This window comes from Diceros bicornis, chromosome 8 (assembly GCF_020826845.1).
Source record: "Diceros bicornis minor isolate mBicDic1 chromosome 8, mDicBic1.mat.cur, whole genome shotgun sequence".
NCBI classification, from domain to species: Eukaryota; Metazoa; Chordata; class Mammalia; order Perissodactyla; family Rhinocerotidae; genus Diceros; species Diceros bicornis.
The window spans coordinates 38,978,937-39,090,943 of NC_080747.1; the positions used below are offsets into that span (position 1 = coordinate 38,978,937).

At 37.9% G+C, this 112,007-nt stretch overlaps 1 protein-coding gene across 2 annotated transcripts; it reads left to right on the forward strand.

Annotated features, from left to right (window-relative positions):
• The first annotated feature begins 672 nt into the window (after positions 1-672).
• On the forward strand, positions 673-110,722 carry ATP10D (ATPase phospholipid transporting 10D (putative)). Of its 2 annotated transcripts, none has more exons than XM_058547002.1 (23): positions 673-735; positions 31,352-31,678; positions 33,889-34,083; positions 43,600-43,804; positions 45,760-45,845; positions 55,137-55,243; positions 55,533-55,664; positions 56,062-56,189; positions 56,310-56,562; positions 68,519-68,757; positions 75,449-75,637; positions 78,056-78,665; positions 79,283-79,389; positions 81,668-81,794; positions 83,388-83,572; positions 88,170-88,476; positions 91,013-91,089; positions 92,097-92,222; positions 94,858-95,058; positions 99,607-99,687; positions 101,422-101,526; positions 105,407-105,594; positions 108,697-110,722. In XM_058547002.1, the coding sequence occupies exons 2-23, from the start codon at positions 31,389-31,391 to the stop codon at positions 109,025-109,027; spliced, it is 4,269 nt and encodes a 1,422-aa protein (XP_058402985.1). In that variant the 5' UTR covers positions 673-735; positions 31,352-31,388; the 3' UTR covers positions 109,028-110,722. The 2 variants fall into 2 exon arrangements, with proteins under 2 accessions (XP_058402985.1, XP_058402984.1); XM_058547001.1 differs by lacking the exon at positions 673-735 and adding an exon at positions 1,631-1,846.
• The last annotated feature ends 1,285 nt before the right edge of the window (positions 110,723-112,007 follow it).

Here is a 112,007-nt window from a genome sequence, read left to right on the forward strand (position 1 = left end):
TGCTACTGAATTTTTTTTAACCTAAATATAATGTAGATTTTCTTTTAAGGCAATAATTTAAATCTTAGCCAGTGATTCTCAACTCTTGCTACAGATTAGAATCACTTGGGGAGCTTCAGAAAAAAAAAGAAAGAAAGAAATTGCCAGAGCCCCACCTCCAGAGATTCCAGTTTAATTGGCTTGGGTGGGGCCTTGGCATCAACCTCCCCAGTTGACTGATGGGTAGCTAGTTAGAACCACTGATTTAAGCAATCCAAACAGGCCACAAATACCAGCTCCCTGCCTGAATTGTCCTGGTATGCATCCTCCCACGAAGGATGAGAGATTACAGCATCAGCGCTGATTGGGGAAACTCTGGGAGGCCCATCTTAAAATTTAAGTCTTCTCAAGAAGGTTAGATGTGAGGTGGGAAATTTGTTTCATCTTAAATTATGTTAGGGACAGTCACATGACTGCAAAAAGTGCTACTAGGGCCAGGAATTTCAGAGGCCATGTAAATGACAGTCTGTTCTGCTAGGCTGAGTTTATTCCCAGAGTCGACTAAACTCTGGGGATTTGCCCTTGCCAGCAGAAGAAGGTTTCCCAAATCAGCCTTCGCAGGAAGCCACACCCAGAACTTGTTTCTCGCCGTCTGGGAGAGGCACCTTTTCCGTGGGTGCGGGAACTTGTTTGGCCTCTCCAGCCTGGTCTGGGCGAGTTTGCAAGTCTCCGGAGCAGCTCCACGTGTCTGTCTTGGTGAGTTCTTCACTATTAGTGAAACATTTGTATGATCATTTAGTTTTCTTCACTCTCGCTACACATTTGGGAAACATTAGAGAAAATGGAAGATAGCTGTACAAAACAGGAGAGTTGTGGAAGTTTTTGGCCTCTTCTTTTACTTTTGTTTCAGTAGGATAAAACAATTGGCAGCCAGTGGTTAGTAGGTTTTGATCTGAATTATTGCCCCCGTTGGTTCTGCTTTCTCCAAATGCCCTTCCCCTTTCTCAAAGTACTTAGTTGGTCAGCAGTTTGGAGAGAGCAGATGGGTTGTTGGAATTTATTTAGGAGTAAAACATTTTTTAAAAGCTGCATTTTAATATAACAGGTGTATGGACAAAGCCACATTATACTGAGCGAGGGAGGGAATAGAGGATCAAGGAGTGAGAAAAAAGAAAAAATCAGATTTGTGGTCTTTTTCTTCAGTTTCTTTTCTAGTCATAAAATAATAACATTAAATGTTTAGATTTGATCCCTTTTCCCTGCAAAAAATAATTGTCGAATATTTCAAGTCTAGGTAAATGGGTGAACTGTTAAACAGAATTTTAGCAAAACGAGAATGAACCAAATTCATTCTCGCAACAGCAGGCAATCTGTACTGTAACGTGAAGGCAGAGGTGGGACTGTAAACGCTCCGGGACACCGGGGCGTCTGCGCCGGGCAGACAGGCATCTCTGTCCAACAGCTGGAGCTGGGAAGCCCCCAGCTGCCAGGCCCGCCCCCGCCCCCGACGTCACAGGAGGCGGGGCTGCCGGCGATTGGCTGTTCGCGGAAGCTTGGGCCGCTCGGGAGCCGGGAGGAGAGAGGAGGGGGAGGAGAAGGAGGAGGAGGCGAGGGAGCAGGAGGTGGAGGCGAGGGAGCAGGCGGAGGAGAGGAAGGAGGAGGAGGTAGCCGGCTCTGCCCCAGCTCTGGCTCGGGCTCTGGCAGCTGAGTTTGGGAGCTGCCTGAGAAGTGATTTCCCCCCTCGTAAAGGCAAATGGCTGGCGTAGAAGCGTAAGCCGCCTCCACTCGTCGGATCTGTGCTTGGTTCTTCTCTTGCACCTTGGGACTCGCGATCGTCATGCTGTGATGTGTGCCGAGGGAGGAATTGGTAAGGGTGAACGAGCGAACCCGTTTGACTGTCTCCCTGTCTTCTGTTTCACTACCCGCTCTTTTCCTCTGTCTCTATTTCTTCTGTCTCTTCCTCTCCCCCTCCCCCAATAATTGTGTTCAGATTTGATGAAGTACCTTAAAACTAGAGTTCAGGACTGTTGTTGAACTTAAAAAAAAAGGAGAAACACGCCATTTTCACTTGATTTGAAAAGAGAGATTATTTTATCTATTCTTACTGCTGAGTTTTGTGAAAAGGTAAATTATGCGCGCGCCCGCACGCGCGCACGCACACACACACACACACACACACACACACACACACACACACACCCCTTTCTCGTATTGTGAAATCAGCAGTTTAAAGGTCTGTCTCAAAAGTAATGAAGAGGATAGGGATTAATTCCTTAGGAAGAAAAACGGTGTGTGTATTGGAGCTTGCTCAGAAATAGTTTTTAAAGGAGCGGTACAAAAAAGCCCCCGTTCTTCCTGGCAAACATTACCTTGGCCGAACTTAATTGTTGCTTGCGGCATCCTTCATCTTTCATTATAACATGTAGTTATACTTTACTATGTACAGCAGAGAGACATCTGGTTGGTTAGTGAAACCCTCCAGCTTGGAGAGTCGAGCACCCTGTGCTTTTAGAAAGCCTGTGTTTAAACTACTCTTAATCATAAGTGCATGTTAACTCAAGTATTTAGAATGTTATCTAAATAAGACCAAAGTTTCTTCTTTACTCTAATCATCCTTAAAAGATGGACCCACAAGAATAGGGGCTCCTTATCCACCAATAAATGTTACTGTATCAGAAAGTAACTCCAGAGGAGATAATTATTTTTAATTTGGGCTAGGTCATATTTCTGTGAAGAGTACCATCATAAAAAATCTTTGTTGGTTTATTAGGGGCAAATATGTAGCACATGATCAAGGTAACAGAGTAAACTCATTCTGTGCCCTGGTATGAGCCCCCACTTCAATCTACTCTAAAAGGTAATGTCTGCTGCTTCTGGACTCTTCTATTCTCATTATAAATACATATTACATACCTACAATGAGATAGTTTTTTATCAAAATGAGATCATACTATATATGTTGAAAAAACATTAAAAATTTTAGGGAATTTAAAAAATAACATTGTAACTTCTAATTTAACGTTTGTTAAGTTTTATATGGAGTATCTAAGAAGTCTAACACAGGATGTCAGGAATGTTTGACCTTTGCATGGCAAGAACAGAATACTTTCTCAATTACTTAGTGATTAAATGGAAATTGAATAGGATATCATTTACTTGGTGTCAGTGTTGATTTAAATAAAGAGGTAAACAGAAGCAAGCTCAAAATTGTCAAAAAGATGAGTTTATTTGGGAATAGCAGAGGAATTGTAATTCGGGACCCACAAATTTTAGCAAGCTACAGATGAGTCTGTTGAGGGTTTGGGGTGGGCTGTATTTATTGGCAGAGAATGTAAAGAGGAATGAGTTTGGTTAAAGTGCATTAAAATAAAAAACAAATGGAGACCAGCTTTGAAAATTCCTCTAGCAGACAAACCAATCCAGTCATACAAATAAAGCTCGATTACGCTTATTTTTCCAGACCAAGCTGACCTGTGTCATTTCTTGTTCATGCCTCTGGTAACCATAAGCAAAACTTCCCAAGGCTGATATGAAGCAACCCCTAACTAACTTGCTATCATTTAAGAAAATTCTAATATTATCAGATTTCTGTAAATCAGGCATTTATGGGAAATTAGTCTCTCAGTCCTTAAGTTTTGTTTTGCTGAGGGCACATGCGTGAGATTTTCCATTTCATATCCTCTTTTTTCATGTTAGATTGAAATTCTTTCACATATGCAAATGAAGGAAATTCTCAGAATTTGATTATAATTTATAATAGAACAGAGATGACTCATCTCCTAGACAAATGTACTTCTTAGAATCAATTTTAAAAATTAAGTGGTAAAAAATGTCCGCATATTGAAGCCTTCATTCCATGTCTTATTGTCTGATCTAGTTGGAAGTAGTCTTTCTAATGAAGGAAAATCAAAGAAAATGCTACAAGCAGGATTACTTGGGGATTCTCAAAATCCAGTGCATTGGTGAAGATAAATTTAATAGCTTGTCAGTGCTTGACAGCAGGAGAATCTATCAACTCTTGGAACCCTTAGGTGTGTGCTGGATGCTATCACCATTCCTGATCAATAGTTACAGCACTGAGCTGCTCTCCTTGCTTAGAAGAGGTTTGTTGTGAATGTATTCTCTTGAAAACATTATTCCCTTCCTGTTGTCTTAGATGGATTTATTTCATTTCAGAAATCATCTTAGCTATAGAAAAAATACTTTTCACGAAACTAGTATCACTATTAAAGTAAGAAGTAATAGTGGTACTAGTTTTGTAAGAGAGTTGTGGCCTTAATGGAATCTTCTTTTATGCTGCTCAATGAAGGGTGTATTCTTACAACTATTTGAAGTAATAATATAGGAATATGTATTAAAACATGTAAATGTTCATAGCCTTTGACTCAGTAATCCTGGGTCTAGAAATGTATTCTAAAGAAATCATCTGAATTCCATGTGAAGATTTATAAATATGTTCATTACAGTGTTATCTGTAATACGGAAAAAATTAGAAACAAAATAAAGCCCCCAATAGCAAAATATTTAAGTAAATTAATGTACTATATATCAATGTTGATAACATTCAGTTTCTAAAATATTTTTGAAAAAATTTCCTAACTTAGAAAGATCCTTGTAATGTATTGAGTGAAAAAAGCAAGATTTAATACTATATTATCTTTAATGTGTAAAATATAATTTTGATATAAATACATATAAAATATCATTTACTCAATAAGTATTTCTTAAACTCTTAGGATATATCAGGCATCATTCTAAAGTAAGAAACCTTGAACAACACGGAACAAACCTGTTGCACTTCTTGTTCGGTATACAAGTTCCTGTTTCTATCAATGGATATATCCACTGACATATCATATCTGGAAAAAAATTGGATTTCTAGGTGGTAGTATAGCTTTTTATTTCTTTATATTTTTCCTGATATCCCCAAATCTTCTACAGCAACTATTATTGTTATAATCACAAAAATACTATTTTGGAAAATATCACCAAGGAATAGCATAACCAGAATGAAAAGACAACCTCCAAGCTCTATATTTTATATGCCAATATGCCCTTTTCAAAAGATATCATAAAATCAATGCGAGATGGATGAACACCCCTATAAAAAATGATCCCCAATGAAAAATGGACATAAATGGGCAATTCACAAAAGAAAAAAAAAATGGACTTTTCTAAAGTTGGGGGGAGAGGGATGTTAACCTCCCAATAATCGGAGGATACTCAGCATAGCAATAAGTTATCATATTTTCACACATCACCTAACAAACATGGAAAGCAAATCAAAATGTGTGAGACTGTTAGGAAGACTAATGATATGGAAAAATGTTTTTGATATGAGGAATGAAAAAAGTAAGTTACAAAATATCCTACTTTTGAAAAAAAATCCAGTCTATACACAGAAACTATTTATTGGTGGAGAATAAACCAAATGTTAATAGTACTTATGTTTGGGTGGTGGGATTATAGATGATTTCTAATTTTTTTCATGGAATTAATCTGTAGTTTCTAAAATTTCTACAGTGAATATATTTTAGTTATCAGAGAAAAAAGTCACTATCCCAGTAAAGCAATTTGTCCTAGAATAAAAAGCACATAGATGATATTATCTTTATCCCTTTCACAGCCTCCACAGTTTCGTTGTCTGTAATTCCGTGTTAGGTGTCATTGTTTCTGAATTATTTTTGTTGGTGAGAACATTTGGATTATAAGAGAAATCACAAGATAAAACTTATTCTAGTCACATTCACTCTTCTACCCCAGCTGTTTTCTGAAACAATAAGCAGTGTTGGACTGATTTGAGCTTTATTCCGTCTTCATTTCCTGTGGATCACATCTGCTAGGGTCTCACGTTGATAGGCCTTAATTAAATACTCCTTAATTTATTTTTCTAAAATCTACTTATTCCATTTAAGGCCTTTCTGAATGAAGAAGATGAGTACAACTATATTTCTGTTAGCAAAATGAACTTAGAAAATTTCAACTCTTTATATAAGATAGGTAATTTAAAAAAATCATGTCTTGATTATGAGAAGGAAGGTGAAAACCAGTTTTAAATTATCCAAAAATGTTGTGAAGTCTTTTTCTTCAATGTATAGTACTCATAATTACTTAGTACTCTTTTTAAACATTCTCGTTCCCTTTGTAGACTATAATAACATATTGAAGGTTATAGTTAAAAATTTTTCATTATAATATCCTTTCTTCTTCAATAACTTCTTTCCTAGAAAGATGTTCTCAGATATTTTTATCACAAAGATTCTTTCTACTCACTTCTGTTGTTTGGCCAACAAATTAACATTTCTACCTTGCCAGGTTAGAAAAATGCCTGAATCTGAAACATTATTATATTTTTAAGATTCCTAAACCAAGGACTGAGAGAAAGGTGTAGTTCTTTTGATGGTGCAAGGGAATTTTGAAAAGTAATTCTTACTCTGAGTCCTAAACTGGCTTTCCTCTCGCAAATGGTCACATTTCACTTGAGCCAGGCTAGTGCAAAAGAGGAGATGTGGTGGTCCTCAGTGCCCAATTTGTCACATATTTTTTGCCTGCCTGATTTGAGTCATGGTCAGGATGGCTGGGGTGATGATAGGAATGTGTGGGTGAAGAATGTAGTATTAAAGATGCAGTGTTGGCAGCAGGCGGAGGACAGGAGGGATGGAACCAAGTGGGGAATATGAGTGTGGCTCACGTCAACTTGTTGCACTGCAGCCCTTGCCAGCCATTGGTGTTGCTATTGTCACAGAGGTGCACTCAGAGGTGCCTTCAGAAATCCCTAATTTTCCTGCTCCTTGTTAGATTATTGGTAAACTGTTTTCTGAAGCACATGACTCAGTGTTTCCAGTCTAGTCTCCTTGCCTTTTCTCCCCCATTCCGATGTGTCTTGCATACTTCTTGCAAAGAAATCTTTTAAATGTCCATATCATATCACACCCTCTCAAATATCTTCAATGATTTCCCATTTCCTTCAAGCTAAGTATAAATTCTTGATCTTAGTAAGGACTTATGTGGTCCTAACATAGATTTCCATCTTAATTTTCCATTACTCCTTAATTTGTATTTGAAACTCCAGCCATGTTGAACTACTCAGTGTTACTGAAATGGACACAGGGTTTTCCAGCCTTCTCACCTTTATTCATAATATTTCCTTTTCTAAAGTATACAGATCTCTCCTGTCAGATTCTAGACATTTCCCAAGGCTCATTTAAAATGCTCTCTCCTCCGAGAAGCCTACCCTCTTCTCCCTTTCCGTCTTCCAACCTCACGTCATGCCTTCTCATAGGACTTGCTATTTCCCTACATTTATATACTGCATGATTACCCTAGTGATATATTTTTTGTTGAATTGAGTATTTTGACCTCTTCTGGGCACTTTTATTCATTCTCAAGGTACCCAGCACTGTACCTAAGACAAGGTAAAACAAATGAACCCTAGCAGGTAAGCTCCTAGAAAGCAGAGATTTTTCTCTTTTGTTCTCTGATTCATCTCTGTTGTCTATAACAATGCCTGGCATATGATAGGGGCTCAACAAACATTAGCTGAAAGAATGAAGTTATTGAGCACTTTCAGTGTGATAGGCACAGTGTGTTATTCAATAAACCTCCTTATAAAACTGGGTGAGGTAGATGATGTTAATTCCATTTTACAGATGTGGAAACTGAGGCTCACAGAGGCTAAGAGCTTGTGATAAGTGGCAGTCTGTGAATCCGACCGAGCATCATTATCACTTGAACTCATTAGAGCTTGTGTTAATGCAGATGTATTTGTTGCTGTTTTGAAACAGCTGATCATATTATCACTTATTCAAAATGGATGTGTTTTGGAGGGTGGGTAGCATTGAGTAATTAATGAAAGCTTTTTACAGCTTTCATCTGTTCCTTATTGGTATGTATTTACTGTACTTAGTAATACTTAACATATATATTTAAAGGGTCCCAAGGCCTGTAAATTAAGACAATTTAAGTAATTGACATTTGTAATCTGAGCTTTCATTAGATTAAATTTTATGCTGATGTAATTATTAGCTATTTAAAATAATACTTCTCTATGGAATATTTACAGTTGTCCCCTGGTATCTACAGGGGATTGGTTCCAGGATACTTTATTTATTTATTTACTTATTTATTTATTTATATTGAGGTAACATTGGTTTATTAACATTATATAAATTTCAAGTGTACATAATTATATTTCGACTCCTGTATAGACTACATCATATTCCCCACCAAAAGTCTAGTTTTCATCCGTCACCTTACAAATGTTCCCCTTTACCCGTTTTGTTCTCTCCCCACCCCCTTCCTGTCTGGTAACCACCAATCTGTTCTCTATATCTGTGTGTGTGTTTGTTTGTTTGTTGTTGTTGTTTTTAATCTTCTTTATATGGGTTAAATCATATGGTATTTGTCTTTCTCCATCTGACTTATTTCACTTAGCATAATACCCTCAAGGTCCATCCATGCTGTGGCAATTGGCAAAGTTTTATCTTTTTTATGGCTGAGTAGTATTCCATTGTGTATATATACATACCACACCTTCTTTTCACATTCATTTAAGTTGTTTCCAAGTCTTGGCTATTGTGAATAATGCTGCAATGAACATAGAGGTGCATATATCTTTTTGAATTAGTGTTTTTGTGTTCTTTGGATAAATATCCAGAAATGGAATAGCTGGATCATATGGTATCTCTATTTTTAATTTTTGAGGCATCTCCATACTGTCTTCCATAGTAGCTGCATCACTTTACATTCCTACTAGCAGTGTCTGAAGGCTCCCTTTTCTCCACACCCTGTCCAACACGTGTTATTTTTTGTCTTTTTAATAATGGCCATTCTGACTGGCATGAGGTGATATCTCATTGGAGTTTTGATTTGCATTTCCCTAATAATTAGTGATGTTGAACATCTTTCATCTGCCATTTGGACATCTGAATATCTTCTTTGGAAAAATGTCTCTTCAGATTCTCTGCCCATTTTTTTAATCAGGTTGTTTGTTTTTTTGCTGTCAAGTTGTATGAGTTCTTTATATATTTTGGATATTAACCCCTTATCGGATATATGATTTGCAAATATCTTCTCCCAGTCAATAGATTGTCTTCTCATTTTGTTGATGGTTTCCTTTGCTGTACAGAAGCGTTTTAGTTTGATGTAGTCCCATTTGTTTATTTTTGTTTCCTTTGCCTAAGGAGATATATCCAAAAAGATTTTTTTTTTTTGTGAGGAAGATCGGCCCTGAGCTAACATCTGCCAATCCTCGTCTTTTTTTTGCTAAGGAAGAGTGGCCCTGGCTAACATCCATGCCCATCTTCCTCTGCTTTATATGGGACACCGCCACAGCATGGCTTGACAAGCGGTGCGTCGGTGCATGCCAGGGATCCAAACCGGCGAACCCTGGGCAGCTGCAGCAGAGCGTGTGCACTTAACCACTTGCGCCACCGGCTGGCCCCCCAAAAAGATATTTTTAAGACCAGTGTCAAAGAGCATGCTGCCGATGCTCTAGGAGTTTTATGATTTCAGGTCTTACATTCAAGTCTTTAATCCATTTTGAGTTAATTTTTGTATATGGTATAAGATAATGGTTCACTTTTGTTCTTTTGCATGTGGTTGTCCAGTTTTCCCAAAACCATTTATTGAAGAGACTTTATCCATTGTATGTTCTTGTCTCCTTTGTCGAAAATTAGCTGTCCATAGATGTGTGGGTTTATTTCTGGGCTTTCGATTCTGTTCCATTGATCTATGTGTCTGTTTTTCTGCCAGTACCATGCTGTTTTGATTACTATAGCTTTGTAGTCTACTTTGAAATCAGGGAGTGTGATACCTCCAATTTGGTTCTTTTTTTCTCAGGATTGCTTTGGCTATTTGGGGTCTTTTGTTGTTCCATATAAGTTTTAGGATTCTTTGTTCTATTTCCATGAAAAAATGTTGTTGGAATTTTCATAGGGATTGCATTGAATCTGTGGATCGCTTTAGGTAATATAGACATTTTAACTATGTTAATTCCCCCCATCCACGAGCACAGAATATCTTTCCATTTCTTTATGTCTTCTTTAATTTCTTTCAACAGTGTCTCTTAGTTTTCAGTGTACAAGTCTTTCACCTCCTTGGTTAAATTTATTCCTAGATATTTTATTTTTGTTGTGATTCTAACTGGGATTGTATTCTTGATTTCTCTTTTTCCTACCTCGTTGTTAGTGTATGGAAACACAACTGATTTTTGTATGTTGATTTTGTACCCTGCAACTTTACTGTATTCATCAATTATTTCTAATAGTTTTTTGGTGGATTCTTTAGGGTTTTTTATATATAAAATCATGTCATCTGCTTGCAGTGACAGTTTACTTCTTCCTTTCCAATTTGGATCCGTTTTATTTCTTTTTCTTGCCTAATTGCTCTGGCTAGGACTTCCAGTACTATGTTGAAGAAGAGTGGTGACAGTGGGCATCCTTGTCTTAGTCCTGTTCTTAGAGGGATGGCTTTCAGTTTTTCACCGTTGAGTATGATGTTAGCTGTGGGTTTGTCATATATGGCCTTTATTATGTTGAGGTAGTTTCCTTCTGTACCCATTTTATTGAGAATTTTTATCATAAATGGATGCTGTATCTTGTCAAATGCTTTCTCTGCATCTACTGAGATGATCATGTGATATTTATTCTTGTTAATGTGGCATATCACATTGATGGATTTGCAGATGAATCATCCCTGCATCCCTGGAATATATCCCACTTGATCATGATGTATGATCCTTTTAATATATTGTTGTCTTTGAGTTGCTAGTATTTCATTGAGGATTTTTGCATTTATGTTCATCAGCATTATTGGCCTTTAATTTCTTTTTTATGTGGTGTCCTTGTCTGGTTTTGGTATTGGGGTAATCTTGTCCCTCATAAAATGAGTTAGGAAGCATCCTATCCTCTTCAATTTTTTTGGAAGAGTGTGAGAAGGATAGGTATTAAATCTTCTTTCAATGTTTGGTAAAAAATTTGGTAAAATTCACCAGTGAAGCCATCTAGTTCTGGACTTTTGTTTGTTGGTGGTTTTTGATTGCTGCTTCGATCTTCTTACTAGTGACTGGTCTATTCAGATTTTCTGTTTCTTCTTGATTCAGTTTTGGAAGGTTGTATGATTCTAAGAATTTATCCATTTCTTCTAGGTCATCCAATTTGTTGGTGCATAGCTTTTCATAGTGTTTTCTTATAATGCTTTGTATTTCTGTGGTATCCGTTGTAATTTCTCCCCTTTCATTTCTGATTTTATTTATTTGAACCTTCTCTTTTTTTATTAGTAAGTCTAGCTAAATGTTCTCAATTTTGTTTATCTTTTGAAAGATAGTTTCATTGATCTTTTCTATTGTCTTTTCAGTCTCTATTTCATTTATTTCCAATCTGATTTTTATTATTTTCTTCCTTCTACTGACTTTGGGCTTAATTTTTTCTCCTTTTTCTAGTTCTTTTAGGTATAATGTTAGATTGTTTATTTGAGATTTTTCTTGTTTGTTAAGGTAGGCCTGTATTGCTCTGAATTTCCCTCTTAGTACCACTTTTGCTGCATCCCATAAGAGTTGGTACATTGTGTTTTCATTTTCATTTGTCCCCAGGTATTTTTTTATTTCTCCTTTGATCTCTTCATTGATCCAGTGCTTGTTCAGTAGCACGTTGTTTAGTCTCCACATATTTGTGACTTTCCCAGCTTTTCTCTTGTAGTTGATTTCTAGTTTTATGGCATTGTTGTCGGAAAAGATGCTTAATATGATTTTGATCTTCTTAAATTTATTGAGGCTTGCCTTATTTCCCAACATATGGTCTGTCTTTGTGAATGTTCCATGTGCACTTGAGAAGAATGTTATTCTGCTGTTTTTGGATGAAATGTTCTTTATACATCTATTAAGTCCATCTGGTCCAGTGTTTCACTTAAGGCCACTATTTCCTTGTTGACTTTCTGTCTGGATGATCTATCCATTGATGTATGTGCAGTGTTGAGGTCCTCTTCTGTTATTGTGTTGCTGTCAGTTTGTCCCTTTAGGTCTGTTAATAGTTGGTTTATATACTTTGGTGCTCCTGTGTTAGGTGCATATATATTTATAAGTATTATGTCCTCTTGGTGGAATGTCCCTTTTATCATTATATACTGCCCCTCTTTGTCTCTCATTATCTTTTTTATCTTGAAGTCTGCTTTGTCTGATATAAGTACGGCTACACTCACTTTCTTTTGGTTGCCATTTGCTTGGAGTATCATCTTCCATTCCTTCACTCTGAGCCTATGTTTGTCTTCAGAGCTGAGATGGGTCTCCTGGAAGCAGCATATTTTTGGGTTTCAATCTTTAATCCATCTAGCCACTCTGTGTCTTTTCATTGGTGAATTCAATCTATTTACACTTAGGGTGGTTATTGATATATGAAGACTTAATACTGCCATTTTATCTTTTGCTTTCTCATTACCGTATACTTCCTTTGTTTCTTTTTCCTTGTGTTTCTTTCTGCCATTTCAGTTGTGTGGTTTTCTGTAATGTGTTTCTCGGTTTCCTCTTTTTTTATGTTTCATGGCTCTGCTCTGAATTTTTGTTTTGTAGTTACCATGAGGTTTGTATAAAAGGTCTCATAGATAAGATAGTCCTTTTTCTGCTGATAGCATCTTCTCTTCATTTGCCTACGCGAGTTCTGTCTTTTTCTTCTTCCCCTTCTATGTTTTTGTTGTCACAAATTATCCCTTTTGTATTGTGAGTTCGTTACCAAATTGAAGTGATTATAGTAATTTTTAATGCTTACTTTCCCTTTAACCTTTGTGTTATAATTAAGTGTTTACTAACCTATTCCAATATAGAGTTACAGTTTTCTGATTCTATTTATCACCTTGGTCAAAACTTTGTACACTTTTGCCTTTTTGTTTCAGATAGGAGGGCTTTTTGCAACATTTCTTGTAAGGAAGATCTAGTGGCAATGAACTCACTCGGCTTTTCTTTGTCTAGGAACGCCTTTATTTCTCCTTTATATCTGAAAGATATCTTTGCTGAATAGAGTATTCTTGGCTGATGGTTTTTATCTTTCAATATTTTGATTATATCATTCCACTGTCTCTTGGCCTGTAGAGTTTCTGCTGAGAAATCTGCTGATAGCCTAGTGGGGATTCCCTTGTAGGTCATTGGGTTTTTCCCCCTGGCTTCCTTTAATATTCTTTCTTTGTCATTGACTTTTGACAGTGTTGTTATCATGTGTCTTGGAGGTCTTTTTGCATTGAGATAATTGGATATTCTATTAGCTTCATGGATTTTTATATCTAGTTCTTTCCCAAGGTTTGAGCAGTTCTCAGCTATTATTTCTTTGAATAATCTCTCTGCTCCCTTCTCTCTCTCTTCTCCTTCTGGGATACACATTATCCTTATGTTGATCTTTCTAATAGAGTTGGATAATTCTCATAGAATTTCTATGTTTTTTTAAAAGTCTTAGTTCTTTCTTTTCTTCTACTTGCATCACTTCTAGGTTTCTATCTTCAAGCTCGCTAATTCTCTCTTACATATGATCCACTTTATTCCCAGTGCTTTCTAATGCATTCTTCATCTTATTAAGTTCTTCAGATCCAGACTTTCTTTTTTAGAGTTTCAATCTCTTTGGTAAAGTATTCCTTCTGTTCATTAATTTCATTCCTGAGCTCATTGAACTACCTTTCTGAATTTTCTTGTAGCTCATTGAGTTTCTTTACGACAGTTATCTTGAATTCTTTATCAGTTAAATCACAATCTCCCATGACTTTGTGTTAGGTTTCTGGAATATTTTTATTTTCTTTTTTTGATGTCATGTTACTGTGGCTCTTTGTGATGCCTGCTGAGATATTCCTCTGCCATTGCATTTGTCATAGCAAACACTTTTCTTATTTAGGTATAGCTTTGTTTTGATTTAAACTTTTCGATACCTTGGAAATTGGTTGCCTTTTCTTTTGTTTTTCAGTAGGTATTGCTGGAGCTAGTTTTTGGTTTCTCTTACCTAAGCTGCCTCTGACTAATATTTGAGGATCTGCACCTTCCACCCTTCACTGCCTCTGTTTGGGCTGTCGCCAGTACTCTTGTCTTTGTTGCTGCCTGTGCCACTGGAGGTCATTGATGCTTTGCTGTTGCCAGTGTCACCGCAGTTACTGGCTTTGCCACCAGGGTTACAGGGGTGGCTGACACCTCCACTGCATTTGGGATCACCTGGGTTGGAAGCTCTGCCATGGTGGGGGGGAGGGTGAGGGTGGAGAGGGAGCTAGGTTCTCAGGACACTGCCTCTACTGTTGCTGTTATCTTGTGGTTGCAGGCACCACTGCCATTGGGATGTTGGTGCCCTGTACATGTCTCTGTTGCTGCTACTAGGCTCTGAGCCACGGGTGGGGTCCCTGGATCACAGCGCTCTGCCTCTGCTGCTGCTTTACTCCCCGTGGCTGCAGGTGCCACCACATTTGGTTGGCCAGAGTTAGAGTTGCATGTGCTGCCCACCAGGTTCTCCAGGACTGGAGGTGGCTGGCTCAGCCACTATGGCTGGGGGTCCTGCTGCTGCTCACCAGGTTCTCCGGGGCTGGAGGTGGCTGGCTCAGCCACCATGGCTGGGGGTCCAGCGTCGTGGGCACTGCCTCTGCCCCATTTAGCCTCCTCTGTATGTTCCAATCTTCATATGTACTGATGTGTGTATCTCTGGTGTCTGGTGTGTTGGGCAATATAGCCTTGTTGGGTTATGAATATTTTACTCACTGTAGATTGAAGGAGAGAGACAAAGGGATCCTCTCACGCCACCATGATGATGACGTTCCTCCCTCCCATATATTTTAAATCACCTCTAGATTATTTATAATACCTGATACAACGTGAATGCTATGTAAAAAGTTGTTATACTGTATTGTTTAGGGAATAATGATAAGGAAAAAAACGTGTGTACATGGTCAGTACAGATGCAGCCATCGTAGGCCTTTTGATCCGCAGTTGGTTGACTCTGCGGACGTGGAACCCTTGGATGTGGCCAGCTGACTGTATAACATATTTTAAGTCACTCAAATGCTTCCAGAAGTGAATTTTTAAATAGTTTTTAGAAATGAATTAAGCCTCTCATCCATTATACTGTAGTGTCCTTTTCATAGTTCAACTAAAGTAATGCCAGTCTGTCTTCATCATATATCCAGTAATGCCATATACTTTAAAGGAAAAAAAATATGATTTAAAATTTTAGTCTTTGTGTTTATTTGATTCATATTTATAGCTCAGGTTAATAATCTGCAAGAGACCTTTAGAAAACCTTTGATGTAGTCTATTGATTTAACCTTTAGTTTTATAAGTATATAGCATCTTTCAGCAGCTAAATTCTTTCCAGTTTCGCTAAAAATAACTCTACTTCTCTTTTTATTATCTTTTTCTCTTATCATCTTTTAAGCTCATTATTTTCTTTTGCATTTTTAAAGTTTCTGTGGTTACTGATCTTGAAAATAATTGCCCTATTTCTTATGTATAAAAAAGTAGTTTCACTAATATATTTAAACAGCAATATATACACCATTGGGTTAGACATGATAGTTGCATAAAAATAATATTTAATGAAAATTCATGGAGAAAATATATTTAGAAATTAAAAATAAGTCTTTGCAGAACAGATTTGAGTTGCGTAGGTCAACGGTTTCAAAGGCTAGTTCCCAGACCAGGAGCATCAGAATCACTTGAACTTGTTAGAAATGCAAATTCTCAGGCCCCACTGCAGACCTATTGAATCAGAAACTGAGGTGAGTGTGTATGTGTGTGTGTGTGTGTGTGTGTATAGGGGGTGGAATCTGTCTTTTCTCAAGATCTCCAGGTGATTCTGAATGTGGTAGTTAACTCCGGCTTAGGGTAAGATCCACAGTGAGCAGGTCCTATTTATTGGGTTTTGGCAGGCAGGTGCCTAGTCTACTTTAAAAGGCCTCCAGGGGGCCAGCCTGGTGGCATAGTGGTTAAGTTTGTGAGCTCTGCTTTAGCAGCCTGGGGTTCACAGGTTCGAATCCCAGGCGCAGACCAACACACCACTCATCAAGCCATGCTGTGGCGGTGTCCCACACACAAAATAGAGGAAGATGGGCACAGATGTTAGCTCGGAGCCAATCTTCCTCACCAAAAAAAAAAGAGGAAGATTGGCAACAGATGTTAGCTCAGAGCCAATCTTCCTTACCAGAAAAAAAAAAAAAAGGCCTCCAGGAAAGACAATTCCATTAACTTTCCTGTATGCCATTTCAAATTCCTCTGTGTTATTGCTGAGCTGGCTCCAAAGCCATTAATTTAAGACCAAGAAATTTGCAAAACAGTCCAAAAAGACAATGTTTAATACTTAAAGATTTGTGTTCCCTGGTTTTATGTGATTTACTTCCTGGCAACAGATTCCCTTTCAAAACATAATTAAACTGAACATTTTTGTAAGTGTTTCATAAGGGAAAAAGGGGGGACATATTTTTGGAGGATGATTAAAGGAAGCAAATATGGATCTTTATGACTCTTAGTAGAGAGTTTGGGTCTAGGGAATCATGTTTTCTTATCAGAAGTCCTGAGTGTCTTTGTAGAGGGGGGGAATGATATAGATTCCTACTGTGATCATTAAAGTTGTAATTAATTAATTCTATATAAACTTAGAGTCCCAGCGTAGAAGTATTTTCTTAGTGCATCTGTATATGACATAGGCTATATTCTTTTAATATACTTTGGATTTAATCATCAGATTAAGTCTTTTATTTATTGCTGGAAATTTTGTTTTCCAGCTCTTTTTATCCTACCAGGCCCACATAATATTAAACATGCTCGTTTCAGAATATTGTAGATTGGTCATGTTATGAAGATGTTAGGAATCAGCAGAAAGAATCTTGAAATAGGTCTTGAGTAAGAATTGAGAACCTTCTGACTACAAGTGTTTTTTTCAACCACTGACTTTAATTTTCTAATATAATGTGCAATGAAAGTGATATTTGAAATATATACAGACTTGTTTTTGAGATTTTGAGATTACTTTAATATCTATGTGTGTATGCCCTTCATAAGTATAAAATTTTTTACTCCAACAATTATCTGAACTTTATTTTGCATTATAGCATATAAATTCTATTTCACACCTAATTTTTACAAAGAAGACAGTCTCCCAAAACTGTCTGGGCGTTTTAGTAAGCTCTCTCTTAAAATTTAACTAGCTGTATCTATGAGATATTTTTAACAATTGTCTTTTGTCCAAAAGAGACCTGAATGCTTTAGTTGGCTTTGTAATATTTTTAATTACATTCAGGACTTCTTGGCAGGGACACACATATTTGCCTTTATGATGAAGCTTATATACTAAATTATGTTTTTCTTGTTTTTTCTGATATAATATTGAGTGTTATTGTTAATATACACACATGTTGCTTGTGGACTTACTTGGATGTGAATATTCTCTTTCAGTGTTGAGGCAGCATGCTTGTCTTGCATTTTATAAGGTTGTTCTTAAAACAGAACAAAAACTTAAAAGATTGCATCTTTTCCCTGCATCTTAAATGTAGAAGCAATGCATTAACTTCTGTGTATGCTTTTCTCCACCATAAGCATGGGCTTTGTGATTAAATCAAGTTGAATAGGTTTTGTGAGATTAGAGTTTGGAATAGTTTTTGATTGAAATGAAGTTTTCTAATTATAAAGTAAGTATATATATTCATGGTAAAAAATGAACAGTTACAAAAGATACTTAAAAATAAAAATTATCTATTAATATACCACCTCAAAATAACCAGTGTTAATATTTTAAGAAATATTTTATTTCAAATTTATATATATATAAATAGTTTATATATGTATATTCTAGTTGAGATCATATTTGTATACAGGTCTAAATCAAGTTTAAAATCTTATAAACTTTCAGCATTTTCTTGCTCATAAATATTCATTTTACTAAGTTGAGCTATTGTTTTGAATAGCTGGATTATATTTTCATTTAGATATACCACAATTTAACAATTTCCCTTTTTCTGGACATTTGGGTTAGTGCCCTTTCCGATGCTGAATTGGTCGTCTTCTACTTAGGGCTAAAGAGGATGAACATTTTTAAGACATATTATCTTTTGATTCCAGAAAAGTAAAAGCAGGCTATCTCTCCTAGCAGTATATGAAAGCTTGCCTTCATTGAGCATTATGAATAAGGAAACTCTTTGCTACATTCAAGGCAAAAAATACCAACTGTGCTTTAATTGCATTTCTGAGGTTACTAGTGAAATTGAAAGTATTTTTTTCCAATTTATTTGCAGTTTGTCAGCCTCTGTATGTTTGTTTATGCTCTTTTCCCAAGTATATTTAAAACTGAAATGAATAATTTCTAATATTGCTTTTATAAAGTATCAGTATAAAAAGCAGGCCATTGTGAGTGATAATAGGACTTGTTAGGATGATATTGAAACAATAGGGCAGATCCTACAAATTAGCCATGAAAATTTTAAGATGGATATATATCTGAACAAATCTTAGTTATTTTGTAGTCTGAGCATACTCGCATATAAAATTTTAGCGGGTATAAAATCTTGTATTCAAATTGTCTTAAATAATTTATGACACATTCATAAATAATGCTACAGTTTAGGAATTAATAATTCCTATATATGTATGAGTATTAAAATGGTAGTCAAGAGAACAGCTGGATTATTTTATGTGAGCTGCCACTAACTTGATATGTAATATTGGGCAAGTCAGCGTCTCTGAACCTCAATTTTCTTGTGTATAAAATAAAGTATTTAGTTTGATATTTAAGATTTTTTCCAGCTTTAAAATTTCTGAATTTTAAGTTTAAGTTTCTAAGCCTTATCATCTTTACAATGCTTTTTCTACTTGGCAGAAATGTTGACATCATATGATTAATGAGTGCTCGCATACTAGTAAGAATAGCTGCCGTTTATTGATCTATTATATATCAAGTACCTTACGTATATTCTCATTAACTCCTCACAACAAACCTAAAGAGTAGGTCTTATTTTCCTGGTGGGGAAACTGAGGATTATGCAAAGTCGCATTGGGGCTGAGTGGTTAGAGCCAGGATTTGAACCCATGACTGACTGAAAATCTCCTCTCTCTACTCTGCTATTGACCTCTCTTGTGAACAAATGTGATGGCGTGCTCTAGAACAGCGTTTTCAGCGGTAGCATTATTGGCATTTTGGGCCAGATTATGGTTTGTTGTAGGGGGCTGTCCTTTGCATTATAACAGCATTCATGGCAGCTATCCATTAGCACTAATCCCCCCAGTTGTAACAATCAGAAATGTCTCCAGATATTCAAAATGTCCCCTGCGGGGCAAAATTGCCCCCAGATGAGGACCACTGATTTACTACAACCTAAGTCATCAACAGTCTGAGGACAGATATAATTGTTATCTCTGGCAAAGGTAGGTGGCTTTAGGCTATCTTGGATTTCAAAAGTCAAGATGGAACTGACCAAGTAGAATCCCAGTAAAGGACCCCACTCTGTCATTCAACTATACTTGTTGCACATATTTATTGCTTGGCCTTTATCCTCTTGAGATTTTTCTTGTTCAGAGAGTACTCATTCCCAGGATGCGTAGTATACCCTCATGAACCTGATTGAACATTAGTTAATTTATTTAAAAATATTCATTGAGTACTTGCCATGTGCCAGGCATTGTCTAGTTACTGGTTAAAACAATGAACAAGATGGTCTTGTAGGGGAGGCAGATACTAAACAAATGATTACAGCTCATTCCCCTTTCTTTATCTTCCTAATAATCTTTTAAAGCATCTCCATAGAATCACAGTCCAGTGTATTTACCATGTTTTACACACAGACACAGAGCTTATCACATAGAGCTAGAATTTGTCCTCCTTCATGTGAAGGAGTAAAGATAGCACACCAGGAAATTTGTGTTCTTCTGCCAGTTTAAAAGATACTTTGGCTCTAGTTTTCAAAATGAGCACTTATCTGGGGGCTAGCTTCATTTCAGAATTTACTTATGTATCTATTGGTTAGTGTTTTAATGTTCTTAGTGTGTTTTGCTATGAACCTTGGCCATAAACATGTCAAGTTTTGTCTCTTGGGGATTAATCTCTGAAGTATTTCAGGTAATGAGGGAGTCTCACGAAGTTAATGCCTGATCTCTCTACTGGACTGTATGCTTCTTTACATAGGACTTTTCATCATTTTGATTGCAGTGCCTGGAAAAGTACCTGGCTGGCACACAGTAGCCTATTTATTAAACAGATACAAGGAAATGAGATCCCTCAATAGTGAAAATAGGTTTCACAAAATAAGTTTTGTTGAGTCTCTATATTCTGCTCCCTGAAGACCATCGAGGTCGTTAATTCAACTTATTTATGTTTATTAACTATTCTAAGGTATTTGGTAGTAAGAGTTAAATCTTGGTAAAGGCAGATATTTGGGCAGCCAAGGGAGAAACAAACCCATAAAATCAGACATGAGCATCCAAAACAAGGAGGTCTTCAACTACTAGATGACAACCTATGGATATATTTCTGAACACCCCGAAGGCATCACTCTAAAGAGCACTTTGCAAGAATGGGTGCTCAGAGCATTGGTGCTGAAGTCTCAGACAAGAAAATTTACTTAAAATGCTGTGTAAAATATAGGAAAGCTGAGAATACATTTATAATGATTTCCATTCCAGATGAAATTGTTTTGATACTTTGAAAGTATCAAAGGTTTGTCTGAAAAAATAGGTCACTCAAAACTTCCTCCCTAAGAGTTTTAGAACAATGAAATTCAAAGATCTCAGCTATTTTTAAAAACAGATTTTACTTGTTTTATTTCCCTTTTTTATGGCTTCCCGTTGCAGAGTCTTGTTAGTACATGCTGTAGATCTTAATATGAGCTATAATAACTTTAGCATGCATAATAAAAGCTTTAATGACGTATCATGAAATAACTGAGCTTATATCACTTCTAGAGCTGATGTATATAAGATTGTTACAGGTATTCTGGTTTTTATTGCATACAAGAGAGGTGTTATTTTATTCATTCATTCTTATGTTCATTACACAAATATGTATTGAAAGTCTACTCTGTGCCTGATACTGTTTTAGGCCTAGGCTGTATCAGTGAACAAAAAGATAGAAATTCCTCCTCTGATGGAGCGGGGAGACAGCAAGATCCAAAATACAAAAATAATTGTATGTTGTTAGAAAGTGACTTAGGAGTTCTATGAAAAATAAGAAGGGAGGAGAATAGGGATTGCTGAGATGAAGCTGTGTAGGGGATGGAGTAATAGCCTGGAAAGGACGTTGGGAGGCAGATACTTGTGACACTGGTGGCTGTAACTATAATTAAGATGAGAGCCTTTAGAGAGTTTTAAATTGTGGAAATGTCAGGATCTAACTTAGGTTTTAATAGGACTAGGTAATAATATTTGACTAGGGTGATAGTGATGGAGGTGATAGCTAGTGGTAAGATTCTGGATATATTTTAAAAGTAAAACCAACAGAATTTGGTGACTGACTATATGTGGGTTTTGAGGGAAAGAGAAGACCTCAGGATGACTCAAAGGCTTTTGGGCTAAGGATCTAGAAGGTTGGAGCTGCTATCAACTGGTAGGGCTAATCTGTAGGAGAAGCAGGTTTAGGGGGGAGTATCCAGAGCTCAGTTTTACACATGTTACCAAGTGGAGATGGGCTGCCTAGGTGGCAGTCAGATGTATGAGTCTGGAATTTTGGGAAGAAGTCTGAGCTGGAGGGTAGTTACATGGAGGGAACCTGTAGAAGTTCTCTTTAGATGGTCTTGGTTTTCTCAGTAAAATAGAAACAAGGTCATCAGCAGGAAGAAAGTTGAGAGGGAGATATGGAAAGTTAGAGGAGAAGTTATGAAACAGTCGTCTATGAAAGTGGGAAAGTGAAGAGGCTAGAAATGCTGTGTGATTGCAGTAGGCATGTATGGCTAACTTGTGGTTCATGGTCAGTAATTTAATGTGACACTAATCAGGGATGTTATATGTTTCTCTCCAAACACTTTCAACCTGTAGGTGTTGGAACAGAGTATATAGGGATTTAGATATAACTGATATGAACATGACTAGGGTCAGTTTTGCCAAGAAGGAAGTGAGAGAGGAGCTAAGGAGTAGAGAGAATATGCAAGGAAGTGATAAGTGTTGATCATAATATTTCAACTGAGTAAACAGGGAAGTGAGGCCATGCAAGAAGGAAGGGCAGTGAAAGATGGGGCTTCAGTTGCTCATAGGTCTTTGTGGAGTCAGATGATAGTGAAGTTAGGTTAAAAGTGAATTGTTTATTTAAAAGTAAATTTTATTTTTATATATTGAATCATATTTCAAATATATGTAAAGAGCTTTCTATTGAATACATCTAATGAATGTTTTTAAATTAAATAAATACAAATATTTGAATTTATTTGTTAACTTTAGTTTTTCAAATGAGGTATGCCTTTAGTATTTTTTTCCCTAAATGACTTAAGTTCAAATTTTTTATACTAGTCGTCTTCTATTCTTTCTCACAACCCTCACATTCTTTGATCAGCTGCCCGAGGCTATGTGCCTTCTGGCAACTTGTTGCTCAAGTGTTCCTACCATGTATCAGAGCCTTCTCATAGCTGCAGAGGCTCTCATTCATCTGAGATATTTGGATTAGGCTTGGGTAACCACTTACCAAGCTGGGTTGCTTGGTGAGTTTCTCAATCACTTAGACTCAGTTTTTTCATCCTTAAGTAGGGATAACAATATGTCCTTTGTTGTAAGGATTAAAATTAATGTATATTTATCCCCAGCACAGAACTTGGCATGTCTTTACAAATGATATATATCGTTATGAGCTTAGGTTTGTTGAATTAGTGATATTTGAGATGAATAACCAAACCTCAAAAATATGTTATTCTGTCATTTCAATAACATATATTTTAGAAGTATCTAGGATTACCAATGACAAAATATAGTGTTAAAGATTTCTATCAACATTTTGATATATGCTTACGTTTTTTCAGCTTTAAGAATAGACTAAGACGTTTTGGGAACTCACCATGAGTATGGGTGAGATTTTTTTAGTTCCCAATACCAGAGAGACATGCATAGAATGGCAACATTTTCCCTACCTTTTTGCGGGCTTAAACCAGTTTTGAGCCTAAGCATCAGGAAAAAGGTAATTCTTTTGGATGTGTGATCCTTTCAAGAAAAAGCTGAGATATATTAAAGAAGAGAGGTAATAAAGCTTTCAGTGTCTGAGTGGAGATTATATATTTATAATTTATGTTTATACATACATACACACACGTGTATATGTATATATGTATGCTTTATTCTCGCAAGAGAATTGAAGAACCTCTTTATATTTAATGTATGTTTGGAAATGCTAAGAATAGTTAACTCTTCTTAGTATAAAACAATGCATCTAAATAGCACGGTCTTATTTTATACCTCTGTTTTCTTTCAAAACAAACATGTATTTGAAAATTCTAATTTGACTCTTCATCAGCAATGATATAAAACATGTCACTCATTGCTGTGGAGGGTTCCTTCCCTCAGTCTGAGTTGGAAGCTGTCTCTGTAAAGTAGAACAGTATCTTTTGTTTGTCTACCCAGCATTGACCATAGTGGCTGGTTTTCAGTCATGTTTGTTGAATGAATTGAGACTGAGTGAGTTTGGTTTAAGCACTCTTTTCTAAGGATGCATAAGGGCTGTGTGCTGGAGTAGAGTTGACCTTTTCCTGTTTGTGGTCCTGAAAATGACAAAACTATCACATAGATTTCTTTGTTGGTGGTAAAAGTGAAAGATACCATGACTTAGTTTTTTTATATACCTATGTAGCACTCCCTCCCATGAAAAGAATCACCGATTATCAAAAGTAATTACTTTAGATCAATGTTTTTGATGATGTATTACCCTCACCTGGCCTCTTGTATATATCTAAAATATAGAATATGTACTTCTACTGGGGATTTTAGTTCAAATAACAGAAAATATTAAATATCACACAGAACTCCAAGATGACTTTATTTGGCAAATCTGATTCCTCCCACCCAGTGGAGATCGCTGAGGATTATGTGACTCTTATTATTCAAGATCACAGTTTTCCCACTAGATAAAATGATCCTTGTCAGCACCGAAGCCCATATTAGATACATCTATAACTGTTCATATTTATCTTCTTTTCCCAAGATTATGTGAGGTGAAGAAAAACACTTTCTCCTTTTATAGATAGCAGGATAATAGTCACTAAGGAAGCCATACCAACATGTTGCCATGGCACCTGATGCAACAAAGAAACCAGCAAAGAGATGAGATGATCTTACTGCCATCGTTATTATGTGTCAGATAAGGAATCGGTCTCCTTGAGGTAATGAGTCTCTTACAGAAAGAGTTGGACAAGTAGGTCAGAGATGACCCAGGCTGGAACAAGCCCTCGTTTTATCAGGGCTCACTGTTCTTCTGGGAGGGCCATCTGTGACGCATAGGTCAAGGAGACTTTCATATCTTGAGTCTACTGTGAAACAGTTCCTATCTTATTCTCAGAAACCTATAGCTATAAAATATCTCTGTATTTTTTATTGACCCTGATAGATAACTTTCTTCCAAGGTTTGGAGCATGTAAGAACTTTGATATTTTGTTAGTGTTTTCTCATCTTGGTTGAGAAGAAGGTACAAGTCTGTCAAGGCCAGGACCCAGTGTTCTCCCTAGCTGAGCTTTTGGAAATGTTGGTTGAAACTGATTATAACTGTATTAAATCTACAGAAAGAATCTATCCTCAAGATCTTATCACCAGCCTCTGGGGATTTTTGTGTAAACTAGACTTTTAGTATTTTAGTTAATTCTGGCCTTAGAGGAGAGGTCCGCTTGTATTGGCTGTCAAGTCATTGGTACATAGCCTTGGTCTATACACTTAAAGGAGATGGGCCTCCCCAAAACAGGAGAGATATCTAATAAACTGTTCACTCAATTTCAACTTTACATTTTGAAATAAAGTTACTTAGTATAGAGTAGTGGTTCTCAAAGTGTGGTCCCAGGACCAGCAGCATCAGCATTTCCTGGAAACTTGTTAGACATACAGATTCTTGAGCCCTACCCCAGGTCTGATGAATCAGAAACTCAGGGGATGTGGTTCAGGACATTTTGATGCATGCTGGAGTTTGACAGCCACAAACATAGAGCATCTTGAGATGACTATACATAAGAATGTTTTTCTCTTTTAGATAAGTGAACTCGTGTATATTTCAAGTTGTTTCTTGGCTGGTGATGACCTCAGAAATTTTTAAATGCTAACTGGGCCCAAGGGAATTCATTACCCTGTATTTACCTTTGGTAATCTGCCCTGCTATGAACTTTTCATTAAGCATTCATTAAAGGAAACAGGGTTTTTGAGAACTGTCTGCTTTCAAGTACATTTGTGTACAAGAAGGAGCATAGTAAGATATGTTGTTTTAGGTAAATTCTGTTATTGAAGGATTTTAGTTTTTAATGTCTTCTAGAAAAAAATACTATAATTAGAAATAATCTTGTTTTAGATGATCATATTCGATTATTTTAAATTTTATATATAAATAGCATTGTAGAGTTGGAAGGAAAACAGAATGATTTTCTGAAAGAGTCTTTCAAGCCTGGAGAAGGAGATTCCTTCTTTCAATAAAGGTAGAATGATGCAATCACAAGTTGAAAGTGACTACTTCTGTTTTCTCGAATTTAGATCTTTTACTCCTGCTTCTAATGGAAGGAAAGCCAGGCTGAGCCATGAAAGAGAAAATGGGGTGTTTTTGTTTCCTTTTCCCATACTATCTCTTTTCTATAAAATTCAATGATTAACAGCCATTTGTTGATCATCTAACTTTGACCAAGCCTCAGACTCTGTGGAATCTGGGAGGGAATTAGACACATTCCCTGGCTTTGAAGAATGAAGCACCTGCAGCACACTACAGCGAGTGCAGTGACTGCACCGTGCTCAGGATTGTAATGGGAGCGGAGCAGGGAATGCCTTACTGTGTCTCCGTCTCAATCACGCCCACTCCAAGGTCAAGCTGAATCAATCTAGAGGATGAATTAGGGGCTGGTGGAGTGAGTGGGTAAATATGATTGACCAACCTTTCAGAAAGACAGGGTGGCATTTGCAAAGGTGCATGGTATAGGCTATACTTCGCAAACTCTCGGATAAATCACCTGGGGACTAATTAAATTCTGCATTTAGGGGCCCAATTCTAGATCCTCTGAATCAGAATCTCCAGGGGAGGGGCCTAGGGAACTGTGATTAACAGGGAAACACCAAACAAGTGGAATACGGTTTGTTCATGAATATAGTTGGAGTGAACTTTGGAGACAATGGTTGAGGATGAGATCAGGTGGTGTGAAGGTCATTTTATGTCATGTCTGTCTTTTGTGATTGGTTTTCTATTTTGTATCCTACTTGATGCTCGTTACTTCTCAGATATCAACAGATACAGTGAACTGAGCGTTTACTTAGAATTGGACAACTTTATTTAATTTGAAAGCAATATTTTGAAAGTTTGGACCTCAGCCCAATTTATAGGTTTTCCAGCCTTCACTTATTTATGACCTGAGAAACAGCCAAACAGGAGAGTGGGGAATTTAATGAACATTGTTCATCTACGGTGTGCCGCATGACTTGTAATGGTGCCTCATTTTATTCATTAGCAAGCTGAGGCCCAGAGGTTAATTACGTAGGTCACATAGCCAATAAATGATGCAACTGATATTCAAGCCTGGGTCTATAGAGCAGGAGGAATTTATTTGATATGTCAAAAAGTGGTGAGCAGAGTGCTCAATCACTCAATTAAAATACATGAACTGGAAAATGCAGGGTTAGGGCCAGGGGGACAGTGAAAAAGCTTCTGAAATTTGTTACCATGCGAAAATATGTGCCCAGTGTTGTTGTTTTTTTTTTCTTTTTAAGAGAAGCTAATTATCAATACTTTATGTGAACTTATCTCTATTTTAAAATATTGGTCCTATATTCAAAAAAATTAAGACAATGTGTTTGCCAACACCGTGGTACAAAATACATCATTGGGTAGAATTTTGCTTAAGGGCTAGGCTACTGGTTTGTGACCTCTAGATTAAATAATCTCTAAAATCTAAGCTTTAAAATATCATGATTCTTGCTGATTCTTAATGAGTTGTGACTTACTCTGATTTTCTTTCCTTTCATATTTTAAAGAAATTTTTCTGAATGTTTATGTGACATTATTAATAGAGCCTTCTCTAAGTATTAATGTACTTTTAATTTTGCTGGGATTGATGGAGAAAGATTAAAAGGCTACTACTTGCTTCTGACTGTGGTGTAAAAAGTGTTGCCCTCTCCTGAACCTTCTAGGTCACCTGCTGTCTTTCAGTGTCTTTCTACAATAAAAGGAGCAGAAGGTGGCTCTGTCCACCTCCAGGTATGCTTTTACCCGTTGTGGGACCACATGTAATCAGTGTCTTTCCCAAGTGTGTAGCAACATATTAGTGGACCTTGAAACCAATTCAGTGCATCTTGACCAGTATGAAAATGAGAAAGAGAGAGAATAGAGTAGAATAGAAAATGTTTGCATTGCAAGTAGTAAGGATAAGAATTGTTTTGTTGGACTTCTGTTTCAGCTATATATGTATGTGTGTGTCTATGTTCCAGGTTGCATCATAGAATGTATTTCTCACTGGCCTGGCGGGTAACAAATTTTGAAAGCACTGAGCTGGAGTGACTGAGTAGATCCTCGGTCATTCCTGCTCAATATAAGATGGTTTAAATTCTAAGCTGGAAATTTGAAAGGATTTTTTGCCACACGTTAATTACCTCCACACCTGGTCTTTTTCCTTCAATCTCTTGAAAACAGTAACAACTTCTCTGTCTGGTGTAGATCAGTCTTTTGATCCAATAATCACTTTTTGGGACAGAGTGGTGTCCTGAAGGGAGGGAGTGTCATTACAAGATGATAAGCCACCTGGCCTTGGAGAGTAGGACAGAGACTTGATGACTAAGGGAGGATGCTGAGAAGGGCATTGAATCTATCGCCCCCAAATCTATTGTCACTAAAATTCCTTGAGAATGAAAAGACGGAAGCGGGAAGGCAACATGTGAGTAAAAAGAGCCCCTAATGTAAGTTTTAGGACATTGAAAAGGCACAGAGGAAGGTGAACCTAGAAATATTTTGGCAATAAAATGTCTTCCAATCATAGATTTGTCTCTTCAGAACTGAGTGACTGGGAAAAGATAAGGTTCTTGAGTAGGTCCGTGGGATGAAGAGCTGATTGTTTTTGTGAACCAGTAAGTATTTTTGCTAGTGTGAGGTTATTAGTTAGATACACCACGAATTACCAGAAGTTAACACCTCCTACATGTCATATTTGCTTATTTCTAAGTTTGCATTATCAAGAAGTTGTATTCTGAAATTTAAAAATCTAAGTAGAATCTAGATTGTTGTATGAGATTGTGAACACCAGAGGGATACACACTCCTATGTGTTAATAAGAATTTAATTACAAATGAAAATTTCTCTTTTAAAGTTTTCAGAAATAAGATAAAATTGTACCGATCTCAACCTTCTAAAAAATATGAGGTTTGTTATAATGGTCACCTGATGTGCATGGGGTGAGATGCATGAAAAGCATTTAGTGCTTATGTTAAGTATTTTAAATTACCTACTGATTCATTGATAAAGCACTACCTTACATCTTTGTTCTCGGGGAGATTTCTAGATATGTTCTGAACTACTTTAATAACTCAAGCTGTCATTACTAGTTATAGGTTAAGAAGCTATTTTTCTATACTGACATGGCAACCTGGCTTTTCAAATTACTTCAGAGGTAGACTTTTAAAAAATTATATTGAAAAGATAGTGAGAATTCTTATGGCCAGTCGATGTTCATTGAGTTAGCTCTCAGAACAGACTCCAAAGGCAGAGACCTGATAGGGATAGAACTTTTTTTCTTGTTTTCATTACTAGTATAAAACTGATAAGACTGACTTTATGAATATTTTCTTTCACTGATAATAGAAGCTATATATTATAGGTCCAATATCCAGGCACAAATATATACACTTGGAGGCTATTGTATTCTTCCCATTAAAAGTGACTTTCTATTCTTATATACTTGTTTTTATTATTTTGCTTTAGATCATATAATTTTTAAGGATCTGATGGAGTTTTGGAAGACTACTATTTGTGATTCAACTTATTTTCTGTAAATGCCGTGATAAAGTGATGCTGCATAACCGTAGTCTCTTGGATTGCTTAAGGACCGATGTATATAGTAAACAAGTGGGTTAGCAAGAATGGATTATTAAAAATATTGATTCACTAGAATTACTAGAAAATGTTGGATCAGATCTTCCAATACTACTAGGTAATGATTTATGATTTCAGCTCCATGAAAGCTGGATACAATTTTAATGTCCTCAGGGAGAAACTATTAATTTCTAATTAGTGTAACACTTGCAAGACAAGAATCAACAGACATGTTATAAACTTAGAATGAAGCTTAGGAAAAAAGCAAGTTTAAATAATTTGCCCAAACTACCTCAGTGCCTTGATCATTATTTTGCACTTGGGATTGCATTTATGTATTTCCATGCCTATCACCTCACCTAGACCCTGAGCTCCTGGAGAAGGGGATCTAAGTCTTCATCATCTCTATATTCCTAGCCTCAGGTAGTTTCTAGCACATAACCTAGCTTTTCTCCAGATGAGGTCATCGGCCACCTGAATCAGATTCATCTGGGGAGTTCTGCTAACAATTCATATTATCAGCACACACCCACAGATTTACTAAATACGAATTTCCAGAGGTGAACTTCAATCTAAGATGATAAGTAAATGCAAATGGCATTGATAAAGCAAAGATAGAAACCAAGGCCCCTAGACCTTGCCCTCCACATATTTGCTAACATGCTCATTACCTACTGGGTGAACTTTTATTGGGCATCTACTAAGTGCCAGCTACTCTGGATACAAAGAAAAATTAACAGTTAAAAGCAGAAACTGTTGAGTTAGAAAGATTTGGTTTGAATCAGCCTTAACTACTTACTAACTGTAGGGATTTCAGCAAGTTACTTTACTTCTTTAAGTCTGTTTCCTCTTTTGTAAAATAGAAATAATACCTGCATCATAAGATTGATGTAAATATTAAATAAGATAATGCATGTAAAGTGCTTTGCAAAATGCTTGCAAAACAGTGTGCTCTTAATAAACGTTAGCTTCTTTTTTCTTTTCTTTTAATTAATGAGCTCACATTCTAGGCAGGGCTGAATTTCTTGGAAAATAAGGAAAACTTGGAAATAAGGTAAAGATTGTATAAGACTTAGATTTTGTTTTATAACAAACCACCCGAAAACTTGGTGATGTACCTTTTATCGACTCACAATTTGGCAGGTTGGCAATTTGGGCTGAGCTCAGTTGCGACAGCTCATCACTGTTCTAGATCGTATCATCTGGGCACACTCATGTGTTAGTCGTCAGTTGGCAGGCAGTGGCTTCACCCACATACAATCATGCCTTGCTTAATGACAAGGATACATTCTGAGAAATGCACAATGATTTCATCATTGTGCGAACATCATATAGTGTACTTATACAAATCTAGATGGTGTAGCCTGCTATACACTTAGGCTATATGGTACTAATCTTATGGGACCAGTGTCATATACGCAGTCTGTCATGACTGAAACATCGTTATGCAGCGCATGACTATATTGACAGGAACAGTGGTGGTAAATGGATCATGTGTACCCATCATCGGGTAAACTAACCTGGGCTCAGGCACATGGTAGTGGCCACAGGGTTCTCAAGAGCAGTGGGAGAGAGGGAGTCTCATGAGCCAGAGCTTTTCAAGCCTCTGCTTGTGTCATGTTTACTAGTGTTTCATTAGCCAGAGCAAGGCACATGGCCAAGCCGAGATTCGATGGGTAGAGAAAGACTACCACTTGATGGGTGAAGGGATGTGCATACAGAGATGGCAAGAATTTGTGGCCATTTTTGTAATCTGCACAGAATGAGTTTCGTTGACTGCTTACTCTATATCAGGCTTTATGTTGGGTGATTTACATGTTCATTTAATCCTCACAACAATTTCCTGACATATGTGGCATTCCCATTCCAAAGATGAGCAAATTGATGACCAGATAAATTAAGAGACTTGTACACATTAAGCCCAAATTATTTGCTTCAAGTTATGGAGTGTCCTTTTAGGTGCTGTCTCTTGTTCCTTAGAGGATCAGATGATCAGCCCATGAGACAGAAGGTGTATGTGTTATTTAATAAAGATTTGGTTAAAGTGGAGTTCCAAAGACTAGTTTTACTTTCCCATTTATACCTTGAACCATTGGGTCATCTATTTATTTGATATAGAAAAAAATTTACAATTTTGCTATCCTTACTATGCTTTAAGACTTTCCAGCAGTTTATGGAGAGTGTTTTAGTGGTTTTTTGTTTGTTTGTTTTGCCAGATCACCTACACAACCTGGATCTCTCCGCGTTTTGGACATGACTGAGCCTCTTCAATGGGCCAGATATCACTGGCAGCGACTGACCCGTGGTACCAACAGGGACGACGATGAGAGACCATACAACTATTCCTCTCTGCTTGCCTGTGGGGGCAGGTCCTCTCAGACCCCCAAAGTGGCGGGAAAGCACCGGGTGGTTGTTCCCCACCTCCGGCCCTTCAAGGACGAGTATGAAAAGTTCTCTGGAACCTACGTGAATAACCGAATACGAACAACAAAGTACACACTTCTGAATTTTGTGCCAAGAAATTTGTTTGAACAATTTCACAGGTGCTTTTTTATTTATTATTGTTTTTAAATCTTAGAATTTTCTTTGTCATTCTAGTTGATATATAAAATTTTTCAGTTTTATAACATTGTATGTTACCTAAGCCTAAGACTTTTGACATCATCTTTGGCGATTCTGGTACAGTCTTTGGTGGAATGATGACTCCTTACCCCTTACATTCACATAGCACTTTATACTTGGTAAGATGCTTTCTCTTGACCGGAGAAGATATTGTTATCCTTATATTATAGATTAGGAAACTATTTTTTGCACTGTGGTTTAGCCAATGGCATGCTAGTGATAAGCAGCAGACCAGGGGCTATGGCCTTGAGTGCTTCTCGCTCTTGCTTTCGGGTTCTTTCCATTAAACCACGCTGCATTTTAACTTTAGCTTTTTCTTACTTGATAATATGGGAGAAATAGAGCTCTGAAGCAAATGCAGATGTAAGGTGTTATTAGGTGAAACACCAACATAATTAGTTTAATATGTTTTTATTGAAGTTCTTTGAGTTTAGGCACCGAAGGAAATGCAAGTATAAATGTTCCTCCTTTCTTTATGGAGTTTGTTGTTTAGCAAAGGAAACAATATATGTTTACAAACAATAAAAAGACATAGTGAATGTGATGAGTTTTTTAATGTGCTACAAAGTAGGATGGAGGCCTCAAAAAAGAGAAATATACTATTAGCTGGAGCAAGAGAAGTAGAAGTGGCATTTGAACTTAGTTATGGAGGATGGGTGAGATTTACAAAGCAGAGGTGTCAGCAAAGCACATCTGCGATGGAGGCAGGAGTATGAGTCAAGGCAGAAAGGCAGTGGCACAGAATATTTGCTTGAGGCCTGGGAAGTAGTCTTCTCTAACACAATTAGAGACAAACCGAAGATAGAGAGAACGTTTAGGAAGATGTATGTATCCTGGTGAGCTGTAATGGAGATCTGAACAAGGTGGGAATGAAAAGAAGGATAACTGATTACAGATATTATGGATTAAATGTGGGGAATTAAGTGAAAAGAGTAAAAGATGATGTGAACATATTCAGTTGCTATGATCAGAAAGATAAAGAGAAAAAGTAAAGGCAGGAATAAAAAGAAACTTGGCTGGAAGATTATTTTGTTTTTGTAAAGGTTGAGATTGAGAAGCTAATGTGAGTATAGAGATTCTCGACATTCATGCCGCATATAGTTATTACGTGGCATTATTCATGCCACATATATTTATTCTAATTATTCATTCTATGTACATTCTGTATGCATTTATTGAACAGTGGCTATTTTTAAAGTACAGATGTGAATTTGTTGAGTTAATGGCTTTAAATGCTGTGAGTGTTTCTTTGATGGAGTTTGCAATCTACTGCACTTGAAGGAATTAGAATCTGAAACTTGAGTCGAGTTCAGGGCCAGCATTATAGATTTGGATACAGTCCACCTGGAAATAGTTGAAGCCACAGAAGTAGCAAAAAGGTTAATAAAAAGATTTCAGCATAAAAGGAGTTGAAGGTGAGGAAGGAGAAGTATGTGTAGATTATTTTGAGAAGTTTGATGGTTAACAGGAAAAATATGTGATAAAAATTCAAGGGGCTGTGCAGGATTGAGATTTTTTTTGTTTCTCTTAAGGAAAAGGGTCATTTGAATTTACCTTAGGGGCCAGTGGAGGAGTATTTGAATAAATAATATAGAGGATTGGAGGAAATCCCTGAAAAAGTGGTTCTGAATAAGATAAAAGAAGAAACAGACGGGTTGGTCTTAAGGGGAAAAAAACCCTCAAGCTTTTCTACTTCTTTTGAGCCTTGTTTGAATCTATGAGTGGACATACAAATTAACTTCTGAAGGCTAGAGAGTGGTTTTTAAAAATTGATTTTTTATGATGCATTAACACTGGATTTCCTCTAAATTTTTTGAACTTTTAGAAAGAAAAAAGTATTGTCTATTATGCTTTATATCATGTGTTACACAACTAAAGACTGTCACACTCTGGTATTTACTATTATGTATTCAATAAATAATACCTCTCATTTATTAAAGTGTGCCATGAGTCAGATGTCTACAGGGGTAATAAATCATTCATCCAGATTTGTTAGTGTTTGCTGGTTCTCTCTATTCTGTATTCTCTCTATTCTGTAGCTTACAGGAGAACACCCTATGGTATTTTGCCTCTTTTGCTTCAGGGTTTTGCATGATTTGTTAACACCTCCTTATGTGTGTTTGGGTTGCAGAGCCGCCAATTTATATTTCCTGTTTCTAGTTGTCCTGAACTGGGTGCCTTTGGTAGAGGCTTTCCAAAAGGAAATTACCATGCTGCCTCTGGTGGTGGTCCTTACAATTATCGCAATTAAAGATGGCTTGGAAGATTACCGAAAATACAAAATTGACAAACAGATCAACAATTTAGTAACTAAAGTTTACAGTGGGTAAGTATGACAGGAGCTTGCTCAGGAATACATACGTATCATTTAGAAGCATGCACCGTGTTACATTTTTAACTCCCTGGGTGTGACCAGGATCCTTTTGTGGTGGTGGTATTTTCAACTAATATTTATTAAATTCCTACAATGAATTTAGTTCAGGTGTCATAGGAAAACAAAAGTGTATAAGCCATTGTCAACCCAAGAGTTGATAAAGCAAAAACTTCTATAACTTATATATAAGTGGAATTGAAAGAATTACACTTCAAATCATAAGAAGGAAAGCAAGCAGATAGTTTTTAATCCTAGATGTTACAGTTTAGGATTAGGAAGAGACTGGGAGGGGCCGCCCGGCTGCGCAAGCGGTTAAGTGCGCAAGCTCCGCTTTGGCGGCCCGGGGTTCACAGGTTCGGAGCCCAGGCGAGCACCGACGCACCATTTGTCAGGCCATGCTGTGGCGGTGTCTCATATAAAGTGAAGGAAGATGGGCACGGATATTAGCTCAGGGCCAATCTTCCTTAGCGAAAAAAGAGGAGGATTGGCGTCAGATGTTAGCTCAGGGCTAATCTTCCTCACAAAAAAAAAAAGAAGAAGAAGAGACTGGGATTTGAAAAATATGAATGGATATGAAAAATAAGATGGGATATGAGAAAGAGAAGACGAGCTACCTATAGAGGAAAGGGATTCTGAAAAATGGAGAAGAGTATCCTTTTTTGTGCACAAAACTAAAGACCTATAAAACCCTTCCCATTGCAGCAACAACAGAGGACATTTGTAATAAGAGATGTTTTCAGAAGTATATTTGCTCTGTTGGAGACTTGTATTTCCAATATTTATGAAATAGAAAGACTATGTATCCAAGAATAAGGTCCAGTAATGTGATTTTTGAACTGTGCTATATATTATATGTCTACATTTACAAATTCTACCTACAATGCTAGTGTCCAGAGACAACTATTTATAACACTGTGGTATATTCCTTCAAGTCCTGTGCACATTGTATGTTTTACAAAGTTGAGATTGTACTACATATATTGTTTTTATTCTAATTCTTTTAGCCTAATATTACACCATAAACATTTCCCATGTCTTTATCTTTCACGAAAGTATTTTTAATAGCTGCATTGTCTGTCATATGACTCTAAGGTAATTTACTTAAATATTTCCCATATTTATATACTTTTGAGAATTTATGCTTCAGTGAGTATTCTTATACAAAAGTTATGAAGATCTATGACTATTTCACCATTATAATTAGAAATGGAATTACTAAATTAAAGAGGAGAAATATATTTAAGTTCTTATTTGTATGGCTTATATGAAAATGAATTACAAAGTTTATAGTATTAATTCTGTGGAGTTCCCTTTCATGAGAAATGTATCTACTTTTTAAAGAGTTATGATTAGAAGTGATTTGGAAATTCTGAATATAATATGTTAATTGCTTTACCAGCAAGTTTATGGTGTCACTTTTTTTCATTTCAGAGGTAGGAAAGTTATGGACTGTTCTGGGGCTAGTAAGTATATTAACTTGGCCTGAGGGGAGTAACCAAGTAAAGGGGCAGTAATGAGAAACAAAAATTAGAGAGAGAGTTTGAGGCCTACTGTGGAGGGACTTCATCACCAGGCTACTGCTTGGACATTGTATTCGTCAGGGTTCTCCAGAGAAATAAAACCAATAGGAATGAGATTTATTATAAGGAAATGGCTCACCTGATTATGGAGGCTAAGAAGTCCCACCATCTGCAAGCTGGAGTCCCAGGAAGGCCAGCAGTATAGTTTAAAGGCCCGAGAGCTGGAGAGCCAGTGGTGTGGATTCCAGTCCAAGTCTAAAGACCTGAGAACCAGGAGTGCTGAGGTCAGAAGATCCATGTCCCAGCGCAGTCAGGCAGGCAGAGAGTAAATTGAACCTTCTTCTGCCATTTTGTTCTATTCAGGCCCTCAACGGATTGGATGATGCCTACCCACACTGGAGAAGACCATCTGCCTTAGTTCAGCAATTCAAATACTAATTTATTCCAGAAATACTCTCACAGACACACCCAGAAATAGTGGTTAGCCACATATCTGGGCATCCCATAGCCCACTGAAGTTGACGTGTAAAATTAACCATCATAGATATTTTCCTTAGTGGTAGAGAATCCATCTTTTGAGCAGAGAAGTAAGGTGGTGAAAGCTGTGCTTTAGGTGAGCTGGTCTTCTCAAGTCCTGGGAAAAGCTTCTACTAATAGAGTAGATTTGCCTCTACTAATCAACCCAGGGCACTACTGGGAGTAGGTGCAAAGTACAGGAAGGGCTTGCTGGAAGGGATATTGTGAGGAAGAACCCAATTGACTTTGGTGAACTTCTGTGATTTTTGAGCTTTGGAGGATAAAAGTCTCACTGATAGAAATAGGGAGCATTAAATTCACCTCAGGTAGGATGAATCGGAAATGATGGCAAGACAGACATCCAAGTGGAAATGCCCAGTGGGCAAGTAGGAACATAGTGCAGAAGCTCTGTAAGGAAGGGAAGGCTACAGGGAGACATTTCAAAGTCATCAGTCCATAGAGGTGATTCTGAAGTTAGGAGTTGGACATAAATCCCCAAAGGAGAAAACGTGAAGGGCTACAAGACTGAGCTTTGAGCCCAAAGGTAGACACCTATTTTGGCCTTTGAGAAGATTTCACAGGTGCCGTTGGACAGATGCTGTCACTCTTGCTTCTGAGATCCAGAGCATTCGGTACATTTCTTGAGTTGACTCTAGTGCCCTTGTATAGTCTCTAAATTTATAATTCAGTAATTCTGAATTTGTCAGACTAGAGATTCTGTTCTATTCTAGTTACCAAGTCAAAATAAAAGATAGCTAAGTTCAAAAGTCTAGTTTTATAATAAACAGAAGTATGTTATGAACAAACTTAAGGCTCTTTTGACTGACCAAGAGTTCAACCAGATGATATAATTTCTGTTTTGTTTTGAGAGAAAAATAACTCAAAGGCTTGTCCTGATAATATAATTGTTTTCAATTTTATGTGAGCCATAGAGGAAATGGTTAGCAAAGGCTTCTCTGAAGAAGTGATATTTAAGCTGAAACTTGCAGGGTTTTGAATTTTGTTCATTATTAGAATTCCTCAGTGGCTTTCTCAACATTTGTTTTAAAGATTTACAAAGAAAATAATTTTTTTCCTCCTTTGTAAGATGGTAAGAACTATACTTAGGAAAAATTAGTTAATTTTTTTACTTATATCTAATCTAAAGGGAACCAGAAAAACTGATGTATCATAGAGAAAAATGAAAATAATAGTAAAAGCCCATGATTTTTATTTTAAAGGCATAGAGCAGTTTACTGAAACAGTGCTATTTATCCTTTGATGATATGTGTTTATTATATGCCAAGGATAGAGATGTGAAATGTTGATACAATCTCTGCTCTCAAAAAAAATAGCTGCAGGAAATAGTATTTTATAATGGTTATATGATGAACAAAGTCCAAATTTTGACCAGTTTTGAGATTACCCAGCTAATACCAAATTTAGCAAATGGAAAAAATGCTTCTTACATGTAATTTTATATAGAAATTCTTGTATATAAATAATTGCTGATTTTTACTGCTAGTTTAGAGTTGATAATGTGTGTTTGTTTGCTTTTCTATGTTGTTCTAAAAAGTTCTAATCCTGATTCTCTCACTTAGTAGCTGTGTAGCCTTGGGCAAATTATGTAAGCTACTTAAACCCTAGTTCCCTTCATTAGAATGTAATAGTAACAAAACAGTAAGCATGGTACCTAGCCCTTTCTAAGTGCTAAGTAAAGGTTGTTATTATGATTATTGCAGGTTAATAACTACTAGCTAGAGTTTATGATTGTCACATTATCAAGTCTTTTAATCAATATTTGAGAACTCCTTAAAACCCTGTATGATTTTGTAAATATTAAAATTGCCTAATGGGAGACCTGGTACATATAATTTTTTTCTCGGGTGTCCTTTTAAACATAGTGCAGATCTCTTTTAGATGATTTGCATATAAATTTAAAGATGAGATGCAATATTCTATTCAATTGTTTAAGGTCTATTCCAAGATAACACTTTATGATTGCATTTCATAATAGAATCGGATAATTCTTTGTGTTTTTATCTATATTCTATGTAATTTGCTTTTGTTTGGGGTTGTAGAAGAATAAATGCTTATATTCCCCACCCCCCGCCAATTGTTCTTGAAACAAATTATGAGAATATAAAGAAATAAAGGTAAGCTATAAGACCATGCCTTGTTGATTTAAATATAATTTAAATTCCTATGAAATATAAAGAAACCACTTTTAGAGAACAAATTATTTTTCAGCAAAATTAAGATGAAAGTATGGGGCCGTTAAATTCTGCAAGCTTTTGGAAGAAGCATATTAACATTTCTATGCAGATAATTTAGTTCTTATTTGTAATATGTGGTCTTTCACAAAGTGCTTAATTTTCTTTGGGAAAGTATCATCGGGGAAATAACAAACGCTAATATAGAAATTAAACATTTAAACCTTATTACACCCCAGTTAAGTTAGAATGAACTATTATAGAAAACTTGATTTTCTTAAGGTTGCATTTAAAATCGCAGCGGTTTGTAAGGTTTTAAGGTTTGTTTCAAGGATAATAGAAATGTCTTGAAAACAAAACTATTAATCCTTCAACAAATTTGAGTGCCTATTGTGTTGTAGGCATTGAGAAGTTTAGAGGTTTAAACAAAAAATAAATACAATATCTGCCCTCAAGGAACTTTTCTGATCTTTAAAAATAACCATGTTGTTGATGTTAGAAGTTTCAAAATACTAGCTAATGTTAATATTTTAGCATTATCTCATAAATCCGTGGAATTTCATGATTCTCGAAGAGGTTAAGTATCAGTGGCCTTCTAAGATTTATTAACCTTACATGTGACATTTTCCAAAATAGTGGGTTCTTGAAATTCACTTCTAATACACAATTATACCATGTATTATTTGGTGGTCATCAGTAAGTGACAATAGCTCGGAGTGATGTCCAGTACTTGAGAGGTGGACTCTAGAGCTACCTGCCTTGTTTCAAATCCCAGGACCGTTTTGGAGCTGTGTGACCTTGAGCAAGTTACTTAATTTGTCAAAGCTAGTTTTTTCTCATTAGTAAAAGGGGGGCCATAGTGCATTCATATTATCAACCACGTGACATTGATATGAAAATTAAATGAATCGATAAATATAAAGCGTTTGATAAATCTTAGCTGCTGTTGTGTCCAGTGATTATTCATTATTTGCTTATTATAAATTATTTTTAGTATTTTATTGGAAAAATACTAAAAAACATCAAAAAGAAAAATTCATTCATAATCTCACTCTCTCTCTCTCTTTTTTTTTTTTTTGTGAGGAAGATCATTCCTGAGCTAACATCCAAGCCAATCCTCCTCTTTTTGCTGAGGAAGACTGGCCCTGGGCTAACATCCGTGCCCATCTTCCTCCACTTTATATGGGACGCCGCCACAGCGTGGCCTGCCAAGCGGTGCCTCAGTGCACAGTCGGGATCCGAACCCAGGCTGCCAGCAGCAGAGCACTGCGCACTTAACCCCTACACCACAGGGCCGGCCCCCTCATTCTTTCTCTCTTCAAATTTGTTAAAATAAATAGACGTCCACGTTCTCCATGCTTTATTCTTATCCCTCCCTCCTTCTTTCCAACTCCCACCCCAGTGGACTCACTGTTAATAGCCGTGTGCATTCTTTCCAACTTTTCCCAATGCTCATGTAGCAGAACCGTTTGATATTGAACTCTTAGAAAGCAAAATGGGTCTAGAAGTTTGCCTGAAGGAGAGATTGTGAGAGCTGTATCCTGATCAGTGAGAGTAATACAGAAGCACAGACAACCAAGTAAATGTAAGAAATTCTAGTTCTACGTTTAGGCTGTGGGAGAAGAAGAAAGTCTTCCTACTAGTTTTAATTCTGTATCAGGGAAGGAAATATAGCCTCACTTTGAATCTACCACAATGATAAATTTTCAAAGCTAATTAAATGTGGCAGTGAGCATTGTCACTTAGCTTGTAGTTGCTTTCTCACACCATGCTCTCTCATGGCCCCTGTCTTTGTGCCTCCACTCTCAGCATCACTCTCTGACTGATGTACTGTCCCACCTTTCTTCACCTGACTCACTCTTGATCATCCTTCAGGACTCACCTGCTCCAGGACTAAATGTCGCAACTCTTTGCTCCCATAATAGCCTGTGCATGCTTCTCTCTTACCAAGTTACTGTTTGTGTCTCTTTTTCAAATTTCAACCATAACTTCTGAAGGGTGGTGACCATATCTTAGTCATTTTTGTGTTCTTAGCACCTAACATGGTAACTGGCATAAATTAACATCAGTATATGTTTACTGACCTAAACTAGCTAAATATTGGGGAAATGAGCTATTTTTTTAAAATTCTGGTATGTACTCCAAATGGGGAAGAATCAAGTAAATGCAATTGTAAAATTGGCTTCATTTGAATTTTGTTCCAATATACAGTAAATAAACTTTGTCCCTTAGAGGAATCCGACTTCTGTTTGTAAGAAAAATAAAATCCTTAACTCTAATATTCAAGTCTGTCTTCTCTCCTTACCTTCACAAATTCTCAGCAAATTTCCTTATAGCTTTCTTCATAGAAAAAGTAGAGGTCATTAGGCATGAATTATGTACCTCAAGTTCCTTCTTACATCATCCACATCTTCACCTACTTTCTTCCGACCTTACATGAAGAAGTAACTCCCTTGTTTGTGATAGTAATTCTCTCATCTGTATTCATAATCCCATTCCTTGTTGTTTCTCCGTAGCCTCCACCAACATCCCTCACTCTGTCCTCTGTCTTCTACCTTGCCTCCTTGATGGGCTTTTTCCCTGCATCCCGTGTATATGCCTGATTCTCTCATCCTCCTGTCCTTTGACTTACTTTCCCTTGCACTTTTCCCTTTCGCTTGCACTTCTCTTGACTTACTTTCGCCTTTTATTTCTGTTTTTTGTGTGTGAGGAAGATCAGCCCTGAGCTAACATCCGTGCTAATCCTCCTCTTTTTGCTGAGGAAGACCGGCCCTGAGCTAACATCTATTGCCATTCATCCTCCTTTTTTCCCTTTTTTTCTCCCCATAGCCCCAGTAGATAGTTGTATATCACAGTTGCACATCCTTCTAGTTGATGTATGTGGGACGCGGCCTCAGCATGGCCGGACAATTGTGCGTCAGTGGGCGCCTGGGATCCGAACCCGGGCCGCCAGTAGTGGAGCGCGTACACTTAACCACTAAGCCACCAGGATGGCCCCGACCCTTTATTTCTTTCAGAGATAAACTTCATGAAGTATTCTACTTCTTCAACTTCCAGTCATTCCCTGATTCACTGGCGATCTCACTTCTTCACTCTCCACATCAACAATTTTATGCTATCAGCTTGGTAGCAGACATCCTAATAACCAAATACCATAGGCATGACCCCCTTTGTGGCTTTTTTTTTTTTACTATGATTACTCCCTTTTTGAAATTTCCTCCTCCCTTGATTTCTCTGACATCATTTTCTCTTGGATTTTCTTCCACTTCCCTATCACCCACCACCTTGAAGTCTCTTTCCCTAAGGAGTTGCATATCCTTATCTGGTGTCAGCTGCCCTCTGTATACCTAGGACTTCCAAATTTACATCTCTACTCATGAGCTTCAGATCAGAACCCTTAAATTACTGCACATCTTCAACTGCGTATCCCACTTCAAATGAAAACTTTCCAAGCTGTATTTATTATTTCCTCTGATGCAATCAGTTGCTTCTAAAATCTGAGACGTGGTGAAAGGACCATCCATCATCCCCTTGTACAAGTTAGAAACCCTAGTGTCATCCTTGATAACTCCTTTACATGTAGTAAGTCGTAAAACTTGGTTGTCTCTAGTACCCAAATATGTCTTGATTTAATCTCCTTGATCCATCCCTGTCACTACTGCCTTCATTCTGACCGTCTTCATCCCTCCCCCGAATTATTTCAATAACTTTCCTTTAGTTTCTTGGCCATTCCCACTCCTAACTAGTCTGCCACCCAAAAGTCCATCCATTACTCTGTTACAGGAGTTAGCAAATAGAAATAGGATCACATCCTTCTTCTTGTGAACCTTTAGTGACTCCTCATTTCCTGTGGAATGAAATCCCTACTCCTAGGTACTGCAGTAGGACTGAACCTTCAAAATAAGGCCCCTGACTACCTTTTTGATCTTCTCTCTGTTACTTCCCTCCGTGGAAGAGTGAACCAGTGTGCACAAACGCGAGGGAAAGATTGGCAAAGACAAAATAAACCATTGATTTACCTTTTTCTACGAGCTAACAAACTCTTTAGGTAACCAAGGATTTTCTTTAGTTGGATTCAACCTGGAGCATTAGGTATTTTGGAAGAATACGTCCTGAAAATATACTTCTTAGGTAGATATGATTCTGTATAGCAGAAGTTATATACAAGTATTGGCCTAAGGTGGCATTTCTATTTAATCTGATACATTAATTTTTAATATATAGGTCACATAACTTAGAATATAACTGTCTATTAGGCTTTGTTGACAAAGAATTGAAATATTTAGCCTCATATATGTAATAGAAAATAAATCTTTGCTTTTAAAATGAATGTATTTTTATGACAAATACTAGTTCTTTATGGATATTTTGGAGGCAATAGGGAAATGAGACAGAAATTCCTAACATTTGTTGGCAGCGTGGTACGTGAAATGCTGCTTAACTAGCTGATACTATGTTCTATGATACAAGTGTCCTCATTCTACTCTAAGGAAAATGCTTTATGGAACATAATTCGTGCTGTTGACACAAAAAAGTATGAGAAGTTTGGCAAAAACTTTAACATAAAGCAAAGTATTTAAATCAACCTCAAATGACGTGCCTTTCCTTTAAAAAGAATTAAATACATAGAATGGGAAAACTATACTTTTGAAAGGAGATAAAATTCGCCATTCTCTTTTCTAGGAATCAGCTGCAGCAGACTTAGGACTGATTTAACCAGGATTTCTATTAAATGATAATTAGAGGTGTTAATATGGTGGTATAATGATTTTTTAAATGTTGTGCCTGGATATCTTATTTCATTTCTTTTGTGTTTAATTATCCATCCTATCTGCTAGATGAGCAGACGAGGTGTCTTGTGCACTTCCAGATCCTTGGTACCTGACTGCAGGCAGAACGCAGGAATGGCTTCATATATGAATCAGCTCATCAAATGTTAATTTTAATTTTATCCCAGAATTATACTCAAACAGCTTAATGGTTCAAAATCTCACAGGAAAAGAGCTGAAAAATATGTTTTAGCAGCTTAGTAACCAATTTTTAGGTGAAACAAGTTGTGGAATTTAGGTTTTACCAATTCTCTGGCTTCCCTTTTAGCATTTAATGGATTAAAACTCACCCTAATACTTTAAACATGCTTTAAATTATACACTAAAACTTTAAAAAAAAAAAAAACTATTGTAAAAAAAAACTGTTTTTGGTTTGATATTCTCTTTAAACTTTTTTTTTTTCAATTTTAGGAAAGAGAAAAAATATGTCCACCGATGCTGGAAAGATGTTGCTGTTGGGGACTTTATCCGCCTCTCCTGTAATGAGGTCACTCCTGCAGATATGGTCTTACTCTTTTCCACTGATCCAGATGGAATCTGTCACATCGAGACTTCCGGTCTTGACGGAGAGAGCAATTTAAAGCAGAGGCAGGTGGTTCGGGGATATGCAGAGCAGGTAAATAACGTGATCTCTGTTGGCTCCTTATGCACAATGTTTTTTTCACAAGATGACTGAGCTCATTTTCACATATACAGATAAAGAGATTTTTAAATTCATTTTTACCATTACAAAATAGAATTCCAGAAAGCTTAATCCATTTTCAGATATCGGTGGGGGTGTGCTATGTTTTATAGATAATAGGATATAATGATTTTGGAGGTCAGAATTTTCGGTCTGGCAATCATATATTTTTTGGAACTGAATTAAAGGAAACTAACAATTATTTTGCAGTTTGTAAAATTATTTTGCCAGAGAAATAATCGCCTCCTAATTTATCTTTCTTAAGCTTAGATTTTCTTTGTTATGTTTTGTTGAAGCTGGAGACATAAATTGGTCATTGTTCCTACAATCTATAATTACTTATATACCCAGGCCTTTTGAGGCTTGTAGCTTCTCATGCCTCTTCTAGACCCTTCCCTGTGCTTTGGTGAGGGAAACAAGAACTTTAAAGTTATTTTAACATGAGTTTGAATGAATTCCAGCTCTTCCATTTAATTACTGTGTGACTTGGGGCAAGTCACTTAAACACTTTATTCCTCAGTTTCTTTATCTAAAATGGAAATGATGATGTCTCCCTCATAGCATTGCTGTGAGACACAAATGAAGTAATATATGTAAAAACATCATGCATAATACCTAAATATCAATTTCCCTTCCCGTTCTCTGGAAGCACTTGAGATGAAGTATTTTAAAATTTAATGGTCTTTTTTTAACTGAACTACTATTAGGTCAGGTTTCCTTCATCTCATACTTGTAAACTAAAAAATGTTTTAGTCACATAATGATCCTTATCTTTAGTAAATTTCATCACCTGATGTCACATTGGGCCCATCTTTCTATCTGTGGATTTCATTTAGATCCTCTGATTGATAAGTCTCTCAGCTTGTCATTGTCACTTTGTAAGCATTCCTGTATCTAAGACATTGGCAAAATCTTCTACAACTTGGAATTCTATTACACACTTCTAGATACCTACTTTGAGGGTGATGCCAGTTGATTGATCAGCACACTTTGAGTTCAGTTAAGGGTGAGTGCTCTGGCATCCTATGAATTGGATTGTAATCCTGTTTTTAAACACCTTCTTGTTGTGAGACCTTTAGCAAATTACTGATCCTATTTGTGTGTCTCTTTCTTTATCTGTTAATTAGACCTAATTATAGTACCCACCTTATAGGGCTGTAAAGAAGAAATTAGTTAATGTATTTAAAATGCATAATATAGATTCTAGCACATCAAAGGAACTCAAAAATTAATAATTGTTCATATAACTCACATTTTCCATGTCTTTGTTATGATATACATTTTAATATATAGGAGATATATAGATCAATAGCATTTCTCTTACTAGCCAAAAAACTAATTAAAAAAAGGAAATGAGATAAAGGTTCATATGGCTTATGCTTAGTAAGTTCATGCCTTATAGAATCCATGTGTATGTTCTATAAAGGCACTTTGCTTTTATAGGCACCCAGCAAATACTCATTGGTTTCATAAAGCATTCTAAAATTATCTAATTTTGTAAGATACTGATATCCAGCTTATTTTTTGATTTTTTAATAAAATTTGCTGGGATTAAATGCATATGTGTTCAGAGCGTTCACATATACATTTAATCTCAGAAACTAACTATATGGTTAAGAACAGCAACAAAAGTATTTTCAGCTTCTTCTAGATAATAGTGTTTACTGTATGAGTAGATGCTCTCTTCTGCAGAGTTCTACACGAATTCCAGTATATGATTCAGACATTCTCATCATACTTTTCTTCATTTGGGCAATTTCTGATATAAATTTTGTGGCAAGAATGCCTTAGTTTTATCTTAAGAATTGGTGAAAGGATAAACACTTAAATATCAAGGGTTTAAACTTGAATTCTTGTTTTGTGATTTTTTTAAAAAAAACTATTTTTAGGACTCTGAAGTTGATCCTGAGAAATTCTCCAGTAGGATAGAATGTGAAAGTCCAAACAATGACCTCAGCAGATTCCGAGGCTTCCTGTGAGTTATACGTGACTTACCTTTGTGGGCATGAGTGGAATTATGAGTTGCAATTTTACTTAACTCAATAGAGTTTTTGTGTATGTATACTCAAGTTAAATCACTAAAGGCCATATGTTTAGCCACCTATAAATTTGGCTTATTTTAATAATTTGGTAAATATTTACCTATGTATTTTTTAAAAACGACAGCAACAAAGTAACTTTGTTTTTAAAGTAATCCTAGAATCTCTTTCAGTAGCATAAGAATGTTTTATATGAGCTCCATATTAAGCCCAAGATGTGTTGTTTAGAAGGAGGTGTATGAACAGAACTGGCAGCTTGACATGATAGGATACTGTCTTTCTTCAGAATTAGAGTAGCAGGTGGGCAATTCTGGTTAGCAAAAGCTAGCCAATGATTTTGAAACATGTCTAAGAAAAAGCATGGGAAGCCATGGCAGTGTTCATTCTGGAGGCTTCTTGTGGCATCCCTTTTGCAAGGGCAGCTAGAATTTGGAGTCTTAACCTAATTTCAGGCATGGATTCTGCCACTCAAGTGCTTTATGCCTTGAGCCAAGTTATTTACTCTTTTTTATCCTTAGTTTCCTGATTTTTAAGAGGAGACAATTAGATCTACTTCGTAGTGGTGATCCTGTGAGAAAATTCTAGAGAAAAGTTCCCACCTCATTTTTTGAGACCAGAATTATCCTGATACCATTACCCTGATAGCAAAGGCATATAAAGACATTTAAGGAAAGATCAATATCCCTCATGAACATAGATGTAAAAATGCTACACAAAATTATAACAAATCAAATCCAACAATATATAAAAAGGATAATACATTATGACCTAGTGGGACCTATCCCAAAAATGCAGGGTTGGTTTAACGTTCAAAAATCAAACAGTGTAATTCACCATATTAACAAACCATAATTAACAAATTAAAAAAGAAAAACCAGGTGATCATCACATAGATGTAGAAAAAACATATGACAAAATCTAACTTTGGTTCTTGCAAACTGGAAATAGAAGGAAACTTTGTCAACCTGATAAAGGAGATTTATGAAGAACTTATAGCTAGCATTATACTTAATGGTGAAAGACTAAATATTTTTTTCCTAAGATCAAGAACAAGACATGAATATTTGCTCTCACACTTTGATTGTACTGGAGGGTCTAGCTAGCACAGTCAGGCAAGAAAAGGAAATAAAAGCCATCAAATAAGAAAGAAAGAAGTAAGACTATCTTTTATTCATAGATGGTGTGATGTTCTTTGTAGAAATCTGATGAAATCTACAAAAAAGCTACTAGAATTAGTAAGTGAGCTTAGCAGTGTTGTAGGAAACAAGATTAATATACAAAAAATCAATTGTATTTCTACATACTAGCAATGAGCAATCAGATATTGAAATTTTTAAAAATAAAACTTACAATAGCATCTTACAATAGAAGAAATGAAATACTTAAGGACAAATCTGACAAAAGATGTGAAAGACCTGCACACTGAAAACCACTGAACACCGCTGAGAGAAATTAAAGACCTAAATAAATGGAGAGATATATGTTGTTCAGGAGTTCAAAGACTCAATATTGTTAATGATGTCATTTTTCCCTCCATATTGATCTATAGATTGTGTAATCCCAATCAAAATCCCAGCAAGATTTTTTTTTTTTTTTAGAAATTGACAAATTTAGTCTAAAAATGTATTTGGAGATATAAAGGGCCTATATTAACTAAAACAACTTTGAAAAAGAAGAACAGAGTTGGAGTGCTATCACCACCTGATTTCAAGACTTATAAAGGTACAATAATCAATTCAGTGTTGTTTTGGCATAAAAATAGACCAATAAATCAATGGAAAAGATTATAGAGTCCAGAAATTGACCCACACATTTATGGACAACTGGTTTTTGAAAAAGATAAAAAGGCAGTTTAGTGAGGAAAGCTTAGTCTTTTCAATAAATGATACTGTGACAATTGAATATCTATATTCCAAAAAATGAACCTCAATCCATCCTCTTACCATTTAAAAAAATTAAAAATGGATCCTGGGGCCAGCCCAGTGGCGTAGTGGTTAAGATCATGTGCTCCGCTTTGGTGGCCTGGGGTTCACGGGATCGGATCCTGGGTGCAGACCAACGCACCGCTTGTCAAGCCATGCTGTGGTGGTGTTCCGTATAAAGTAGAGGAAGATGGGCATGGATGTTAGCTCAGGGCCAATCTTCCTCAGCAAAAAGAAGAGGATTGGCAATATATACATGTTAGCTCAGGGCAAATCTTCCTCACCAAAAAAAAAAAAAAAAAATGGATCCTCTACTTAAATGTAAACCTAAAATTATAAAACTCCTAGAAGAAAACATAGGGGAAATCTTTGATAACTTGGGTTAGGCAAAGATTTCTTAGATACAATACCAAAAGTACAATCCATAAAAGGCCAAAAAAATAAATAAAGAAACTTCATTAAAGTTAAAACCTTTTTGTCTTCAAATGACTCTGTTAAGTGAATGAAAAGATAAATCACAGACTGGAAGAAAATATTTGCAATGCATGTTTCTGATACAGGACTTGTGTTCAGAATATATAAAGACATCTCAAAATTCAGTAATAAGAAAACAAACAATACAACTTTTAAAATGGTCAAAAAAATTTGAACAGACAATTCACCAAAGAAGATACATGGATGACAAATAACTGTGTGAAAAGATGCCAGATAAAACCAAAGAGCTACAACTATACCAAATGTTGAGGATGTAGAGGAACTGGAACACTCATATGCTGCTTACGGGAATATAAAATGGTATAACCACTTTGGAAAACAGTTTGGAAGCTTCTCTTAAAAACTAAATGTACCCCTGCCATATGATCCAGCTATTGCACTCCTAAGTGTTTACCCAAGAGAAATGAAAGCTTATATCCATGCAAAGACTTGTACACAAATGTTCATAGCAGCTTTATTTGTAATAACCAAACACTTGAAACAACCCAAATGCCCATAAACAGGTGAATGGATAAACAAATTGTATATCCATACAACGCAATACTGCTCAGCAGCAAAAAGGAATTCACTAGTGATACGTGCAACAACATGGATGCATCTCAAAATAATCATGTTGAGTGAAAGAAGCCAGGCAAAAGAGAATATATACCATATGATTTGATTTATATAATCTCTTGAAAATGAAAGCTAATTTATAGTGGTGGAAAGCAGATTAGTGGGTACCTGGGATGGGGAGAGTGGGTAGGATGGATTACAAAAAGGCATGGGGAAACATTTGGGGGTGATGGATATGTTCACTGTCCTGATTGTGATGACAGTTTCATAGGGGAAACATGTCAAAACATCACATTTTACACTTTAAATATATGCAGTTGATTCTTGTTAGTTATTCCTCAATAAAGTTGTTTAAAATTTTAGAAAAAGTAAGAGTTATCATGGAAGGAAGTATAGAAGATAGTGGCAGCATCTTTAAGTAGCGCCTGATACCAACAGGTGGTAGGGCAGGGATAGGAGCTATGCAATGGGAAGAGGGAAAAGGCTTGGTTCAGGTAAAGAGATAATGCTGGAATTAAATCTTCAAGAATAAGAAGATGCCAGGCAGACAACTAAGTGCAATAAATGGCTGACATTCCAGGTTGAGAGAACAACACAGGCAATGGCCTAGAGCCTGAGATCCCGGTGTATCGTGGAGTGTGGTTAAGTATGTCTGGAGTGTAGGTGAGCAATATAGTAGACCATAAGGAGGCCACATCATGAAGGATCTTGTGTGTTTTGCTTAAGATGAAATATTTATCCTCATGTTGTTGGGGTTACTATTAGAGAAATCTTTCCATGGTTAAATTTTAGATGATCTTCGTGAAGAGTCATTAGGCAGATGCCACTCTCCCATCAGAAACATGCTCATAAACCATCTCTTATGATGAGTCCTTTTCCAGGATTATTTCCTCCAGCTGCTGACTGTTCATAAAATTTTCTCTTATAAATGTCAGATTCAGGGGTTGCTATTTTTTGACCTGAGGTCAGATCTGTCTTAGGGTCCAGCCTATACAGCCTGCCTCTCCCCACAACTGGGAATGCTGGCTCCCCCGGCAAGCCCAGACTTGCCTCTAGCGGGGTGAAGCTTGTTTGTAGGCAGGAGAGAGCAGGAGGGAGCTCTACGCTAGCACTGTGTGGTCTGAAGCATAGGACTCTGCACAGAATCTGACACAGAGCGTTCATTTAGTAGATTTTTAAAAAATTTATAAAAGCATTATTGCCATACTAATTCTGACCCCGTGTCCCAATTCTGACAGCTTGTCTGGTATCAGAGACTCCATCTCCTGCTACCTCAAACCCTTTAACTCTGGTGTGAAATTAACCAAATTCCTGAGACTGGAGTCCTGATCTACCTTTGTCAGCCTCTCTCTTTGTACACTTTGGACATGATTCTTTCTTAACAGACATTTTTGAGCATCATTTGCTGTCTGGGTACTGAGTCTTGCTCCAGAGCCCTTACCTAGTCCTAAGGCCCTGCTGGCTTCCAGGGTCTCCGAACTAGCACTTGCCTCTGGATTCCTGGACACCATGTTTATCTGCCCTGTGGTTCCTCCATTGGTGATGGGCTCCTCTGATGTCTACTTCCACATGTGCTGCTTACTTTCTGATTAGCATGGTCTGACCGCTGAAGTGGCCTTCCTCTTGGAATCCACAACTAAAAGGTGCTCTCTGCCTCGTCTCCCCTCCCTCAGATTCCATCTTACTCGGTGATTGGATTTCCCTGGGTCTGCCCTGTTAATGCCTGTATTGAGAGCTGGCTTCAGCAGTTTGCAGGAAAGCATTTGATCAGAGAACCCATGTAGATAGTGATTTTCGGTGGAACTATTTTTATCCACTAAACTATCTCCTTATCCTTTTCTTGCTTTGTGGCCTGTTTTCTAAAATCAATAAAAATTGAGATGCTCAAACTTACTCTCTGTATGATGCCTTCCCTGATCTTACTCTTAGGTGGAACAGACTTCCTCCCTATTTGTGGCCACATTGTATGCTGAATATCAGATTGCTATCATAATATCTATAGTATTTTTATTACACTTAACGTGTTTCTATATCAGTCACCCCCTCTTAGACCACAGGAGCCAAGACTGTATGTTTGTTTTTCTATTCCCGGCATCTGGGTGGGAGTGCTGGACACGTGGTAGATGTTACATAGGTCTTGAATGGATGAGCGCTCTATGTGGACAGTCAGTGCTTCATATGGAATCCAGAGGTCCTACTCCATAAGTGCCAAACATCATAGACCCGTCAAGTGCAGGGCATGTTTAGCATTTGGGGCAGGCGCAATCAAGAGAGAAGCAGGGATTTGATCTAATGATGGTAACCTAGAGTGATGTAATGGTGAGAAACAAGGATCCCAGGGGAAGAAATCTTAATACTTACTAAAGAACTTTGGAAAGGGTGTTTTTATAGGTTAAATCCATTCCTATAACAGTTCTAGGGATAACAAATGCTATTTTGGTGAAGATTGTGTGGTGTTTGCCTGGGAATGCTACATGGAAATGTAAAGTCAGGACTTAATTCCTTCATCTGTAAAACCAGAAAGTAGAATCAGATTAAACCCAAGGACACCACTGGTTCTGACTATGATTCTGTGGTTTTCTCTTTGTACATAAACCCACGTATATGAAAGAATGTAAACATACACCTCTTAGGAAAAAGTGCTTTACCAATTGTTGGAGTGAAATGACAAATCTGTCTATTTTCCTCCTCCTTTGTGGTTTGAAATTTTCTTTGAGGAGTTTTTAATTTTTTTCCTTGGAATTCCAGGTAGCAAGGATAGCAGATATAATAATAATTTTCCTATATGTAAGAAAGAAGAAACAACTTAGAGACTGAAGTATATTGCTTAGAAAACAATCTAATTTTTTTATTGATGTTTTAATAGTTTATAACATTGTGAAATTTTGGGTTGTACATTTTTGTTTGTCCGTCACCATATATATGTCTCCCTTCACCGCTTGTGCCCACTCCCTACCCCCATTGCCCCTGGTAACCACAATACAGTTTTCTCTGTCCATGTGTTGGTTTATATTCCACATATGAGTGAGATCATATAGTGTTTGTCTTTCTCTTTCTGGCTTAGTTCACTTAACATAATACCCTCCATTGTTGCAAATGGGACGGTTTTGTCTTTTTTTATGGCTGAGTAGTATTCCATTGTATATATATACCACATCTTTTTTTTTGTATTCCAATAAAACTTTATTTATAAACACTTAAATTTGAATTTTATAGAATTTTTAAATGTCATGAAATATTGTTCTTGAGATTTTTTTCCCCAACCATTTATTTATTTATTTATTTTAATTTTTTGTTTATTGCAGTAACATTGGTTTATAACATTGTAAAAATTTCAGGTGTACATCATTGTACTTCTATTTCTGCATAGATTACATCATGTTCACCACCAAAATACTAATTACAACCCATCACCACACATATGTACCGAATTATCCCTTTCACCCTCCTCCCTCCCCCCTTCCCCTCTGGTAACCACCAATCCAATCTCTGTCCCTATGTGTTTGTTTATTGTTCTTATTATCTACTACTTAATGAAGGAAATCATACAGTATTTGACCTTCTCCCTCTGACTTATTTCACTTTGCATTATACCCTCAATGTCCATCCACGTTGTCACAAATGGCTGGATTTCATCGTTTCTTATGGCTGAGTAGTATTCCATTGTGTATATATACCACATCTTCTTGATCCACTCGTCAGTTGAGGGACACTTAGGTTGCTTCCACTTCTTGGCTATAGTGAATAATGCTACAATGAACATAGGGGTGCATAAGCCTCTTTGGATTGTTGATTTCAGGTTCGTTGGATAGATTCCCAGTAGTGGGATAGCTGGATCATAGGGTATTTCTATTTTTAATTCTTGAGGAATCTCCATACTGTTTTCCATAGAGGCTGCACCAGTTTGCATTCCCACCAGCTGTGTATGAGGGTTCCTGTTTCTCCACATCCTCTCCAACATATGTTGTTTTTTGTCTTGGTGATTATAGCCATTCTAACGGGCGTGAGGTGATAATCTTAGTGTTGTTTTGATTTGCATTTCCCTGATGATTAGTGATGTTGAACATCTTTTCATGTGCCTGTTGACCATCTGTATATCTTCTTTGGAGAAGTGTCTGTTCATTTCCCCTGCTCGTTTTTTGATCGGGTTGTTTGTTTTCTTGTTGTTCAGTTGTGTGAGTTCTTTATATATTATGGAGATTAACCCCTTGTCAGATATATGTTTTGCAAATATTTTCTCCCAGATGGTGGGTTGTCTATTCATTTTGATCCTGGTTTCGTTTGTCTTGTAGAAGCTCTTTAATCTGATAAAGTCCCACTGGCTTATTTTTTCTTTAGTTTCCCTAGTCTGGGTAGGCATGTCATCTGAAAAGATTCCTTTATGACCAATGTTAAATAGTGTGTTGCCTATATTTTCTTCTATGAGTTTTATAGTTTCAGTTCTCACCTTCAGGTCTTTGATCCATTTTGAGGTTAATTTTTGTGAATGGCTATAGCAGATGGTCCACTTTCATGCTTTTGCGTGTGGCTGTTCAGTTTTCCCAACACCATTTATTGAAGAGACTTTCCTTTCTCCATTAGATGTTCTTAGCTCCTTTGTTGAAAATTAACTGTCCGTATATGTGTGGTTTTATTTCTGGGCTTTCAATTCTGTTCCATTGAACTGTGTGTCTGTTTTTGTACCAGTACCGTGCTGTTTTGATTACTTTGCTTTGTGGTATGTTGTGAAGTCAGGGATTAGAAAACAATCTAATTTTAATGCTGAAATTAAGGAGGCATTTTAAAAATATGTGAAATACATTACTTTTTGCTTATTTAAAAAAATTTCCCAATGATTTTGCTCTGTATTTTTGCCACAATAGTAATTTAATCAAGTAATTACTTTGGTCATTTTTAAACTGTTTATTATAGAAGATTTCAAACATGCAAGAGTAGAAAGAAAAGTATAATGAACACTCATGGGCCTTCACCCAGTTTTAACTGTTTTGTAACTTTGCCAACTTTATTTCAGTTATCCTCCCAGTTCTTTCCCCACCCCTATATCACATCATTTCACTGTAACTACCTCACTATGAATATATAGCAGAAAAGGACTTTTTAAAAAGCCATAGCCATAACATAATTATCACATCTAGTTAAATTAGGAACAATTTCTTGGTATCATCTAAGGTATACCTAGTCTTTGTTCAGATTTCTCCAATTATCTTAAAAAAGATTTTTTATAGTCAATGTACTCTAGCCAGGATCAAAACAAGGTCTACATATTGCATTTGGTTGATATATCTCTAAATATCCCCTCCCAAGAAATTGGGTCATTTAGCTTGTAGAATTTACCACATTCTAGATTGACCTGATTGCATCCTTCCTATGTTGAGTCCTCCTCCTCTCCATTTGCCTCCATGCCATTCATTTGTTGAATAAACCAGGCCCCTTTGCCTGCAGAGTTTACTACGTTTTAGATTTGGCTGACTGCATCCTGGTGGTGGTGGTTAATGTGTTTTTCTGGCCCTCTTATTTCCTGTAAACTGTCAGGGGGCACTTTCAGAATCTGATGAAAGAAATGGTTTCTTTCCCTAGAGAATGACAAACATGTATATATATATATATATATGTACATACATACACACACAGGCAGGAAATATTGCATACAATTTCAGACTTCACAGATCCCCTGAAGCCACAGACCCCAGGTTGCTTTGCCATTTAGAGGCTTGATTAGGTTTCCATGGAGATGTGCACTTTCAGTCCCCTAACATCTGGAGGCCTGTGATGTCCCCTTGTCCCCTTGGTAGTTCTGTTAAGATTGGTGTTGTCAGCCTTATCCTTTCATTATAAAGTTCCCCAACAGCCTTTCGCCTACTGATTTTAGCAGCCACTGATTATCATTGCCTAGAATGACCCTTGATTTCATCCAGGTTGAAAATGGTAATTTTCTAATTCTATCAAGAACTTTTCCCTCATCAGCTATTAAGTTACCCCGAAATACAGTTTGTATTAGAGAAGCAGGTTCCTTATTTGGAATATTTTTGAGTTTTTGTAGTACTAGAAGCTGACAATGAATAATAGAAAACAATGGTAGTTAGAAACTTGTTGCATCTTTTTCCTAGCAAAGCAGATAACTCTGAAATAAAAAAAGCAAATGGGCCAAAGATTTAAAATCTTTCCTGTGAACTGCCTAACTTCCACCATGATTTTTATTTTTATATCCCCCCTTTTGCTCTCTAAAAATGAATCCATATGCTGTCTTTCTTACAGAGAACATTCCAACAAAGAACGTGTAGGTCTCAGTAAAGAAAATTTATTACTTAGAGGATGCACCATCAGAAACACAGAGGCCGTTGTGGGCATTGTGGTTTATGCAGGTTGGTTACACTTCTGATTTTTCACCATTGTCTCCTCTGTGCTTTTCTACAGGTTAACATTTTTCATTTACTCAAAATCCAAAGTCTACAAAAGCGGAAAGGAAACTTTGTCTCAAAAAAATCATTGGTCTCTGTTTTTCTAAATGGATCACAAAAGCAAATTAAATTAACAAAATATATTATGTAACTACTTTTTATTACATTGTAATTTAAAAGAGGTTTTAAAATATGATATTTGCTACCTGGCTTTAATTTGCACGTTTTCTGACATATTGTGTTACCTGTGTAGGCCATGAAACCAAAGCAATGCTGAATAACAGTGGTCCAAGGTATAAGCGCAGCAAATTAGAAAGAAGAGCAAATACAGATGTCCTCTGGTGTGTCCTACTGTTGGTTATAATGTGTTTAACTGGTGCATTGGGTAGGTAAAATTTGATTCTTCTCTAGCATCTTTTCAGCAAGATATTCATTTAAAAGTATTTTATTTTATGAACGTTCGAATTCTGTAAGGGACGTTTTCTTTGCCAGTAATTTTTTTCCTCGCATCTGTCTCTTTCTCATTCTCTGACCTGAAAAGTATTCATATTGATTATATCCAGTTACATGTGGCCGTAGTACTAAAAAGACCTGGGAAGAGACTTAAAGAGAGCGAGACAGAGAGAGAAGAATATATAGCCTTTTGCATTTGAATTTGTTTCCAAAAGCAGTTGGTGTTCAACCAAAATAAATACTCTCATCCCTCTTTCCTTAGGAATAGGGTTTTATATTTGCATAATATATATGTATCATCCTTTTGACGTCTGTGTGTTCTTTGAAAGGTCATGGAATCTGGTTGAGTAGATACAAAAACATACTCTTTTTTAATATCCCTGAGCCTGATGGACATGTCCTATCACCAGTGTTGGCAGGATTCTATATGTTTTGGACCATGATCATTTTGTTACAGGTAATTTCTATTGAGCTCATCAAAGAATTTTAAGATCTTTGTTACTTATCCACCTATATTCAGTTTCTCATCTTTTCTTTCCCCCCTTTAACATTTTTTAAATTGTTTGGCTCTTCTTAGGTCTTGATTCCCATTTCTCTTTATGTTTCCATCGAAATTGTGAAGCTTGGACAAATATATTTTATTCAAAGTGATGTGGATTTCTACAATGAGAAAATGGATTCTACTGTTCAGTGCCGAGCCCTGAACATCACCGAGGATCTTGGACAGATTCAGTACCTCTTTTCTGATAAGACAGGAACCCTCACTGAGAATAAGATGGTTTTTCGAAGATGTAGTATAGCTGGCTTCGATTACTGCCATGAAGAAAATGGTGAGTGTTGAGTCTCTACAAAAACTAACCCTAAGATTTGTCTTTTTTGCACCCACTTAAAGATTTGATAATTCTGTCATAGAAGTGCTGTATTTAAGCATTTAAGTACTTAATTCATCCAAATGGGCATTAAGCTTCATTGTTGTCCCTTCAGAAGTTAGTAGGTCAAAGTGAAGGAGTCTACTACCATGGTTTCCTTAAAAGGAAAGTCAATTACCAGTAATCATAGAAGGCTGGGCATTGGGTATGGTGACAATGATATTGCATTATAGATACTTTTGAGAATCTAATGAAACTATGGACCATCTCCCTAAATAATATTTTGAAAATAATTCCAAAGGGACTATAGCCTCCCTCTAACCCCATCATTCAGCCCATAGGTATCCACTGATTCTTGGTAAGAACACTTGGTTTAAGAATAGGTAAGATGAACTGAACTTCTATGGCTAAGGAAGTAAATATATAAATTGCAAGTTTTCTTTAAAGAGTTGAACTTTATTAATTCTGTTATTTATGCAAGTAATGTAATCCTGTGAAAATAATTCTGAGAAATGTCCAGAGCGAATTAAATGCTCTACTCTCTAGAGGTTAACCACCACTAATATTGGTGTACATATAACCATCCATTTCTTTATGCATATTTCTTTGTGCATATTCTTCTGTTTTCCTCATATATATTTACACATTTTCCCTTTTATAATATGTTATGTTATTGTTTTGAAATTTGCTTCTTTTATTCAACAATATCTCGTGGACTTTTTCCCAAGACAGTTGATAACTTAACATTAGGTGCATAGTATTGCATTGTATGTGGTCAAGCTTAGTTTACTGTTATCACAGTACTTGCAATTAATGTCACTTATTCATTCAACAAATATTTTGTGAGCTCCTAATATGTGGCATGAGTCCCTGATCTCATGTAGTTTAGAGTTTAAGGTGAGGAGATAGCAAGATTAAAAATTATGATATATAAAATAAAAGAAAATTGATCATGCAATATGCATTTTTATACATATATATTTGTGCAATTATTTTTATAAGATACATTTCTAGAAGTGGTATTACTGGATCCAGAGGTATGCACATGCAAAATTTTATAGATTCTACAAAATTTACCTCTAAAATGTTGTGCTAATTTACATTCCCACAACCTGGAAAAATAATATATGTTTTTCATGCTCAGCCATAATGGGATAACATTATTCTTTTTAATCTTTGTTTTTTGAAGACACAGCAGCACTTCATTGTCTTAATTTGTCTCTGATTAGTAATGAGATGTGTAACTTTTTATATATTTATTGGCCATTTGAATTTCCTTGGTAAAGTGATCATTTCCTTTTCCTATTTTACCAGTGAGATTTTTTTATTCTTAGTAATCTGTAGGGGGGTTTTATTTATTAAGGCAGAGCTACTGTCTAGATCGTATGCCCCAGTCTAGGTTGTCTGTGGCCAGCGTCCATTTTCATTTGTACACTTGGGTTGAACCAGTGCTTAAATAATTTGAATATCAACTCTGATATTATCCTTTTCTTCTATCTGTGGCAAATATCTTCCTGGTTTATCATGTATCACTGTATTAGTTTTCTTTTGCTGCATAACAAATTACCACAAATTTAGTGGCTTGAAGCAACATAAATAGGCCATCTCATGGCTTCAGTGGGTGAGGAGTCTGGGTGCAGGAGAGCTGTGTCCTGCTGAAATCAACAGGCTGAAATCTAGTGGCAGCTGGGACTGTGATCTTATCTGAGGCTCAGGAGCCTCTTATTAGCTTGCTGGTTTTTGGCAGAATTCTGAGTCTGAGTTTATAGGGCTGAGCTCCTGCTTTCTTGCTGGCTCTCAGCCTGGGGCCACTCTGAACTCCTAGAGGTGGCCCACCACACCATGGCAGTTTGCTTCTTCAAGGACAGCAGCAGAATCTCTAGCTTTGATTCTTGCTGTCTTCAGGGAAGTCCTGACCCCTCTTTTAAAGGGCTTCCCTGATGAAACCAGATCTGCCTAGGATAGTCTTCTTTTAATTTAACTCAAATACAACTGATTAGGGACACGATCATATCTGCAAAATCCCTCCGCCTTTGCCACATAACATAATTTAATGACAGAAGTGGAATCCCTTCATACTCACAAGGTGTGTGCACCGGGTGGGAAGGATCTTGGGGGCCATCTTAGAATTCTGCCTACCAGTCTCTTAACTTTGCTTAGGGTGCCTCTTCTTGTCAAAAGTTTTATCTTCTTATTAAATAAATCTTGTCAATTATTATGAATATTAATGAGTATGAATATTAGGATTTCTACAATAACGTTAAACTTAGACATCCCATCCTGCCCCAAATTTTAAAGAATATATTATACTATATTTTCTCCTAAGTACATAGGTTTTTAAGCCAGCATTTGTTACCTGTGAGTGTGAGGGATAAAATGTTGAGTATCAGGGCCAGCCCGGTGGCACAAGCAGTTAAGTGCGTGCGCTCCGCTGCGGTGGCCCGGGGTTCGCCGGTTCGGATCCCGTGCGCGCATCCACGCACCGCTTGGCAAGCCATGCTGTGGCGGCGTCCCATATAAAGTGGAGGAAGATGGGCATAGATGTTAGCTCAGGGCCAAGCTTCCTCAGAAAAAAGAGGAGGATTGGCATCAGATGTTAGCTCAGGGCTGATCTTCCTCACAAAAAAAAAAAAAAATGTCGAGTATCGCATACCACTGTACAAGTGTAAAAGATAGCTAAGTCATATTGGATGTAATGATACTCTACATTGTTTCATCTTCTTTATTGTATTTTTATTACAAAAGCAATATTGTAGAAAATTTCAAGTCAGCCAAAAGAGGAAACTGTAAAAGCCATCAATAGCCCCCATCAGGGAAGACCACTTTTAGCATTTTTGTGCATTTCTTTTGAGTCGTTTTTCCTGTACACATTAATATAAGTGTTTTTTAAACAAAAATGGCATCACAGTGTGCTTTTACTTTTATAACCGTTTTTCTTAAGGCTTCATCTTGGCCATCTTTCCATTCTCTTCTTGTTCTTCTAGTGGTTACATCGTATTGCACTGTAATAATTGCCAAAATTTATGTAACTAATCCACCCTTGGTTTAGGTTGTCAACAGTCATTTGCTGTGGTAAACAGTGCTGCAGTGAACATCACTGTGGCTAAACCTCCACACCCATTTGTGAGATTAATGTTTTCCAAAAGTATTTGACTATAGATCTCTGTTTTCAAGAGTGTCTTATAGCGGTAATGTTTCACAAAATATACAGTGGAAAGCACTGCATTATTTTTGTATTTGTAGCATTTAAAATTTTTGTATTTGTAGCATTTAAGAGAGTTAATACCAGCCCTCTCCCACCCCCATCCCTGAGCATACACGCTCCTGCCCAGTGAGTACTTCTCTTCTCTGGCCCCTCATGTAGAGAAGATACCAAGTGACTGAAAATCAAGTGCTACCCTGACTGAACTGTAACAGATAAGATACCTGTCTGTGAACCATGGAGTGTTGCACTACTTCTAGAAGGTGCTGACTTTGCCTGTGAACACTCCTCTACCATGGATGCATCTAGAGCTCCTGGTCTCTTTTCTGGAATGGTTTAAAAACAGGCACATGTACACACACACAGGCACACCACATGCACACACACTCTGAATGCTGAAGAGGGTAACAGTAGGGGCTAGTTCTCCCCAGAACTAAGCTCTGAGACATATTATTTTCCCTGAAATAAAAACTAGTAATCTTTCAGGGTTTTCTAGCAAAAGCATTGCCTAGGAGATGTTTTTATAAAGAATATTGCTGCTAGGAAATAACCTCTTACACATATGAAAATTGAACTAAACACATCTGATGGCACTATTTTGTTTTAAAACCTTTCAACTTAGAAATTTGGTCCATGGACAAGGAGCCTCAGCAGCACCTGGGCTTATAGTTTCAGAAATACAGAATCTCAGGCCTCTCTTTAAAGCTTCAATTAAAATCTTTATTTAATAATAAAGATATTATTCCAGGTATGCAGGGATGCTTCAATATTCGCAAATCAATCAACGTAATACACCACATTAATAAAATTAAGAATAAAAATCACATGATCATCTCAATAGATGCAGAGAAAGCATTTGACAAGATACAGCATCCATTTATGATAAAAACTCTGAATAAAATGGATATAGAAGGAAAGTACCTCAACATAATAAAGGCCATATATGACAAACGCACAGCTAATATCATCCTCAATGGTGAAAAACTGAAATCTATCCCTCTAAGAACAGGAACCAGACAAGGATGCCCACTGTCACCACTCCTATTTAACATAGTACTGGAAGTCATAGCCAGAGCAATCAGGCAAGAAAAAGAAATAAAAGGGATCCAAATTGGAAAGGAAGAAGTGAAACTCTCACTATTTGCAGATGACATGATTTTATATATAGAAAACCCTAAAGAATCCACCAGAAAACTTTTAGAAGTGATAAACGAATATGGTAAAGTTGCAGGATACAAAATCAACATACAAAAATCAGTTGCATTTCTATACACTAACAACGAAGTAGCAGAAAGAGAAATTAAGAATACAATCCCATTTACAATTGCAACAAAAAGAATAAAATACCTAGCAATAAACTTAACCAAAGAAGTGAAAGATCTGTACACGGAAAACTATAAAACATTGCTGAAAGAAATTGAAGAAGACACAAAGAAATGGAAAGATATTCCATGCTCTTGGATTGGAAGAATTAACATAGTTAAGATGTCCATACTTCCTAAAGCCATCTATAGATTCAATGCAATCCCTATCAAAGTTCGAACAACATTTTTCACAGAAATAGAACAAATCCTAAAATTTATATGGAACAACAAAAGACCCTGAATAGGTAAAGGAATCCTGAGAAAAAAGAACTGGAAGCTGGAAGTATCACACTCCCTGATTTCAAAATATACTACAAAGCTATAGTAACCAAAACAGCATGGTACTGGCACAAAAACAGACACACAGATCAATGGAATAGAATCGAAAGCCCAGAAATAAACCCACACATCTATGGACAGCTAATCTTTGACAAAGGAGCCAAGAACATACAATGGAGAAAAGAAAGTCTCTTCAACAAATGGTGTTGGGAAAACTGGACAGCCACATGCAAAATAATGAAAGTAGACTCTTATCTTACACCCTACACAAAAATTAACTCCAAATGGATTAAAGACTTGAATGTAAGACCTGAAACTATGAAACTTCTAGAAGAAAACATAGGCAGTACGCTCTTTGACATCAGTCTTAGCAACATATTTTCAAGCATCATGTCTGACCGGGCAAGAGAAACAATAGAAAAAATAAACAAATGGGACTACATCAAACTAAAAAGCTTCTGCACAGCAAAGGAAACCATCAACAAAATGAAAAGACAACCTAACAATTGGGAGAAGATATTTGCAAACCATACATCTGATAAGGGGTTAATCTCCAAAATATATAAAGAACTCATGCATCTCAACAACAAAAAAACTACCAACCCAATTAAAAAATGGGCAAAAGACCTGAACAGACATTTCTCCAAAGAAGATATACAGATGGCCAACAGGCACCTGAAAAGATGTTCAAAATCATTAATTATCAGGGAAATGCAAATCAAAACTACAATGAGATATCACCTCACACCCATCAGAATGGCTATAAGTAACAAGACAGGAAACAACATGTGTTGGAGAGGATGTGGAGAGAAGGGAACTCTCATACACTGCTGGTGGGAGTGCAAACTGGTGCAGCCACTATGGAAACAGTATGGAGATTCCTCAAAATATCAAGGATAAAACTACCATATGATCCAGCTATTCCACTGCTGGGTATTTATGCAAAGAACTTGAAAACACCAATGCGTAAAGATACATGCACCCCTGTGTTCACTGCAGCGTTATTTACAATAGCCAAGACTTGGAAGCAACCTAAGTGCCCATGAAGGGACGAATGGATAAAGAAGATGTGGTATATATACACAATGGAATACTACTCAGCCATAAGAAACGATGAAATCCAGCCATTTGTGACAACATGGATGGACATTGAGGGTATTATGCAAAGTGAAATAAGTCAGAGGGAGAAGGTCAAATACCGTATGATTTCCTTCACTAAGTAGTAGATAATAACAACAATAAAAAAACACACAGAGATAAAAATAATAATAATAATAAAGATATTATTATTATAAGATATTATATTATTAAATATCCCTAAGTGATCTATATGCATATTAAAAAATTTTAAAAACACTCTTTTAAAATATTACTAAAAGAGAATGCCTCTTCTTTTCTTTTTTTTTTTTTTAGTGAGGAAGATTGTCTCTGAGCTAACATCTGTGCCAATCTTCCTCTATTTTGTATGTGGCACACCACCACAGCATGGCTTGATAAGTGGTGCATAGATCCGTGCCCAGGATCTGAACCTGTGAACCCCAGGCTGCTGAAGCAGAGCCCGTGAACTCAACTGCTACACCACTGGGCCGGCCCCGAGAATGCCTTTTTTAATAATAAGCTTTTTAGCTTAGAAAGTTTTACAGAAAATAGTTTTACAAAAAATAGATTTACAGAAATGTTACAAAGATATTATTGAGGGTTCCGTAGTGTCTCCCTACCCAGTTTCCACTGTTGTTAACATCTTACATTAGTTTTATGATACATTTGTCATAAGTAATGAACCAATATTGATACATCATTATTAACCGAAATCCATACTTTATTCGGGTTTCCTTAGTTTTAACCTACTGTCCTTTTTCTGTCCCGGGATCCCACCTAGGAGACCACATAACATTTGTCATCATTTAGGCTCCTCTAGACTTGACAGTTTCTCAGACTTTCCTTCTTTAGATGACCTTAAGAGTTCTGAAGGGATTTTGTAGAATGTCCCTCAATTTGGTTTTGTCTGGAGAGTGCCTTTATGATGCACAGTTTGTGAATCTGATGTACATGGTGGCACCATTTAGTAGTTTCCAAGAACAAGGATTTTGGAATCAGGCCTCCTGAGACTGATTCCCATCTTCACAGCCTATAAGCTGTGTGATCCTGGGCAAGTTACCTAATTTCTCTGGGCCTCAATAAAAAGGACCAATAATAGTATCTAATTCATTGAGTGTTAAGAGGGTAAGAGAAGATAATTCATGAAAAGACACTCAGAACATGGCACAGAATAAGTTCTTTATAAGTATTAGATGCTATTATTGTTGTAATTATTGTTGTGAAAGGAGCATGGACCAATGTGGGAGACAGTCATGGAAACATAAAAATACCTTGTTAAGTGTCATGAGATTAAAGTTGGTGTTCTTGTTCCATATTGTTTGGATTTTCAGGCAGTCAGTTTTGGAGGTAGATTTTGCACTAATCAAGGTTTGGGGCCTTGAAGGATATTGGACAAGAAATTCTTGGAATACTGGAAATGTGTGGGGAATTAGTTTGGAACAAAAGGTTTATGTATCAAGGATATGTGGATGATACAGTTGGAAGAAGCTCAGCTGAGTGTGCTGTTTACAAGCAGGTGAAAGTGGAATGTTGGAAATAGGGGATCACTCCATAGCAAAATGTTGGATGGAGAGTGCATGGATGATATGGTTGGAAGAAGTTCATCTGAGTGTGCTGTGCTGTTCACTCTTGTTTTAGGCCCTTTGGAGAGTACTTTGAAAACTGTGATAAACTTTTTGTTCCATAGTCTCATGCTCACTTCTTACAGATATCAAATAAATGTAAGTAATAGGCCATGAACAGGTTACTGGATATTTGAAGAGGGGGATAGAAAGAGAAGACAGCATCGGGATTCAATAAGAAAGAGAAATAAAGTAGTTAACCTAGTACCTAACCCAGTAGCTGCCTTGAAACAAAGGAAAGGTTACAGACTTTGTATGTTTTCTCTTACGCATGGGAGGGCAAGAATTCCTGCCCCACTTTGAATTCCTGCCCCACTTTGAGGCATTCGTGGAACTAATTAGAACCTACATTCAGAGACATAGGAGAAGTCTTCATGATTGTTTGGATAGATTTTGTTTATCAGTATGGTAATAAGCTTTTGCTTCTCATACCCAATTTTTGAAAACTTCTCACTGAGTGTAGAAGTATTGCTTCAGTAGCTTTGTTTTCTGAATCACATTGTAACTTGACTAGTCTGTTTACTTCTCATAGCTTTCCACACAATGATTAAAGGTGACTCCCCATGTCGCCTTGATTCCACTCTTGCAGTTCTACTTACTGAGCAAGTTTGTCCTACAGTCATAGCTGAGCTTTCTGGCATTATACTAATTACACAGTTGCGTGATGACTGATTTCCCTAATGAGGAGAAAGTCCTCAAGTATAGCCTTCATGTTTAAGTATGTTTTATAGTACTCTATTTATTTTAAAAATGGTATCACATCATCAATAAATGTTTTCAGCTGCTCAAGGATTCACTAACCTCAACACTGTTGATATTTGGGGTTGGATTACTCTTTGTTGTGGGAGCTGTCACATGCTTTTTAAGATATTTTGCCCTCTGCCCACTGAACTCTGAACACCAGTAGCACTCCTCCCCCGGGTGTAACAACCAAAAGTGTATACAGGCATTGCCAAATGTTCACTGGGCGACGAATTCACCTCTTATTGAGAATCACTGAGCTAATCTATTCTATACACGTAACTGCTAACGAGATATAATGTCCTGTGGATATGTATATTGGCTTGGGAGTCAGAAAGACCGAAATTCAAATACCAACTCTACCTCCAACTAACTGTTTAACGGTGACGAAAGTACTCAATCTCTCTGGATCTTAGTCTCCTTGGTTGCAGAGTGGAGCAGTGATAGTTCCTACCTGATAGCATTATTTTTAAGATGAAAAAGGAATATGTAGATTTAGACATAGATGTTTCTGTAAAGGACCTAGCCAGGTGCTTGATGAAAAGAAAGTACTCCATAAATGTTAAGTCCTTGTCCCATAACTTTCCGTTGATGCTAGGGATATTTCATTCATATGACTATTCATACATTCACTTATTAATTTAATTAATATTTATTTAAACTACAAAACATGGACTCATTGAAATCAAGCAGGGGATATTGACCATGTAAAATGATAAGGAATAATACATGTTATATCTGGTGATATGTAGAAACAATATAGCATGAGAGCTCAGAGCACTGGCTGTGGAGTTTATAGAACTGGATATAAGACCAATGTGTATCATTTTTGTGAGATGGGGAAAATTACTTAGTTTTGATTTCTTTATTTCTAACATGGAGGTATTAATAGTGTCTACCTCAGAGGGTTGGTTTAGTGATTAAATGAGACAAATTCCTGGCCTGTAGTAACATTCGGTATGTGGAAGCGATAAAGGCCCAGAGAATGAGAACTAGTACAGTTTCAGAGGTCATCATTGAGGAACTGGCATTTGCACCAAGCTTTTTAAAATGTTCAAGACTTAGGGAAGTAGAAAGGAAAAGAATGGATATTCTGAGCAAAGGCACAGTTGAGAGTGGAGAACTTCAAAATGTTTGGGATGCAATAAGTGGATGTGTTTTTGAAGCTGAAAGGTCATACAGGGAAACATTCTGTATTATTTAGGCGGAGAATAAATGAAACTTGCAGAACTGCAGAACTGCAAGGATCTTGACGTCATTGAATCCAAATTGTTCATTCTGCCAATAAGAAAATAGAGGCCCAGAAAGAGCAAGTGATTTGCTGAAAGCCACTTAGTCTTTGGAAGTGTTGGTTCTAGAACTCAGGATCACCACATTGCCTCTTAGCCTCTCCTTGTCCTTAAAAAATACAGTCAGAAACTATTAAAATAAATAGGATATGTAAATAGTCTTTATTTTATAAGTTAACTTGCCAAAAACCATACTTTATTCAGTAGTTAGACTTTGCCTGAATACTGACAACTAGCAATCTAACAAGCACATAGTTATTGGTTGTCTACTCTATGCTCTAGACACTGGACCTAATGATAAACACGACAGACAAGGCTTCTGCTCTCACTTCTGTTGGAGAAAATAGTCACAGATAAATTAATTTTTAAATCAAGAAAAATATTAAATAATGAAAAGTGCTTTGCAGAGAATTAAAATGGGGTGATATGATATAGAATGATTGGAAGGCAGCTTTGGATTGGATAGTCGAGCTAGGTCTCTCTAAGGGAGACATTAGAGCCTAGATCTGAATAACATAAGCTGGAAGTTCAGGGGCAAAAACCTTGCAATTAGAGGGAGCAGCTGATATAGAAGCCCTCAGGCTGAAATGAGCTTTGTAATTTTCAAAGTAAAGAAAGAAGGCCAATGAAATTGGATTTTAGTGGAAGTGTGGAAGAAGGAGGGGCAAGAAATTTAGAGAGGTCAGCAGATGTCAGATCATTTTGAGTTATGTAAGCCAAGATAAGGAGTTCAGATTTTTATTCTAAGTGAATTGTGAAGCCACTGGAGAGTTTTGTGCAGGGAGTGATCTGATCTGCTTTATCTTTTAGGAAGATCACTCTAGCTACTGTTTGAGGAATGGATTGCAGAGGGGCAAGGAGACCAGTTATGAGGCTATTGCACTGGTCCAGTTGAGAGATGATGGTGGCTTGCACTAAGGTAATGGAGAAAAGTCGAGATATTTGCAATATATTTTGGATGAATAATGGACAGCTGTTGGTGATGCTTTGAATATGGGTGCTGGGGAAGAAGAGAAGAATCAAGGAGAATCCTAGATTTTGGACTAGATAGATAGTTAGGTGCCATTTACAAAGATGGGGAAGACCAAAGAAAGGGTAAGTTTGAGGGGGAAGAGAAGGAGAATTCTATTTTGACCATGTCAAATTTAAGATATCTATTATTTATTTATTCAACAAATATTTATTGAGTCTCTATCAACCGCTGCTTTGGGCTCTGGGAATATCAAATTAACAAAACAGACAAAATTCTCTGCCCTTTTGGAGTTTATATTCTACTGGATGATTCAAAAAATAAAAACAAATAAGATACATAGTATGTAAATGGTGCTAAGTGCTGGGATAGGATTTATAATAAATAATGTGGCTAGATCTGAAGTCTTCACTGACAAGCGGTCATGATAAGAGACTTGAGGGAGGTAAGGGAGTGAGCCATGCGGCTATCTGCTTGAAGAGCCTCCTAGACATCCAACTAGAAGTATCAAGTGGAGAGTTGGATATATGATTCTGGATTCTAATCAGAAGTTGGAAGTGAAGGTATAGGTTTAGAGTTCATGTGCACAGAGATTATATTTCAAAGATGGGACCAGATGACATCACCAAGGAAGAGTATATAGGTGGAGAATGGAAGGAGCTCCTGCAGCAACTCAGTATTGGAGAGCTGAGGAGAAGCGAAGACAGCAGGAGAAATTAAGAAGGAACAGCCATTGAAGTAGGAGGAAAAACAGGTACCCGTGGTGTCACAGAAACCACATAGCTGTTTGGTCAACTCTGAAGTTGAGTTCAAAGACAGAATGGTCACCTCTGTTACACATTGCTAAGAGTTCAAATAAGATACAGACAGATGCGGTCATTGGATCTGGTAACGTGGAGCTCACTGGCGACCTTGACAAGAGCAGTGTCAGTGGAGAGACAGGGACAGAAAGCCATGAGATTAGTTGAGGAGAGATTGGTATAAGTGAAAGAGGGGAGAACTGTAAGGGTGAAGTCCTTGAGAAGGCCAAACAAGTGGGATGCAGATCACAAGTGAAGGGTTTGGCATTTGAAACTTTGTCATAGTAGTAGGAGGGAAGACAGAGTTTGGATACAAATGCAGATAGGTTGGTAGATTTGATGGTGGGAAAGAAGGGAGTCCCTATCTGATTGCTTCTACTTTTCTCAATGAGGTAAGTTCATTAACTAAGTGTATTGGGGGAGGGGAGTTTGGAGGCCACCTTTGAAAAGGGAGGAGATGGTGTGAAATAGCAGTTTAAGTAAATGTCTGACATATTCACCTTGCAAGTGGTTCTTCCCAGGTAATGACCCAGTGTGATTTTTATCCCTCAGCCAAGAGGTTGGAGTCCTATCAGGAAGCTGTCTCTGAAGATGAAGATTTTGCAGACACTCTCAGCGGCTCCCTCAGCAATGTGGCGAAACTGAGGGCCCCCAGCTGCAGAACGGTTCATAATGGGCCTTTGGAAAGTAAATCCTCGAATCATCTTGCTGAGAGCTGTTTTGCTCTAGGAAGTGGAGAAGGAGCCAGTGAAGTGCCTCACTCCAGGCAGGCTGCTTTCAGTAGCCCCATTGTAAGTGTGAATGCATGACTTATCTTGCACATCCATAATGAATAATGAAAAAACATCCTGGTAATTATGACAGAGCCAAACACTGTTGTCTTTTCTACCTGAGAAGAGACTACATAATTGCAATTCATTGTCACACATTATTAGAAGTATAAACAAACAATATCACAACTTCCTAATTTGGGGGATAATTCAGTGTTGAGAGATAGTATATCATTTCTGAAAAAACATATTTCCAATCAGGGCAGATCATGTGTGAGCCTGAAGAAGGCTGCCTTGGTTTAAGGATCATGGCTCACTCTCAGAACCAGCAAAGCTTACCAGTTATCTCATAGACAGGTAAGTAAGTATGTCTAAATCATAGGGAAATTGAAGGGCCTTTTGGTACCCTCCAAGGCCTTTTTATCTTTCTGTAGTCTTTCCCCAAATCTCACCAAACCTATGTCTTCTTCCCCATTCCTAGTCCTCAGAATGGCATTTTCTAATATTTCCATTTCACAGCTCAACAGGATGTATACTTGAGTCTGAGGGGGAAGTTTTGGGAACTGTCTAGTCACATCTATTGACAAACCCTTTTTACTGCAGAAAAATATAGAAGACCATGTGGAAGATAGGAAAGAGGAAAGATACATGTATGAAAGAATTAGAAATCAAAAGTTTTGCCGTTCTTAAAATTACTTCTGTAAAATTTCAACTGCCTTTTTTTTTTTTGTGAGGAAGATCAGCCCTGAGCTAACATCCATGCCAATCCTCCTCTTTTTGCTGAGGAAGTCTGGCCCTGAGCTAACATCCGTGCCCATCTTCCTCCAATTTATGTGGGACGCTGCCACAGTATGGCCTGACAAGCGGTGCATCGGTGAGTGCCCGGGATCCGAACCTGGGCCGCCAGCAGCAGAGCGTGTGCACTTAACCGCTACGCCACGGGGCCAGCACCTCAACTGCCTTTTTTGCCTTCCACAGTTCATTAACTCTTGTGTTTTACCAAGATGAGGATTCCCCAGCCATGAGTCTGGTAACTGGTTGGTTATCTCTATAATAGATGACATAATAAGAATGGATCAGCTTTGGGGAACCTTTGTGTTTCTACATTGAATTTATTGTGATTTTCATAGTAGAGACATGATCTGTGTAGACCCCAGTGGTCTCATTCGTCCTGGAAAGGACTTGAGGGGAATCTCCTGGCTCTTTTCAAAGTTACCAACAAAAATTGCAGCGAGGGTAAACATTTCAGTGCAACTCATTTAGTTCATTTCTGGGGCACTAAGGATATAAAACCTGTCATATTGTATCTTTGCTTTATGTCAGGCTGTTCCAAATGTCTAGACTTCATTTTTCTCCAACTTCTGAAAAAAAATAGGGAAAGAATGAACACAACCTATGCTCTATACTCACTTTAAGACGATATCAGAAATAGATATATATTTTCTTCTCTCTTATCTTTTTACCTATCCCTCTACTGATCATTTACATTTTCCACCCACTGAAGTTAACCACATGTTGACTCATGTTTACTTGGAAGTAGGAGGGTATTGGCAACCAGCTGGGACTGTGCCATACCCTCCCTCTCGATTTCCTGATCCAGCCTCACTCTCTTCTTGGAACAAATGATTATTTCTTGGTTTAAAGTCTTTGTGCTTTTGTCTATACCATTTCCCCTGTCTAAAGTTTATTCTTCCCTCACAACCTACCCCTATCTGCCAAATCTGATGAAATATTTATTTCTTTAAAAACTACCTTAAATATCCTCTCTTCTGAAGATTTCTCAGACTCTCTCTTCTCTCAGCGTCTGAGCTCTGTGTTGTACACATTCCCTCCCTCCCTTTGTCCTTATTACATTGGCTTATTTCTGCCTCTGACATACGCCATTCTCCAGAGAGCAAAGACTTACTCATCTTGAATCCTCAACGTCTAGCACAGTGTCTCGCGTGTCCTTTCTCAATAAAGGTTTTTCGAAGGCTGTTAAATGCAGCTGCTTAACAGGCTTAGTCTTCCACTCAGTCCATCTTGTTTTCATTTGCCCTATGTTCCAATGCCACATGTCATTTTGATTATATAGATGCTCCGGGGTTGTTGTTTTGTGTTTGCAATACCACACCTTTATGTAGAGGATAAAGAGGTCTTCCTTAAAATATGAGATCATCTCTCACTCTTGCTCTAGACAAGTTGATTTTATCCTTTTTGGAGACAAAGATTAATTTAAGAGACCTATAGATCATTTTGTAACCAGAGAGTCCGATCACCCAGGTTCTCAGTCAGCGTAAGAGAGGAATTCAGACACCGACACAACGGCAACAGCAAGCAGGCAAAGGTTTATTAGAGGAAAGGTCAGATACACTCCAAGTGAGGAGCAGGCAGTGCCAGAGAATGTGTCTGCCCCCTGTCTTGGGTTAGTTTCATTTTTATTTGGGCTGTTTAGAAGGGAATTGGCATTATCTGGATATCTGCCAATAATGGTCTTTCCTCCACCCACACGTTGGGAGGGGGAGTTCTTGACTTTCTAGGGGAATATCCAGAACTGGCATGACAGTCATCCCCTGTGGAAGGGGGGCTAATGCATAAATGAATTTGTATGTAAATTAAGGAAAGGTCAATGTCCTCTAGAGGTGTGTAGCAGAAGGCTTTGTACATGTTGTTCGTATACTCGTTATTTTTATTGTCATGGATGATGGCCTCAGACTCCCATGGTGGCGCCAGGTGGGTCTCACTTCCCCTTTATCTGCATCTTGTAGGATGCCAGCAAGAAGCTTCACTGATGCAGCAAGGTCTCCAACTATGATCCTCCGCTCATGTCTACCTAGCTGCCTATCTCACTTTGACCTGAAAAATTAGCATCTAAAAATTTTGTGTATGATTCCAAAAGCCCATCTGTGAAGGCCAGATTGAGAACATCAGCTTGAGAACGCACTGAGAGCTGTGATGTCTACAAGTGGAATATTGTGAGATAGCATCTTTCGTGGGTGGGCAACTTGAGAGCCAGAGAGTGCGGATTCTAGACAGGGTGCTGGCAAAGATATGCCAGCCTTTGGGAATTAGAATGTCATTGAGGCCTGTGAGTCTTGGGTTCTTACTATCTATTTTAGAAATAGAAACTTTTACTTTGTAACCCAACGTTTCTATGCTTCTTTAATCCTCTAGAGGTTTTCACTCGACAAGCATGCTCTTCATTCTACCTGGATCGCTATTCTCTTAGATCTTTGTTTGGCAGTCTCCTTCCTGTCATTGAGGTCTCAGCTCAGATGTCACCTCCTCAGTAGACCTTCCCTGCCACCCAATCCAAAGTACTTTCCAAGCTACTCCAACCACCCCCTCAATCTCTCTTTGTCTCAGTCTAGAAGCATATTACTTATTTGTTTATAGGTTAGTGTTTTGGATCTGCTGTCTCCTTCAACTAGAATGTGAGTTCCATGCAAACCAGGATCCTGCCTGTCCTGTGCACCCCTCTTTTCTTGAGAGGTGCCTGGTGCCATAGATCAACAATAAATGTTTATGAGATGAATGAGTTAATTAATGGATTAATGGAAGACAAAGACATAATATTAGACACTGGGATATGAAATGAAAAAGATGTGCCCCCATCCTTCAGTTTTGTTCTAGATAGAGGAGGCAGACATATAAATAAATGAATATAGTCCTGTATTAAAGATGCAGTAATAGTAGTTAATCCGAAGTATAGTGAGGGCACAAAGGAGTGATCAACTCTAAAGTGGAAAGGAGGGATCAAGAAAGGCTGCACAAAAGAGGTAAAGTTTGAGTTAGTATTAAACTAATGAGTAGGGACTACAGCATAGGAAGGAAGGGAAAGCATTTGGGGCAGACAGAGTGTGGGGCATGCAAAGGCTCAGAACCACAAGACGGTGGGAGAAGGTGGTGTGGAGGAGGAATCGTCAGTGCATGGTTATTGGCCTTTGTCTTTTCCCTTCAGATCTGTAGTGTTTAGGAATCTGAGGGAGCCAGAGGAAGGCATTTGTGTCCATACTTAAGCCAAAGTTGTAAAGGTGGAGTGTGCCACCCTACAACGAGAGTGGGGTGGCAGTGGGAAATGAAATAAAAACCTTGGGTACAGGTGGAACTAGGGGAGGAGTAGGCACTGGTCAACTTTGTAATACGGGTCTCAATGAGAAAGATTTGGATCTGAGGAAAAATGCCTATGGATACAGTCATACACGTAAGAATTGCATGTGATAATTCTATACTTTCTCCTCAATTAAGCTACTAAATGTCTTAGTCATTAGGGATTAATTTTATTTTACAGAGACCAACTAAAGGAGAAGAATGCTCTATGCCTGCAGCTTCATTTTGATATGGATCTTTTCTTAAATCTTCTGGGCTCTTCTTTTATATATTGTTTTATGATGCTTTTAGCGTCTTGTATGGCCATGAGTTTCTGGATTTTTCTCTTGTTTATTTTGACAGTACTTTTTATAAACACAGTTTTGCTGACCAGAGCTTCGACTTTGGCCAGCTCTAGTATCTCTTTTATTCTCATGGTGATGGTACGGGTTCTCGGTCATGCAGTTACCAAATTCCCTGAGTGACATATTGGATTGACTTATGTCAATAGCATTTATCACACAGGTGGCAGTTATAAACCTTTTATTAGTCTTAGATTGACTCCAGAATGCAGTAGAGTCCTTATGTTCTGAAACCAGTTATTAGTCAATGTGGAGATTATGGATACAATGAAATCACTATTAGCTTCTAAGGCCTCTAACTCAATCCCAAACATGTTCCATAGAACAAATGTCTCTAAAAAATAAAATTTGGGAATCTTGTGCATACTAACCTCTTCTTGGAGATTCTCAGTACTCATTAAACTCTCTGAGAAGTGCTGCAATAAAGAAACCTATTTAATTTAAACACCTCTTAAACTTATTTCAGTATGGAACTCTTTGTTTTTTTGCCTAGTACATATTAACATTCTGAGAAAGATGCCTCTGGAAATATTACTCCAAGCCATGGAATCACACAAGCACTAGATGACAGTGTAATCAATCATAGGCCTTGATGATTACCATGCCACAAGTTACCCAAGCATCCCTTGGTTGACTAAGCATTGAGTGAGAAAGAAGTCTCTCAGTCTTTACCCCTCTGTTCTACTGACTTTGGCAAGGAGATCCTTGAGGAAAGGTTTGTTCTCTGAGTAGCTGAGGGCCTAGCACAAGCACTGGCTCAGTGTTACCATATCTGAGACTCATGAGGAAATGTGCTACACTCATTAATGAACAGCCATCAGAGTAAGAGTGCCTATGAACTCCATCAGACTGCACTGGGATTCAAATATTGCTCAGTCAGGTATCACAGGACAGTGGATATTGATGTTTATTTAGATAGAAATATAAGAATGCTTTGTGACCGCAGATAATTTGAACCTTTAAAACCCATTGTGAGCCTGATAACCCGAACCTGCCTGAAGGTGAATGTATCGTTCAAGAAGGAAAAGGAACATTAAATTATTTGGGTTCCTGTTGTACTGGTCTCATCTCTCTCATTATCTCATTTACTTTATACAATCACCTTGTGAGGTAGGTATTATTTTTACCATTATTCGGAAGAGGAAAATGAAGTTCAGAGGGTTAAGTAAGCTGCCTGAGGCCACTATCTTGTATTCAATGGGTCTAGAACCTGAACCTGAACCCAAACCCAAACCCAAATGATTTTCAGCCTGTGCTCTTTTCTTATTAAGCCTATGCTAATTGTCACCAAACTCCTAACCATAAATTATAAGCCACGCTCTTCTGAGTCTAATATCACACATCTTCATATTTTACTCTTTTCCCTAAATCACCTCTCCTGGCTTTCCTGCAGCCAGTATGCTTAGCCAGCCAACTGCATCCAGGACTCCTCTAGAATACAATGGCACTTTTGTGAAAACTTGATTCGGAGCAGGTAGTCCCTCTTTTGACTCATCTGAAAAATTTGTAAAGCAATTGACTATATGTTACTGGATTATAAACAGATTTCTACTACAGCATTCTTTTGTTAAAACTAGTACTCTTAAATAAGTGTGAGAAGCACTGTGTTAACCAAAATGGAGTATTTTTCTTTTAATAACAGAACTTCTTAGAACCAGTTTGTACAAGGAATCTTTAAGAGGAGGGCACAGGGCATAGTTGCCAAATATATTTGATGATCAGAAATCTCTTGGAGGAAGCTTAGGAAATGCTGATTTAGTCTGTTAGCCAGCTCATAGTAATTTTTATTTTGGAGGGTTGGTTTATTACAATAATAGTGACTTCAGCCATAGAATATTTTGTTAAAATAATATAGTATGAATAACATCCTCACTTTAAAAAGAGTTGATACTCATCAGTTGCTGTTGGATGAATTTACACCCAAGGTAGAATCCTGGACATAATAAAATATAGCTCTGGCACTGTGTATTTCAAAATAAAACACTCATTCAACTAGATTTTGGTGAAACACGTTGTTCTTATTTCCTGTTTAGTTCACGTTAATAGCCAAGGTAGTCTCCATTAATATTGTGCATTCTGGATTTTCCATTTATTTATTTTTTGTCTTTTATTTCCCTATTCTCACTTCCCATAATACCATATACATTAAATCTTTTTTAGAAGAATAAAGTTTACTGTCTCATGCTTCATAAATTCTGGTTATAAAAGCTACTTCTCATGTAGATTTAAAACTCATTTTTGGATACTTATTGTAACAACACTTTGTCTTATTGGATCTTCAGGAAACAGATGTGGTACCAGACACGAGACTTTTGGACAAGTTTAGTCAGATTACACCTCAGCTATTTACCCCACTAGATGAGACCATCCCAAATCCACCCCTGGAGACTTTGTATATCATCGACTTCTTTATTGCATTGGCAATTTGCAACACAGTAGTGGTTTCTGCTCCTAACCAACCACGACAAAAGGTAAAATCTCTAATGCAAACAAGGGTCACCTTCCAGAAGAGAACTTTGGGTTTAAATGTACTTGTACTGGTCTTGTTATATGAATAATAATTAATCAGCTGATAATAGCAGCTTAACATCTATACAGAGCTTAATTTGTGCTCTGCACTTACAAGGTTCTAAGTGATTTATTGGTATTAACGTGTTTAATCCTCTCAACAACCCCATGAGTTAGGTACTATTACTCTACTATTCCCTATTTCACAGTTGAAAGTAAGTAACTGGTCCAGGGTCACAGGATGGATCTGTGGGGGAGGTGGGATTTGAACCCAGGAAGTATAGCTCAGTGCTACTACGCTATTTTGCCTCTAGAAGGATAGCTCATGAGAGCAGTTCTTACGGAATGTGGCTCTGTTCATTTTGCTTTAGTTTCCTTACCAAATTGAAGCTTTCTTTGAGACTACTGAGACCTCCAACATCATATATACTACATCAAGCAAAATATAAAGTATTGGATTCATTATCATGTTTAATGATAATGTACCTTTTTCACTTACCAGTTGGGTTAGTTTTAACTCAATCAATCTAAAATCCAATACGTCTATACTATACCGAGGTTCTGTAGTTCCCACAAAAGCTGGATTTTTCAAGTCTAATTTGTAACTTAGAATTCATGGAAAATTCATTTTCAATCAGAAAGAAAAGCTTGTTTTAGAGACTGGTGATTCACCACTTGCTGTGCTGGCTTCCTTGTGTATAACTAGCTCCCCTTTTGCACACATCCACTTAAAATTCAATTTGCAGCACAACCCAATTAAATTTTAATTTCCATCAGATCATTTTCTTTTGGCAACTTCAGAGGTGGTGAACTTTAACATAAAAATAATTTGCTTCCAATTAAGCTTTCATTTCCTCAGAAACTGTATTTTTATAAGATTTCGACTAAAAAGTTCCCCTTTGAAAGTGATTATGTAGTTAGAGAATAAATCACTGAATATTCTATTGTCTCCCGATATAACACTTCTTCATATACATCTGTTTCCAAAGTAGGCATCTTTTGGTGTTTTCTGTTTAAGAAATATTGTTGCCTTATCCTCAGAGAGTATAATTTATGGCCTGAAAGAAAATCTCTGTAGGCATATAAAAGCCTAAGCTTCGTGATATTTCAAAGTAATGATAGAAAGGCAATGAATAGGAGCTAATCAGAATTCACATGGAATACAGAACCCTCATCTGCGATTGAGTTTTATTTTTCATTTCTGAGTTGCTAGTAAGTTTGAAAATCGACCAGCATGATTCTCTCAAACTATCATAGAATTAATAATTTTTAGGAGAAAACTTTTTAATTCCTTGGGCATTTCTGAATGAGAAAATTTTAGGATCCAATTAGTCTTCATGATTAGTATTCAATTCTAAATTTAATCACTGATAAAAATTAAGAACTAGAAGAAATCAGGCTACAAACAAGAAAATGTTTTATAAAAATAGAAATTAAAGGGGCCAGCCCGGCGGCACAGCAGTTAAGTGCACGCACTCCCCTTCAGCGGCCTGGGGTTCGCAGGCTCGGATCCCCAGCACGCACAGATGCACCGCTTGGCAAGCCATGCTGTGGCGGCGTCCCATATAGAGTGGAGGAAGATGGGCACGGATGTTAGCCCAGGGCCAGTCTTCCTCAGCAAAAAGGGGGGGATTGGCATGGATGTTAGCTCAGGGCTAGTCTTCCTCACAAAAAAAAAAAAAATAGAAATTAAAATTCACATTATAATGCTGATAACTCTTTTTCCATAAGCTACTTTGTTTATTGGCCTTTTTAAAAAAAGAAAAAAAGTCATAGTAACAACCTTGTCTAGAAACTGGAAAATAAAAGGAAAAAGATTTTGTTAATCTTTTGATTTACTTTCTTCCACTGTTTTTAATATGTGCATTATTACTCATTTGTTCTTATGTTATTCATATTATTTTTATAATTTTTCCAATTTTGCTCCATAGTCTTTAGAAACTTTGTTTTAAATTCTGTATAATGTTTCAAGAAGATATTTCTATTTTGCTATTATTGAAGACTTAGTTTGCTTTTAATTTTTAAATTGTTATTGCTAGCATGTACACAAAAAAGATTAAGGATTGTCTATATTTTAAGTTATTTTATTAGGAAAAAGTTGCTGTATGTCCACTGCTAGTAATATTAGCATTTTATGTCTTTTGCTATCAGTTGCCAAATTCCTTCCTGAATGGTTATAGAAATTTATAATGGCATCAACATTAGCACATCTTTTTCATCATTATTAATGTTTTCTGTGGTGGTTGTAGGTATGAAGCAGACTGCTAGCTGTTTAAGGGAGTGGTAGCTCTTTTCGTATCTAATTTTTTCCCAGTTTGACTTCGAAGTTATAAACTGCTTTTGACTGTATTATTGAGACCTTCCCAAATTATCTTTCCTAGATCAGACTCTCTTCACTGAGTGGAATGCCCATTAAGTCTTTGGAAGAGATTAAAAACCTCTTCCAGAGATTGTCTGTCCGAAGATCGAGTTCACCATCTCTTGCCATTGGGAAAGAGCCATCTTCTGGGGTCCCAAACGCCTTTGTGAACAGACTCTCTCTCTTTAGTCGAATGAAGCTGGCTTCACCTGTGGAGGAAGAGGTCTCCCAGATGAGCGAGAGCCCCCAGGGCTCTGAGAATGCAGCTTGCCCTACAGAAATAGAGAAACAAGACAGTGATGCAGGCATCACAAATGGCAAGGTGGAATCCCTCCCTGGACAGCCCTTGGCCTCCAAGCTGTGTTATGAGGCCGAGAGCCCAGATGAAGCAGCCTTAGTGTATGCTGCCAGGGCTTACCAATGCACTTTACAGTCCCGGACCCCCGAGCAGGTCATGGTGGACTTTGCTGCTTTGGGACCATTAACATTTCAACTCCTACACATCCTGCCCTTTGACTCAGTAAGAAAAAGAATGTCTGTGGTGGTCCGACATCCTCTTTCCAACCAAGTTGTGGTGTATACAAAGGGTGCTGATTCTGTAATCATGGAATTGCTCTCCGTGGCTTCCCCAGGTGGGTTCATACAGAACTGAGAGGGTAGTGACATGAAGGGCTCGGAGATTAAAAAGCCACTCTCAATGTTTTATAAAGGCAAACAAGCAGATATGTGGGGATCGATCACACTTGATGAAGTGGGGAAAGCTGCCTAGGGTTTGCTAGGAGAGCGCATAAGTGGGTTCACATCTGGCCTCTAGCATTAGGTGTGTCTTGATAAAGTTACCTAGCTATTCAGTGCCAAGTCTTCAATAAATGGGCATAATAGTACCTCCTTTATAGGTTCCTGAGAGGTTTAATGTCATATTATATGCAGTATATGTAGAGCCACTGCCAAGTGCCTAGCAAATGGTAAGTGCTCAGTGAATGACTGCTAGCATTATTAACTTTATTGTTACTGTTGTTATTGATGGTGTAGGAATGATGTTTGTATTAGGTTCTTGGTACTTTCCTCTCCCCAGGGAGAAAGGAACGAGGGAAAGATTTATTCTGAGGATCCCTTTTATAAATGCACATTTGGGATTCAAAACTACAAGGCCTTTTGTTTCTTGTGGGTTAAGCTATCATTGTTTTTAAAAATATGTCTGTAATTGGGCAGACTGGTGGGAATATGTGTGTTTTGTTAATTATTTCAGATGGAGCAAGTCTGGAGAAACAACAGATGATAATAAGGGAGAAAACCCAGAAACACTTGGATGACTACGCCAAACGAGGCCTGCGCACATTGTGTGTAGCCAAGAAGGTGGGGCTACTCAGTACACCCTTCTTCTCTATCTTTCCCTTGTTTAGCCATCGCTTAAGAAAATTAGCAAGTATCAAGCCCTGGTCCAGGCATTGGGCAAAGTCCTTGGATCACTGGCTTTCTTTTCACGGCTTCTCTAGTCCGTGCACGTTAGTTGCTTGGAGTTTGTTCTCAGAGTATTTTGCCAGAAGAGTGCCTAAGAGTTATCTTCTCTGAGTCCTCATGTGTTTTAATATATCTGAGTGCCTTTGTATATAAAGTGCAGTTTGGCTGGGAACAAAAATTCCTAGATCCTACTTTCTTTCCCAAATACGTCGTAAACATCACTTCTCTATCTTCCAGCATTAAATGTGCTTTGGATAGAATGAGGCCAGGGACCCACCTTATTTTTTCCTTACATGCTCATAAGTTTTTATCTGTACATATAAGTAAATTTACTAAATGTTGTCTCAGTATTGATTATTCTCTGTTGAGAATAATACTGGGATATAGTGTATCCTTTCTAAGTAAAAATTTAAGTAATAAGAAAGAAGACAGAGCTCAAAGAAATGATTTGAAGGATGCTATGACCAGAAGCACCCCTGAAGGTCATGGAAGAAACAGAGATGGAGCCCTTTAACAGTGAATTGGTCAAATTTTTGGGCCATTTAGCCAATGGGGTGCGGCTTAGGTATTGACTAAGTCAAGCTGCACAGCTGCAGTGAGGCTACACAAGACCTCAGACCCCTACAGTGCCCTCCCTCATTGAAAAGCCAAGACTTCCTCAGCCCCATCCCTACAACCGTGGCCACAATTACATCCCCAGGTGCGTACCTGGACAGTGTGTTTCTTCCTTCAGTGCAAACTCAAGTAGCCCATTGTAGTTCAGAGTAGAGCAGACAGCAGGAGAAGAGGGAGAAGGTCTGTTTAGGGTGGAGAGAGAGAGTCCACCACCACTAGCAAGGGCTAGTGCAACAGAAGGATGTGCTTCTGGGGGAGGGAGGGGAGTTAGTTGTGTAACAGAGACTTTGATGAACACTGAAGGACAAGAAGCAAAGAGCAGCTAGCCCACACAGGGGAAATACTGGAGAAGAACCAAGGAAGCTACTCTTATCACCTCTCTCCCACTTCTCCATGTCTACCCCCACCCCCTCTGTCTTCTTTTCCCTCCCTGGCTCTGGTGCTGCAGTTAATTTTTGCTGTGTTAGAAGCCAGAGTGTCAATTTTCCCTCCTTCATTCTAGGCTCTAGCTGGTAGAGAAGACAGGAAGATACATGAGAGCAAAGTATCAGTGCATTAATGGCTGTCCAGTAATTCCCAAACCACAGGGCTCCTGGGAAACCTGAATTGGAGACTGTAGCTAGCACCTAAGACTAAAGTAGGGACCTGTCATTTCTTACCCAAATTCTAGTTCTTGGGAGCTACCTTAGAGAAAATGGAATCTGTTGTAGATTCCAAGGCATTTAGTCAACCAGTGCATGGAGAATCAAAAGCCTGCTTCACACAAAGTTGTAAGAAGAATGGAGAGTTCAAAATCAAAACAGACCCTCTGCCTTTTCAGTGTAGAAATGTAGGCCAATGCCCCTGATATAAATGTAGGCCAATGGATGACAGATTCTCCCAAATCAAATTACCTTGTGGGGAAGAATGAGTCGATGAAGAAAGAAATCGCCTCCCCTCCTCTACTCCACACTCCTTTATAAGAACTGAAATGTGAATTTCTTTCTATGGCAACCTGAAGGCAAAGGAAAATGTACCATTGGTTCCATCTCCAGGAATTCCACTTAATTTTTGTTTGGAGCAAGACTTTCTTGCTTCACTCACCTGGCCCCCTCTCTCTTTTTACCTTTACAAATAACTAACCCCATAAACCAACCATGAAAAGATGTCACAGGTGCTGCTGGCTACATAATACCTCAAACTGAACAGTTCTGACACCACTTTCTCAACTGCACCATTAGGATCACTCTGGATTTAACTACCAAGTGGAGACTTCTCTTAACTGCATACTCCCTGGTTTAATTAAGTAGATTAACCCACTTTCATCTTATATGGTGCTTAGAATTTCCCAGAGACACTGAGCTATGGGATCCATTCATCACCAGTGTTACACTAATCTGATCACAGAGTTCGGGAAGCTTGTGACCAGGTAGCATGAGGATATGGACCTGGCATGAGTGTGCCCAGACAGAGGAATACCTAAAACAAGTTGTTGACTTGGTATTTTGCCAGGGGTGAGTCCTGGCAGGATCCTGCAAGATCATATAGCCTGCTTCATAGCTCCTTTTTCCCCCCATAGGTCATGAGTGACACTGAATATGCAGAGTGGCTGAGGAATCATTTTTTAGCTGAAACCAGCATTGACAACAGGGAAGAATTACTACTTGAATCTGCCATGAGGTTGGAGAACAAACTAACTTTACTTGGTAGGTAGACTGTGTTGTATTGTCTGAATGGAGAATTTTGAAAAATGCTGGATGTCTCTAAGTTATTCACTAGTGCCTTTTTTCACTTTGATCTAATAGATAATATGTGGTCCTTCCCACCTTGTCCAGGCTCACCTCTACCCAGCTTCCAATCCTTTCTATTCTGTTTTCCACTGCAGTGAACTAGACTTCATTTATGGTGGGATCAGGGTGGTCATCCTTAAGAAGATCATTTAAAAACCCAACACTTAACGTAGAGTACAAAACCAAGTAAATATACTGGTTCAAGAGAAGAAAGCTATAGTTTCTTGCCAGGCATTAGATAAGGTACTTAATCTGTGCTGTCTTTTTGAATCCACACAACAAATCTCCTTCTTATTGAGAGGAAACTTGGGGCACCAAGCAGTTCAATGACTTGTTCTAAGTCATGTGCTAGTAACTAACAGAGCTAAGAAGAAACTCAGGTCTGCCTGGCTTCAGGGCCCATGTTCTTTATCCTTTGCCTGCAAGTGGACTAATGATATTTATTTCCCTCTCTTCTCTTACTTCCTGATTTCAGTTAAAGGTTGAACAACTCACACCACTTGTCTAAGATTGAGCTGCATCTTGAAGTCATCTGGAGCACTTTAAAAAATACGGATGCCTGCATCTGATTCCCAGGGATTCTGATTCAATTGGTCTGATCTGTGGCCTGGGCATTTGAAATTTTAAAAGCTCCCCCAGTAATTCTAAGAGGCAGCCAAAGTTGACAACCACTGCCCTAGAGTCTGGAGATCTAGATTCTAATATAGGCGCTAGCACACCAAGAGACCAGCCTGTGAGCTCCATTCCTCTGGTTCAAAGAAAAGCAATGATCTAATTTAGTATCTAGCCAATGGAGTAATGATGCCTACAATGTGAGTAGTATAGATCCACATTTCCTCATCTGCAATTCCAAAATAAAAAATGTGGGTTTAGCCAAAACTCACTTGGCAGCAAAATCAGGCCTGATTTGATAAAACTAATTTATAAGTCTTTATTATCTTAATTAGTGTGAACATTTGTAGGTTCTGCTGCGGAAATATTAATATGCTTGATTACTAGATTACAAAATATGATATATGCCCCATGTTACCTTTTTAAAATACAAAAAACTTTTAAATTTCAAAACTTCCGGCCCCAATTGTTTCAGAAAAGAGAATTATGGACTTATGAAAGAGTATTGCAAATAGATAGTACATCTTACTAGCCAAGGGCATTCTTTACAAGCCTGCCCTTACTCTTGGGAGCATCATAAAATTACAAAACCATAGAGCAAGGTTATATAAGTAACTGAATCAAACCTCCTCAATTTAAAGATAAGAAAGCTAGCTGAAAGGAGAACAAATAAGTTTGATAAATTCATGGATTCCTAAAGCTTCCCTCCCAAAATATTACTTTGTATATGATTTTGGCCTGGGTCTTCACACTTCCTCTGGATCCTTGAAAGCTGCTGGAGCGGTTGGTGTAGTTCAGGATTGGGTTTGCTAACAGATATGGTCCAGTTGTAGCCTAGGTGGGCTTCAGCTGGCTTTGGTTCCTTATAAGCCCTGTTGTACTTTGGTTATTTTTTAGGTGCTACTGGCATTGAAGACCGTCTGCAGGAGGGAGTCCCCGAGTCTATAGAAGCCCTTCACAAAGCTGGCATCAAGATCTGGATGCTGACAGGGGACAAGCAGGAGACAGCTGTCAACATAGCTTATGCATGCAAACTGCTGGAGCCAGATGACAAGCTCTTTATCCTCAGTACCCAAAGTAAAGTAGGTATAATGGATCAAACCTCTCTTTTTGTTTTTTCAAAGCCAGTGGGACATTTGTGATTTGATGTACGTAAGGAGAAAGAAAAGCTCCTTGATAATTATTTCTTCCATTCAGCAACCTAGCTTGTGCTAGGGAGGACACCATAGTTCTTCTAAAGGCCTGGAAAAAAGCATCGTGATTCAGGGGAATCATTGCTGAATACAGGCATTAAAGAAAGTGTCCTTTTTATTTTGTTTTTGCTTTTTTCCCCTATACATTGGATTATCAGCAATTTGACAAAATTCAGCCCATAATGACAAAATATATCAAGTTCCCGTTTTCAAGTTGAGGGGAAGTGATGATTTCTATTGGAATCAGGTGAATAAATTAATTCAGGCTCTTGGGATAATCATGCCCTCTAGTGGTAATTCTTAGATAGTGCTCCTGAGAATATAAAATGTTTGACCTATCTAAGGGAAGGGAAAAAAGATTTTTTTTTTTTAAGGAGAAAGAATTTAAGAGGTTTGGACCCAGCCTATTTTTTCCAGTTTTTCCCCCCACTACTCTTTAATGCAAACATTCTAATCAGTTAGACAGGCATTTTATTTTTTTCGAAAGATTCCCTGTATAGTGATACTCTCCAAGATTTGTGCCTAATGTTTAATTAGCTGGGAAAACCTTCCTCCCTTCTTCCTCTGTAGTCAAACCTAGTCGGTGACATCCATTCCTTCCCAGCAAACTGCCTCTCAGAAATCCTCTGGAGCTTTTCATCAGAATCACATCTTGGGCCTTGGTCACAGGCTACCGTGTTTGGTTAGCCATGTTTTTATGGTCAGGCTCAATCAATACCCAATAGATAGTACGTTTTGAGGAAGTTTTCTTTATTCAACACAGAATGGGTTCTCCTTAGCAGCTGGCAGTGGCCCAGGGACCTATAACCACAACCACCAGTCAGTTCCCAGAACCAGCTAGGGGCTGAGCATGAGAAAATGCTTAGTCATTTTAGTCACTAAAAATGATGTGCCCCAAGGCTTAGACTGCCAGTGACTAGATATGTGAATTACTCTCCTGAGTCCCTTTTTCCTTACATGTAATGTGAAAGTAATGCCTATTTCATAGGGTTTTTGTAGGCATTAAATGAGAGAATATAAATTGTTTACTGTGGTACCTGCCAGACGAAATGGGTTCAGTGAACATTAAAAAGGAAAAGTCATCAATTCTTGGTGTTTGATTTTGACTTTGAGATTTTTTTGAACAGTAAAATCATTAGAATTGTGAAATTCTTTTGGAAATATACAATTTATGTTAAAGGCATTTAAAACTACCAATTCAAGAAGTCTTGACTGCGTATCCACTGTGGGCTATTCTAAGTGTGAAAGATTTTTATTTGTTTATTTTTGGTTTTGCTATCAGTAGCTATTCCACCTGTGTGAATTTTCCAGATAACTAAACAGAACACAATGAACATAATTTAATTTAGTTTTATGACGACTCAAGCCCATGCATATGCAATGCTGGGCACATAATGGGGGCTCAGTCACTGGTAGTTCTTCTTTTTCCCACTCCCCACCCCTCAGGAGAAGCTAAGAGTTAAGAAAGGTATTGAAGATCATGGAACCCAATTTGTCATTTAGTGAAGGAACTGCTCCTGTAACATTCTAAGCAGGCCACCTGGCAGCAGATGGAATGTCTGGTCATTACTATGGTGCAGTACCTCAACTTTACCGATTTCCATCAACTTTTGTTCCTAATCTTATTCCAGTTTTCAAATTAGATTATAATAAATGTAGCACTTGCAAACCTTACATAGTTTCCATGCTCATAAAAGTTTTGATTATTTGTTTTAATATAATCATATCCTGAATTATTTACTGCACTGTGATGTAAAGGCCTTTCAGGATTCCTCATTTAATTTTTTGTTTTATTTTAATAATTTCATTTAAAATTTTCTCTTGCACTAGTAACTTTTTATTTTCATAATGTTTATAAGAATCTATAAAAGACTTTTTTTTTTTGATGAGGAAGATCTGCCTGAGCTAACATCCGCTGCCAATCTTCCTCTTTTTGTACATGAACTGCTGCACAGCATGGCCACTGACAGACCCGCGTCCAGGAACAAAACCCAGGCCGCTGAAGCAGAGCGCACCGAACTTAACCACTAGGTCACTGGGGCTGGCCCTAAAAGGCTTTTTCATACATGATCTCTCCCCATTTTATAGCCTGAAACTCCAAAAGGTTGTGATTTTTCTAAGTGCCCACAGCTGATTACTTGTCAAGCATGAAGTAAACTTGAAATTTTTGGACTCCTATTTTCAGTATACTTTCTACATTATATTACGTGTTACATAATATCTATCTGTCTATCTATATATGTATGCAGTTGATTCTTGTTATTCATAGAGTTAAGTTCTATAAAGTTGCTGCAAACATGAATTAGTGAATGTTGACCATTGCTCCGAGGGGATATAAAGGATTAGGTTCCCGTGAGGCTCTGGTCACAACGTTTTTGTCAGTCCATCAGTATACAACCTTGTTTCATGTGTATTTCTGTTTAAAGACACCTTATTTAATATATACTGTTGACTCATTGACATTGAGCTCACAGCCTACAGCACTATAACTTGTGTCTGAACGAAGCTTATCTAACACACACATTTTCTCTGTAAGGCACATCACAGCCTTCTTGTGCATAGGAACACTAAACAGCACATCAGTTACTCAGGACCATTTTAAACAGTGAAATTGTCAACAAGAAGCACAAAAATGCAAAAAATGTGGCACCACAGACAGTGAAAAGGACACTTGTTTGCAGTATGGGAGCTGACATAAGGAGACAGAGCATCACCTTGTTCAGCTTCAGTTGAGAAGGGGCGAGTTGCATGACTCAAATTTATCTTGTCACTCTGTACATGTCCGCAAATGACCATGAAAGCATCGCAAGCATTGATTGTAGGATTACAGATAAATTTTAGCAAGTAGGTGAATTCATAGATATGGAATCCGTGAATAATGAAGATCGATTGTGTGTGTGTGTGTGTGTGTGTGTGTGCATATATATATTTCTATAACGAAAAAATAGTTAATTCATAAAAATAAACAATACATATTCAAATAAGAGGATAAAAACATCTATAATCAATCTGTAATCACAAAACCACAGATAATTTACATTCATATTTTGGAGGGCATCCGCTCAGACTGTATTCTTAGCTCTATGACATATAAATGCTACAAAGGCTGGATTTGTAGTAAATACTATAGCTATACTTTTTCACTTAACAATATCTTAAACATTGTCTCATCTTAATAGACATCTTGATTTTCAGTGACTGCAGGGTATGTTACCTTCTAACTGTACCATTTTAATTTAACCAAACTCCGGTAAGTTTTTAAAAATAATTTTTTACTGTTGTATATTGAACCTATAATTTGATTCATCTCTGTACACTTTTCCTTGGGGGCTTTTGAGATGTGTGGGATCATGTTTGTTCCTAAGATAAAGGTTGCCAAGTAGCTCCATTTTAAAGTTGAATCTCTTATTTATAGTTTATAGGTTATTAAGGCTTTGTTGTGTCATGCCTACATATCCATATCTACTTCTTCCCTACCCATCTTATTTTGTCGTGAGTTGAGAAATCCTTGATAAAACAGCATTTGAAATGAGTAAATGGGCTCTGAGTGAGGGGCTCTTCTATGAATAAACTTAAGTGCACTGCTCCTGGATTTCGTTTGGCTCTGTGCTTAGTGGTCATTTGACACAATAATTTCTGGATAAGTTTATTGTTAGTCTTCTTGGGTAAAATTCATTCAGTGAGTACTTATTGAGTGCCGATGTGACCCTCTTTTAGGCATTATGAAAGATTCAAAAGTAAATTAAAAGTGATATCTGCCTTTAAAGAACTTCCTAACTAGTGTGAGGTGAAGAAAGTAGAGAGATATACGCCAAACAAATGTGATAAGCACCACTAAGAACATCCTGACCAGAATGTATGTATACTCCACGAAGGCAGGCATTTTTGTGTTCATTGACATATCCCCAGCGCCTAGAATGTTTTCTAACATATAGTAGTTTCTCAATAAATACTTGGTGAATGAGTGAATGTGTTGAATCAAAAAGAAGATAAAAACAATAATTACTGTTTTAAATTCTGCTATGTGTCGTGCTTTACACTAGGAGCTTTGCATGTATTATTTCACTTATTCCTCACAATGATATTATGATGTAGATAATATTTGCATTTTTCAGATGAGAAAATCAAGGCTCAGAGAGGTTATATAATTTGCCTAAAGTTAAGCATCAGCTAGTAAAAGGCAGAATAAGACCAAAGGACTCTTGAGAGTCACTGTTTGAGAAGATAAATTGCACACATAAAGAAATTCTACTGCTGTTTCTTAGCTGTAGAATTGGGGGCAAGATGTCCCCCATCCTTTTAACCCATCCCCACATACACACAGAAGTCTCTGTATAAGAGCTGTGAGGTCTTTGAAGGTAACTGATTATTCACTACCTGAAGTTGCCTTGATGCAGCAATTGCTAAAGAATGACAATGACAAATTTTGATGGGTGTGGCCACCAAGGGAACCCCAAGGCTAACTGTCTTTGCTTCTTATTTCAAGGATGCCTGTGAGATGTTGATGGGCACAATTTTGAAAGAACTTCAGAAGAACCCAGCCTCTACAGGGCAAGTGTCGTTAACTGAGAATTTATACCAGCCTCCTACCCCACAAGACTCAGGGCTGCGGGCTGGACTCATTATCACTGGGAAGACCCTGGATTTTGCCCTGCAGGAGAGTCTGCAGAAGCAGTTCCTGCAGCTCACTGCTTGGTGTCAAGCTGTGATCTGCTGCCGAGCCACGCCGCTGCAGAAAAGCGAGGTGGTGAAATTGGTACGCAACCATCTCCGGGTGATGACTCTGGCCATCGGTGAGTGGGAATGAGACCCAGCCCTGAGCTTCTCACATTCATGCCACAGCAGAGGTTGATGCTTCTATCTGTCCTTCCTTCTGTTTACCCTCTGTCTGTCTTTTTCCTCCCCTACTTTCCCTCCCATTTTCCTCCTATCTTTCTCTGCATGTCCCTTTCACTCCTTCCCCCTTTCCATCACCTGTTTGACCACCTGCTATGAACCAGGTGGTAGGGATGTGACATGGAAAACAATATAGTCAGGACTCTTTGGGTTACATGTCAGAACCCCAAATCAACTGGGTAAGTAGGGTATTGTACTGAATCATAGAACTGAAAAACCCAGGGGTTCTACCTTCAGGAAAATTAAATTCAGGGACATGAACAGTTCATTTATTTATTCATTCAACAAATATTTATTGAATGCCTTCTATGTACCAGGCATTTTTCTAGGCAATGGAGATACAAGAGTATATAAAACAAATTGCCTTTTCTTAAGGAGCTTACGTCTAGTAGGAGGACATAACGGTAAAAAAACAAAACAAAACCAAAAAGGCATAAGTGTAAAATATCAGATGGTGACAAATTCTATTGAAGAAATAAAGCAGAGCCAGGGGGTCATAGAGCCTTGAGAGAAGGCAGAGGCTTGAAGGAAATGGTAAGGGATCCATGGGACATCTGGGGAGAGAGCATTCCTGGTGGAGAAGACAAAGTGAAGGCCATGGTCCATGATTGATGTGTCTGAGGCCAAAGTAGATTAAACAAAGAGAAGAGTTTTCTGCAGGTCAATAAAGGGCAGAGTGGTGGCAAGCGGCCAGATAATGTAGGATCTTGGAGGCCATTATAAAATTTTGCATTTTATCTGAAGAGATAGGGAGCCTTTGGAGGATTTTAAGCAGAGCAGGCACATGATTTGCCTTAGGTTTAAAAGGATCACATTGGCTGCTGTGTTGAGAGTAACTGTTGGAGTGCAAGGACGTAAGCAAGGAGACCAGTTGAGAGGATATTGAAATAATTCAGGCAAGATGATCTGCTCCCAGATGGGAGCAGATGGAAGCAGAAAAGGTGGTGGGACATGGTCAGATAATGGACATGGTTTGAAAAAGAGCTGGTGACATTTGTTGTTGGATTAGATATATTATATGATAGAAGAAGTCAAGGGGGATGCCAAGGTTTTGTCTCTAAGAACAGAAAGGGCAGAGCTGCCATTTACTGAGATGGGGTCAAGGGAATCCAGAGTTTGAAAAGTCCATTAGATGTCTAAGCAGTGATGTCGGGTAGGCAGTTGGATATAAAGGCTGGAATTTAGCAATGAGGAACCAGCTAGAGATATAAATGTGGAAATCATAAGTCTCGTGGTAATAGTTAAAGCCATGATATTAGATGAGATCACAAAAAAATGAGTATAAATGGAGAAGGGAAGCAGTAAGATATTGAGCTCTGAGACGCTCCAGTGTTGAGAGATTAACGAGATGAGGACTCAGCCACCTCTTTCAGTCTGTTTTACCCTGGATTGTTTTCAGTCGCCCTCCCCTCAGGGTGCTGATATAGCCACTGACAATTCCCAGGGTTACATCCTTTCCTGTTAGCAACCTGAGTGAAAAGGGTGAACCTCTTTTTAACTTGCTGGAGTAAAGCATCAGGATTAGGTGGAATTTTCTTCAATTATCTTATTGAATGAGCATATAAATGAGTGAATTGTTCAAGCCCCTGGATCCAGATGTTCCCGAGGCTGGAACCTCCAGACTTTTCAGTGATGTCACTTAAGCTGAGTCCTGCTCATCTCTGAACAAATCACTGAGACCAGGAAACAGAAGTTGCTAATTGTCCAGGCCTGGGTCAGTTGCCCATCCTAAATCTGGGGGTTTGAGTCGTCCTAACAAACCACGTGGACTCAGAGTTCCCAAGGAAAATCGGGATACGGTTATCAGAAAACAAGTGAATGGTTGGTGGGCAGTTGGGAGGAACAAATGTTTATTACCAACAGGAATGTAATTCTTCCTCTATAAGAAGCTTCCTATATGTTGGGGAGGCCAGGAAATCTGTATGCAACCTTAATACCATGTGACATATGTGACAGAAATACACAGGGTCATGCTGGAAGGGTCATCTGATCTAAGGGAATATGAAAAGGAATATGAGAAGGAGGAAGTGACATCTAAACCGAGAGCATGAGCAATTGAAATCCAGCAAGGTGATGTGAGGGTAAGGAAGACAGTGTTATAAGGATAAAGAAACAGCATGTGCTGTGCAGTGGCTGGGAGGATCAGGGTATATATGGAAAATTGAAAATAGAGTAAGTGACATGGACAAAGGGGAGATCAGTCCAGGTAAGTGGCTTAGCCTGAAGCATTTCAAGGCAGTCTTGAGTCTGGAATTCTTCCTGATGGTAGTGGGATGACACATTTAATTTCTGCTTAACTAGCTTCCAGGTATCTTGGAGACATGGGATAAACTTTGAAGGATTTGTTCACTTGAGTGGCCACTATTGATTTGCAAATTTTATATCTTTCTTTACTCCTCTTATGTTTCTCACCTTTTCTTCTGCCTCATGAAGGTGACGGTGCCAATGATGTTAGCATGATACAAGTGGCCGACATTGGGATAGGGATCTCAGGTCAAGAAGGCATGCAGGTGAGTGAATGTTGTGCACCCAAGTACCATAAACTTGACCTGCCCACCCTAAGGCAACAGTCTCCATGATAAAATCTTCTGTGGTGGAGTGAGGCTGCCTGTAGTTAGCTCAGGAGTGGGAGACAGGAAGTTTATCCATTCATTCATTGATTATTTACTGGGTGAGGATTATGGTATTTTCCTGGGTAATTTTAACTGTGTGTTTCACTTGTTCAGTTTAAAAAATAGAGCTTATCTAGATCATAAGACTATATATTTTTAGCCCTGCAATAACTATGTAGCTTCTGATACTGACTAAAGCTACTAAGGATTTGAATAAAGAACCTAAATATCTGGAAGAGGGAGGGAGAAGATCTGAGAGAATGAGAATGGGGGAGGTGGTAGTGTCCTATTTGCATACGTGTGTGTGTGTGTGTGTGTGTGTGTGTGTGTATGTGTGGGATAGTATTTTAGGCACAAAATTCACATAGAAGCTTGTCAAAAAGACTGCTTTTCATGTATGGAGCAAATGCTCTCAGAGGAAGGTGGGATATGAGGCTTAGGGTTTCCTGAGAATTGTAAATTAGGACATCTCCACAGAAGATGAGGAATTCAAATACGTCTTTGTCTGACACGTTATACAAAGTCCTATAAAGGCATAACTGCAATACACTTTAATATTCTCCTCATTGAGGAGAAGCAAATGCACATTGTAATGCACAGAGTTCTTTCTCAGGGAGCTGCTTGTAGGGAAAGTGCATTTGCTGAAATTACATCATGAGTAGTAACCAAAGAGAAGTCTTGTTTCATGCGACCATATTGGAAAGCTAAGTAGTAACTCCAGGCAACCTGTTAAGCTCATGTATTCATGAGTTTTTGTTTGTTTTGGTTTTTTTTTTTGGTCTACACATAAGGTTTAAACCACGTATTTGACTAATCAGAGTTTGCTGATGGTCAGGCTGCCCATGCTGTGTCTGTTCTAACATGTTTGATTGCTCCGTGGCACTCTCTCCCCATTGCCTCTGCAGGCTGTGATGGCCAGTGACTTTGCCGTTTCTCAGTTTAAACATCTCAGCAAGCTCCTTCTGGTCCACGGGCACTGGTGTTATACACGACTTTCCAACATGATTCTCTATTTTTTCTACAAGAATGTGGTATGTAAGTCCAGAGAATTTGTCCTTTCCCCCTTCTCACCTGCCACTTTTGCTTGCATGAGGGATGAAGACAAAGTGCTCTACACCAAGCTACTTTGCTTATTGATGTTTTGGGAGCAGCCAGGAGCATTCCTACCACCTTTCCAGAAATAATCTGGGAATGTGCTGTGTTTCCGCTGCTGACAGTAAATTGCTAGGCTTGTCCATCGGCTGGCATTTTCTATTCCCTATGTATTTAAATTCAGTTAAGTCCTATCTGGTTCATTTAAAATCCAGTTTTTGACCTTCTATAAAAAGGTTGTGACAGGCAGAATTATGAAATGTGTAAAGCTATCTGTCAATAGAGAATGAAAAGGTTTGCTTCCATTTTACGGGAGATATCAAAAAATATCTGCTGTTCCCAAATTGACATCCCCTGTGGTATATTGAAGACACAGATACACATGAAAATCCACTATAATGCCTTAGCCTGTAGCTGGTTGGCACTCACAGATGCAAGAATTCTCTAGCAAAAAATATAAAATGTGTTTGTGCTTGGGCGTTATTTGATGGTCAAGGAATTTTATTTTCGTTATATAATTCCTAAAAGGGAAAAATATGATTAGAAGTCCTGCCTTCTAATCTTTGGCAGTCCATTTAAATTGCAGTTTCCTCTTTTACAAGATCATGCTGGGCTTAGATTGTTCCACTCGAGTCCCTTATAGGTGGGCTGATTATGTGAATAGGTCATGATTTTAAGACCAAATTTATTCTTAGTCTTTAAAGTCTAAGTGTAGCATGTTAGTAGGAAACGTAAGTTTACATCACTCTATTGAAATGCCATCTTTAGGGAAAAAATAACTTTAATAGATCATTTTTAGGATATCCCAAATGTGTAATTTAGATGTGTGTGTGTCTATCTGTCAGCAAGAGCATTTTTTTTTCCTGTAGAACAATGAACTTTTTAGGAAGCTCTCAGTACTTTACTAATTAGAATTAGCACATTTAGTCAAAGTTTAACAAAATTTTGATACTTTATGAAAATATTTGAAATGTGTAACTTCTCTGCCTGAGTGTGTGATTCGGGGGAGAGCTGTGATTTACATTCCAAGACCTAGTGGTCAATGACTTTTAGAGAGGAGCCCTTCTCCCAAGTTATTTTTTTTTTAATACCTTTGCATTTTTCTACCTTCTCTTCTATTGCAGTGCGGCCCACTCTCCTCCCTGCTCCTTTGAACCCCAGATTAAACCCAAGGGTTAAGAAACACTAATATTAGAAAGAGATGCCACATGCTCTTGGAGAGAGAGAGAGTGTTTATTAGTAGTGGGTACATCACCAGGGAGCAAGCACCCTGTGGTCTCTCTGCTCTGTAACCCTAGGGTGGCCATTCATACTGGTATCCTCCAGACTTAATTTCTGCCTCTTACTTACCTAGCCAAACAATGCTGCTCTATAACTGTGGAGAAAAGGGCCAGTATCAGAAGCCATTGGAGTAGGTTATCTTTCTGAGACTATGGTTCTTGGGTCTTGGACAACTTTTGAGATACTGATGAGGACTGTGGATTCACTCCCCAAAACAGTGCCCCAAACCACGTGTACCCCAGATTGACACATTTTCAGGAGCTGGGCATAACGCATGTCCATGGACCCTAAACTAAGAAACTCTATTCTATGGATTGTGGTCCCTGTCCTAGGTGTTCTAGTGTATCTACAATGCCAATGATAACCATATCTTAATATTTGGAAGCCACTTTAGAGGTCATGAACACTTTCTAACTTGATCTTGATACTAAGCCCTGAGATGGTATAATTCTCATTTTTCAGATGAGGAAATCAAAATTTAGAGAGGTTAGGAAAATGGCCTAAAGTGAAACAATTAATAGGAAATGTCCCCAGGCCTTGAAATAAGACCTCCTAAATCTAAGTCCAGTGTCCTTTCCTGTGGCCTGCCTTGCTTGAGGGCACAGAGCTTTTGCTATTGTAGACTTCCTTGGAGCCAAAATGCTGGAGGAAACAATGTAGGATATATGTTCCTAGTCTCTAGGGTAACCAACTGTCTTGGTTTGCCTGTGACTGTCCCAGTTTTAACAGTGAGAGTCCCATGTCCTGGAAAACTCCTCAGTCCCAAGAAAACAGGGATGGTTGGCCACCCTGCTGGCACCATCCCATTTTACTGCTAAAAAGTAATCGTGAACCCTGAAAGCAAGAGAATTAACACTTGTGTACCTGCTACGTACTAGGCACTGGGCTAAGCTCTCATCATCTAGAGCTAAAATGTCTCAATTTGAATACTGGCTCTGCCACTTATTAGCCAGATAACTTTGGGCAAGTTCCTTAGCTTTTCTGTGCCTCAGTTTCCTCATCTGTAAAATGAAAACAACAGTAATTCCCAAGTTGTTACAAAGATTAAATGAATTATTTGTAAAGCTCTTAGAAGAGTGCCAGCACCACATAGTAAGTGGGGTGTGTGTGTATGTGTGCATTTTGATTTAATAAAACGTTTACCAAAAAGAAACTGCAAGGTGAGTTGTGCCCTTCCATTCTGTAAGTGAGGAAACTGCGCTGAGCTAGAGGCTGAGCTCACACGGCTCAAAATGGCAGCGTATAGGAAGCAGTGCTGTTTCTAAGATGCCCATGTTCCTCTTTGTGTCCTAGGCCTATGTGAACCTCCTTTTCTGGTACCAGTTCTTTTGTGGGTTTTCAGGAACATCCATGACTGACTATTGGGTTTTGATCTTCTTCAACCTCCTTTTCACATCTGCCCCTCCTGTTATTTATGGTATTTTGGAGAAAGATGTGTCTGCAGAGACCCTCATGCAACTGCCTGAACTTTACAAGAGTGGTCAGAAATCAGAGGTAGGTGCTAAAGCAAGAGTGCTTAGACCAGTACACCACCATTGTCAAAGCCACAGAATTTCCAATCAGACAGCTCAAATATTGTGAGAACTATTTAAAACTGTTTGAATTGTGTGGTTGTTTCAAAAGATCTCTACTAACATGGCAGATATTAAGTTACTTGTTTCTGAGATGAACACGGGTAAAACTATGAAAGCCTTAGGTACTTATAAAAAGAAATCCAGTGTTTACACCTTACAAGTAATAATATCTAGCATTTACCGAACCCCACTGTGCCATCTATTGTGCGAACTACTAACCATTCCCTGTCTCATTTATCCTCACAAAAACACTGAGAGAGAACATAGTATTCTTCCCTTCTGAGGTGAAAAATCTGAAAATCAAAGAGATTAAGTAATTTTTCTAAAAATCTCACAGCTAAAAATGGCAGAGCCAGAATGTGAACCCTTCTCAGTCTGATTCCAAAGCTAAAGTTAAGTTCTTCAGGTTCTACTGCCATTCAAAGCAGTGGAGTGATCTTAATGGCCCCCTCTCCCTAAAACCATGCCCTGCCTCCACTTAGTTGATCTTAGTCCTATCAATCTACTTCTGATATATTGCTCATATCAATCACCGCCTTTCCACCCTTCTGTCACTACCCTCATTGTCTCCTGCCTACAGTATTGTAGTAGCTGATTAATTGGGCTAGCTCTCTCAAAACTCTTTTCTTTCTAATTCATCTTTCACAAAATTAATAATAACCAATGTTAATATAGCACTTATGAACATTTATGTAATGCCTGCTGTATGCTAGGTACTGTTCTAAGTACGTAACATACTAAATCTAATCCTCAAAATGACCCTGCAAGGTAGGTGCTATCATTATCCACACTTCGTGGATGAGAAAAGTAGGGCACAGGGAGGTACATGATCTGCCTGTGTCACAGGGCTCGTGGGTGGTACAGTTGAACTGAGCCCACACTGTATACCATTATGCTATGCTGCAGGAGGAACATTGGTGCTATCTTTAACCCTCGGGTCCCCCCCACCACTTGGTATTTCATGGCAAGAAATCCAAAGCGCTCTCACAAGTACGTTGTTAGGGTCACAGGAACTGAGGTGGACCTGGAGCCTATGGACACCTATCAGTGGGCAAAGTTGAGGGGTCAGTCTAGTCAGATATCCTAGTCTTGAGAAGAGGGCTCTCTTAGTCAGGACTCTTTCAGTTGCAAGTGACAGAAAACCAGCTCAAATTGGCTTAATTAAAAAAGGAAATTTATTGGCTCACATAGCTACAAAATCCGAGAGTAATGGTGACAGAACGCTGTTATTCTTAAAGCAACTGTAAATGTCCCCGTTATGACTCATTGGCCTAGCTTGAGTCTCATGCCTTTCCCTGTGTTTATCACTATGGTGAGGAAGATCATTTCCTCATTGACCAGGCCTGGGACATATATCATTCCTGAAGACAGAGCTGAACCACACGAACAGACTGGGAAGAAGGGTTTCCTATAGAAGGACTGGACAGACAAAAATGAGACCCACCATAAGAAATCTGTGTGTTGGGCTTCACTCACTGTTCTAAAGTCACTGACCCGGATTAGCACATATTGGAAATAATGGGTTATGTTAGCCTGAGTTTAAATTCTGGTTCTGTGGTGTGTGACCTTGATACGTTATTTAACTTGCTTGTACTTCCGTTTCTTTACTTTGTGGAGATGGTGTGAGGTTTCAGTAAGATAATATGTGTAAAAGTTCCAGCCTTATTAAGCTCTCAATATTGTTATTTTTACCTGCCCCCCCCCCAAAATAACCATAAATTTGAGTAAGTCCTGGATTTAAAATGATATGTTTATTTTCATCAGTCTAACTTTATTCTGACTTGAGCTGCCTTTCCAGACTGGAGAGTAATTTAATGTCCTTAGGCTACCTGGAGCAGCCATCACAGAGGGGATGTCACACATTCAGCTTTCAAGGAAGAAGAAATCCTTAAAATCCTTTAATATCATCCAATCCATTCAGATCAAGGAACTACATGGGGTTTTCCTAAAGGAGTCCAATCTGACTTAAAGTTCAAGGCCAGGATGCAGGAATGTATGGTTGATATTAATGAGGGTTGTCCTGTACCCCGGGCCTAAGTTAAATTTCAAGTCCATTGGGGAAAGAGGAGTGAAGGGGGACCTTCAAAGTTTTTTATAGCTGGTATTTTAAAAGCCTGTTTGTACAGACTGAAGATTGTCATTGGTCCTCACCCTTGGAAGAGTTGAGGTCATTGTTTCCTGTTGTTGAACCCTGCTATCAGTCCTCTGCACACATTGTTCTATTGAGCTGGCCAATTTTATAATACATGGTAATAGCAGGCGGATTCCCAGCATGTGTGGCTATTGATAAAGGGTAATTGATTTCATTGACTTTACCTTCCAGAAGAGTTGTCCTTTCTTTGAACTTGGCCTCCAAGCAAATTCTATTTTATGCTTGGGCCATTTCCTGTTTTCAGTGTCATGATATATATTCTCCAGGGTTTTGAAGCTCCCTCCTTGAAAGGAGATGGGTCTGGAAGACTGCAGTCAGATGCTTCCCTTCCAAGAAGCAATCGTCTATTACCCATCTCTCATCACCCACACAGTACTTTCTGGCTTTGACTCCATGTCCAGATTTTCCCTTTCAGTTTCCAGGAGACGTCATGAGTTAATACCTTTAGCTTCTCATTTCTCTGGTCCTTGACCCTTCTCTACTTCCCCTTACTCACATGACTGTGGAGAAACTGTACTTTTTACCTTTTTGCTCCAGGTCTTTTGAGCAACCTCTATTCCCCCAGAAGCATGAAGTTAGATTTCAACTTATCTCCAAATTGTTCTTTCTTGTCCAGTGGCATTTTGGTTGCCCCTTTGACTGTCACATCCTCTTCCACCATTTGATTGTGCTTCTGCCTAGATTTTTATGTACACTTGGATGAAGAAAGGCAGGTAGAATATTCCATCATTTCCAATGAGGAAATAGTAAAAGAAGATATAGGGAAAAGTAGACTGGAAACAAGGACTCTTTATTGCTTTGATTTTCCAGAGGACAAAGAGATAAAAAAGGGATAGATGTAGAAATTACAAGTGAAGTCTTTCAAAGAATGGGAAGAATGTATATGGAGAATTTGTATATTTATAAAACTTTGTTCTTTAGGAGACAGTTTTCAGGGAAATTTCTGTCTCTCTTTCCATTTAGAAGGAAATAAGACTAAGAACATGTTCAGAAAAGAGAAGACTAGCTCAGAGATCTGACATATATGTTACTATTTTTGTCCATGGCAAACATCACTAATAAACTATAGCCCTCTGTCTTTCCTGCTGGATCTGAACGCAGCCTCAGAATCCTTCTGAACACAAATTACCGTTCAATCGGAGTTGGCTCTTGTTTGAAAACCTGTTTTCAATCACTTGACTAGTGTCTCTACTTGATCTTTCTCTTTTTTTCTACAAGTTTTTGGTAGGAAGCAGTTTAGCACATGAAAAGTTATATAAGAATAGTTTATTAATCCAACAAATATTTGTTGAGTACCTGCTATGTACCAGGCACTGTTTTAACCACCTGAATAGAAGAATCAAAGTCCCACTCTATGAGGCTTGCATTCTGTTGAGAGAACTAGAAATTAGAGAAACAAATCAGATTATTTCTGATCGTGATGAGAGACTTCTCAAGATGCCATGGTAGTAAGTGATCTGGTGGGCATAACTTTTATTCTGGTCTGGGGGTGCCTCTGTGAGGAAGTGATATGAAGCTAGGATTTAAGTAATGAGGAACTGGCCATGTGGGAGGTCCAGGGCAAAGAATTCCTGGCGGAGAGAATAGTGCAAGTAAAGCCCAGAGGAAAGAATGGATTTGGCATGTTTGAGGAATAGAACGAAGGTCCCTGTGGCAGGAGCATGGTGAATGAGGGTCAGAATGGTAGGGGGTGACCCTGGAGAGCGGGGGGTCCAGTGGGCAGACCATGCAGGACCTAGGAAGGAACTTAGGTTGTATTGGAAATGCACTGGGAAGTCATTGGAGGAGGTCAATTTGATTAATTTGGGATATGGCATGACCTGATTTACAGTTTTTTAAAGACCATCTGGCTGCTGTGGGAAGACTGGATTAGAGGTAGGAGAGGAAGCAAAGAGGCCAGTTAGGTGGCTGTCCAGTCATTCATAGAGAGAGTTGATGGTGAACTGGAATGAAGGGAGCAATGGAGACAGAGAGAAGTGGGCGGATTTGGAGAAGTTTTTGAAACAGTACTTTTCTAATTAATAGGAAATGGCAAGTTAGTACTACTATCCCTATGTCAGATTTAAGATTGATCCAGTGATTAAAGCACCATGAGTTGAAGGCGAGTTCCTTCAGGGATTTTTTTTTCACCTGTGACAGCATCTCATTCAACTGTCACCCCTTGTTCTTCCACCACGATTTACAAATCTCACCTGTTTTGTGAGTGAGACTGAAGGAATAGAGTTTTCTCTCAGAGAAGCAAACTAAGTCCTGGCTTGTGTTGTTCCTTGACATTTCTTTGACCCTTATAAGTCTTACTCCCTGTTTCATTTTCAGGCATACTTACCCCTCACCTTCTGGATCACCGTGTTGGATGCCTTTTATCAAAGTCTGGTCTGCTTCTTTGTGCCTTACTGCGTGAGTCCTTGTTCACTCAAAGTATTTGTTATTAATGAATCAGTGATGCTTCCTTGTACTTTGTTGCTTGTATCAGCATATAGAATGTGTATATTAGAGTAGATTTCTCATATAATGAAGTTGATTATTTAACTGCCTAAATTATTATAACCCCCCCTTCCAAATATGTTAGGGAATGGATTAAATTTTGAAAGAAGTATCTAGTTGACTCTTCTTGAGTCTCTTTTTAGCCTTGTACTGCTTTATAATTTTCATCAATGACATGAATAAAATTGAAAGCCTGGCCATATAATTAGACGAGTCAAAATCAGAAAGGCAAAGTCAGAATATGAAGATTGTTATTAGTGAGTGCTGGGCTACTTCTACCAGGATGACATTCAGAGTACTAAATTTAAGCTCTTATAAGGAGTCTCCCCAAAACTAACAAACCTGTTTTACAGGTAAAAAAAAAAAAAAAAAAAAAAAAATGAAGGAAATGTGACTGGGCAAAGATTATCTAAAAATTAATTTAAAAATTTAGGCCAACACCAAGCACAAACAAGCATAATATAGTTGCCCATCCACACACAACCCTCCCTGGAAGAAAACACTAGTTTTATCTCAGATAATATTAATAAAAGTATAGTATTAAGGGGCCGGCCGGGTGGCGCAAGTGGTTAAGTGCGCGCGCTCCGCTGCGGCGGCCCGGGGTTCGCTGGTTCGGATCCCGGGCGCGCACCGAAGTACTGCTTGGTAAGCCATGCTATGGCGGCGTCCCATATAAAGTGGAGGAAGATGGGCATGGATGTTAGCCCAGGGCCGTCTTCCTCAGCAAAAAAAGAGGAGGATTGGCGGATGTTAGCTTAGGGCTGATCTCCTCACAAAAAAAAAAAAAAAAAAAAAAAAAAAAGTATAGTATTAAAATTGAAAAAGATAGGACCAGCTCTGTGGCCTACTGGTTAAGTTTGGTGCACTCCACTTTGGCGGCCCAGCTTCAGTTCCCAGGTGCAGACCTACACTACTCGTCAGCAGCCATGCTGTGGCAGTGACCCACATACAAAAGAGAGGGAGATGGGCACAGATGTTAGCTCAGGGCGAATCTTCCTCAAGCAAAAAGAGGAGGATTGGCAACAGATGTTAGCTCAGGGCAAGTCTTCCTCAGCAAAAAAAAAAAATGAAAGAGATGAAAATCTCCAAGTTAAGAATTTTTCTTCTTTATTCAGATAAAATGCCTTGAATTAGCCCAGCTATGATATTATGGATAGACTGCATTTCAAGAGGAATATACATAAGGCTATCTGAAGTGTATTCAGAAAAGAATGGCTAGAATCGTGAAAGATCAGAAAATTGTGTCATTTGAGGAACTTGAAGACATATACATAGGATAGGAGGGCATATTTACTTAGCAGAGATATAAACTCGGGATAGCCTTAAAGCTTCTTCAAAGGTTTGCAGCTCCGTTAACAGGAACATATTTGATATTTCTCTATGACTTAATGAGCCAGAAGTATGAGTAAAAGGTTCCAGGAAGATAAATTATGATTCAGAATAAAGAGGAATTTCAACTGATAAGTTCCAAGATTAGATGCCTGTCTGGAAGAAAGTCAGTCTCTCTCTTCTGAAAACGTTCAAGTTTATCCTAAATGACCAGTTATTATGACCATTGTAGAAGGAACTCAATCCTCATTTGAGCTGTAGAATAAAGTGAGTGTGCTCAACTCTCTAAAATCACCTACCGTTATCCTCTCTTTGTAGACCTACAAGGGCTCAGACATTGACATCTTTACATTTGGAAACCCCCTGAACACGGCTGCTCTGTTCATCATTCTCCTCCATCTGATAATTGAAAGCAAGAGTCTGGTGAGTGGTTTTCCTGCCTCTGAAGTAGCCTGAAACTTTGCTTGGGGAAATGTCTTCTATTAGCAGTAACCCTGATAAGCCCTTCATGCCTAGAAGACAAGTGGTAATGAGAAGCGTAATGACACCATGTAAGAAGGGTGATTCATGGCTACTGATCATTGAATGCCATTATTTTGAGGTTGATTTGCAGCCAGGGAAAGTGGAAAACACCTGCCTGGTGGCCTTGGTGGTATCCATGGTGGATGGTTCATGGAGGTGTGAGTCAGGCTGGAGAAACAATTACCTGTCTATGGCCAGCATTCTTCAAGACCAAGCTGATGCCTTTTAACTAAAATAAAAAGAGATGTTATGCCATAATCTTGGTACACTGACTTTAGTAAGTGATGATTTTATGCCTTTCTTAGAATACAAAAAAATATCTTTTTCTCTCTCCAGAATATCTACCTTTCACTTAAATCCAGGTGATTTTTTAACTTAGTTGCTGACTTGATAAAGTTTTCTTTTCATCTAAATGATTGCAATGTATCTCTCTACATCAAAGCTAATGTGTAGGGTTCATATGAGAGCTTTATTGTCATCCTCCCTTCTTCGCAGACACAGAGCATCCCACCCATATCTGGAGAATAAACCACCTCTGTGATTATTTAATGCTGCTCACTCATTTCCATTGTCATTGTCTCTGGTGTGGTCGAAGCCACTATCCTCTCTTCCTGGACTATTGCTACAGCCTCTTGAGTCTTCCCACCTCTCCTCTTGGCTCCTCCAGCCTTTCTCCATATAACAACCAGATTCATCCTTTTGAAACACAAGTCATATCTGTTTGCTCTCCCTTGGGTGAAACCCTTCAGTGGTTTCCCATCGTACTTGGAATAATATCTAAAAGCCCTAAGACGACCTAAAGGCCTCATGCGACGATGCCTCTACTTCTCTCTCCAACCTCATTCCACTTCTTCATGGGCGGGAACCACACTGTCCCTCTTTCAGTTTCTCACATACATTGAGCTCATTACCACTGCAGGGCCCTAGCATTTACCACATCTGTGGATGAGACTATTCCTATTCCCTCTTGGATCCCTGCACTTTACCAAGCTCAAATGTTATTTTAGGTCTCCACAAAAATGCTGCTTCCCCTAAGAGCCGCTCCCTAACCATCCATTTTCTCATACCATATTCTTGTTTTTATTCATAGCTCTAGTAATAATTTTATAATGTTCATTTAATTTTGTGATTCTCTGATTCATGTTTATCTTCCTCATTAGGCTATAACCTCTTTGAGGGCAAGGTTCATGTATACTTTGTTCCCCACTGTATACCAGTATCTAGGACAAGACTAGCACACAGTATGTGCTCAAAAAATATTTGAATGGATAAATGAATGATTAAATGACTAATCAGTGTTTGGGGTATATTTACCATCCTGAAAGTGAATGCCTTTCAAACAGGAAATAGCTGAATGACATTATAGTTTACAATATATTATATGAGGTTATATTATAAAATTATTTATAATAATTTCTAAAGTAGGGCTGAATATTTTGACATCACTCACTTTGCTTATAACCTGCTGTAACCAATCCTTATAAGCCTAAGGTATAGTAAAAAGTTAATATCTGCAAATACCAGATGGGTAAAGTAAAGGGAATTCTAGAACTAAAATATTTGGAGTTGTTTTAATATCTATTTAATTTCATTTTAAGCAGTTGTGGAGGTACTTTTGGTTACTAAGGCTAGTACTAGGTACTTTTAGTTACTGCCTAAGGAAGTGTCATGAGTTCTGACATTTGTTAGTGTTCTAAAGGACCTAATGCATAAAGTGTGCCAGGCTGAGTTCACTGGTTATAAGCAGCAGCAATCTGTTCTGGCTAACCTGAGCAAATAGAAAAATCATTAAAATCATATTAAAGAACCATAGTAAAACAAAACAAAACAAAGACATCTCGAGGAAGCAGAGTGTGGCCCCAGAGATTCAGGGAACAGATACTAATGGACAGGCTTGTCAGGATGGTGCTCTGCTTTCAGTTGGCTCCCATCATTTTCTTTTCTTGCCTCATTGTGCTCCAAACTTAGTCCCTGGTGACAGAATTCTGTTTTCTAAGCTCGTCATAGGTTTTGGCTAGAGGACGAATATTTTGCCAAGACTGTGCATAATGCTGAGTGTCCTCATGGAGAAAAAGGGGAGTGAGAGCTAAGTGCCAGGAAAAACAGTGACTGGATAAAGGACGCATCATTAAAGAACTGTTTCTCATGCTAGAGCTCACAGCCTCTGAAGGTCCCTTGGCAATAAGAGTCAGCCATTCTGAGAATGTGAATCAGTTTCCCTTCACGCTCGTGCTCACCGTCTCATTGCCACCTCCCACCTCCCTGTTGTTTTTTGCCCAGTGTCCAGTTGACTTGAAATTCCTTGTATCAATTCACTTAAATGTGTCAACTCCATCAAGTCGCTATCTCGCTTGCCAAAAGGACATCTTAAGAGAAAAAACTTGGGGCAATAGGGCTCAATGGAAAGGAAGGACATTGGAGAAAGAAAGAAAAAAAATCAAGAAATCATTGTTTTAGAGGCATGATGATCTTAAGGATTTAACCAACATTTTCTGAGTAGTTTGTACATTTTACAAAAAATGAGCAGTCTTTGTGACTTTTGTGAAGATACCTATCATGGGGAAATACTTCGCAAGTTTAAGAGGAAAAAGGAGAAAATTGGATCTTGTTTGAAAAGTATAGCTCTAGAAAGTAAAAAAGACTAATAAAGGCAGCGCTTCCCCACAAAGCATAACAGGTTCCACCATGGTATATACACTGTGACTTTAGGTGGCACCGTACGCTGCACTAAAGAACACTGGATGCTACACAATGTGAAGGTGATTCTCTTTTCATACTCAGGATTATGTCAAAGAGGAAGTCTGTCTGGGGATGTTTTATCACAATAACTCGTGCTGATTTCTCTTTGTAACAAAGACAGATTAGATCCCAGACTCAGCACTACTATGACGGGTAATGCTGAAGTTACATTTAAGGTAGTAATCTGTTTTTTTTCCCCCAAAATAAAGTTAATTAAATTGTGAGTCAGTTTAAAGAAAAATATTAAGAAAAATAATATTGCAAGCTATTATGGATGTGAAGGTGACTAGGTTATGGTGTGTTGCACAGAGATTTATTTCTTGCTCATATAAAGTTAGCTAAGGTTCCAGACAGCTTTAGAGAGTTGTCCTCTGAGGGGTGGCTCAGCAACCCAGGCTGTGTTTTGTAGCTGTGCCATCTGGAATTGTCCCCAAGGGGAACTTCTTGGTCAGCATGGAAGGAAAGGACACAGCATGGAAAATTGAACACCAGGTCTTCCATGCTGCTAACCTGCAAGTTCTGCATATCCCTTCCATTTACATTTTATTGGTTAAAGCAATGTGGCCATGCTTAATTTCAAGAGGATACTAAAGTGAAATCCTCCGTATTAGGGGAAGAGAATGAGAATATTGGTGAGCAACAGCAATGTCCACCACCTATGTGGATGGATAAAGTTTCAGGATCACTGGGTTAAGGTATTGCCTTAATGAAGAAACAGACCAATGAGTGACTATATGAAAAAAAAATTAAGGAGGGAATCCAAACACCTCATGGTACATGGACCACACAAAATAAACTAGTCATCAGAATTACCTTTTGGCATTTGACTTAGTTTTACAGAATTTAAACAGTGATATGAGCTAGTCACAAAAGATGCTCTTGTCTGATCTCATCAGTATTTTGTGTTTTGTTCACTAAGGTTTGTTATACCATTCATCCACTGCTTAGACATGTTGTCTCTTCAACAGAGTGCTTTTGCCAGGCTGGAAAACCCTATCAGAGAAAAAGAGTGTTCATATTCCCTGCTCTTCTTGTCTTGCAGACCTGGATCCATGTGCTGGTCATCATTGGTAGCATCTTGTCTTATTTCTTCTTTGCCTTGGCTTTTGGAGCCATGTGTGTAACTTGCAATCCACCATCCAACCCCTACTGGATTATGCAGGAGCACATACTGGATCCAGTATTCTACTTAGTTTGTGTCCTCACAACCTATGTTGCTCTTCTGCCCAGGTATGGTATTTGTTTTATCATCAAGAGAGTAAGTGAAATCATAGGCTTAGAATTCTTCAAGCAGCCACTAAGAATGGATGGCAGACCACGCTGTTTAGTAGTGGAGAAGTCAGTTTGTGTCCTCATTAAAAAATTGGTCTGTGTCCTCATTAAAAAATTGGTCTTAATTTGCTTGGCTTAAGCAAACTGAAGACTTATTTCTCTCTCATGGAAAATTCTAATCTGGTTAACAGTCCACAAGGATAGGGCAGCTTTGCCTCACAAAGTTATCCAAGGACCTAGATCTTTCCCTCCCTCTTTTTGTTCTGCCATCTCCCAAGGGCGTTGCCCTCACCTGCATGATTGAAGATGACTCATCATCAGCATATCCACAGCATATCCTTCTCACAGGAGGGAGAAACAGAAAATGGAGGGCAAGCATCTTTCCTCTTTTTTTTTTTTTTTTTTTTTTTGATAATGGCATGACCCAGAAGTTGCACACATCATAGCTCATATCCCATTAACCAGAACCTAGGTATGTAGACTCTGAGTGGCTAAAATCTGGGGATTTCTAAAAGGAAGAAGGAGAGAATGGGTACTGAGAGACAAGTAGCAGTCTCCACTACAATCTGTAAATGCTGAAAACTTTACAACTTCCTTCCCTTATCTGACTTAAATTATCCTTCCCATTTTAGTTTAACTTGATTTCTAATATTGTATGGGATGGAAATGGCTAAGTATGCATGGATTTTTAATCTGTAGATTCTCTGAACTCTGTTAGAGCTCTTCCTCTTTATAGTTTTATAAGATCTGTCTGTTTTGCTGAAAACATTATAGCAAATAGTTGTTCTACCTTTTTAAACATGATATGAGAGTCAAAATGGTAATTTCATATTATTCTCTAACAGAGTTAACAAACGGTGGCTCACGGTCCAAATCTAGCCTGCTTGTTTTTGTAAAGTTTTATTGGAACATAGCCATACTCATTAATTTATGTATTGTCTATGGCTGCTTTTGCACTACAGCAGCAGAGTTGAATAGTTCCAACAGAGACTGCCTAGTTTGCAAAGCCTGAAATATTACTATCTGGCCTGTTAAAAACAAGTTTGCCAACCCCAATCTGAAATACCATCATAAGGCACAGTGGGGACAAACCCTTTGTTGGTGATGGACATCCCTTCTAGAAATGCATAAGAAAAACTCAGCTCACCCAAGTGGTGGTTATAGTTGCATACTTAACAATATCACTGTTAAACCGAGATGCTTCTGTAGTGCTCACTGTTGATTACCAATTTTCAGATTAAATACAGACAAGATGAACTTGTGAAACAGTTACTTTAAGGTTGTAGCCTTAAAAAATTCCTTCAAGAGCATTAACAGTACAATTGTATCTAATATTGTTTTGGTGGGCTGAAAAATGACCCCCTAGAAGATATCCATGTCCTAATCCCTGAAACCTGTGAATGTTACTTTATGTGGTAAAGAAGGACTTTGCGGATGTGATTAAATTAAGGATCTTGAGATGGGGAGATTATCCTGGATTATCTGGGTGGACCTTAAATGCAATCACAATTATCCTTATAAGAGGGAGGGAGAGGGACATTTGACACAGACAGAAGAGGAGAAAGCAATTTGACCATGGCAGCAGAGATTCTGTGGCCACGAGCCAAGGAATGCTGGCAGCTACTGGAAGCTGGAAGAGGCAAGGAATGGATTCTCCCCTAGAACCTCCAGGCATGGCCTTTCCAACACCTTGGTCTTGGCTGAGTGAAACTGATAGAACTGTGACAGAATAAATTTTTGTTGTTCTAAGCCACCAAGTTTGTGGTAATTTGTTACAGCAGCCATAGAAACAAATATAGACTTTGATACCAGGAAGGTGGGTCCTGCTGTAACAAATACCTAAAAATGTGGAAGTGGCTTTGAAATTGGACAATAGATAGAAGCTGGAAGGATTTTGAGGCAAATAATAGAAAAATACTAGGCTTCCTTAAACAGGTGTAGGTAAAAATATGGACATTAAAGTTCCTGCTGGTGAAGATTCAGAAGAAAGTGAGAAGCAAGGGTAGAAAAAGCCATATCATTTTAGAAAATACATATATCATTATAAACAGAATATTGTTAGAGATAAGAATGTTAAAGGCATTGCTGGTGAGGACTCGGAAGGAAATTAGGAACATGTTATTGGAAATTTGAGGAAAGAGGATCTTGTCAATATAGTGGCAGAAGACTTAGCTGAATTGTGTTCAGCTGCTAGGTGGAAAGCAGAATTTGTACACGATGAACTTGGATATTTAGCTGAGAAGATTCCCAAGCCAAGTGTTGAAGATCTGGTCTTCTTGCTGCTTATAATAAAATGTGAGAGAAAAAGAGACTGAAAGAACTATTAAGCCCAAAGGAACTAGATTTAGGAAATTCTCTGCCTATCTAGATTTCAAAAGTTGCAAAAATTAGGAGATTGACTGTTGGGTGTATGCTCTAGAGAAAAGGCCAAAAGTGAGGCTGGACAACATTTTGCTAGTGCTGAAGAGATTAGATGTGTGATTCATGGGCCCCTCAACTCTCTCAGCAGCTACCAGGAAAGGAGATGGGATTATACAGGAAAGATCTGTGGAAGACCCTCTTATCTAATCTCGTAAATCCCCGTGACATACACTGGAGACCCACAAGGTGTTTGAGAATCTTATAGCAGCATAAACACTGCCAGCTTGGATTGAAAGGGACAAGTTTGTGATAATTTGTTACAGAAGCCATAGGAAACTAATAGCTAGCATTTTTTTGAACACTTACTGTGTACCAACACTCTGCCTGCTTTCTATGTATTATCTCATTTAACCCTACATTAAGCCTATGAGGTAGCACTATTGGTATCTCTACTTTTACAGATTTTATTTAATTTTTATTTATTTAACAAGCACTTACAGAGCACTCACTATTTTCTAAGCGCTTTATAGATATTTATTTAATATTGTTATCTCCATTTTGTAGTTCACTTATTCTCTCCCTTTACCTCAAGGAGGCAAGTGGCCACCAGACCCTTTTACTTTTTCTAATCGGTGAGTATTGTTTGTGTCCCATGATGCATTTGAGGTGAATGTAATTCTGATGCTTTTTGTAACCTAGGTTTATATACCGAGTGCTTCAGGGATCCCTGTTTCCATCTCCAATTCTGAGGGCTAAGCACTTCGACAGACTAACTCCAGAGGAAAGGATTGAAGCTCTCAAGAAGTGGAGAGGGACTGGAAAGATGGGTCAAGTGACATTTAAGTATGTTGACCACTCAGCTACCAAGTCAGAGAGAAGACCCACGTCTGGCTCTTCTGATGTCTTTGCAATGATGTCAGCAACTTCTTGTGCTGTTGAGCAAGAAAACTTATCTGTACATGAAACTGCTTTAGACTCAGACTACTCTGACATGAAGCCCTCAGGGATAGCTGGACCTGCAAAGGGTTAAAAAAGTAGGATATCCTCCTTGGAGTTACAAGTATTTCTTCAAGTTTGGAAGAGGGACTTTGAAGAGGCATCTCTACCAAGCAAGAATGACTGGGATATTTCCTTAAGGGACTTTTGAACATTTTACTTGGCTTGGAAAAGCCGATGTGATGACCTTTATTGTATGTTTGTAGATACATTTGCAAAAGAAGACAGAGTTTGACCTGGACAGAGTTTGAGGAAGTGAAATATTTAATTCAGAATCAAATGCTTTTATGAAACTTTTTGGATTTTGTAAAAGCATTTTAATTGTCTTAGAAATACAAACATTTTCAAGGGGATTCATTTGAGATGTATTTATTTTACTGGGAGATCTCAAATTCCAGGGAAATGCTTTAAATGAGCAGACTTCAATCTGAATGTTTTTTTAACTAAGAAAAAAAGTAGTTTTTAGACTGATTAGTTAGAACTCAGGAGAATTCCACAAGAAAAAATGTTATAAATGGTTAATTTCCAGAGAAAAAATTCCTAAGAGCCTTTTAAACAACAGTGTACCTAAAATAGGGTAATAATTGTACTATTTAAAATATAGTGATTATTAGTAGATTTTTATTTCCTATGGGAAGATGCTTTTGGTCTTCTAACTGAAGATCTTAGGCATAACTCTCTGCTCATTTCAGTGTTCTCCTGAGGTGGAGCCTCCATTGCGATGGGGCAGGAGGGTGCCAGGGTTCCATAGGAACATGTTCCTCTCTCAGCTTCTAGTCAAAAGGAGACCTTTTATGAGGGCTGCTTCTGTGCAGATGTTGTCATTTGGGAAACAGAGGCCACTGGTGAGGCAGACAGAATCAGCTGAGCCTATAGCCCATTTGGCAATTTCCTGTATTCTAAAACTGACAATGAAAAATGAGACAATCAATTTCAAAACAATCTTCAAGAGACCATCTGAGGGTTCACAGTCTTTACAATACTCTACAACTTTTCTGGAGTTGTAACCTCTAAAAATGAGATATTATAAATTGAGACTAATACAGGTGGTTCTCAGGAGGTTCTTAAAAAAATTTGTTTTTTAATACATTTTAGGACAGGAATGTCTATAGCAGTTTAACTGCTGTTGCAAATCATGTATGCTGGCTTTAGTTGGAACAAAGAAACTACTTTATACCAAGTAAGGAAGTAAGGCCAGGTGTTATTATAAGATCATGTATTCTTGTTGGGTTCTTTTTTAAAATTCTATATCTGTTCATCTGAAAATTGTCACCCACCAATCACCCAGAATTTCCTTCATGAAATCTCCATGCTAGTGTTTCATGTGTATATCAAGATCTTCTTAATGACTATTAAACGATTCTTCTCAGGGCGTACTCTTCTACCTGCTGCCTACTGTCCTGGTCTGACACTTTTTGTAGCCTTCTGATATTATTGCAAATAGTCTTTTATATAGACATTTCTAGAACTTTCAAAATCCCACATGGCTAATGGAGGTTGCTTTCTGTTTTCTTATGATTTTTTTAAATAAACTGTTTAATAAATAACGTGTACCAAAAATTGTCATCCCTCCTGTAGATACTCACCGAATCCAACAGTAATTGGTACCAGAACTTAGAAGGAAAATCCCAAAGCCCACCTTTTACCAGAATATTGTTTTGGCCTTTTCTTATATGGAAAAATCAGTGATGTCTTATCATCTGTTATCCTCATAGCAGCTGGCATTCATTCCCTGAGATCATCATTTTCTGATAAATAAAAATTTAGAGATATATTCACTTGTAAATAAAAGATTAGAATCTAAGGATAAAAAGAATGAGCCAAAAAGACTAAAAAAAGAGGTCAACTTCCAAGATGTGAAGTGTCTGTACATGTGAGTACAGGAAAGTCTTGAGGGTTCATGCTATGGATCCACAATCGCTTATCCACAATTTCCAAAATTGCAAGAGCTCTGAAACTGAAAATTTTTTCATAAATTAGGCACAAATTCAATGTCCTAAACAGATGTAAGTCTACTTATTTAGTGTAACTGTGCATATATTTTGCTACAAAAATATTCATGTATTTTATTAGTGAGTGCTAAATTGTATTTTGTTTTTATAATTTTGAAAAATTTGAGATTCTGAAACACATCTGGCCCTCAGGCAAAAGAGATTTGGAATCTGTATTGAGCCTTTAAGGGTCTCATTTACAAGTGAATAACTCTTTTACACAGTTACCCAAGCTGATGTGATCTATTGCATTTTGATATTCAGCATATTTCACTGAATTTTGGGGGACTGAGCATTATATCATTGCTCCAAGTAGCCAAGAAAAGTTGATTAATAATATACATTTTGGGATATAATTTTACCCCAAAAAATTTATGAAAAAATTGGATCAGGTTCCCAAAATGTACACTAGACATTAAAGATCCATGCATTCTTACCAGGGCTCAAGTATTCCTTGGACATTCAATAGGTGATTTGAGACTATTAGCATCTTCTCATTTCAGAATAATCATAGAGCCATCTGTCATCTAAAATAAAAGAGCCTGTTCCTGTGAGAGTGAGATATAAGACAGGTAATTTTGATTGGTGGGAAGTCTGGTGCCAACTGTTATAGTGGAGACATAGTTTTCTGGGACTTGCTATCCATGTTGCATATCCATAAAAAAAAAGATTATACCATTTTATTTGTATTGAGGGTTATTTAAAATAAGTGCAATATGTACATTTTACTGAATATAAGTTGAGCAAGGCTAAAAGTTGTTACAGTAAGTATGTACCCACAACTATGACAAAACTGACATATGTTCTTAAACGTTCATACAATTGTGACCATAATTCACTTGCTGGATTTCACATTCTCAGTAGGTTTATACAAACTACAGAACAGGAGATGAATAACATGGAAAGTGTCAAGACAACTTTTTGAATTTCAAATATGTGTACACATAGAAAGGAGTACAAAAATACATGTATAAAATTGCAGGTAGTCTCTTTGTGGAATGCTGAGGCAGTCTAGGTTGCTGG

Bases quoted from the DNA above. Each gene is read 5' to 3' on its own strand.
- ATP10D (XM_058547002.1), top strand. From the start codon at position 31,389: ATGACTGAGCCTCTTCAATGGGCCAGATATCACTGGCAGCGACTGACC. The intron at 75,638-78,055 runs GTAAAATCTCTA...TATCTTTCCTAG, and splicing joins CTAACCAACCACGACAAAAG to ATCAGACTCTCTTCACTGAG. The intron at 101,527-105,406 runs GTGAGTGGTTTT...CTTGTCTTGCAG, and splicing joins TAATTGAAAGCAAGAGTCTG to ACCTGGATCCATGTGCTGGT.